The 127,188-nt window shown below is 56.1% G+C and overlaps 18 protein-coding genes across 42 annotated transcripts in view; 8 read left to right on the top strand and 10 right to left on the bottom strand.

Moving 5' to 3' along the window:
* TK1 (thymidine kinase 1) overlaps positions 1–1,759 on the top strand; it is a 3,261-nt gene extending 1,502 nt beyond the window's left edge. The window contains exons 6-7 of the mRNA XM_062591709.1: positions 1–82; positions 210–1,759. The exon at positions 1–82 is cut by the window's left edge and continues 38 nt beyond it. Coding sequence (XP_062447693.1) covers positions 1–82; positions 210–368 — 241 coding nt within the window. The 3' untranslated portion in view covers positions 369–1,759. The remainder of the gene's footprint in view (positions 83–209) is intronic.
* Positions 1,760–2,120: 361 nt separating this feature from the next.
* Positions 2,121–5,166, bottom strand: SYNGR2 (synaptogyrin 2). Its single transcript, XM_062591419.1, has 4 exons — positions 5,031–5,166; positions 4,183–4,420; positions 3,698–3,837; positions 2,121–3,506 (listed from the first exon to the last, which is right to left on the bottom strand). Exons 1-4 carry the CDS (start codon positions 5,133–5,135, stop codon positions 3,309–3,311), a joined length of 681 nt encoding a protein of 226 aa, XP_062447403.1. The 5' UTR covers positions 5,136–5,166; the 3' UTR covers positions 2,121–3,308.
* Positions 5,167–6,240: 1,074 nt separating this feature from the next.
* On the top strand, positions 6,241–17,240 carry TMC6 (transmembrane channel like 6). 8 transcript variants are annotated; one of them, XM_062591417.1, is made up of 20 exons: positions 6,241–6,337; positions 6,624–6,748; positions 6,938–7,051; positions 7,131–7,283; positions 7,369–7,474; positions 7,547–7,643; positions 10,039–10,293; positions 10,405–10,586; positions 10,664–10,808; positions 11,071–11,226; positions 11,430–11,605; positions 11,695–11,776; positions 11,873–11,970; positions 12,084–12,179; positions 12,528–12,603; positions 14,665–14,798; positions 15,229–15,405; positions 15,580–15,658; positions 15,836–15,914; positions 17,109–17,240. In XM_062591417.1, the coding sequence occupies exons 1-19, from the start codon at positions 6,282–6,284 to the stop codon at positions 15,905–15,907; spliced, it is 2,379 nt and encodes a 792-aa protein (XP_062447401.1). In that variant the 5' UTR covers positions 6,241–6,281; the 3' UTR covers positions 15,908–15,914; positions 17,109–17,240. The 8 variants fall into 8 exon arrangements, with proteins under 8 accessions (XP_062447401.1, XP_062447399.1, XP_062447400.1 ...); XM_062591415.1 differs by lacking the exon at positions 17,109–17,240 and adding an exon at positions 16,247–16,481; XM_062591416.1 differs by lacking the exon at positions 17,109–17,240 and adding an exon at positions 16,202–16,481.
* Positions 17,241–17,587: 347 nt separating this feature from the next.
* ARL16 (ADP ribosylation factor like GTPase 16) lies at positions 17,588–20,015 on the bottom strand. 8 transcript variants are annotated; one of them, XM_062591420.1, is made up of 5 exons: positions 19,857–20,015; positions 19,455–19,572; positions 19,233–19,346; positions 18,793–18,908; positions 17,588–18,521 (listed from the first exon to the last, which is right to left on the bottom strand). In XM_062591420.1, exons 1-5 carry the CDS (start codon positions 19,985–19,987, stop codon positions 18,350–18,352), a joined length of 651 nt encoding a protein of 216 aa, XP_062447404.1. In that variant the 5' UTR covers positions 19,988–20,015; the 3' UTR covers positions 17,588–18,349. The 8 variants fall into 8 exon arrangements, with proteins under 8 accessions (XP_062447404.1, XP_062447405.1, XP_062447406.1 ...); XM_062591421.1 differs by having other exon boundaries at positions 19,455–19,513; positions 19,909–20,015; XM_062591422.1 differs by having other exon boundaries at positions 19,455–19,511; positions 19,857–19,910.
* Positions 20,016–20,070: 55 nt separating this feature from the next.
* HGS (hepatocyte growth factor-regulated tyrosine kinase substrate) lies at positions 20,071–31,081 on the top strand. 4 transcript variants are annotated; one of them, XM_062591744.1, is made up of 21 exons: positions 20,071–20,159; positions 20,758–20,842; positions 21,220–21,295; positions 21,832–21,924; positions 23,861–23,984; positions 24,961–25,013; positions 25,615–25,683; positions 25,879–26,003; positions 26,260–26,338; positions 26,424–26,522; positions 26,923–27,018; positions 27,452–27,490; positions 27,579–27,722; positions 27,892–28,105; positions 28,323–28,495; positions 28,655–28,795; positions 28,869–29,046; positions 29,162–29,259; positions 29,630–29,746; positions 30,019–30,114; positions 30,194–31,081. In XM_062591744.1, the coding sequence occupies exons 1-21, from the start codon at positions 20,123–20,125 to the stop codon at positions 30,299–30,301; spliced, it is 2,244 nt and encodes a 747-aa protein (XP_062447728.1). In that variant the 5' UTR covers positions 20,071–20,122; the 3' UTR covers positions 30,302–31,081. The 4 variants fall into 4 exon arrangements, with proteins under 4 accessions (XP_062447728.1, XP_062447727.1, XP_062447730.1 ...); XM_062591743.1 differs by having other exon boundaries at positions 29,126–29,259; XM_062591746.1 differs by lacking the exon at positions 29,630–29,746 and having other exon boundaries at positions 29,126–29,259.
* Positions 30,665–35,174, top strand: MRPL12 (mitochondrial ribosomal protein L12). Its single transcript, XM_062592087.1, has 6 exons — positions 30,665–30,730; positions 30,915–31,057; positions 31,511–31,694; positions 31,768–31,848; positions 32,080–32,217; positions 34,816–35,174. The coding sequence occupies exons 1-6, from the start codon at positions 30,665–30,667 to the stop codon at positions 34,930–34,932; spliced, it is 729 nt and encodes a 242-aa protein (XP_062448071.1). The 3' UTR covers positions 34,933–35,174.
* A 545-nt stretch (positions 35,175–35,719) lies between these two features.
* SLC25A10 (solute carrier family 25 member 10) lies at positions 35,720–43,221 on the top strand. 3 transcript variants are annotated; one of them, XM_062591741.1, is made up of 12 exons: positions 35,720–35,812; positions 38,085–38,204; positions 38,429–38,543; positions 38,626–38,674; positions 39,139–39,180; positions 39,514–39,557; positions 40,083–40,153; positions 40,252–40,344; positions 40,610–40,687; positions 40,790–40,846; positions 41,345–41,422; positions 41,713–41,771. In XM_062591741.1, exons 1-11 carry the CDS (start codon positions 35,723–35,725, stop codon positions 41,384–41,386), a joined length of 801 nt encoding a protein of 266 aa, XP_062447725.1. In that variant the 5' UTR covers positions 35,720–35,722; the 3' UTR covers positions 41,387–41,422; positions 41,713–41,771. The 3 variants fall into 3 exon arrangements, with proteins under 3 accessions (XP_062447725.1, XP_062447723.1, XP_062447724.1); XM_062591739.1 differs by lacking the exon at positions 41,345–41,422 and having other exon boundaries at positions 41,713–43,221; XM_062591740.1 differs by having other exon boundaries at positions 41,345–41,789.
* Positions 43,222–49,348: 6,127 nt separating this feature from the next.
* On the top strand, positions 49,349–52,853 carry GCGR (glucagon receptor). The gene is made up of 13 exons (XM_062591652.1): positions 49,349–49,399; positions 49,807–49,903; positions 50,003–50,110; positions 50,437–50,558; positions 50,672–50,778; positions 51,083–51,236; positions 51,302–51,461; positions 51,534–51,594; positions 51,826–51,895; positions 51,972–52,060; positions 52,218–52,356; positions 52,451–52,492; positions 52,560–52,853. Exons 1-13 carry the CDS (start codon positions 49,349–49,351, stop codon positions 52,851–52,853), a joined length of 1,494 nt encoding a protein of 497 aa, XP_062447636.1.
* Positions 52,854–57,684: 4,831 nt separating this feature from the next.
* On the bottom strand, positions 57,685–60,003 carry MCRIP1 (MAPK regulated corepressor interacting protein 1). Its single transcript, XM_062591812.1, has 5 exons — positions 59,936–60,003; positions 59,807–59,849; positions 59,619–59,737; positions 59,396–59,494; positions 57,685–59,246 (listed from the first exon to the last, which is right to left on the bottom strand). Exons 2-5 carry the CDS (start codon positions 59,812–59,814, stop codon positions 59,182–59,184), a joined length of 291 nt encoding a protein of 96 aa, XP_062447796.1. The 5' UTR covers positions 59,815–59,849; positions 59,936–60,003; the 3' UTR covers positions 57,685–59,181.
* Positions 60,004–60,304: 301 nt separating this feature from the next.
* Positions 60,305–62,453, bottom strand: PPP1R27 (protein phosphatase 1 regulatory subunit 27). Its single transcript, XM_062591775.1, has 3 exons — positions 61,894–62,453; positions 60,687–60,837; positions 60,305–60,518 (listed from the first exon to the last, which is right to left on the bottom strand). The coding sequence occupies exons 1-3, from the start codon at positions 62,054–62,056 to the stop codon at positions 60,395–60,397; spliced, it is 438 nt and encodes a 145-aa protein (XP_062447759.1). The 5' UTR covers positions 62,057–62,453; the 3' UTR covers positions 60,305–60,394.
* A 2,451-nt stretch (positions 62,454–64,904) lies between these two features.
* P4HB (prolyl 4-hydroxylase subunit beta) lies at positions 64,905–74,928 on the bottom strand. Its single transcript, XM_062591682.1, has 11 exons — positions 74,697–74,928; positions 74,169–74,375; positions 73,071–73,204; positions 72,703–72,840; positions 69,385–69,489; positions 68,959–69,084; positions 68,327–68,527; positions 67,490–67,610; positions 67,125–67,306; positions 66,593–66,679; positions 64,905–65,961 (listed from the first exon to the last, which is right to left on the bottom strand). Exons 1-11 carry the CDS (start codon positions 74,848–74,850, stop codon positions 65,872–65,874), a joined length of 1,545 nt encoding a protein of 514 aa, XP_062447666.1. The 5' UTR covers positions 74,851–74,928; the 3' UTR covers positions 64,905–65,871.
* Positions 74,929–81,931: 7,003 nt separating this feature from the next.
* Positions 81,932–92,482, bottom strand: ARHGDIA (Rho GDP dissociation inhibitor alpha). Of its 2 annotated transcripts, none has more exons than XM_062591488.1 (6): positions 92,383–92,482; positions 85,603–85,812; positions 85,109–85,192; positions 84,426–84,502; positions 84,176–84,239; positions 81,932–83,687 (listed from the first exon to the last, which is right to left on the bottom strand). In XM_062591488.1, the coding sequence occupies exons 2-6, from the start codon at positions 85,790–85,792 to the stop codon at positions 83,488–83,490; spliced, it is 615 nt and encodes a 204-aa protein (XP_062447472.1). In that variant the 5' UTR covers positions 85,793–85,812; positions 92,383–92,482; the 3' UTR covers positions 81,932–83,487. The 2 variants fall into 2 exon arrangements, with proteins under 2 accessions (XP_062447472.1, XP_062447473.1); XM_062591489.1 differs by having other exon boundaries at positions 92,396–92,454.
* A 199-nt stretch (positions 92,483–92,681) lies between these two features.
* Positions 92,682–97,747, bottom strand: ALYREF (Aly/REF export factor). The gene is made up of 6 exons (XM_062591672.1): positions 97,463–97,747; positions 97,034–97,165; positions 94,481–94,628; positions 94,326–94,389; positions 93,973–94,153; positions 92,682–92,970 (listed from the first exon to the last, which is right to left on the bottom strand). The coding sequence occupies exons 1-6, from the start codon at positions 97,691–97,693 to the stop codon at positions 92,956–92,958; spliced, it is 771 nt and encodes a 256-aa protein (XP_062447656.1). The 5' UTR covers positions 97,694–97,747; the 3' UTR covers positions 92,682–92,955.
* Positions 97,748–97,885: 138 nt separating this feature from the next.
* On the top strand, positions 97,886–98,470 carry ANAPC11 (anaphase promoting complex subunit 11). The gene is made up of 2 exons (XM_062591636.1): positions 97,886–98,021; positions 98,097–98,470. The coding sequence occupies exons 1-2, from the start codon at positions 97,913–97,915 to the stop codon at positions 98,240–98,242; spliced, it is 255 nt and encodes an 84-aa protein (XP_062447620.1). The 5' UTR covers positions 97,886–97,912; the 3' UTR covers positions 98,243–98,470.
* Positions 98,471–98,565: 95 nt separating this feature from the next.
* Positions 98,566–99,684, top strand: NPB (neuropeptide B). Its single transcript, XM_062591634.1, has 2 exons — positions 98,566–99,072; positions 99,495–99,684. Exons 1-2 carry the CDS (start codon positions 98,860–98,862, stop codon positions 99,621–99,623), a joined length of 342 nt encoding a protein of 113 aa, XP_062447618.1. The 5' UTR covers positions 98,566–98,859; the 3' UTR covers positions 99,624–99,684.
* Positions 99,685–102,436: 2,752 nt separating this feature from the next.
* On the bottom strand, positions 102,437–113,883 carry PCYT2 (phosphate cytidylyltransferase 2, ethanolamine). Of its 4 annotated transcripts, XM_062591579.1 has the most exons (13): positions 113,804–113,883; positions 113,333–113,421; positions 112,384–112,545; positions 110,227–110,293; positions 109,627–109,711; positions 108,527–108,571; positions 107,041–107,179; positions 106,338–106,420; positions 106,045–106,122; positions 105,395–105,460; positions 105,053–105,118; positions 104,459–104,547; positions 102,437–103,736 (listed from the first exon to the last, which is right to left on the bottom strand). In XM_062591579.1, the coding sequence occupies exons 2-13, from the start codon at positions 113,412–113,414 to the stop codon at positions 103,646–103,648; spliced, it is 1,053 nt and encodes a 350-aa protein (XP_062447563.1). In that variant the 5' UTR covers positions 113,415–113,421; positions 113,804–113,883; the 3' UTR covers positions 102,437–103,645. The 4 variants fall into 4 exon arrangements, with proteins under 4 accessions (XP_062447563.1, XP_062447564.1, XP_062447565.1 ...); XM_062591580.1 differs by lacking the exon at positions 113,804–113,883 and having other exon boundaries at positions 108,518–108,571; positions 113,333–113,794; XM_062591581.1 differs by lacking the exon at positions 113,804–113,883 and having other exon boundaries at positions 108,518–108,571; positions 112,384–112,504; positions 113,333–113,422.
* Positions 113,884–114,161: 278 nt separating this feature from the next.
* On the bottom strand, positions 114,162–118,715 carry SIRT7 (sirtuin 7). Its single transcript, XM_062591391.1, has 10 exons — positions 118,594–118,715; positions 118,383–118,520; positions 117,777–117,881; positions 116,720–116,790; positions 116,475–116,547; positions 115,896–115,994; positions 115,181–115,417; positions 114,855–114,935; positions 114,502–114,608; positions 114,162–114,419 (listed from the first exon to the last, which is right to left on the bottom strand). Exons 1-10 carry the CDS (start codon positions 118,687–118,689, stop codon positions 114,194–114,196), a joined length of 1,233 nt encoding a protein of 410 aa, XP_062447375.1. The 5' UTR covers positions 118,690–118,715; the 3' UTR covers positions 114,162–114,193.
* A 124-nt stretch (positions 118,716–118,839) lies between these two features.
* MAFG (MAF bZIP transcription factor G) lies at positions 118,840–126,841 on the bottom strand. Of its 2 annotated transcripts, none has more exons than XM_062591392.1 (3): positions 126,176–126,841; positions 122,916–122,977; positions 118,840–122,849 (listed from the first exon to the last, which is right to left on the bottom strand). In XM_062591392.1, exons 1-3 carry the CDS (start codon positions 126,222–126,224, stop codon positions 122,376–122,378), a joined length of 585 nt encoding a protein of 194 aa, XP_062447376.1. In that variant the 5' UTR covers positions 126,225–126,841; the 3' UTR covers positions 118,840–122,375. The 2 variants fall into 2 exon arrangements, with proteins under 2 accessions (XP_062447376.1, XP_062447377.1); XM_062591393.1 differs by having other exon boundaries at positions 118,840–122,828; positions 126,176–126,837.
* Positions 126,842–127,188: the final 347 nt, after the last annotated feature.

The following is a 127,188-nucleotide window of genomic DNA, read 5'->3' as shown; positions in this document are numbered from 1 at the left end:
GAGCGTGGTGAAGCTGAATGCTGTGTGCATGGAGTGTTACCGAGAAGCCTCCTACACAAAAAGGCTAGGAGCAGAGAGGGAGGTGAGTTCCCCCAGAACACAATGCAATGCAATAGCTTTTCATCTTGCTGGCCATGCTCCTCTGGGAGAAGGGACCTCCTTAGGTGAACTGAATTCTGCAGGGTCACTCTTCCAATCTTTCTTGCCAGGTTGAAGTGATTGGAGGAGCAGACAAGTATCATTCCGTCTGCCGTGCCTGCTACTTCCGGAAGAGGCCTTACCAACCTGGGTCAGAAAACAAGGAGAATGTGCCCATAGGAGCAAAGCAGTTGGACACGGCTGCCTCCCGAAAGATCTTTGCTTCTTGACTCCTGGGCTCCAACATAGGAACAAAATGAGCAGGGCAAAGTAAAGGCTGTAGCTTCCAGACTTCAGCATTGTCTTCCCCTGCTTTTAGCAAAAGTCAAATGTCTCAGCTCTACTTGCCAAACAAGCTGCTGCTTCTCTGCACCATGTGCCAAGAAAGAGGATGATCAACTGGACCTAATGCTGGAGGGAGCTGAAACAGCAGCCTGACTAAAAGTGAGTCCCTTTCCCAGAACACTGAAAAGAGACAGATGTAATTACTGATGCACCACACAAGCTGGTACTGGAAAACTCCATCACACTAAGTTGGACTGCAGGGCATTAACAGTTTGCAGTACTTCTAGTCTGTTCTAGATTTCATGTGTTCAAACTGGCCAGTGACTGGTAGAAGTCCTTGTACTTGCATATGAACAGGATTGTTTTTTTAATCTCGTCTACTGTTGCTGAAGTCCAGGTTCCCTAGGACAATGTACAGTAATTTAGTATCTGGAACCCACTTCCTTTTTAACATAGTTTGAGGAGATACTTCTTTTCTTTTACCTAGAGCTGTGGCCCAACTTTTCAACTGAAATATATATATCATTCCCTAGCCCTACTTACAGACAGCCTTTTAACAATTGTGCATGGCCTGTCAGCTTGCTGTTACACTCATTTGCTGTAAGTTTTTATTAAAACAGAATGGGGGAAAGACAAGGCTCTACTTGACAGCTCAAGTTTTAAACTCTTTTTAGGCTTGAACTTAAAAGTGCCTCTGCATCTAGTAGTAGTCTACCTATGAAGACAATGGTGTTGTCACTTCATTTCAGGAAGTCACTTCTCCAATATCAAGGTTTTTTGCTCAAGTCCAAGCTTGGTGCTGCCACTTCACAACTCTTAGGCTCAGGACTTGATCTGTGTAAGACTAGGCTACTGTTACTGTGAAAATCCAGCTACTTGGAAAAGGGTGTCTGCTTTGAGTGGATGGTTCTTGATTATAGTCATGTCTCTTGCTCCCTCCTGAGCCTTCAAAGAATTCTTGGGCCTGCTGCTTCCTCTACTATACCTTGGCTGAAGCATCCTCTTCCCTTTTGCTTCACTTAGCTTCCAGAAGTCTTTTACTCCTTGCAAAAGTACTTTTCCTGTAGGTCAGAGTCCACAGGCTCCACACAATCGTTCCTCATTCTGTTCAGGCTGCTTTGGTCGAATCTCCATGCTCAAATATTGTGCTATCAAGCAACACCTGTCTAGAATGTTTTAAGAGCTGCCTGAAAAAAACTGCCTATACCTGCATTACTTGAAGTCATTACAGCTGTAGTATTCACAAGCACTTCACTGCCAGGCCTAGGCTTTTCCCTTGGAGGCTGGGGGAAGGTAGTACTGCTACTGTTTTAGGTTAATAAATAACTTAATGAAATTGCCTGTGTGTGCTCTATACCAGACTGCTCTGACAAAGATTTGCTCTCACTTAATAGGCTGTGCAAACAGCGCAGGCTGATCTTTCATACAAGCAGCAGCATGTGCTAGAAGGCTGGTCACATGGGTGTTGTTTGTGAGCTGGCTACGCAAATCCTCTATCAAACAGTATCCATAAGGAGCAGTAGGGAACACTTGCTAAAAATAGGCACTAGCCTAAGTGTGCTGTTTGTGGAGCAACAGAGCTGATCAAAACAGTGCTCTGCACAGCTTCCCCTCTTGGAAACTCTGGTCTCATCCCGCAGGAGAGGGAAGAGAAAGGAGAAAAACCCAACTTTGCTTCTTCAGTGAAGAAAGGCCCATGGTGGCTAAGTGAAAAAGTTTATTCCATCTCTACAGTGGCAAACAAAGGAACACTTCAGTATCAGCCCCAGCAGCTATAGTTCACATACCTCATAGTGCTGCCAGGAACAGGTGCAGCAGAAAAATACAACCTGAGACAAGCCAGTCTGCATAGCCCAAATGCAGAGAGGCACAACTCAAAGCCTGGGGAGAAAATGAGCTGCTGAGCAGAGCTTTGCTCACAGAGCAGCATGTAGCACACAGGACTACAGCTTGGCTTCTCTGGACACACCACGCCTAGTGGAAGGCAAGTGAGGAAGGCAGGCACTACTGCGGACTGAGTCAGCAGTGGAGATGCTTCACGAGGACCTTCCTCAGTAGCAGGTGGAGCTGTGGACAAGATTGGGCCATGGCCCTGCTGTAAGAGAGACCAGGGCTTGCTGCTTCCAGAGATCCCAAACCCTTTCATGTGAGCACCAGCAGTCATAGTGCAGGCTTTAGGGGGAGGCATGGTACAAGGAAGTTAATAAACATAAGGCTTTGGCATCAAGCTCCCCCAGCAGCAGCAGCTGAGGGAAGGCAGGAAGGCACAAGAGCTCAAAGGCAGGCAGGAGCTGGGCTGCATTGTCCAGCTGCACTGGGGGTTAAGACACTCACTGAAGAAGTAAAAGGTGGCACTTTAGGGAATCAAAGCCAGCAGGACTGGCAAAGGCAACAGTGTAAGGACAGGTCAGGGCAGCAGTCACAATGGCACTGCCGAAGCCAAAACTAGGGGCCAGGCCTGGGAGGATTGAAAACCACACACCACTGCTTCCTCCCACAGCTGCTTCCCCAGAGGCACAACAGAAAGGAAAGGAGCTCAGCCTCTCCAGAGCCAGGAAGGAAGGCAGAGCAGATACTGTGCATGGGAGTCTGCACATGGCATCTTCCCAGGGAGAGTTCACTGCAAGCAGCAGGTCTGCACCCAGCACTCACATATCACTGCTACACATTACACTCCCATTCCCAGCTGGAAAGCTTACAGCTCCACAAGGACCAGGCGGTCTCTCCTTCTATATACCAGCACCAAAGCCTAGTGACCTTAACATAAAGCAGCCACCACCGTCCTGCCCCCCCACCTTCCCCATTCAAGTTACAAGACCTTCCCCACCCCATGAAACACAATTGCACTTGCACAGGTGTCCCTGCTGGACTGCCTGGCACGGGGCTCAGTACACCGGCGGCGGCTGGTAACCCCCCGAGGTGTCCGCAGTGTGGGTGAAGGGTGGCTGCTGATAGCTGTCGTGGCTGACGTTCGGGTAACTGGAGTAGGGAGCTGAGACCTCTGGGGTAGGGTCGACGTAGTTGTGAGCAAAGTCCTCTACCCCCATCTTGTACCTCTTGTAAGCAAAGGCAATCAGGAATCCCTACAGAAACGAGAGGGGCCATCAGAGCTAAGCAGCAAGGCAGAGGCCAGCACCAGCCCCTGGGACACTGGGACCACATGCAGCCACAGTGACAGTGCCTGTCCCAGGCTGTAGGGCTCGCAGAGCCCTTCCACATCACCTCCCAAGCATGGCTGGGCCAAGTGCCCACGCTCCACAGGAGCACAGCTCACCCATGAGAAGATGGAGAAGAAGCTGAAGGTGATGGCAGCTCGGGCAGAGTCAGCCCCAACACGCACATCTTTGGCCGGTGTCCAGGCCCACTGGTTGGTCAAGAAACAGAAACCAATGAACCACAGGAACGTCCAGAGCCCTGGGGGAGGAAGTGTGTGTGAGGGGCAGGGTCTGCTTTTTGCTGGTGCCAGGCAGGTCCCCCACCCGTCATAGGACGGCCCAGAATCGCTGGCGTGGCCCAGCTGGCCGGTTCCTGCTCCCATCAGCCCACCACAGCCACTGGGACCACCGTCGGCAGGCAGGCCCTCGCTCGGTGCCTGGCAGCACATGGCTCGCAGGCGCCGTGCCAGCAGATCAGAGCAGCTCCCGTCGCCAGGCACGGCAGCCACGTCACCCAGGGAGTGGGACAGGGCAGCCGCTGCGCGCCAGCGCCGCGAGCCTGCATGCAGCGGGCCGGCCCTGCCCGGGGCACCTGCTGCGCTACCTGAGAAGCTGAGGTCCGCCAGGACCAGGTACTTGCGGTCGGTGGCGTTGCTGATCTGGTGGAAGTAGATGTCCACGAGGAAGAAGAAGATGCAGGCGAGGAAGGCGAGGACGCCGATGCCGATGCCGTAGCGGCAGGCGTCCTCGTTGTGGTTGAAGATGCAGAAGAGCTCGGAGGAGGTGGGCACGTTGGTGTAGCCCTCCCCGATGAGGCAGCAGAACACGATCAGGGAGAAGATCTGCGGGAGCCCGGGCCGGGGCGTCGCGGCGGGCGGCACCGGGGGCCGCAGCCCCCCCAGAGCTCAGCCGAGAGCCCTGGCCGCGGGCTGGAGCCACCACGGGCCAGAGCCGGGGAGGGGGTCAAGTGGGGGGGAGGTCACACAGGGCCCCGCAGGGGTCACATGGGGGCCCTGGGGGGTGACACGGAGCCCTGCGGGGTCACACAGGGTCCCCGGGGGGGGTCACACGGGGCCCTGCGGGGTCACACAGGGTCCCCAGGGGGTGACATGGGGCCCCGGGGGGGTCACACGGGGCCCCAGGGGGGGTCACACGAGGTCCCCGGAGGGTGATACGGGCCCCGGGAGGGTCACACGAGGCCCCGGGGGGGGTGACACGGAGCCTCGGGGGGGGCCACACGGGGTCCCCGGGGGGTGACACGGGGCCTCGAGGGGGTCACACGGGGCCCCGGGGGGGGTGACACGGGGTCCCCGGGGGGTGACACGGGGCCCCGAGGGGGTCACACGGGGCCCCGGGGGGGCGGGACGAGGCCCGCGCAGGCCCCGTGGCGCACGGCGCGGCCCAGCCCGGCTCAGCCCCGCCGGGACCGGGGCCGGGGCCGGGGCCACTCACCGCGCTGGCGATCCGCGCCACGACGTGCGGCTGCTGCACGAAGCGCCCCACGTCGAAGGCGCCGCCGGCCTTGGCCGCCCCGTAGGCGCCGCCGCCGCCCTCCATGGTGCCGCCGGTTCCGCTGCCGCCGCTCCGCCCCGCTGCTGCGCGGCGAGACGCGGCCCCGCCCGCGCCGGGCCCCGCCTCCCCCCGCGGGGGTGCAGGCAGATCAGGCCCTGCACGGTGCAGCAGTGCACGGTGCAGCAGTGCACGGTGCAGCAGTGCACACTGCAGCGCTGCACAATACAGGTTGTGCAAGGTGCAGGCCGTGCGCGGTGCAGCAGTGCACGGTGCAGCAGTGCACGGTGCAGCAGTGCAAGGTGCAGACCGTGAACGGTGCAGCAGTGCACGGTGCAGCAGTGCACACTTCAGCGCTGCACAATACAGGTTGTGCAAGGTGCAGGCCGTGCGCGGTGCAGCAGTGCAGGGTGCAGCAGTGCAGGGTGCAGCAGTGCAGGGTGCTGGGTTCTGTCGCGCACTCGGTCCCCGCACAGGGGACGGGCTGGCTTGCGGTGCTGAGCGCTACAGGGAACTGCTGCCTCCCGACAGGCAGCGGTCGCGCAGCCCTGCGCACCCCGACGGCGTGGGGGCCCCGAGGGGAGCCCCGTGGGGCTGGCGGGTTTCCTGGCCCAGCACAAAGCCCGGGGCGGGGGGCGCCCCGCCCGCGGCAGCCGCCCGCGCTGGCTGCCGGCCCGGCCGCGGCGCGGGGGGAGCGCCCCGACGGCGCCGCCCGCCCCGCGCCGCCCCCCGCGCCGCGGCCGCCCGGGCCGGCAGCCAGCGCGGGCGGCTGCCGCGGGCGGGAGCAGGGAGCCGCCGGCAGCTCCGCCCGGGGGCCGCGCTCCGCCCGCGCCTCTTCCTGTGCAACGGCCGCGGCGGGCGGCGCGGGGCGCCGTCGGGGCGCTCCCCCCGCGGCGCGCTCGCAGGGCTCCCGCCGGCAGCCCGCGCCTCGCCGCGCTCGCCCTCGTCCCCGCTCCCTCCCTGCCCGCCCTCCGCACGGGCGGCTGGGCCGCGCCGCCCCGACGCCCTGCGCGACGGGCTCCGGCGGCCCCGTGCTCCCGCCGGCCCGGCTCCGCCCCGGGGCGGGCAGGGCCCCGCCGGCCGTGGGAGCCGGGTGCCGGCAGCGCCTGGCGCGGGCCCGGGCTCGCCGACATCCGCCGCGCTGCGCAGGGCGGCGCGACGTGCCCGGCCCGGGCAGCTGCGAGAGCCCCCGCGATGGCCGAGCCGCCCGCCGTCTCCCTCCAGCTCCCCGAGGACGCCGAGAGCGACGGGTAAGCGCAGGCCGGCTTAGTCCTCCGCACGCCGTCCGCCGCAGCGCGGGCTCGGCCCGGGCTCCTGCCCCGCTGCCGGGGCCACCGCGCTCCGGCACGGCCGGCACCCGACGCCCACGTCACAGGCAGCGCAGCCCGGCCCCGGGCCGGACTCGGGGGCTTTTGCCCGGCTCCGGACCCAGGCCCGGGTTGGGCACGGAGGCTGCGGGGGCTCGGCCCCGCTGGGGCCGCTGCACTGAGCTGTACCTGAGCCAGGCAGCCTGGTACCGGGTCCGTGTGCCCACAGGCAGGACTTGAGCCCCTGCAATGAGGGAGCCATGCACACCTCCTTCCGCGAGCTCATCCAGGAGCAGAGCAGCCTGGTGGAGGCGGAAGCGGTCATGGAGTTGGAGATGCAGGCGAGGGGCAGAGGTAAGTGCCGCTGTCGAGGCCACGGGCCGCCTCGCGCCTCTGCCGCAGCCGACGCGCTCGCGGGAGCCTGCTGGCAGCTCGGCGGGTGCCAGCAGCGTGGAGCAGCCCTCGGGGGGGGGGGGTGAGGAGTGTGCCTGCAGCCCGGAGCGCGCCGGTCCCGCCACCCTGCATCCTGCCGCCTCTCCGCAGAGCCCCCGGCGCCGTGGGCCACGGGCTGGCCGGAGCCCGAGCTGGGCGAAGAGCACGCCGCGTACTCCTCGGCCACGCTGCGGGTCCTCGCCAGCATGCCCAGCCGCACCATCGGTGAGCGCAGCCCTGCCGCCGAGCCCGGGCCGGGCGCGGGGCCGCCGGGGCCGCCGCTCAGCCCGCCCTCCCGCCGCAGGGCGCAGCCGCGGGGCCGTCATCGCCCAGTACTGCAACCGCACGGCCCAGCTGCGGTGCCGCAGCAGCCGCCCGTCGCTGCACCAGCTCGTCCGCGTCGCGCGGCCCAGCCTGCAGCAGCGCCACGTCGACCTGGCCACGGCCACGCTGGACGGTGAGCGCCCCGGGGCTGGGCAGCGCGCGCCGGGCAGCGTCCCCGCTCTGCGCCCCGCCGGCTCCAGCCCGCCCTGTGCCCCCAGAGACGCGGAGCCTGCTGGCGAAGGAGCTGCGGAGCCTCCCGCCCGGCCAGCGCAGCCGCGTGCTGCTCTCGATGCCGCTCAGCCTGGCGGAGAAGCGCACGCTCAGGTGGGTCCGCTCCGCGCGCCGCCCAGCAGCCGTCCCCGCCGAGCCGCCCCTGACGCCCCTCTCCGCCGGCAGGCGGGAGCTGAACGGGCAGAGGGGCTCCCCGAGGGACGGCGCCTGGTGCGGGGTCTCCTGCTCGCCCTGCGGCCGCTGCAAGTACCACATCATCCTCGTAAGTCGGTGCGCACGGCTGCACCAGGGCCGCCAGCCGCCAGGGCCGCCGGGCCGGGCTGGGGCAGGAGGCGGCAGGGGCACTGCGGGACGGGGCGAGCGATGGGGGGGCGCGGGAGGTGGGAGGTGGCGGGGGGACATGGGAGGTGGGAGGCGACGGGGATGTGGGATGGGGCAGGTGATGGGAGGAGGTGGGAGGCAGCGGGCAACAGGGCCCCACGGGACAGAGGAGGCGATGGGGGCATGCAGGACATGGGCAGGTGATGGGGGGATGTGGGACGCAGGAGGCAATGGGGGGACATGGGGCACGGGCAGGTGATGGGGGGACACGGGCAGGTGATGGGGCACCACGGGAGGGAGGAGGCGCTGCGGGACGCGGGAGGCGCTGCGGGACGCGGGAGGCGCTGGGGGGACGCGGGAGGCGCTGGGGGACGCGGGAGGCGCTGCGGGACGCGGGAGGCGCTGGGGGACGCGGGAGGCGCTGCGGGGACGCGGGAGGCGCTGCGGGACGCGGGAGGCGCTGGGGGGACGCGGAAGGCGCTGGGGGACGCGGGAGGCGCTGCGGGACGCGGGAGGCGCTGCGGGACGCGGGAGGCGCTGGGGGGACGCGGGAGGCGCTGGGGGACGCGGGAGGCGCTGCGGGGACGCGGGAGGCGCTGCGGGACGCGGGAGGCGCTGGGGGGACGCGGGAGGCGCTGGGGGACGCGGGAGGCGCTGGGGGACGCGGGAGGCGCTGCGGGGACGCGGGAGGCGCTGGGGGACGCGGGAGGCGCTGGGGGACGCGGGAGGCGCTGCGGGACGCGGGAGGCGCTGGGGGACGCGGGAGGCGCTGCGGGGACGCGGGAGGCGCTGCGGGACGCGGGAGGCGCTGCGGGGACGCGGGAGGCGCTGGGGGACGCGGGAGGCGCTGCGGGGACGCGGGAGGCGCTGGGGGGACGCGGGAGGCGCTGCGGGACGCGGGAGGCGCTGGGGGACGCGGGAGGCGCTGCGGGGACGCGGGAGGCGCTGGGGGACGCGGGAGGCGCTGGGGGACGCGGGAGGCGCTGCGGGACGCGGGAGGCGCTGGGGGACGCGGGAGGCGCTGCGGGGACGCGGGAGGCGCTGCGGGACGCGGGAGGCGCTGCGGGACGCGGGAGGCGCTGGGGGACGCGGGAGGCGCTGCGGGGACGCGGGAGGCGCTGCGGGACGCGGGAGGCGCTGCGGGGACGCGGGAGGCGCTGCGGGACGCGGGAGGCGCTGCGGGACGCGGGAGGCGCTGGGGGGACGCGGGAGGCGCTGCGGGACGCGGGAGGCGCTGGGGGACGCGGGAGGCGCTGCGGGGACGCGGGAGGCGCTGGGGGGACGCGGGAGGCGCTGCGGGACGCGGGAGGCGCTGCGGGACGCGGGAGGCGCTGGGGGACGCGGGAGGCGCTGCGGGGACGCGGGAGGCGCTGGGGGGACGCGGGAGGCGCTGCGGGGACGCGGGAGGCGCTGGGGGACGCGGGAGGCGCTGCGGGACGCGGGAGGCGCTGGGGGGACGCGGGAGGCGCTGGGGGGACGCGGGAGGCGCTGCGGGACGCGGGAGGCGCTGGGGGACGCGGGAGGCGCTGCGGGGACGCGGGAGGCGCTGCGGGACGCGGGAGGCGCTGCGGGGACGCGGGAGGCGCTGCGGGACGCGGGAGGCGCTGGGGGACGCGGGAGGCGCTGGGGGACGCGGGAGGCGCTGCGGGGACGCGGGAGGCGCTGCGGGACGCGGGAGGCGCTGCGGGGACGCGGGAGGCGCTGCGGGACGCGGGAGGCGCTGGGGGACGCGGGAGGCGCTGCGGGGACGCGGGAGGCGCTGCGGGACGCGGGAGGCGCTGGGGGACGCGGGAGGCGCTGGGGGACGCGGGAGGCACTGCGGGGACGCGGGAGGCGCTGGGGGACGCGGGAGGCGCTGGGGGACGCGGGAGGCGCTGCGGGACGCGGGAGGCGCTGCGGGGACGCGGGAGGCGCTGGGGGGACGCGGGAGGCGCTGCGGGACGCGGGAGGCGCTGGGGGACGCGGGAGGCGCTGCGGGGACGCGGGAGGCGCTGCGGGACGCGGGAGGCGCTGGGGGACGCGGGAGGCGCTGGGGGACGCGGGAGGCGCTGCGGGGACGCGGGAGGCGCTGCGGGACGCGGGAGGCGCTGGGGGACGCGGGAGGCGCTGGGGGACGCGGGAGGCGCTGCGGGGACGCGGGAGGCGCTGGGGGACGCGGGAGGCGCTGCGGGACGCGGGAGGCGCTGGGGGGACGCGGGAGGCGCTGGGGGGACGCGGGAGGCGCTGCGGGACGCGGGAGGCGCTGCGGGGACGCGGGAGGCGCTGCGGGACGCGGGAGGCGCTGCGGGACGCAGTGCTGCCGCCCTGGCGTGCTCTCCCCCGCTCTCTCGCTGCAGGGCTGCCGGGGGCTGTGGTACGGACTCCTCTCGCTGCTGTCCGCCGCCCGGCCGTGGCATCGCGCCCTGAAGCAGATCGGCAGCCGCTTCGGCTCCAGCGTCCTCTCCTACTTCCTCTTCCTCAAGACACTCCTCATGTTCAACGTCTTCTTGTTCCTCCTCCTCCTGGTCTTCGTGGTGGCCCCACAGGCCGCCTATCCCCCCGCCCCGGCCAGCCGCAGGCCCTTCACCGGCCTCGACGTGCTCACCGGAGCGGTAAGCCCGGCCGGCGCGGCGGCGCCCGCGCTGCCCCGTGCCTGCCGCGGGCTCGCCGGGCTGGTGGCGGCACCCCGGCCCAGCCCCGGCCCGACCCGCGCTCTCCCGCAGGGCTACTTCACCCGCTCGCTGCTCTACTACGGCTACTACAGCAACGACACCCTCAACGAGCCCTGTGCCGCCCGCCCCAACTGCAGCGCCGCGGCCCCCGCGCACCCCTACAACATGCCGCTGGCCTACGTGTTCACCGTCGGGGTCTCCTTCTTCCTCACCTGCGTCCTGCTGGTGTACTGGTGAGTCGGCAGCGCTGGCGCCCGCCTTGCCCCTCGCCGCCCGGCCCCCTGCCCTGACGCCGTCCCCCTTGCTGCAGCTTGTCCCGCTCCTTTGGGGAGAGCTACCGCCTGGGCGGCCCGGCAAGGGACCTGGGCATCAAGGTCTTCTACGCCTGGGACTTCAAGGTGGTCCAGAGGCACTGGGTGAAGCTGCAGTCTGAGAACATCTGCACCCAGCTGAAGGTGAGGCGCGGGGCGGGCCTGGGGCTGCAGCCCGGAGGGCGACGGCGTCTGCGGGCGCCTCTCCGCCCCCCAGGCTCAGCGCCCCGTGCCTGCGTGCCACACCGGCGACGGCTGCGGCTGCAGACGCGCCCCGACCGTGCGTCTGCCCCCGCGTCCCTCCTCGGTGCAGCGGGATGAGTCCTTGCTCCGGACGCGCTGCCCGGGAGCCTCCTCCCGGCACCCCGGGCTGCCGGGCAGCACTGCTGACGCCGGTGTCTCGCAGGAGCTGCTTGCAGAGCAGCAGTCGCGCTCCCGCCCCCGGAGCTGCTGCTGGCAGCTGGAGCACGTCGCCGTCCGCCTCCTGGCCTGGGGCCTCTGCCTGGGCACCGTGCTGGGCTGGGTGGTGGCCGTACGCTTCTTCTCGGAGCACATGCACGCGGTGAGCACGGCCCCTCGCCCTGGCGTTGCGGCGCCAGCCCGGCTCCCCCGGCGTTGCCTGGCAGGGAGGGAGCAGGGAAATCCCTCCGGGCAGCGCCTAGCACCCCTGCTCCAACGTCGTTATTCGCATCTGCGGGGCACGGGGGCTGAGCCTCTTCCCCCGCCCATGCGGGACTTGCGCTCACCCTGGGACCCGATGCCCAGGTTCAGCAGGACGCCCTGGCCCGTGCGGTCAGCGAGTGGCAGCAGGAAGCCATCCTGCTGGTCCTGCCGCTCGTGGTGTCGTTCATCAACGCGGCCATGCCCCACATCTACAACTTGCTGGCCACCTGGGAGAGGTGGGATTCCCCTGTGCTGGAGGTCTACGTGGCCATCTGCAGGTAGGCTGCCGTGGAGGGGCTGGGGGAGCCTCCTGCGCCGCGGGGCTGCGCAGCCCAGCCGGGGCTCCCGCTGCCGCTCCGCTCCCCAGGAGCCTCTTGCTGAAGATGGTGGTGCTGGGGCTGCTCTGCTACCAGTGGCTCAGCCGCGAAGTGGTCTGCGCGTCGGAGGCGGTCAGTGCGGACGGGCGGGAGGCGCAGGGCGCCGGGCTCTGCGCGGCAGCAGGTGCCTTTGGCCTCCGCCTCCACCGCCTCTGCTCGCCCTCACAGTGCTGGGAGACGTGCGTGGGGCAGGACCTGTACCGCTTCATGGTGATGGACTTCATATTCACACTGCTGAACACCGTCTTTGGGGAGCTGGTCTGGAGGTAACACGTCCGGGAGGGCTCCCAGCACGGCACGGCCCAGGGTCTCCGCAGCGGGGACGGCTCTGCCCCGGGTGCCGCGTCCTGGCACAGCCCAGCTCCTCTCCCTCTCTCAGGCTGGTCTTGGAGAAGAGGCTGAAGAGGAGGCGGAGGCCCGAGTTTGACATTGCCCGCAACGTGCTGGAGCTGATCTACGGGCAGACCCTGACCTGGTGAGATGTCCCCAGCCGGGGACGGCTCGCTCCTCCGCTGGCAAAGGCCTCGCGGTGCTCCGCTCACCAGTGCGAGCACGCCGCTGCACGCGTGGTGCTGAGGGGGACCGTGGGGACGCCCAGTGCCACGCGGGAAGGACGCGGGAAACCGGCAGCTCGGCAGACCTGGGCCCCAGCGCTCGGCACGACAGAGGCCGCGCGGCCAGACCCGGCACTGGGCCTCCCGCGCTTGCTCCTGGCTGCGCAGAGCCCTGCCTGCAGCTGGCCTTGCTGTGCTGCCGCCCCCGGCGCCTTGACCGCCGTGCGCTCGGGGCCCAGGGCAAACGCCTCTTCCTCCCTCTCTCCTAGGCTGGGTGTCCTCTTCTCGCCGCTCCTGCCGGCTGTGCAGATCGTGAAGCTGCTGCTGCTCTTCTACATCAAAAAGGTGCACTGCCCCGTACACTCGGCGGCTCCTGGCTGCTCCCGGCAGCGGGCAGCACCACGGCCGTGCTGCGCCCTGGCGAAGGGCGTAGAATCAGTAGGGTTGGAAGGGACCTCTGGAGATCATGTAGTCCAACCCCCGCTGCTCAGCAGGGTCACCTACAGCATGTTAGACAGGGCTGCATCCAGGAGGGCCTTGAATATCTCCAGAGAAGGAGACTCCACCACCTCTCTGGGCAACCTGTTCCGGTGCTCCGTCACTCTCACAGTTAAGAAATCCCCCCTCACGGTCAAGTGGAACTTCCTGTGGTTCAGTTTCTGCCCATTGCCTCTTGTCCTGTCACATGGGACAACTGAAAAGAGTTTGTCCCCATCCCCTTGACCCCTCCTTGACAACACTCTTCCTAATGCACCCCAGGAGACCGTTGGCCTTCTTGGCCACAAGGGCACATTGCTGGCTCATGGTCAGCTTGTCATCCACCAGCACTCCCAGGTCCTTCTCTGCAGAGCTGCTCTCCAGCAGGTCAGCCCCCAGCTTGTACTGGTGCCTAGGGTTATTTTTCCCTAGGTGCAGGACTCCTGTCTTCTTGTTGAACCTCAGGAGGTTCCTCTCCGCCCAGCTCTCCAGACTGTCCAGGTCTCCTTGAAGGGCAGCACAGCCCTCGGGTGTGTCAGCCACTCCTTCCAGCTTGGTATCATCAGCAAACTTGCTGAGGAGGCACTCCGTCCCCTCATCCAGGTCACTGATGAATAAGTTGAACAGGATGGGACCCAGTACGGAGCCCTGGGGGACGCCACTAGCCTCAGGCTTCCAACTAGACACCACACCACTGATGACAATCCTCTGAGCTCTTTCAGCCAGTTCTCAATCCACCTCACTGTCCGCTTGTCTAACCCACACTTCCTGAGCTTATCTAGGACGATGTTATGGGAGACAGTGTCAAAAGCCTTGCTGACACAAGGGACACAACGTCCACTGCTCTCCCCTCATCTATCCAGCCAGTCACTCCATCATAGAAGGCTATCAGGTTGGTTAAGCAGGATTTCCCCTTGGTGAATCCATGCTGACTACTCCTGATCACCTTCTTTTCCTCCATATGTCTGGAGATGACCTCCAGAATGAGCTGTTCCATCACCTTTCCAGGGATGGAGGTGAGGCTGACTGGCCTATGGCTGCCTGGGTCGTCCTCCTTGCCCTTCTTGAAGACTGGAGTGACACTGGCTTTCTTCCAGTCCCCAGGCACCTCTCCAGTTCTCCATGACTTTTCAAAGATGATGGAGAATGGCTTGGCAACAACATCCGCCAGCTCCCTCAGTACCCGTGGGTGCATCCCATCTGGGCCCATGGATTTGTGGATGTCTAGCCTGCCCAGAAGGTCTCTAATCCTTTCCTCCTCAACCAAAGGAAAATCTTCCCTTCTCTGGACTTTCTCCCTCACATCCAGGCTGCAGGATTCCTGAGCCTTGCCCTTAGCAGTGAAGACTGAAGCAAAGAAGGCATTCAGTAATTCTGCCTTCTCTGCATCCCTTGTCACCAGGGCCCCCGCCCCATTCAGCAGTGGGCCCACATTTTCCCTAGTCCTCCTCTTGCTGCTGATGTATTTGAAGAAGCCCTTCCTATTGTCCTTGACATCCCTTGCCAGACTCAATTCCAACTGGGCCTTAGCCTTCCTCGCCGCATCTCTACATACTCTGGCTGCATTCCTATAATTCTCCCAAGCAGCCTGTCCCCTCTTCCACATTCTGTGTATTTTTTTCTTCTGCCTGAATTTGGCCAGGAGCTCCTTGCTCACCCATGCAGGTCTCCTGCCCCTTTTGCTGCACTTCTTACTCATAGGGATGCACCGCTCTTGAGCTTGGAGAAAGTAATGCTTGAATACTAGCCAGAAATGCTGCACCGTGCAGCCAGCAGCCCCATCACGCAGGGGCAGAGGTGCTGCAGGTGCTGCATCCCTGAGCTGGCTCTACCGCTTCTAGAGGGGGCGGGAGGCAGTGGGGGGAGCAGCCTTCCTGTCCCACGCCTGGGGTCACTTCCAGCATGTGACACTCTGCTTCATGTCTGCAGACCAGCCTGGTGCAAAACTGCCAGTCCCCTAGCAAGCCCTGGCAAGCGTCTCATATGAGCACTGTGTTCATCACCCTGCTGTGCTTCCCGTCCTTCCTGGGCGCAGCCATCTTCCTCTTCTACACCATCTGGTCGTGAGTACCGCTGGGGCCCAGCCCAGCAGCGCAGAGCTGCCTGGGGCAGCCGGGCGCGGAGGGGGGGGGAACCCCGGGGATGCAGTGCCTCCTCCGGAGCGTGTTGTGCCTGGCACTGCACCGGGCAACGCTCGCTCTGGTGGCAAAACACTGGCCGTTGCACAAGGCGCAGCAGCAGTTGGGTTCTGCCTGCTTTCCCAGCTGTTGAGGCATTTCCAGATGTTCCCCACTGCAGGGCACAAGGGTGAGAACGCCTTGGTCCAGCTGCTGGGGACGGGCCTGGAGCAGAGTTGGGCTTAGACCGTGGAGTCCTGGAAATGTGGGTCAGAGCCGTGCCCTGAGCTAGGGAGAGGGCTGCGTGGGATGTGTGGAGCCCAATGGTCCCCCACGCAGAGCAGCACCTGCTGACTCCTGCGCTCTGTCCACTCAGGGTGAAGCCATCGGAAACCTGTGGTCCCTTCCAGGGGATGGAAACCATCTACGAGTCAGGGAAGACCTGGGTGCACTTGCTGGAGAAGTCCAGCCCAAATGTCACCTGGTTCACCTGGATCCACCTGTACCTGGTGGAGAACACCGCCTTGCTCTTCCTCACGTCTGGGGGGCTGCTGTGAGTAGGGAGCGGAGCCAAGGCTGAAACCTGGGCCCACATTTTGGGGGGGGTCCCACTGTCAGTGCCACAACCCTGAACAGGGCTGGAGCTGGGGTGTTGCCCTGGTGTGGGGCCAGGAGCGAGAGTCCTCCAGCCCTGGTGCCATCATCCCACTCGTGCCTGTCGTTGCAGAGCCATGATCTACTTCAACATCCAGGTCATGAAGGGCCATCGGATAATCATTAACTTGCTGAAGGAGCAGATCTTCAAGGTGAGTGAGCTCCACGTGCCGCCCCGCGTCCCCGCGGCTCCCTGCTGCTCCGCGCCTTGCTTGGGAGCCCCAGGCACGGCTGCGTTCAGCTTTGACCCCGTCGGCCAGCGCTGCCGCTTGAACGATGCAGGAGCGCATCTGCTGCCCCTGCTCACCGTGAGCTGTCTGCTCTTGTAGGAGGCAGAAGACAAGAGGTTTCTCATTCAGAAGCTTCACTCCATTTACGAGCAGAGAGAGAGATACAGCTGAGCCCCAGGTGAGGCGCCGGGATGCTCCTGGGGGCTCGGAGTGCAGGACAGCGCTTTGGAGCCCCCGGGTAGCCACTCCAGGGACACAGAGCTGGGTGCGAGGGCAAACCCTGCTCCGGGCCACCCCAGACACCAGCGGCCGGACAGCCCTTGCTTTGTGTGCAGCTGCTGCCAGCAGAGAGCTGTGACCTTCCCATGCAGCCAGGAACTGGGACAGGATATTTGCTGTCCAAAGGGAGGGAGCTTGCAACGTACTCGTACTTGCAGCACCTGGCAGCAGCGTGGCCCCGTGCAGGGTCATCCGAGGTGTTGACGCAGCTCTGTCCCCTGCCTGGCACAGCAGCACCAGCTCTGCTGTCACGCGGATGAGGCCAGGGCAGGAGCCCCCAGCGCTGGCAGATGCCTTCCCGCATGCGGGGCTGTGGCAGCCCTCCTTCCAGGCAACCGAAGATCTGGCCTGCCGGACTGGGAAGCACCTAGTACTGCTGAGAAGCCTGACAGCTTCATTTTGGGACCAGCACCTGTTTGCCTGGCTGCAGCTAGAACAGCCCATTAAAAACTCACTCCGCAGCAGAGCCCTGGGTGTCCGCCTGGTCATCAGCACCACATTCCCCTTTTGCCAGAGCTTTGCAGCACTGTGGTCTTGCTGGGGCAGGACGGGACGGGATAGGATGGGGTGGGAACAGACAGGACTGGATGGGCTGCTGGGGCATGACGGGAGGGGACGGGATGGACTGGGTGGGATGGGATGGGGTGGGCTGCCGGGGTGGGTGGTCCTGGCCCCCAGGGCAGCCCCGGCCCCAATGGCAGCTCCATGGCGCTGGCACAACTGGAGCAGGAACTCTGTGCTCCCCTGGCCCCAGCCAGACACACAGTCAGTCCCAGCCAGGCAGTGCCAGCACTGGGGTTGGTGCGTCTCTGCCCGTCCAAAACCCGCGGAGTTCCACATCGGAAGCTGAAATTTGGTGGCTGCGCGAGCCCCTGAGCTGCCCTCAGCCCTTCCCATCCACCCGCCACTCTTTAGGGCACCCGCAGCAGCTCCGCTCCTCACCGGGCCGTCACAGGGCGAGAGGAGGTAGCTGCCTCACGGTATTGGTTTCTTGCATGTTCCCCCCCCCCCCAACTTTGAGGTTTCTGATCATGTAAAAAGACCCAAAGGCCAGGTAATTCCCTTTAGGATGCAGCCCCGCTTCTCCCTGCAGGTTGGCATCCTGGAGGGGACATTCCACTCAGCCAGGAGCTGAGTAACCACTTCACCACCACACTTTGCCCAGCCCAGGAGCCAGTGCACTTCCCCTTATCCTTTCACCCTCTGCAAGACACAGCGCGAGGCAGCAGCCACGGAGTCCTGGAAGCACACCGGCTTGTACTGCTGTGAACACCCTGCTGCTGGTGCTCGCCCCGCTACCTGTGAGCGCTGCGACAGCCTGTCCCATGGGGCCCCAACGTGGCTCCAGCAGACACGCGGGAGGCCTCTCTCCCCTCCTTGCCTTTATGCTGCTTCCAAACTCAGGCTACAAGCTCATGTGAACGCACGTGTGTTCACATGAAACAGAGGATAAGTGCGCAGCTAAGTGTACACCTTGGAAGCATCACTAGCGCAATGGAGGCCAGCTCCCATGTCCTTGTAAGCAGTACAGTGCTGGGGATATCCATTTGCCCCTTGTTGGACACTAGTACATAGGACTTGGGTTGCTTTTAATCTGTGTAAACATGCTTACATAGTATTTCATTATGTAGCTGCTGATTTGCAGCAGAGACTGTGCCTCTGTGAAGCCTTACCTTTCATCTTTACACAGATACAAGACCTATGGTTTTCTATTCTTGCAAGAGACAGCACTACACCTGGAGAAAAGAGCTGTATTCTTTTAACTGGCCACAGTCTTTTGCTCATAGGTAGCAAAGCCTCAGCAAGTCTTGCTTGCAGAGGGACTCTAGAATCTGAGACAGATGGGTGAAATGCACAGCCCACTCCAGCCCCGAAACAAGAACAGGGCAGGGTCTGACCTGATCCACCTGTCCCAGAACCCTGCAGAGAGGAGTCCAGGAGCACTGCAGCACTCTCACCAGGAGAGCTTGAAGGCAGAGTTCTGCCTTAGAAGAGGCTAAGGATGGGCTATCGTGGGAAGGAGAGACTGACCTCCAAGATTCCTGGTCATTCCTTCCCACGAAAGGCAGGGCTTTCTACCCAGTCACAGGATAACCGCCAGTCTGTACAGTAAGTAGGAAGTCTGGAGGCTTCACAGTTTTACTGTGACATCTCAAAGAGCTACTTCCTACCATCAGTCCACCTCACTGCCCTCAGCTCTACCCACAGCTCCGTGCAGGCAGCTGTTCCAGCCACCTTCTTTACTCCCTTGAGCCCCATCTGGGTGACAGGCTGTGTGTGAGCTGCCACACAAGTCCCTTGGCCCAGACACCCGGGGCAGGGCATGCCTCAGTGTCAGCTGGGATCTCTAAGGGTGGCCTGAAGCCACTGCAGGACGTCAGGCAGGCCGGTGCCATCACGGGCGCTGGTCTCCACCATCGTGATGGGCTGCGATGCGCAGGAGACAATGTCCTGCATGCGGAACAGTGACTTCATCTCCACCAGCGACATGCAGCAGGGCAGATCACTGCAGCCAGCAATGAGGAATGGGGAGAGGGAGGAAAAAGGGGAGGCTGCATTAACCCACTGCTCATGACTCCCCTTTCCTGCCCAACCCAGTCATCATGCTCAGCTGGCCTGAAGGGAGTGCAGCAAAGCCAGGCTGCCACCCCCCAGAGGTGCTGGGTTTCCTTGGGTGTCACTTGTCTAGAAATGGCATAGGAGCCATGATAGGCCCTCAGTGCTCTGACTGTGGCTGCCCCCCACCTGGCATCTTCCAAGCAGATGCCTCTCCTTACATCTTATTGAAGAGGATCAGCACAGACACAGACGCGAGCTGTTCTGCAGAGAGGAGGGACAGCAGCTGAATGCAGGACGAGGAGATCTGGGTGGGGTTGGCAGCATCAATCATGAACTGCAGGAACAAAAGGCAAAAGCGCTTGTGAGAGATGTAGGTGAGGATGCTGCAGCAACTGGAAGACCATCACACCAGCCCAGGTCCAAATCATAGCATGGAGAGGAGGAAATCGCAGCACAGGACAAAACCAAGGGGTGTCAATCCCCACAGCAAAGCAGGGCCCAGCCTGGAGCCCCCAGACACAAGGTTGCCCTTCCCCAGCACCCTCACCCCTTCCTTGGATGGATTCTTCCTGTGGGGCCGTGACTGAGTGCAGGGCTGCTGCAGCACACCTGGTGACAAGGCCACGCGCCAAACGCACGCGTGGGGGATGCCACTCACCAGGACAGCACTGCAGTCTCCATAATAACTGGGCCAGATGGGGCCCATGCAGCCCCCCAGCTCTCGGATCGTGATCTTTCTCTGCAGCAACAGGTCCGTCAGATTTGTGCCCACCTGCAGGGTTAGGAGACACCACACCAGCTACATCCCTGCTGACAGCCAGCTCCAGGGCCCAGCCGAGCCCCAGCCAGCAAACCATCCCAGCCGGCTGACCCACCTTACCGTCGGCAGCGTGGCCGGGGGCTCACCCAGGCCCTGGGCCCCCTCCTTGGAGCTCAGCTGTGCACGCAGGTTAAGGACCAGCCAGAAGGGCACACGGCTGCGCCTGCCACGCTGGGATCTGTAGGACACGCTGGGCACCCCGCACCTCCCCAGGCATCCTGGACACCCCGCAGCACCCGCAGCCCCCGCAGCCCCCACCTCCCGGGCGTCCCATGACCCAGACGCCCCCGGCACCTGAGCACCCGCATTCCAGATGCCCCGGGTCCTGGATGTGCCCCATCCCAGGACCCAGACGCCCCTGATCCCGCACAGCCCGCAGCCGGGACACGGCCAACCCCGGGCCCCAGGATCCCGGACACGCCCCACCCCGCCTCCGGCCACCCCATACCCCGGGTACCTCACCGGGCCCCGGACGCGCCCCTCGGGCGCCCCCCGCCAGGGCGGCCCCGGATATTCTGGAGCCGCTTCACCAGCAGGCTCTTGCCGACGCCCGCCGCCCCCAGCAGCAGGCACGGAGGGCGCGGGCCCGCCATGCGCCCGCCCCGCCCCGCCCGCGGCGGAAGGCCCGCCCCGCCCGCGGAAGCCGGAAGCGGGAGAGCGGAAGCCGGAAGCGGAAGGGCGCAACGGCGGCGGCTGGAGGCGGAGCGGGCCGGTGGGCCGGGGACACCATGGGGCGCGGCGGCGGCACCTTCGAGAGGCTCCTAGGTAGCGGCGCGGGGCCGGGGCCGTCACTGTCACTGCGCGGGGCGGACGGGCCCCCGTCGGGCCCCGTCCACGCTCGGCGGCCGCCCGCCGCGCCGGGCCCGGAGCCCCGGCCCGGCCTGCCTGGGCCGCACCAGCGGAGCAGCTCTCCCGCCGGGGGCCGCGGCGCTCGGAGCCCGGGGGGCCAGGCCCGGTGGCACGATGCGAGCCGGCGGCGGGCGGCCCGCCGGGGCGCGGGGCGGGGCGGGGGCTGGCCGCTCCGCGGGGCCCGGCAGCCCTGCCCGCCGCACCCGTGCCGGCTGCGCGCCGGGCAGGGGCCGCGCGGGCTGGCGGAGAGCGGGCAGGCGGCCGCTGGAGCGCCCGTCCAAACCAGCGAGGTGCTCTGCGCCGAGTGGCGCCGCAGCAGCGCCTCGGGGAACGCGTCGGGCACAAAGCAGAGTTCGTGTGTTTAGCGCCTGAGTCTGGTTTATCCTCAACAACGTCCCGGGAGACATTTGTCATCCCAAGAGAGCTTTTCTGCAAGTGTGTCAGCGGTTGTGGAGCAGAGCAAGGTAAGCATAACAGCTTAAAGTAGCCTAACAGATGTTGCAATTCTTTGCAGATAAAGCTACTAGCCAGCTTCTGCTGGAGACAGACTGGGAATCCATCCTTCAGATATGTGATATGATTCGCCAGGGAGATACCCAGTAAGTGCTCTTTCACTTTTTGGTATGCTGTCAGCACTGGTCTCCTTATCTGCCATGTTCTTGGGCATTTGTCAAAATGCAGTAGAACGCAGTTTGTTATCCTTTTTTGAAAAGTGGTAGAAAGGCAATATATCTTGTTTTTTTGAGGTACTCCTAATCTTAGGAGCTGCAAGTTATATCTGGCCTGAAATCCAAGAGAAACTCAAGCTTGAATGTGTTTATTCCTTCCCTTTCCAGATTACCTTGGGGGAACTGTATATGCTTGAACTAACTATACCATTTTTTTGGTTGGTGGTTAGTGGATTATCAGTAGCAGCTGAAATCTTCTTACAGGTTCTTGCTTGCCTGAGGGCTTGTACTATTTTTCCTTTGTCCAGAGCAAAATACGCAGTCAATGCTATCAAGAAGAAAGTCAATGACAAGAATCCCCATGTGGCGCTCTACGCTTTAGAGGTAACTTCAGCCCAAAACTCTAGCACTGTAGGACCAGAGAATTTCACATCTTTTATAAGCCTGCCTTCTAGGTTGTGCCATCTGCTCAGCCTTCTCTCTGCCCTGCCCTGGGAGTGTCAGAGTCATGACTTGGAATTTGCCTTCTCCTGCCTCTGTTTGAGAGATTTTGTGCTTGACTGGCAGACTAGTTGTTTCATTCTTTAGTTCTGCATCAAAGCTAGAAACAGAGAGCTGCTAGTACTTCAGATGCTGTCCTTGGGGTCTATCTGCTTGACCCTGCGTTTCTAAATAGGAAAGATATAAAGGCTACCAATGACACTGAAGTATGGGTTGCTCTCCAGAGTGATGGTGTGGATTTCTCTGGCTTGACTAACACTTCCTTAAGGATTTGAATTGTCACTTAAATAGTGCCCCCTTCTTAATGTACTGGCTGCAGTAAGCTGTAGCATGTACTAAGACCGGTCTTTTTGTTTATGCACTGTAGGCCATGGAGAAGAAGGAAGGTGTCAAGCTAATATTGTCCCTTGCCCTTGCAGGTCATGGAGTCTGTGGTTAAAAACTGTGGCCAAACAGTCCATGATGAGGTAGCCAATAAACAGACTATGGAAGAACTGAAAGAAATACTCAAGGTAAAAATATCCTTTTTTTTTTTTTTAAAGTTATAAGAAAAGTAATGAAAGGAGTAAACATACATATCCTGTATTTTATTCCCTCTGTGCTAGAAGGAACAGATAGGTGTGAACTACATGTTTCATAATGTTTTTCAGAAAAGTGTAATCTATATTATTTAATATGAGGAGATAAATGTAGGGAGCTGAGAGGAATGCATGACAGGCAGAGAGGTTACCATGAAAGCAAAGATAATGTTTGGCTATACCATGAACAAGGGCAGGAATATGCTGCAAAGGACTAGGCCATTTCATGCCAAACACTCCTGGGTACAGCACTTTACTTGGCCAGAGACAGCAAAGGAAAACAGAGAAGTTATTTGGATGTGTGAGACCAACAATTCGAACAGCAGGAGGTGAATTCTCTCCCTATAGTACAGTATAAGACAGCCAGCAAAGATAAGCAGCAAAGTGAAAACTGACAGAAGCTTCCTCTGCATTTCACTGGCCTGCAGAATTGTTTGAGGAACTTTTAGAAGATGTAGACCTGCCTGTTTTCACTTGCGTGGTTTCACTGATCGGTTTGGTTTGGTATAATGTGATGCCTCTGGAAGCCCCTTATCTTCTAGGTTAGACTTTCACCAGTAAGAAATTGTGTGTTTGCTACCCAGCACTTAGAATAGTAATGTGCTGACAGGAGCATTACAGTAATACTGTTCCTTTCTGATAGTCTCACTCCCACAGAAACAGGCAACCAGATGACCTAGGTATTTGTTGAGTGAGATCTGCTAATCCTGTCATCTCACATAATGTAGCAGAGTGTCTCTCTTTTGTCATCTTCCTGTCATAGGCTTACTGAGCCCTTGCACAGTATCTCTTATTGAAATAGAAATAATGATGCAATGTGAAGGCCAGGTATAGTAGTGCAGCCACTCCAAGCAGTGAGGAGATGAGATAGGAACAGATCAAGAGATTTTGTGATTCTCTCTATCCTTATCTGCCTTAGTAATCTGGTAACTGTCCCAGACCCATTTTGCTCCTACACTTGAAACCTTACTGCTTTTGAACTCTTGACTGTTGGTAAAATGATTTTAGTTCTGATGGCATTCAGGTCTGACGTTTGTGGAAAGCAGGATTTTGCCAAATCTTCTAGAAACTTGGAGCTCCAGGATCTATCGCTTAAGTCGTACTATTTGTGTGGGCTGAGCTGAAGTAGGAGCTTGACAATGCTTCTCTGCTTCCTGGGGGTTTCTGGAGCAACCAGTCATGTGATACATGATGACTAGATGATGACAGGGCTGCTCTTGGAGGCTGGCTGGGATGGGAACAGGCTTGCCAAGTTTCCTCCTACTTCCTGAACTGTAATACAGGTATCCCTGCTTCCAAAGGGCAAACTGCTCAGCAATCTATTGCATCATATCCTGAGGTAGTTTTGGATGTTCCTGGACAGGAATGTTTGAGCTGAAGTTGCTGGCTGCTTGGCACCAGCACCCTCCAGCTTTGAGTCTGAGGTGCCCTGTTAAAACTTGAGTGAGGCAGATTGTGCTTTTCTGTCTGGGTAGTTGTAGCTCTTGCAGGTTCCTCTTGTGAGGAGGTGAACAAAGGTACTGGCCTGGCTAGTGCTCATGCCTGACTTGGGAAGCAACTGGTGGAGTCTCTAAGGACATTTCCCCAAAGCACCTTAACTGCACTTCTTTTCAAGTTGATGTGTGCTGCTCTGAAGGATGTTTTCTTGTTTGTACTGCAGAGGGAAATGTGGAAACTGAAGGAATATGTAGTCCTTCTTGCTGAACAGACCTGTTTGCAGCTTTCTGAAAGCTGTTACCTTGTACAAGTATTCTGAAGTCTCCTTCCATGAGCACTATTTATGGCTTATCTTCTGGGTGGCATGCATCGTCCCTTGGGTTTTGGGATCTTTTTCTCAGACTTTTTTTTTTCCCTTCCCTTTTCTGTGCAGAGGCAAGTGGAGACAAGTGTCCGCAGTAAGATTCTGTACCTTATCCAGGCCTGGGCTCATGCCTTCCGCAATGAGCCCAAGTACAAGGTGGTGCAGGACACCTATCAGATCATGAAGGTTGAAGGTGAGGACTCGGTGAGCAAAGTGAGGGTGGGCATTGGCCAAGCAGCTCCACTCAGGAGGAGCTTTACAGGAGAAGGAATAGGTGTTCGGACCCAGAGAGATGTTAGTGAAATTTGGGCATGTAATACTGGGCTTTTTCTTAGAGCCTAATACCAAATAAACCTCCTGGGGTGCCTGAATCTCCCTTCTGAGAGAGGCTTTTGTCTCTGTTCCAGGATTAGGGGGCTACCCTGCACGGGGCCTCCAGCCCAGCTAGGGGTTGAGGGTTGGCAGCAATACCTGGACAACAGGAGCTGGGAATGTTCTACTGGAAACTGGCAATAAATCAGCATGTCCTCTGGATAGGATTTACTGTGGGGTAGTTCCTTCTTTTCCTGGTTGGGAAACATGTAGTTCTTGCTTCCTGGCAGAGGAGTGTCAATAGCACACTTTCTCTCTTGTTCCGGGGATGGCAGTGTTCTCCCATGAAGGAAGGGATGTGTTTCTGCCTCTGTCTTTCTGTGCTAGAAGCATTTGGAACTTCCTCAGAGGGTGGCAAAACCTGGAGCTCCCAGTCCCACCCTGAGCACATGTAGCAACACGGCTTGTCATTCGAGCAGTGAGACTCCAGAGCCCAGTATTCCCACGCAGTGTGCTTCTTTCCCCATGCTGAGTTAAAGGTCTTGAGAAATGTGCCTTATTGAAAGGGGCGTGATGTCTGTTATGGGCAGATGAGAAACCCACAGAGGATTGTAATGTGCATTCAAAAGCATGGCTGAGAGCACAGTACTTTAGACAGGAGTGAGTGCTGCACAAGCCCAGGCCTCTGGCCCCCTGCAGGAGGAAAAGTGCCTTGTATCAGAATAAGCTGATGGGCATGGTGGAAATGCAGAGCTGGGTTTGATTTGTGGGGTGCAGAACCTGCAGCACTAGGTTAAGCCCTGCCACCAAGCCCCCCGGAGCACCTTCACAGCGGAGTGCTGTCACTTCTCCCACAGGTCACGTGTTTCCAGAGTTCAAAGAGAGTGACGCCATGTTTGCTGCAGAAAGGGTGAGCTCTGCTGGTGGGGAAGGTGCTGGCACTGTGGAACAGACCTTGCTGTTGTGGCCCTTTTGCTACTAAACTTTCGATCCTTACATTCCTCCATTTCACTGTAATTAGAGAGCTTGCTGGGTGCCTGTCTCCCAGCTGGTATGTAGTCAGTTATGGGATGGTGTACAGCACCAGGAAGGATTCTCCCTCCTGCCTAAAAGTACCAGAGGAAGGGAGAATTGGCGGAAATAGAGCCCATTTTCCTGAGTGGAATTTGATCAGGAAAGGGACTTAGTCTCATCTTGCTAGGTGCCCTGTAGACGGGGCCTGCTCAGTGGCTTTCCAGCAGCATGACAGTCTGAACAAGGGTATTACTAAACTGGTTGCTATACAAGCATGTTCCTAGAAAATCTCTTGCTGACTGGAAAAGCATCACAGTCTCTAGTAACATGAGAAGTGACAATTTGCAAAGAGCATTTCCTGTTGAGCTGCAAATGTTTCCTGCCTCCCCATTCATGAAGGAGCCTTGGTTAGCCATAGGAGCTCCTCAAAGGTTCTCTGAAGGCACTGTCCCTGAGGCCTTTTATCTTCCTTACTCAAGTTTCCTTAACCTTGACAGGCTCCAGACTGGGTAGATGCCGAGGAGTGTCACAGATGTCGAGTGCAGTTTGGTGTTGTGACAAGGAAGGTGGGTATTACCCCTGCCTCTGGGTTCCCTTGTCCTGCACAGCTTCCCCAGGACTTGCAGAGCTCCCTGAGCCTGCATGGAAGCATGTCTGGGCTAGACCATGTTCTCTGACCACTGGTGGGGAGGGTTTGAGTGATATCATCTAATGGTGAAAGAATGTCTCACTACCACATTGATGTCTCCCATCCTTTGCAGCATCACTGCCGAGCCTGTGGGCAGATCTTCTGTGGCAAATGCTCCTCCAAGTATTCCACCATTCCTAAGTTTGGGATTGAGAAGGAAGTGAGAGTCTGCGAACCCTGTTATGAGCATCTCAACAAGTCAGTACCCTTTGTGGCTCATTACTTTGCCTGCAAAAGCTGAGACTGCGCGGGGAGAAACTTGGTGTGGGACCATTTTTCTGAAGAACAGAGCAAGGGTTTCCCAAGCTGTGCAGACTGGACTGAGTTCCTTTCTTTTCTGGGAACATGGGTTACAGCTGTAGGGCTGTATGGAGCTGGGGCTCCAGTGCTATGAAAGGAGCTTTTGAGACTTGCCCAGTCCTCATTCTGCACTGCTGCATCTTTCTGACTGCAGGAAAGCTGAGGGCAAAGCTGCTGCCACCTCCGAACTGCCCCCCGAGTACCTGACCAGCCCTCTTTCTCAGCAGTCCCAGGTGAGTGGCTGCCCTGTAGGTGACTCAGTGATTCTGTCCTGCTTATTGATCCCTTTAGTGACCCCTTCTCTTCTTTTGCTTGCAGCTGCCTCCAAAGCGTGATGAGACAGCTCTGCAAGAGGAGGAAGAGCTCCAGCTAGCTATTGCCTTGTCTCAGTCAGAGGCCGAAGAGAAGGAGAGAATGGTTTGTGCCCTGCTTGGCAGCTGGGGATGGTTGTTGCTGTAGAGCCTGGATGTGCTGGGCATCTCCTAGCTGTGTGGGCATCATCCTGTGGGATGATGTGAAAGTGGAGCCAGGCACATGCTGTGTTGCAGGTCTAGTTGATACTGTGAGTGTGGGATGCAGCTCGGTGTTCTTCCTAAGAACAGTGAGGACCAAATCCTGGGAAAAGGCTGCACCCAAGCTGCAAGTCCTGTGGCCTGTTAGCATGCATGAATTGGACACATCATGAGGCTGGTTCTGCTGACCATGCCTGGCCAGCAGTAGGAGCTTCACCAGCTGTAGGCTGGCTGAGTTGGAGGAGTTTTGCCAGTCCCTGAGGTGTTTAGAGGGTGGGAGTGATGTTTGTTTTCCTCTTCTGCAGAGGCAGAAAACAACCTACTCCATGTACCCGAAGGCTGAGCCCATACCTGTGACATCGTCAGCCCCCCCGGTCAGCACGCTGTACTCCCCACCTGTGGTACGTACGCAGCAGCCCCTGAACATGGAGTGGCTGGACACCTAACAGGCCAGTTCCCTAGCCCAAGTTAGACCAGCTTGGGTTGGATTTAATCCCTGTTCCAAAAGAAAATCTTTGCCCCATTCAATCCATCATTCTTCCTCAGCACTGCAGTGTGTTCAGCAAGGTCTGCATTCAGCCGGCTTTTAGATGCCCCCCCACCCCTGCTGCTGCTATGTGGCTCAGGTTGCAGCTTCTAATAGCCACAGCATGCACCTAACTAAAGGAGTTGGCCATCCTCTTCCATTCTCTCCTGTTGGTGCTCAGCCCCTGTGATTGTGCATGCCAAGGTCTGAACAGATCTTTGTGGGAGTTCTAATTCTCTGGTTTGCTTAGACTTCTCTCTCTTTCTTTCCCCCTCCCCCCCCCCCCCCCGCCATTTATCTTTTTCCAGAATTCATCTGCGCCATTGGCTGAGGACATTGACCCTGAGGTAAGGGCCCAGGCCCTACTAGTCCATGGCTCAGGTTTGCTCCCAGCTGGGCTATGGTGCTCATTATCTCCAATTCTTTTTGTGGCAGCTGGCTCGGTACCTTAACCGCAACTACTGGGAGAAAAAACAAGAGGAAGTTCGTAAGAGCCCCACCCCATCGGCACCTCTGTCCCTTACAGAGCCTACGGCTCAGCCTGGGGAAGCCCACCCCGCCGCGCTCAGTGTTGTTGAGGTAAGAGGGAGCCTGGGCCTGTGTCTAGCCTCTGGCAACTGGGGCCCTGGGGAGAGGGGCCAGCAAAGCGCCCGACTCCTTCATTTAGCCCAGTCACCCAGTGCCACAGGAGTGCTGCTGGCTCTTGGCATGGGAGAACTGAGACTGACTGGCTGCTCTGTCATTCTAGCAGCAGTACCAGAACGGCGAGTCTGAAGAGAACCACGAGCAGTTTCTGAAGGCCCTGCAGAATGCAGTCACCACCTTTGTCAACCGCATGAAGAGTAACCATATGCGTGGTCGGAGCATCACCAATGACTCTGCAGTACTCTCCCTGTTTCAGTCCATCAACAACATGCACCCCCAGCTGCTGGAGCTGCTCAACCAGCTGGATGAGCGCAGGCGTACGTGGGAGCTGGCAAATGCTGCCCTGCCATGGGCTCAGGAACAGTGTCTTGGGGAGGAGCAAGTGGCTGGTGGGGCTTTCCCCAGAGCTAGTGTTTGGCATTCCCATGTCACAGCCTGTCTGGGGAGAAGCCAGTGCAGTGTGCAGGGATGGTAAGTGCTAAGCCCAAGTGCGGTGCCCTGGAAGGTTCCCTGAGACTGTATTTTCTTTCCTAGTGTACTATGAAGGCCTGCAGGACAAACTGGCCCAAATCCGAGATGCACGTGGGGCTCTGAACGCACTGCGAGAGGAGCACCGGGAGAAGCTGCGCCGTGCAGCAGAAGAGGCAGAGCGCCAGCGCCAGATCCAGCTGGCCCAGAAGCTGGAGATCATGAGACAGAAGAAGCAGGTGAGTCATGGAAGCATTTCCGGGGGTTCTGGGGCCACACCAGGCAGCAGGCTCTGCCTGCATCTTGGGCCAGCTTGGTGTTGGCAAGGATGCGCTGTCCTGGCAGGAGGGGTTGCTGCTGTATCCTGGGCTCTAACTGTTGTGGCACTGTTCTTGCAGGAGTACCTGGAAATGCAGCGTCAGTTGGCCATCCAGCGACTGCAGGAGCAGGAGAAGGAAAGACAGATGCGCCTGGAACAGCAGAAACAGACCATCCAGATGAGAGCCCAGATGCCAGCCTTCTCACTGCCTTATGCCCAGGTATGGCTACTGTGCCAGAGACCTTCCTGCCAGCTCCCTGGGAGCATCGTCTAAAGCTTGCTTCTCTTAACAGCTCCAGGCGATGCCAGCAGCCAGTGGGGTGATCTACCAACCCTCTGGGCCCACCAGCTTCCCTGGCACCTTCAGCCCAGCCGGCTCAGTGGAGGGCTCTCCCATGCACAGTGTGTACATGAACCAGGCAGCACAAGGAGGCACAGGACCTTACACAGCATTGCCTGTCACAGGGACAGGTAAGTGAACAAGCTGATCTCCTGTGGGTGGAGGCTGAGCACAACGTGTTTGCATCAATCTGTGCCCTTTCTGCTCCAGATCCCAACATGGTGAATGCCTATATGTACCCACCAGGGGCAGGCAGTGGGCAGGTGGCTCAGCAGGGGCAGGCGGTGCCCACCACAACCCCAGCCTACTCGTCCTACCAGGCAACTCCAGCGCAGGGTTACCAGGCAAGTGAATGCTGCCTCCATGCCCCCAGCTGTACCAGAGCATCTTGCAAACAGCTGAGGCAAACTGCAGTGGTGGGAGAGTCTGCAGGGAAGGCAGGCACAGATGATCCTGTCTCAGTGACTTGGGGGGCGGGGGGACTGAGCCAGAGAGGATGGATGCTGATTGGTCCCAGATCACTGGATCTGCTGCTGCTTTTCCTGTGGGGAGTGGAAGGGGTTCATTCTGGACCGTGGGCTCCTCATTGTGTGGAGGGAAGATGCGTCCTGGCTTCTCGGGGAGCAGGGAGCCCTGCTGGTCCTGGTGCTGCTAGGGTGTTTGAGAGCAGCCATACCTGCCCTGTGCCACTTTTCACCAGCATCTCCTCCCCAGAACGCAGCATCGCAGTCGCAGAGTATCCCCACCATCTCGCAGACTCCCCAGTCAGGCACCATGGGCTACATGGGCAGCCAGTCGGTTTCCATGGGGTACCAGCCGTACAGCATGCAGGTGAGCACCCACTGCCATGTGGGCCATTTGACAGCTGCTTCTGGTGTCCTGGGTACTGAGAGAGGCAGATACTGGTTGCCGTAGGGGCTGGTCTCCAGCCAGTAGAGCCTTGCTGGGCCTTTGCTGCTAGTACTTAGGGATGGGAAGGGCCATCAGCAAGTTTGCCTGCCCAACAGGCTTGGGGGAACTGCCTGCTTTGGGCCTTCTCTGCTGCAGTGCTGTGAATCTCTGCTAGCTAGTCTGACGGCCCTCTTTCTTCTCCCTGCTGCTAGGGCCTCATGTCCACCCTGCCAGGTCAGGAAGCAGCGCTGAGCAGCCTGCCACCGCAGCAGTCCTACCTGCCTGGACAGCAGCCCATGTACCAACAGGTGAGTGCTGCCTGCCCCAGGGGAGGCCAGGCCCCTGGGAGAGGCACATCTGCTACCTGGGCTGTCCTCTCTGTTCCAGATGGCACCTGCTGGAGGGGCCCCCCAGCAGCAACAGCCCCAGCAGGCACCTGCCCAAGTGCAGCAGACACAGGGCAGCGGAGAAGCCCAGCTCATCTCATTTGACTGATCTCTGCAGAAGGGAGTGGGGGGGAATCCAGTGCAACACTATTGTTCATCCGGAATCACTTCTGTATTTCAAGTAGTCATTTCTGTCCCCTCAGCTCCTCCCTGCGTATGCCTCTGCTCTAGGGGACATGGGACCACAGGGTCCTAGCATTGACTCTGGGGACCCAGCAGCAGGAGAGCAGCCTCTCACCCCAGCCCCCTCTGGCTGCTTTCCTGCCTCACCCTGGCTAGAACACTGCTATGTCCTGGAAGCTGTGCAGCCCCTCGGGCAGGTCAGGAGCAGGCTGGGAGCCTGGCCTGTAGGACAGCCTGGGGGGAGAGGAGATGCAGATCCCTCAAAGTTTGCGTAGGCAGGAATGTGGCCATGGACACGCTGAGCACCTGCCTGGCCTGGCCGTCCTCTGCCCAGGAGCTGGAGGACTTGAGGAAGGTGAGTAACACTGATGAGACAGCTGATCCCGCTTTGTGCTGCGTAGGGCTCGTGTGCTTGTCCTAGCGCCAGCTCTGCCCGGGCCCGTGCACCAGCAGCCCCGCGGTACCCACACCGAGTCCTGAACTCGGCAAAGGCATGGCCTGCGCCCACCTTCCCCGCCCCCTCGCTGCCCCCTCCCCAGCGTTGGTCCCCCAGCCCCGACCCTCTGCCGGAGCCCGGGGGAGGGGGGCGCGGCCGCCCTCCGCCCCTGCACAGCAGCCCCGGCCCTCCCCGCTTTCACCACTCGCCTCTCGTCGTGGTGTCGGAGGAGACCGAACACCGACGGTGATAATAAAGAGTACGGACAGAGCTGTGGCCTCGGTGTGCACCGGAGCGCGGGGGGCAGGGGGCGGCCTGGCCCCGGGCGGGGGCGGGGGGCCCGGGGGAGCTGGGCCCGGGGGCCAGCGAGTTCTGGAGGACCTGGCGGTTAGAGCGCCGCCTTCTTCCATCCCCGCCCCGCCGAGCGGCAGCCGGCTGTCTGTACCACCGAGGCGAGGCGCCGGGCGGCCTAGAGCGGCCGGCGGGCGCCAGAGCGCCGCCGGGAGCATAGAGCGCGGAGGGCAGAGCGCCGCGGTGTCCTCTGTGGCCGCCGCCCGCGTGCTCGGCCGGCGCCGCCATGCTGCCCGCCGCCCGCGCGCTGCCGCCCGCCCGCGCCTGGGCCTGGGCCGGGGCCGCCGGGGCCGGGACCGGGGCCTGGGCCGGGGCCGGGGCCGCCGGGACCGGGGCCTGGGCCGGGGCCTGCCGCTGCCGCCCGGGCGCGCTGCGGGCGCTGGGCACGGGCCGCCCGCGGCGCTCGGAGGCGCTGGCCGGGGCGCCGCTGGATACGGCCGCCAAGCAGTACTCGCCCAAGGTGCAGCAGCTGGTGCGGGACATCGCCGGGCTCACGCTGCTGGAGGTCTCCGACCTCAACGAGCTCCTCAAGGTGGGTGGCCGGGGCGGCGGCGCGGCGCGGCCCGGCCCGGCGCGCCGCGGGCCTGACCTCGCTCTTCCCGCAGGAGACGCTGAAGATCCCGGACGTGGCGGTGATGCCCGCGGGGGCCGCCGGCGCCCTCTCGCCCGCCCAGGCGGTTCCGCAGGTACCGCGGCGGCCGCGGGACCGGGGCGGGGCCTTCCGGGGCCGGGGGGGGCTCCGAGCCCGGGATGCCGGGGCGGGGGTGGGGACTCTGGTCCCGGGATGCCGGGGACGGGCTCTGGGCCGGGCGGGGAGCTCCCGGCCAGGGGAGTTCCTGCCGGGGCCTCCCCTCGGGGCGGGGGGTGCGGTTGGGCCGGGCAGCTGGGTGCCCTCGCTGAGCCCCGGCCGCCTCCAGGAGGAGGAGGAGGAGGCGGTGCCCGTCAAGAAGGAGAAGACGCATTTCACCGTCCGGCTGACAGAGCTGAAAGCTGCTGACAAGGTGAAGCTGATCAAGGAGGTGAAGAACTTTGTGCCAGGAGTGAACCTCGTGCAGGTGAGTAGTGGGTTGCCCCGTGACTCCGGGTCCAGATGCACCACCCTGGGGCTGCCCTCAAATCACCTGGCCCCTCTCTTCGCTCCTGTCTGGGGCCCGACGTGCGTTTCAAGCTACTGTCCTTATTTGCATGTTCAAAAGAAAGTTTGTATGTGTATGCCTCAGTGCTTCAGAAATAAGGATGAGATGTGCAGCAGGAATCACTTGCATCTGTGTGTTTGGCCTTCCTTAGAGAAGGCTCTTTCTTTCCAGCGGTGCACTGTGTCTGATTCCTGAGCCACAGTAGACCTGATGAAGTGAGAAGGGAGGCTCAGCGCAGACTGCAGTCTTCCATGCCAGTCCAATTATCCCAAGGATAAGAGCTGCTGTGAGCTTTTCTGCTGGGCTCAAGAGTACCCAAGCTTCCTCACTATAGTAGGATTTGGCCTACCCTTTCTGTGAAGTTTTCACTTACTCTAGGACGACATCTTTCTGAATTTAGATGCATTTCTCTAATTCGTGTGTATCTTGTAGTCCGTGTTTCTAGTCCTCCTCAGCTCTTCTTTTTGGAGGTGATACTTTCTCTTTTTTCTCAGAAGAGACAGGCCTTCTACACTTCAGTGCAATGTCTGTGCTCATGCCCTTGGCTAATGATATTGTACAGGTGATTTAACGGTCCTTTTGGAAGCACTTAATGTGCTTCGGTTCTAGACTGGATTATGCTTTCATACATTAGGGACAATAGTATTTTCTGCTTACGTAATTGAAAGAAAGAAATGCTAAGCATTGTAAAATCTGCTTTAACTTACAGCCCGGAACATCAGAAGGATTTGTAGAAAATCCTCTGAACCATTCTTATTGGCATATTATAAAGGAAGTAATTGAGTAACAGAGAAACTGGTGGCATAGGTGTGAGTGTCATTCTTAAAGGGCAACTGGGATAATTAACTTACTATTGGCATGGTTGGTCTGTCAGTTGTCGGTCAATTATCAGTCCAAGCAAATATTAAAAAAAAAAAAATGTTTAATGGGGCAATCACTGGCTAATGAAAAGCTGTTTGGAGAACTAGTGACTTGCTAGCTGAATCCTGTCAAACAAACTGTTTCTGACTTCGATATTGTGACAAGCTTGGTAGATGAAAATTATTGCCAGCAAATTTCTGTAAAGTGTGACTTACCCCCATGTGATGCTGTTTAAAAATACGCACAAAACAAACTACTGCTGAAAGTTAATTCTATCCATAACAATTAGTTATCAACCAACTGAAGTGTCTTTAAATGAGATTTGCAGAGAATATTTCAGTTGTAAGGTTGTCATTAATGGTCTGAAAGAAAGTATTGCTGGTAAAATGTGCAGATGTTGCCTACTGATAGAAATCCTAATGTGATGTGAGCAGGTTGATTCTGCAGAACTGATGAGGTAGACTTGAGTATGTTTGCGTCTCTGAAAGCCTGTTCAACACACATTTATCTCATTTCCTCACCTACCTTTGACTGGAATTCTTTCATGCTCAGGCTGGGATTTGGAACCCAGTTCCCACTCCTCCTAGTGGCTGTTCCAGTGCAGGTCCAGCTGGGTTAGAGTCCCTGAACTTATTCCTTTGGGGAATTCCTTTGTTACTAGCTGCTTCCTTTGACTGAGGTTGCTTTAGAACAGGAGCTAAGCATTAGGGAAAGATCCCTTTGTATGTGTTGCCTGTCTTCATCCCGGCACATTAGAACAGGCTAGCTGGAACTAGCATTTTCTGTCAGCAGTGATCAATCTATTAGTTTCTAATGCTGCAGTCCTAAATAGCTATAGTGCCACATGGTAGATTACGGATAGCTGCTCTTCAGCTTAAAAACTTCTTTCTTGGGGCTTTGTTTTTAAGAAGCAGAACAAATGTGTTTGCTGCTGCTTCGTGTAAGAGCAAGAGCTCTCTGCAGCAAGAGATTATCCTGCCATGCCTCATTCCTCTTTTTTTTATCTTTTTTTTTAAATTTTTTTTACAGTAGTAGTGTAGGAGGTTCCTTTAAGCTGGTTCTCAGACTTTAAGCTACTTATCAAACTGAGTCAAATACTGTGCTACTTTTGTGGCATCAATATTTTTTATATATATAAGGTCCTGCAAATTGCATAGCCTGCACTGGAACTTTTTTTTGCCTGGAATAGCAGATTTTCTCACTTGCCTAGAATAGCTGTGTACAAAACTTGAGACAACTACTCCTCCCTGCTGCAGAAGTATGTGAACCAAAACATTCACCAAAACATGCAAAAAGTCAACCCAGCACAGTAGCGGACTACTGCCTGGTCGCTCTATTCACGTCCCATGCATCTGTCAGACTTGGGCTGTACATCTAGGAACACAGTGCAGGTTGTATCCATGCAGTAGAGGAATATACGGGCAGCTACTCACTGTAGAAGGTCCTCTAGGTCTAGAGTGGATGAGCCACCACTTGAAGTCAGGTTTAGATGTGTTCCAGCAGGATATACGATAGTTCCAGTAGAAGTCTGGGGCTTTAGAGCATTACGTTGGGGTCTCTGGTCTGTTTGTGCAGAGGTCAGGATAATGGCTTTAAATCTGTTAATCTGGTTAGTGAAAGCTGGTTTACAGCTCTCATACTTTGTTCCTCCTGCAGGCGAAGAAGCTGGTAGAGTCCCTTCCACAGGAGATCAAGGCTAATGTGTCCAAAGAGGAAGCGGAGAAGATCAAAGCAGCGCTGGAGGCTGCAGGAGGGACTGTGGTTCTGGAGTAGATGCCCCATCTCGTTTCAGAGGGACTAGCACGATGGCAGCCCACTGCTGCCTGCCTGGGGCACTGGCCCCTGACTGTACCAGGGTTCGGGATGTTTCCACGCATGAGAATGTCCCATAGCTCTGTGGTGGGAATGCTCCCGTGAAGTGGTCCAGTGCAAGAATGATGTACGGTTCGGAGGGGCTGCTGTCTAGTTCCAGCGTCACAATGAACTCTGCGTTCATAAATGTCAAGTGGGTAAAAGTGTGCAGAACCAGTAATCTGTAAAAGAGGAGCCTGCCCAGACTCTCCTGCGGGCTCCGCGTGCGTGCAGCGGCGTGCCTGGGTACAGGCAGCGGACGGCTTGCGCCGGGGTCCGCCTGAGCGCGCGTCGCGCAGCGAAAACGGTGTGTGTGCACGTGCGCTGGCCTGCTCGTCCTCTGCGCCACGCCACCGCCCTGCGTGGCCACCGCCCTGCGTGGCCACCGCCCTGCGTGTGAGCTGCGTCCTGGCGCGGCTGGGAGGTGCCCCCCGCTCGCCCCCGCCTCGGCCGCGCCGCTGCTGCCGGCAGTCGGCTGCGTCAGGCTGGTTTGACCTTCCAGCCTCGCTCCGGGTGATCTCGAGCTCGGCTCGGGTAAATAATTTACAGGCGAGCGGGCGTGGGCCCTGGCGACCGAGCCCCGGAGAGGGGCGGGCGGGCGGGGCGGGGCGGGGCGGTGGGCCCCGGGGCGGCGCGGGCGGGGCGTTGCCCGTTTAAGCGGGCGGGCGGGGCGGGGCGCGCGGCGCGGCGCGGCGCGGCGCAGAGCGGCCCCATGGCGGAGCGGCGCGTGTCGCGCTGGTACTTCGGAGGTCTGGCGTCGTGCGGCGCCGCCTGCTGCACCCACCCGCTGGACCTGCTCAAGGTGGGGCGGGGGCAGCGCCGGGGCTGGGGGCCGGGGGGCAGCTCCGAGGGGGATGGGAGATGGGGGGGCAGCCCGCTGGGGGCTGGAGGTGACGGTGTGGGGGCCTGGGGAATGAGGGGGGCAGTTCAGTGTGGGGCTGGGGGACATGGGGGGCAGCTGTGGGGGGGCCTGGGGGACGTGAGGGGCAGCTCCGTGGGGGGCAGCTCGCTATGGGGCTGGGACAGCTTGATAGGGGGCTGGGAGACGTGGTGTGGGGGGCAGCTCGGGTGGGGCTGGGAGATGTGGGGGGGCAGCTCGGTGGGGGGCTGTGGGTCATGGTGTGGGGCTGGGGGGGATGTGATATGGGGGGCAGCTCCATGTGGGGCAGGGGGTCATGGGGGCTGGGGGATGTGGTGTGAGGAACAGCTCAGCGTGGGGCCGGGTCTTGGCAGGGGGCTGGAAGATGCGGGGGGGCAGCTCGGCGTGGGGCCGGGGGACGTGGCCGGGCCGGGGCAGTGCAGAGAGCCGCGGGCAGCCTTGCCCTGGCGCTGGGCACGGTCCACGGCTGCGGCTCGGGGGCCCTGGGGCGCCGGAGGCGGCGGTGCTGCTGTGGGGCGAGCGCCGCAGCCTGCCCGAGCGGCTGCCGGCCCGGCGGCCCGCGTCCCGCTGCGGGGCTCCGGCAGCCCTTGCTGGATGCGCTGGGAAGGAGCTCGGAAGGGGAAACAGCCTGGCACGTGTCCCCGGGCCTCCCTGCCCTGGAGCCAGCGCGGTTGCCCGCGTGTTTTGGCCTCGGCGTGCCCTGCAGGCGCGGAGCTCCGCGGGGCCCAGAGCCTGCGAGCGGCCCGGTCGGCCGACGGGCCTTGCCCAAGGGGTCGCGTCTGAGCGTGGAGCTGGAACGTCCCTTTGGGCCTCAGCTGCCCGCAGCAGGGAGCTGCTGCCCAGCACGGAGAAGCGTGAGCAGGGCTCCGGAGGCCTGGCCGAGGGCAGGGGCCAAGGGCGCTGCTCCGTGCTCCTGGACTTTGGTTTCTGGAGGGGGCAGCCGCCACGGGCCTGGGCCGCCCGCCCTGCAGGAACCTCCGGGTGGGAAGCCGCCCGGTCAGCCGCAGCGCCTGGCCGGCTCCCCGCCGAGCCTCCGCCTGCCCTTCCTGCAGCCCCGTGCCGGGGCGTGCGGCGCAGGTTTGCAGGTGTGGGTCCATGCCACCTGCCTCTCTGCCAGCCCCCTGGTGCGCTGAGAGCTCTGGTCCCTGCTGCCAGAAACCCGCCGTGGTTGGAGGCCAGGGCCCCTTCCCTGCCTACCCGCCACTTGCTGTGCTGCCCCACGCAGAGATAAAGGCCGTGTTCCTGCTGTGCTGCTGTGTGTCCCACGCCCCGGCTGCTTCCCCGTCCCTGCTCTGTAACAGGAGCCAAGCCTGGTGCCTGGCCAATGGCCCTGTGCTCGCTTTAATTTTATCTCTTTTTGACCCACATTTGATCTTCCCAGTGTGGAGCTGGGCGGACGGGCTCAGGCCGTGCTCAGGCGTAGGCTGACATGGGCTCCTGTGCTGCAGGGCTCCATTCCCACCAGGCTCCCTGGGGCAGGCCTGCTCTTGCTTCTGCCTTTAACGGTGGGAAATACATTGCATGGCTCTGGATGGGGCATGGACCTGCTGGCTTATGTTTCTAGCCATGGGAAGGAACAGTTCAGAGCTAGTAAGCAGGACAACAAAGTCCTCTTTCTGCCTCTGTGCTCTCTGTGGGCTGGGGAGGCCCAGCTGGAGAGGCCTGCTGTTTCATGAGGCATATTTGGAAGTCCTGTTATACTCTCTCTGATCAAGCCTGCACCGGCTGCACACTGGCTGCTCACTGGCTCAGACACCTCTGGACCCTCCCCCTTGCTGGTGTAGTTCAGGGCTTTTTTTTTGAGGAAGAGGCACCAGAACTTCATCCTGAGCTATGCCATTGAGACCACTCCGAGCTGGGCAGGCAATATGAGAGGGACCTTGTGCAGGTGCCTTAATGCTCCTCCTCCTGGCCAGGCTCCAAGCCTCTGATGCTGAGCTGGGCTGGGCAGGTCTCCAACTACTACTTAGGTGCAGGAAGCCTGGAGCTGTTGCTGTTTGCAGGGAACCTTCTGCATGAGTGCTAATGAATTACCCCTAAAAAGCACTTAAAATTGTCATCCCTGCTGTGCTGGGCTGCAGCTGAGGAGGGCTTGTGCCCTGTGCTCTCCCATTCCTGCCCAGCCTCATGGATGGAGGGGCGAACTCTCGAGCAAGCTGGGCTAGTGCACTGACACTGCTGGACTCTGCCCCAGGTCCACCTGCAGACGCAGCAGGAGGTGAAGATGCGCATGACTGGGATGGCGCTGCGTGTGATCCGCACCGATGGCTTCCTGGCTCTGTACAACGGGCTCAGCGCCTCGCTGTGCCGGCAGGTGAGCACTGGCAGCCTCTAGTCCCCCTGCGGCCAGCAGAGAACCTCCTGCTGCACAGCTGCTTGCTCTCCCCACCCTGTGGCTCCTCTGCCTGTTTCTGAGCCTCTTGGGAGAGCAGCTGAGCTGCAGGCTTGTCTGGAGCAGACAGGCTGCCCTGAGATATGGTGGCCTCGGGAGGCAGGCATCCCAGCATGATTCTGAGGCTTATTCGCCCTGTTTTCCAGATGACGTATTCCTTGACCCGCTTTGCCATCTATGAGACTGCAAGGGACCGCTTGGGCCAGGGCAATCAGGGGCCTCCTCCTTTCTACCAGAAAGTGCTGCTGGGTGCAGTGGGAGGTGAGTGAGGAAGAGAGTCCTTCAACCCTGGGCTTCTTCAGGCCAGAGCAGCCCTCTGACCCCAGCTCTCCATTGGTTGTAGGTTTCACTGGCGGGTTTGTGGGGACCCCAGCAGACATGGTGAATGTCAGGTCAGTTCTGACTGTGTCCCCAGTGCTCCTGGTGAGGGAGGTTTGTGGCTGGCACAAGGCAGCAGTTGGGATGGTGGGGCAGTCCCTCGTATTCCTGACTTCTCTCCTGACCAGGCCAGTGGTGCTCTGTGCCTAGTGGCTCGATCTGGGGTGGAGAGCCCCATAACCCAGCACATGCAAGGACCAGCACTGCTCCTGCCTTTCACCAGGGCAGCCCAAAGCTGGTGCCCAGCCCCACACCTTGTTCTCCCAAAGCATGTGGGGCAAGAGGCAGGCTTTCCATGCAAGTGCAGGGTTGTGCCATTTGGAAACAGTCAACACAATCTATCTGCTGGGCCTGTTCTTTGCTGCTCTGAATGCAGGAGCAGGGCCCTGTCCCAGGGTCTCGTGGCATAGCCAGAGAAGACGCCTGTGTGCCTGGTCTCTCTGCCTGCCTCACCTCCCCACGACTCTGTGCGTTTCAGGATGCAGAATGACATGAAGCAGCCGGCACACCTGAGACGGAAGTGAGTGCTGATGGAGTAAGTGAGGGTGCCTGGTCGGGCGCGGGGCCCTGCCCAGGTGCAGCAGGGCCTGGGGTAGGTGGACGCCGGGTGCGTGGCTCAGATCCCCGGCTCCAGGGGTGCTTGGCATGCCTGGAGCCATTTGTGCTGTGCAGCTGTGGGGAAGCAGCACCATGCCAGCAGTGGGGGCACATGTCCGTGGGGCGCACAGAGGGTTGCCATGTCAGCAGCTGCCCGGGCTGCAACACTCCATGTTGGGCCTAGCTGCAGGGGCTGGCAGTCAGGATGCTTAGGAGTTTCAGACTCTGACATCTTCCCTCTTCTCGCTCCTTCCAGCTATTCCCATGCCCTGGACGGCATATACCGCGTGCTCCGGGAAGGTGAGGCAGTGCCGGGTTGGGAGTAGGGTTAGCCTGTCTGGCGTCCTTGACACTGGGAAACCGCAGCAATGGCTGAGGGGGCTCCCACTGGGAACCATCATGGGTGTCCTCTCAAGCTAGGTGGGGAGAGGGGACAGAGGATGGCCGCACTGCCGGTGGGGACAGAGGAACCAAAGGGCTGGGCAGTGCCCAGCATCTCAGCAGTGCCTGGCTAGTGACAGGCCAGACAGGGCACGGCAGCCTGCCCTTTCCTCTGGTGGAAAGGAGGTACCTGCCGGGAGCAGCTATTAAAAAGAGCAAGAGGCTGGAGCAGCTGGGAAAGGGAGTGAATGACAGCAAGGAGGAGACAGGGCTTTTCTGAGGGATTCTCCTTTCCTACAAGTCCAGCATGTTTGCTCTCGTGGTATGTTGTGAGCACTGTTGCCTGGGAAGTCTGGGACACAGACTGTGCAGGGAAGGAGCCTCCTTGCTGGAGGGGAGTGTGATTAACGTCCCAGGACTGTGCTGATCCCTATCTGTCTACAGAGGGCTTGAAGAAGCTATTCTCAGGGGCTACAATGGCATCCAGTCGAGGGGCCCTAGTCACCGTTGGACAGGTAGGGCAGCTCCACTGGGCTGTAGGTACTCTGGGCGGAGGGAATACTTGGCTTAGGAATGGGAAGAGATATGTCACTAACGCACTGTGTCTCTGCAGCTCTCCTGCTATGACCAGGCCAAGCAGCTGGTTCTCACCACTGGGTTGCTGTCAGACAACATCTTCACTCACTTCCTGGCCAGCTTCATCGCTGTGAGCAGGGCTGGATGGAGGGCTTGCAGAGCTGGGCCTGGGTTTGTCCACTGCTGGCTTCAGGGCCCCAGACTGGGGCTGCCAGAACTGCATACTGCGTCTCGGAGACTGATGAAGCCAGGCTGGGCAGGGAGGCTCCCTGCATGGGGTTGATCTCAGGCTAGACTGAGGACCTGGCCCTCTCTCTTGTCATGTGGGTCATACCAGTACCAGCACCCAGGTCTCCTCCACGGGCCAGAGTTGGTGACCTGTTGACTCTCCCCAGGGTGGATGTGCCACATTCCTGTGTCAGCCCTTGGACGTGCTCAAGACCCGCCTCATGAACTCCCAGGGCGAGTATCGGGTGAGTAGCCATCCTGACCAGCTCACGGTTGCTCGACCTGTCCCCTTCGTGCACTGGCCTCTATCATCTGGCACCTTGCACATCTCTGTCCTTTCTTTCTAGGGTGTTTCCCACTGCGCCATGGAAACTGCCAGGCTTGGCCCACTGGCCTTCTACAAGGTACCTAGATGGAGATGCATGGGATAAGATGGTAGGAGGGAGCATAGGGTGGCTGGGCCAGCCTGGGAGCAAAGGTTAGAATTCAGTGCAGTTCTGGGGCAGGAGCTCTGCTCCGGGGCTTTGCTGCCTGGAGTCTGATGGCTTCCTGTGTTGGTCCTTCATCTGCGGGTCCCTGGCTTGGCCCTGGTGTACTGCAAATCTTGGCCTCTCCTGGACTTGTAGCCTGCGTCCAGGCCCCACATCAGCTGCAGGGTTGTACTCATTGGGTTGTCTATGAGAATTCAGGTATTTTTAGTGATGCAATTTTTGGATTTTACTGATTATTGCAGACATTGGTCAGATCTTGGACCCTGTATGCCTGCGCTTGGCACAGTCACCAGTGTGTTCAGTCTCGCTGCTGGGAGGGTTCCTGAAATAGTCTTTCAAATCCAAAGTTTCTTCCTGATGCTGCCAGTCAGGCGTTTTCCCTGTTACAGCCTGTCTGCTCATCTTCCCCAGGCAGCGTCCGTCCCCCTTCTGAAACAGGGCTGTGGGACCTGACACTGGCTTCTACTGAGACTCTGGGCCTGCGTAGTGGTGATGGCAACACTGATGTGTTTGGGGGCAGAGGGATTAATGCATGATGCTGAGATCTGTGTGCACAGCCATGGCTGCAGTGCCTCTCTCACCACTCTGGCAGTCTCTGTCTGCCACTGAGGCCCCAGCTCCCTGGAGCTTGTGCTGCATGTCCAGCCAACTTGTCCCCAGCGCTTGCGAGCTCCTGCTGCTCTCCACGGGTTGGGCTGCTGGGTGCCACTGGCCCTGACAGGGAAGCCCAAGACTAGGCGCAGGCTGACTCTCCCTCCATTCTCACTGTCCCGTTCCAGGGCTTTGTTCCTGCGGCCATCCGGCTCGTTCCTCACACCGTCCTCACCTTTGTCTTCCTGGAACAGCTGCGCAAATATTTTGGGATCAAAGTGATCACCTGAGTGGGAGGGTCGGGACCCTACCTCGCCCCGCGGGCTTCCCCTGGGGATGAGCGCGCGGGTCGTGACAGATCCCAGAACTCTCTGTTGTCTGGGGCCAGGCTGCCCCCATCCCTTCATCCTGCTCCCCCACCTTTCCAGTGCCTGTGGCCAGCCAGTCCCAGAATCTGCTTTCCCCTCTCGCCCCAGTTCTCCTATCGGTTACTGCTGAGCTATTGTTAGGCCCCTTGTTTGTTCTGCACCCCAGTTTTGTGCTGTCTTCCACGCGTGGTTCGCAGCCACAAGGTCCATCCTTACCTCCCTCCTGTGCAGGCTTGGAGAGGCGGGCGCAGCAAGGGGCCCTTGCTCCTGTCCCTTATGAGCCCCCCCTGGAGCAGGAGAAGGGAGGAATCAGTGTTCTTCCTCTGTGCCTGGTCACTGAGTCTCGAGGAGATAGGGACTGGGCAGGGGCCAGTTTCACTTGTGAGCATGCTGCAGCCAGGTCCTGCTGCAGCACTGGCAGTGTGCGCAGGGCTCGCTTGCTCCCAGCCTCTCCTGCCATCAGCAAAGGGAGGCACAGGTTTAGGGCACCGAGGCGCTGCCCCCCTTTCAGCACCTCTGGCCCCGCTTCCCCTCGTGTCCCTCCGCTGGCCGCTATGCAGCTTAGCAGGTGCCTCCCCTCGTGTGCTGCTGTGCTTTCCTGGCCTGCCCACACCCCTACTTTCTCGGCCAAAACTCACCGGCGTCCAACGGCCGCTGGGCTCTTCAGGGATTGTGCCTCATACCAATGATGACAGGGATGGACCCAATGGGCGAGGGGCAGCCGCTCGGCCGTGCCGCCCTGGTGGCCCAGTGCGGGCTGGGGTCATCCTCGTGGGGCCTGCCCCAGCCTGGGGTAAGGCCAGCAACTTCACCACCATCCTCTGGCTCCTGCCTCGAGCCAGGTGCAGGTAGATTTGAGCTGCAATGGCTGGAGCTGAGGCAGTGCCAAGGTCCCACAAAAATATCTTGGGCAGCTGTGAAGGAGCGGGGAGGTTTGGCCTAGCCTTGCCTGTGCTTGCTGTGGGGACAGACAGGTGAGGCAAGGCTGCGCAGCGCGGAGCCGGCCCTGGCTGCAGGGCTGTGCCGCGGCATGCTCCGGCATCCTTGTGCGGCCCGCTCAGCCGCTCTCGGACCCGGCCGCAGTGGAAGCATCATTCAGTGTCCCTCTGCGACCTTGCCGGCCCTGCCAGGGCCACTGCTGCTCCCAGCGGAGCCAGGGCGGCCCCAGCCAAGTGCTTCCCAAGCCTCCTGCTCAGCACCACTGCCTCACCGCCACCCTTGCCCCTGCACGGGCACCAGCCCCTCCACCACATGCAACCCTGTGCAATGCAGCCCCGAGGGATCAAAGAACTGAAATATCTGTGACCTTAATATATAATAAACAGCAGTGGAACAAGCCCAGGGCCTGGTGTGTTGCTGTGTGGGGAGGGGAGGGATGCACAGCAGGAGGGCTCGGAGCTGAGCTCCCGCAGGCCAGGAGTGGCAGGCGCAGAGCGAGGTTCATTCCTGCTCGGCCAGCGCACCTGGCAGGGACGTCTTCGTCCTGGACAGTGCCCCCGTCCCTGCTGCAAGAGGCAGTGGTATCGGCACCTCCTGGCCCCACGCTGCGGGGAGCCGTGGGCTCCCCCGGCTGGGGTCCTGCCTGAGCTGTGCCTGGTCTCAGCTGAGGGAGGAATTCCTGCCGTGCCGCTGGCATCTGCCCACCTCTGCCTCCTCGCTGGAGCGGCATCCTGGCTGTGGTGCTAATTGGGCTCCAGGAGGTGGAACAGAGCCAGCCCGGGACAGGCAGAGAAGTGAAAGCTCGTCACCTTAACGAAGTCTAATGATGCCGGCTGGCATAGTTGCTTTGTTCCTGTGCCCGACCCCGTGCCAGTGCAGCAGGGCAGGTGAGTGTGGGCGAACCTGGCCCATGTTCCCCAGGAGGGGTGGGGGCTGTGCGGTGTCTGGACCCCAGGCCTCTGGCACTGCTCTGCACCAGGCGTGAAGGCCCACGCTGAGCAGGAGCGCGACAGAGCCTGCGGGGCCGGTCCCTGCCAAGCAGCAGCTCTCAAGGGCTACGAAGCCCTGCTAGAGCCTGTGCTGCCCTCGTCCCCCAGCCCAGCTGCAGGGAGGATGCTCCGGCTGGGGCCGGGCCCCGCCAGCCGCACCAGCCCCACGCTCCTGGCACTCCCGTTCCCTCTTCTCACGTCCCCTCGCAGCAGGCTGAGCTGTGGCACGGCCAGGCCGGCAGGACAGCGTGTGCCAGACGCAGCATGGAGCACGGAGTGTCCGGCAGCTGCGTGAGAGTGGGAGCGCTTATCTCAGAGCATCGGAAAATAAGAGGCCTCCGGTCTGTCAACAGCCTCTTACCGGTAGTGTTTGCGCTTGCCATAACCAGCCCCCCCCCACACACAAAGGTCTCACCTTGCCCCAGAGGGCAGGGCCAGGCCTGCGCCTGCCCCCCAGGGCAGTTTGCAGAGGCCAGGCCTAAGTACAGACCAGGATCCCCCACCTGTGCCTCCCCAAGCAGGGCTGGGGGCTGCCAGTCCTCCCTCGTGCACGGCCCCAGGGGGCACAGGGGCCTGTCCGAAGTCCTCTCTCCCCACGCTGCCCCCCGGAGCTGGGCCGGGGGATGCACAGTGTGAGGCCTGGGCGCTGGCTGGGCTCCAGGTGGGAGGACGCTCCGTGTCTCCCGGCTCCCGCAGCCTGCGTGGCTGCCACAGCCAGCGGTCCAAGGTAAACATGTTTATGCCCTGCCGGCAGGGCAGGGCAGCGGGTCGACGCTGGCTGTTCCCCTCAGCTGGGGGCTCTGCCCAGGCTGAGCTGCAGCGCCGGATTAGGGGGCTCGGGGGAGCTGCGGAGGGAGTTTGCTGCCACTGCAGGATGTGTTTACCTGAACATGCTCCACCAGGACAGCGCGTGGCAAACACAGAGCCGCCGCCACCGGCAGAGGCCGGAATGAGAGAGTCCAGGCAGCTGCTGGCTGCACTGCAGAGGTTGGTCTGGGTGTTGGGGGGGGCAGGGGGGGCCGTGAGCCCTGGACCCTCGGGCAGGAGCTGCTGGTTCCCAGCACAGGCAGGACCAGAGCTCGGAGGCGACAGGGCCTTCGCGTCCCACGAAGGGGCCAGGGCTGCCGGGGATGCTGCCAAGAAGCCCCCTGAGAAACACACCGGAGCCGTCAGGCCCTGCAGGCCCCCGCTCCGCCCCTGGCCGGAGCCCCCACTGCACCGAGCGAGAGGCCGCGCCGGCGGCTTCCCGCGCCCCTCGGCCTCGGGGGCATCGCTGCCGGCGAGCAGGGCTGCGCCCGTGCCCGTGTCCCGGCCCCGGCCCGTGTCCCCGCCCCGCCGCTCCCGCCGCTCCCGTGGCCGCAGGCGCGCGCGGCGGTGATGCGCGGAGCCCCGCGCAGCGCCGAGCACCGCGGCCGGCCGAGCGGGCAGCGGCGGCGGTCGGCGGCGGCGCCCCCCCGCGCCGGCGGGCGGAGCGGGGCCGGGGCAGCGGCTCCTCGCCCGCGGTCCCTCCCCCCGCGCCGGTCCCTCCCCCCCGAGCCGCCACCGCCGCCGCCGTCGCGGCTCGACCAAAAGTTTTCACCGGAGCGGCCGAGCGCGCTGGTGCCGGTGCCGGTGCCGGTGCCCGCGCCCGCGCCCGTGCCCGCGCCCGCGCCCGCGCCCGCCTGCACCGAGATGCGCCCGGGAGCCGCTGCCAGCCCAGCTCCGACAGGTATCAGGCGGGAGGGGGGAGGCGCAGCGCCTGTCCCCGTGGTCTCGGGGCTCCGCGGGGCGCGGGGGGCCGCCGCGGGGAGCCGGGGCCGCGGGGGGCCGGGGCCGCGGCGCGAGCCCGGAGGGTCCCGGGCAGCGGCTGCGGTGCCGCTCGGCGCCCCGTCCCGGCGGCCGCCGCCGGGTTCACCCCGCTCCCCCCGGCGCGGCCAGGGCCGACGCCGCCGGCCCTGGGAAGGGCTTTGCTGCCGGAGCCTCGGCCCCGTGACGGCGGCCCCGGCGGCGGCTCCCCCGGCGCGGCCGGCCGTGCCCGTCGGGGCTAGCGCGGGGGGGCGCGGGCCCTCCGCAGCCCTCGCGGGCCCCGGCGGCCGGTGCCCTTTGCGACTCTGTCCCCAGCTCCGCTGTGTCAACACGGTGTTGGTAAACGGCTCTGTTTAACCAGGGCAGGTTGGGTATGCGACCTCGCCGCCCCGGCGTCGCACGCGCATCTCCAAAGCGGCTGCCCAGAGCTCGCCGCCGCCTGGCACCGTGTGCCCGGCCCGCTGCTCCTCGCGGGAGGCCGGAGCTGCTGGCAGCGCCGCCGCCGCGGCGGCACCCGGGCTCCCCGCGCGCTCCCCTCCGGCCCCGGTAGTAGGGACCAGGCGTTCGCGGCCACCTTGAGCGTTGCCCCTGCAGTTGCTTTGGCTTTCTGCGTGCGTGAGCAGGAACCGAGGGCCCGCGGTGCCCCCGTGCGTCGCGTTAGTGCCGCCCCAGCCACGCACTCCTTGCTCGCCAGCAGTGCCTGCTGCCACCGCGCTCTGCCGCGCAGAGCTTTCCATGCTCTGTTGCCTGGAGAGGGAAAAAGAAAAAAAGGCTGAGTGGAGAGAAGACAGAATATGGATTAAAAATAGTTAATGAAAAAATGTGACCGCAAGTCCTGATCAGCAGTGCAGGGCTGAGAGCAGCCTCCGCTCTGCGCGCAGCACTGCTCCGCGCGCCGCACCAGCGCCAGCAGCGGGGACTGGCCCGACGCGGGCAGACAGGGGGGCCGGCGGCGCCGCTCTGTCCCCCTGCGTCCCCACGCCACCCCGCATGGCCGGGCCCCTGCCAAGGGCCAGGCGCTCTGCGGGCCGTCTGCACCAGCCCGGCCGGTTGGGCATCACGTCGGCAGCCCTGGCAGAACAGGGCTTTGCGCTCGCCCCGGCACGGTACCACGATACAGGGCCTGGCTCCGGGGCGGCACCGCGCTCCCGGTGCAGGCGCATGTGCTCGCCCGCCTGCCTGCACTGGCCTTTTCCAAGGCTTCCCCCGCTCCCGCGCCTCCCGCTGACATCCGACCGCACGTGTCGCCCGCTGCGTCGCTAACAGGCGTCCTCTCACCTCGCGTGGGCTGTCGCAGCCCGGCTCACGCGGCGCGGTGCGCAGAAGCCCATTTCCCCAGGCAGGTCCGGAGCGCCGCGGCACTGCGTGTCCCTCCCTCCGGGCCTTGCCAGACGGCCGATTTGTGCTGCGCGGCTGCGCTTGCAGCCTGCACACCGGCCGCTGGCTCGCAGGGATGCGCAGGGCGCTCGTCCTGCCAGCACCAGTCCGTGGCCGTCTCTTCACACCCTGCATCGCCGCTGATGGAAACGCTGTCAGCATCGCTCCGGGTTTTCTCAGTCCAGAGCAATGCCAGGTCTGATGGTGCCAGGGGACGTCAGCTCTCCGCATGCCGCTTGCCATTTCCAGCTGCACAGACCAGTTGCAGTCCCGTAGCACACAGGTGCTGCATGTGGCTTGGCAGCCGCTGTGCCACAGTCTCTACTGCCACTTTGCCTCCTCGGGCCACGGCCCGTCCTGCTCGCTGCGGTCTGTCTGGGAAGCATAAAGCATCCGCAGGGCCAGGCTGGTGCTGCAGCCGGCCTCCACCGCCCCCTCCCCTGCCAAGCGCCGTAGTCCCCGCTGTGCTGGCGCCTAGCTCGGAGCACAGTGCCAAGCCAGCCGTGCAAAGCGCTGTGTTAGCGCACCAGGGGCTGGTCCCTGTGTCTGGGCAGCGACAGCATCCGCCGCCACCTCCCCAGCATGGGAACGTGCTGCCGGGCACAGGGCCGTGCTGCTGGGCTCGGGGCTGCACTGCGGGGACAGCCGCTCTGTCCATGCCACCTCCTCCCAGGCTGCTCGTGCAGGGCTGCTGGGGTGCCGTGAGGTCACTTTGCAGATGCCCACGCGTGTCCCCATGGAGGTGTCTCCGAGCCGCTGATCCGTGCAGCAGCGAGCCGCCGGACTCCCAGATGCGGCGCCTGTTGCTGCGCACACGTGATGGGGGTCAGGAGGGGCCGAGGCCGCGTGAGGCCCCCGTACTGGGCAAACCCCACTGGAGAGCGCTGCCATACCGCGGCGGGCACGCGGCTCGGCCGGGACGTGCGCCCGGCAGGAGCTTTTCCCCACCAGTTCCTCCTGGCTCGGTGCAGCGGTGGTGCTGCCACACGCAGCCCCTCAGCCCCAGCCCCCCACGCCGCTGCTCCCATCGCAGGCGCCAGCTCCTGCTCTGCAGAGGTGCTGCACCAGGGTCAGCAGCCGCGGAGCCATGCCGAGCCACGTTGCCCAATGCCAGAGCGGGGCGAAAGTCCCCCAGGTGCCTCATCTCTGGCGGAGGCACATGTGTGGCAGGATCCCGGCACCGCCACCAGGTGCAGGAGGTAGTCCGCTACTGGGGCCACGGAGCCTGGGCCAGGCCGGGCCACGGTGCCACCTCCGGCAGCCCGGCACCACGTGCAGCCGCTGCTCGGCACAGGCCACCAGAGGCGCTGGGCTGCAGCCGGGGACGGGGCCGTCCCGGCCGGTGGGGGGGGCCAAGCTGGGGCAAAGGGCCTGGCGGGGCCAGGGCGGGAGCGCGGCCGCCCGGGCCAGCACCCCTCACCCAGTGCAGTCCGCCCTGCTTGGCCACGGCGGCTGCCAGCCGGGGGGGTCTGGGGCAGAGGCCTCCCTGCTGCGAAATCCCATTGCAGGCAGCTAAAAATAGCAGCACCTCTGCCCCAGAGCTGCCGAGGGGCCGCCGAGGGGCTGGTGCTGCCCAGAGCCACGCAGGGGGCTGGGGCACAGCCAGCAGGGCCATGCTGCCAGCAGGGATATAGGCGTGGGGCTGGGGCAGTTATGCCAATGGGGATGGTGGTGTGGGGCTGGGGCAGTGATACCGGCAGGGATGGTGGTGTGGGGCCGGGGCCGTGATGTCAGTGGGGATGGTGGTGTGGGGCTGGGGCCGTGCCACCGACAGGGATGCCAGCGTGGGGCAGGTGCGCTCCGCCGGAGCAGCGAGCCCCTGGCGCAGCCCCGCCAGCGGCGTCCACAGAGCCGGCGCCGATTAATGAGCCTCTCCAGCAGCCGGCGGCAGCTCCGAGCGGAGACGACTTTCCCAGGGATAAAAATAGGTGCGGGGCAGTGCAGCGAGCCCTGGGAGCGCGGCAGTGCCGGGGGGCCGGACCGGGGGCCGCGCCATGCCGCGGGGCGCCCGGAGAATGGCCCCCTTGTCAGCAGAGCCCAAATCCCCCTCAGCAGCCCTGTAACCGGCTTAGGGCAGGAGGCAGGGAATTAGGGCTCCTCGTGAGCCGGGTTTGCGTGGGAGCGAGTGGGACCGGGCGGCAAACACCCACCGGCGCCAGCACGGGCCTCCGGCTGCCCCCGGGCCAGGCATCGCGGGCGCCGGCGCAGGGCCCCGGGGTTCTGCGGCAGCGGTGCCGGCGGCGTCCCCAGCAGCCGCCTCTCGCGCAGGGCCGCCCACGCGCCCGAGCCTGCACCTCCAGGGCGGAGGAGCCGCCCACGGCCCCTAGGAAGCCGGCACCCCGCGCGGGGGGCAGCCCTGTGGAGAGATGCCCCGGACGAGCCTCCTCGGCCTCCTGCTGCTGCTGCTCCGCTGCCAGGTAAGGCCGGGCCCTCCCGGCCCCCCTGCCCTGCTCCCAGCCCACTCCCTGCTCCCGAGCGCCTGGCGCGGGGCAGAGCTGCCCCTGCCCACTGCAGCCCCTCGCCGCGCCACGCTGCCCGGTGGCTGCTTTCCTGCCAGCCCTGTGGCACAGTGCAAAACAGCACAGTGCAGCACTGCACCATGTGTCATGGTGCTGCATGGCATGGCACGATGCTGCACAGCTCGGCATGGTGCAGCATAGCATGGCATGGCGCAGCACTGCAGGGTGCAGCATGACATAGCATGGCATGTCGCAGCACGGCACAGTGCAGTGCATCATGGCATGGCTGGCCCCGAGTCTGCCCCAGGCTGGTGCCCCGTCCCCATGGCAGCCAGGTGTGGGGTGACTCTCCACGGTGCCCCCAGGGCCCCTCTGCCCAGATCACGGATTCCCTCTTTGAGAGCTGGAAAGCCTACAGCGAGGAGTGCCACCGCAACATGAGCCGGCTGCCGGCGCCCACCGGTGAGCACAGCCCCGCGTGGCGGGCACGCCGGGCAGGGCCGGGACGGCGGGGGGGATGCAGAGCCCCGTCCCACCGCTGCCCTTGGCTGCGCCCTGCAGAGCTCGTCTGTAACCGGACATTCGACAAGTTTTCCTGCTGGCCAGACACGCTGCCCAACACCACCGTCAACGTCTCCTGCCCCTGGTTCCTGCCCTGGTACCGCAAAGGTAACGGCAGGCTGGGCCGGACAAAGGGGTCCGTGCCTGCATGTGCCCCGGGGAGTGTGCATGCACAGGTGTGTGTGTGTGTGGCAGTGCACATACCTGGATGCACAAGCATGTGCATGGGAGGATGCACGTGTGTGCATGGGGTACACGTGTGTGCATGCACAAGCCTGTGCATGGGGTACACGTGTGCACACGCACAGTGTGTGTGTGTGGGGGGGGAGTACACACGTGCAGAGGCGTGGGCAGGTGCACGTGCTGCTCGGGCACTCGTCCCCACGGCCGGGCAGTGACGGGCCGGCGCTGGCACCTCCCCACTCTGCTCGCAGTGAAGCACCGGCACGTGTTCAAGACCTGCGGGCCGGACGGGCAGTGGGTGACGGGCCCCGGCGGGCAGTCCCTGCGCGATGCCACCCAGTGCCAGATCGACGCTGAGGACCTGGCGGCGCAGGTGGGCCGGCGAGCCCGCGAGTGCGGGGCGGCAGGGCGGTGCAATGGCGCCGGGTGGCCCCTCGGGCCGGGTCCGGACCGGCTCCCGGCCCCTCACGCACCCGCTCGCTTCAGGAGAGATTCGCCTTGACGTACGGCAGCTTCAAGGTCATGTACACAGTGGGCTACTCAGTGTCGCTGGGTGCACTGCTCCTCGCCCTGGCCCTGCTCCTGGGATTCAGGTGCGGGATGGGGCAGGTTGGATGGGATGGAGTGGACGGGATGGGGCGGGCAGGGCAGTGTGGGATAGACTAGGACGGCTGGGGCATATAGGATGGGACGGAGTGGGTGGGATGGGGCTGGATGGGACAAGGTGGATGGGGTGGGCAGGATGGGGCAGACAAGACGGGCTGGGACAGAGTGAATGGGATGGGGCAGGTGGGATGGGATGGGCTGGCTGGGGCAGATGGGGTGGGACAGGGTGGGCGGGACGGACTGGGCCACTGGTGCCAGGCAGCCAGTGCTCAGGGTGCTCCCCCTCCGCAGCAAGCTGCATTGCATGAGGAACTACATCCACATGAACCTCTTCGCCTCCTTCATCCTCAAGGGTGTCTCTGTGCTGGTCATCGACGCCCTGCTCAAGACCCACTACAGCGACAAGATTGATGACTACAACGTGGGCGTGTGGCTGAGCGACGAGGTGAGCCAGGGCTGGCGCCAGGCTGGGGCCAGGCGCTGCGAGAGCCTGACCCTGCCCCACCACAGGCCGCCGCCGGCTGCCGGGCTGCCACCGTCTTCATGCAGTATGGCATCGTGGCCAACTACTGCTGGCTGCTAGTGGAGGGCATCTACCTGCACAACCTCCTGGTGGTGGCCGTCTTCTCCGAGCGCAGCTACTTCACCCTCTACCTGTGCATCGGCTGGGGTGAGTGCCGCCGCAGCCCCCGGCACCCCAGTGGGGCCGCCAGTTCCTTACCGCCCTCGCTGCCTTCCCCAGGTGCCCCCATGCTCTTCCTCATCCCCTGGGTCGCCGTCAAGTTCCTCTTTGAAAACATTCAGTGAGTACCGGGCGGTGGGGGGGCAGTGCACGGTGCAGGAGCATGGTGCGTGGGGGGGGGGCACGATGCATGGGTGTGCACAGCACGTGGGTGTGCACAGTGCGTGGGTGTGCATGCACATACTGCATGTGTGCGCGGTGCAGGAGTGCCAGCCTGGCTGGGCACGGCCCCTGTGCGTGCCAGGGCTCAGAGAGCCCAGCCCTGGTGGCCACAGCCCCTCTGCCCCTGCAGGTGCTGGAGCACCAACAACAACATGGGCTTCTGGTGGATCCTCCGCTTCCCCGTGTTCCTGGCTATCTTGGTGAGTCCTGCTGCCCCACAGGGATGGGGCCAGCATCCCGCCTCCCAGCATCCCTCACCGCCTCGCTCCTTTCCAGATCAACTTCTTCATCTTCATCCGCATCATCCAGATCCTCGTCTCCAAGCTCCGGGCACACCAGATGCGCTACACTGACTACAAGTTCCGGTGCGTGGCTGTGCATGGGTGTGCATGGGTGTGCACAGTGTGTGCATGAATGTGCAGGTGCGTGCGGTGGCACGTAATGCAAGGGTGTGCACAGTGCATGCATGTGCATGGGGGTGCGCGCACAGCCGCCGGCGCTGATGGCCCCTCTCCCGGGCAGGCTGGCCAAGTCCACGCTGACGCTGATCCCGCTGCTGGGCATCCACGAGGTGGTGTTCGCCTTCGTCACGGACGAGCACGCCCAGGGCACCCTGCGCTACGTCAAGCTCTTCTTCGACCTCTTCCTCAGCTCCTTCCAGGTGAGGGGGCCCCACGCCCGAGCCAGCTCCCGCGGCAGCTGGGCCGGAGCTGTGCCGGGCCAGCCGCGCGCCCTCACGCCGCTGCTCTCTGCAGGGGATGCTGGTGGCCGTTCTCTACTGCTTCGTCAACAAGGAGGTGAGTGTGGGGCTGGCATGGGGCCGCGGCGTGGGGCTCGCCACCGGCTCACCGCCGCTGGGCACAGGTGCAGGCCGAGCTGCTGAAGCGGTGGCAGCGCTGGAAGCTGGGCAAGGACCTGGCGGAGGAGCACAAGCACACCTGCAGCCACGCGCCCAGCGCCCGCAACGGCGCCGGCGGCGAGGAGCACAAGCTGGTGAGCGGCTGCGGCAACGGGCTGGGGCGCAGCCCGGCTGCCGCGCGCCCCGGCGCCCGCTACCTCGAGCGCCCTGGCCGCGGTGCCGCCGCCGAGCACCTGGCCCTGGGCGGCCGGCACCACTGCTACGAGTTCCCCGAGACCACGGCCGAGAGCAACTTCTGAGCCAGACCCGGCGGGCTTCCTCCTCCTCCTCCTCCTCCTCCTCCTCCGTTCCGGGCGGGGGGAGGGGGGCTGTGTGCTGCACAGTGCGGACGTGCAGGGGACGGTGGCCGTGCCTGGGACAACGGCCAATGGCCATGCACGGGGCGACGGCTGCGCACGACGTGGCCGTGCGCAGGACAATGGACGTGCAGGAGAATGGCCGCGCACAGGACAATGGATGTGCACGGGACAATGGCCGTGCACGGGACAACGAATGTGCACGACAGTGCCCACGCGTGGGACGACGGACATGCCTGGGACAATAGACGTGCTCAGGGTGCCAGAGATGTGGGACGATGGACATGCGCGGTGGGGTGGCAGGGGTGAGGCACGCCTGGGGAGGGGCTGGGGATGTGGGGCTGGGCCGGGGGGGGCTGGCTGGGGGTCCATGCTGTGGGGCCAGGTGCGGGCTGGGCCATGGGGGGGGGGAACGGGCCGGGAGCCAGCGGTGCCTGACCCCACACCCCAGCAGCAGCTTTGGTGACCACGCGGGTGCTGCTGGGACCAGCCACAGCCCTGCCCCGCTCCAGGCGCCCGGCCCGTGGCAGCCCCCCGGCAGCCCCCGAGCTGCAGCCACCTGGCAGCAGTGAGCACTGCAAGGCCAGGGTGCGGGGGGAGGGAAGGGGAGCAACAGGCACCCCGGGGCGACTGATGCCCCTGCACCGGGGCTGCACAGGGACACGGGGCGGGGGGGACGGCGGGGAGCATGGCCAACCCCCCCGTCTCCACCTGGGCTGGGGACACTGTGGGGTCATGGGGATGCTGGTGTCCGCTGGGGGTGGGGACACTGCAGTGGGGCACTGTGGAAGACACAGGGACACTGGGGGAGGGACAAGGCTGTCTCCAGCCCACACTAGGGTTGGGGACACTGCGAGGGACATGGGGACGCTGCGGGGGGACATGGCCACCGGTGTCCCCGCTGGGGTTGGGGACGCTGCAGGGGACGCGTGGCCACAGGGATGTGCAGCCCGACCCGTGGCTGTGCCCCGGCGGCGCGGGAGCGAGCCTGGCTGTGGCACAGCACCAGCACCGGGGCCACGCGGGTCCCAGCGGTGCCGCCACACGGCCCAGACGCGGCACCCGCAGCCCCACACGTGTGCGTGCACGCACAGACATAGCCACACGGACACATGGGTGCGTGCACACGAGTGCACGCACACACGGGTACATGCACACACATGCATGCACACTCACCCAGCACACGTGTGCATACACACACGCATATACGCACACACACGTAAGCATACGCGCACACATTCATGTAGGCATGTACGTGTGCATACACACACGCACACAGATGGACATGGATGTGGACACACGGAAATACGTTTTTATAGTGTGTGTGTGTGCGCGCGCGTGCACGTGTATAATGTATACACACAAGCGTGTATAATGTATATACATGCAAACACTTTATGCACACACATATATTTATATTTATAAATATTTATATATATTTAAACATACCTCACAATGGCCACCAGGACAGGACCTCCAGACAGACACAGATCTGGTCTGGCCCCATGGCGCAGCCCACCCCCAGCACAGCCCCACGCTGCTGGCTGCCAGGAGCAGCCCCTCTGCTGTCGTGCCCTGAGTTGATGCTGGAGCACCGAGCATGTCCCACCCTGGCGTGGGGCTTTGATCCTGGTGGCACCGGAGCTGGGATGCTGGTGGCACCAGAGCCAGGACGCTGGTGGCACCTGAGCTGGGCCAGTGGCAGCCGTGGCTGCAGCCACCGCAGCGGGGCCAGGCCCCAGCTGCCGGCGCTCCCTGACCACGAAGGGACAGGCCAAGCCCTGCCGCCCTAGCCGCAGAACAAAGGGACTGTGATTAGTCCTGCATCGCCCACAGGTTCCCTTGGCAACCAAAACTGGACGGGGACATCTCGTGCCAGGCTGCGAAGGCCCGGAAAGCAGCCCGGCCAACACGAGCAGCTCCGGGTCCGTGCTGCTGCTGCCGGCACCGGTGCATGCCCCAGCCCCAGACCCGCCACTGCTCCTGGGCCTGGCGAGCTGCTGCGGCCCACGGACTGGCTTGGCAACAAACCGCCCTTTGGTGATTGCTTCAAACAATTTTTTTGCGGGGGACTGTAGCAAAGAACAAAACAATTAATTATAGAACTGGAAACAACGTTAGAAAATGAGGGTGAAATAATAACCCACCTATAGGTGGTCAAGCCCTGCTTCCTCCTTGGGGACGAGGCCCGGTGGCTCCTGCAGGTCCCCGCAGAGGCGGCCATCTCACCCCTGCCATCTTGCAGTAACGCTCCTGCTTTATCAAGCTGATCGTACACTGCAAATTGGTCTCCTAAGTAGATTCTGTCTGTTACTGTTCTCTCTTTCCACTACTTAATTCAATGATACAACACATACCTCTCTTCCTCCTCTGATTTAATCTAATGATAAAAACCATATCCCAGTCAGAGTGAAAATAAACCATTGCTAAGTTTGTTTTCTATAAATAAACAGTCTGATTTCAATGGCCTCCAGCTTCACCCCCTTCCACAGGGGCTTCCCACCCCGCTGCTCCATCAGATGGATTTCACACTTCTTTTCTGCTTTTTCACTGCATTGACCCCTGCGGTCTGTTATCAGTCTTTATAAAAATCATGAATTTATAAAATGAGTTGTGTATGCTCTTTCATTAGGACTTGAGTTGCTGGATTGCCTCCAGCTTTGCAGCACCCAAACACCACAAAAACAAGACAAAGGCGAGAGTCACGCGCAGGTGACCTGTAGGTGCTCCCCTCCCCGCAGCTCAGGGACCAGCACAGCCTCCAGCACAGCCCTGAGATGAAGGGCGGCTGACACCGCTGCAGCTTCCCACAGCGCACGTAGCTCTGTGTGCATGCACACGTGTGCACGTGTGTGTGCATGTGTGCTGCCACCCTGCCCCTCCGCGAAGGCCCCAGGCCCAGTGCCCCAAAGGCAGCACCGGCTCCATGCGCTGCCAGATGAACCTCAGTGCCACCTTCCAGCTCCACGGCACAGAGGACAGCAAGGGCCAGCAAGGGCCAGCTAGGGCCCCGGGGTGCCCTCGGGGCCAGGGAACACACCAGGCACGAGCAGGGTTTGGCTCCCGCCGGCCCCAGGAAGGATGAGCACAGCCAGACCTGCCGTCAGGCAGGAGCGCCGAGTGCAGGGGCAGCAGCGGGCTGGCTGCGGCCGAGGTGCTTGGCCGCTTGGGTTTCTGCAGTCAGACCCACACACCAGCCACCAGCACACAGAAACACTGTACCTAGCAGATGCCGGATGCCTGCCTTGGGCTCAGACTCTCAAATCTATGCCCTCAGAATGGGGAAAAAATGCAGCTGCAGCCTATCTGCATGCTATAGCAAGGAAGCAGGGGCAGCAAAGCCCTAACGGTATCAGCCCAACCGCCTCCTCAGAGCGGGACACTGGCACCTGCCCTGTAAGGCAGAGCCTTCCTCTAGAGCTGGCAGGCCGAGGAGAGCCCTCTCCCATCTGCTGCAGACACAGGGACCTAGGACAACAGAGCTCTGCGCATGTCTCAGGCTTCCAGCGTGAGAACAGCCTCGCTTGAGCGCTGCACTGCCAGGACAGACCATACAGAGCGAATCCCCTGGCACTTCTGGCTTGCTTCCTGGCAAGCACCTGGAAAAGCCTGACAGCACTGCTGTTAGCGAGCCATCCTGAGATGCTGCAAGAAATGCCCCATCTCGCAGAAAGTCAAAAAAGTTAGGCCATAATAGCTAACAATGTTATTCTTTTCCTTTTGTTCCCCAAGGAGGACCCGTGGTGGAGTGCGTGCTGCGACGTTAGGGGTATCAAAGTGGACTCAGGCCCCTTCCGATGGAGTCAACAACTGGGACTGAATTGAGACAAGCTGAGGCAACATGCTCCTGTGATGGGAAGCACAACAGGGGCAGTGCATGCCCCAGCGTGTTACCCTAGCCAGAATATTTTGGTGGTAAGAGATAAACAGGGTCATGGCAAAGTGTAAATAGATGCACTTGAGAAATTCTGCCAATGCTAAGTATAGGTTAAATGCCATTAAAGCAGTAGAGGGAAGAGGATAGGAGTATATTAATAGTCTCAACATTTAAATCTTTGGTCCAGAGACAGCTCCTAGGATGCTGGCTTGCAGGAGGGCTGCCAGAGGCCAAGGGCATTGTGCTACTAGCACTCAGTGCCAGGCAGTGGATGCCTGGAATGAAACTAAGAGTTCAGAGCAAATAAAAGGACAAGATCTCTTCTGGGAAAGAGAGAGAGAGTGAGAAAGAGAGAGAGAGAGGTGGCCTTTGCTCTCTGCATTACTTCTTGGGATTTGGTCAGGCCTGAGAAGGTACCCACAAAGTCCTGACATAAGTCTAAAACTAGGACTTAAGTCTAAAATAGAAAGTAGAGGATTTAAACAACAAAACAGGAAAATCTGAAACTCTAAAAAAGGGAAGAACAAGGGCACTGAATCAAACAGGCTATAGGCCAGCCCTGAGAGGCCAGCATGCACATACAACTGCAAGGCACAGACAGTGCAGGAACTAAGGAAAGGTCTGGCAGCACCCTGCCCTCCAGGCTGGGCCCAGCGCCTGCAGTGGCAACATGGACGAGGTAACTTTCTAGCTGGGCCTTCACAGACCCAGATGGAGGCATCAGCACAGCCACAGAGTCAAGAGTGAGCCAAGCAGTTCCCTGGACGTTGCTCCTTCAACTGGATACAACCTCAGCAAGCAAAGAGCAGACAAATCAGCCCCATGTCCCACAGAGGCAACCACAGAGCAGGTGTTGTGGCAGGTAACCTAGGTGCAGGCAGATTCACAGAGGCAAGCTCAAAAGGACACCAGCTTTTATTTACAACACTCCTCAAGTGACAGACAACAGAAAAAAAAAGGAACAGTAATAGCTCAATGACTCAACGAAGAAAAGGTAACAGCAACCACAACTTCCCCCTTCACCATGCACACATCACAAGCCACTCCTTTGTGCTGGGCAAGGCCCTGGCAGCCCCCTCACTCCCGGTGAGCTCTAGGAGCACATGCAGGCAGGCAGACAGCTGCTCCTCTAGCTCCCCCATGGTCTTCTGAGACCACAAAGCTGCTCCATGGCTTGTTCCATTCACAAGAGTATGAGGATGGTACTGTCGCCCTCCCTTGCTCACAGGTAACCATGCAGAAACCACCTGAGCTTTCCCCACAATGAGGGTCCCAAGAAAGCCAACCCCGAGATGAGTTAGACTGGATCGGCACAGCCTCCACACAGTGACATTTCTGCCAGCTGTGGAGACCAGCTCTCTTTAAAGGGATCATCCTTTCCTGTCCTCCTCCCACTCTAAATGTTGTTCCTGGGAAGTAAGAGGGTATGTTTGGAAAATGGTGTTAGTACTGAAACAGCAGGACGTTGCTCAGACAAGGGTGCAAATAAGCATCTTCTCATAGAGCCAGCACTAACCAACCCATTGCTGCTATCTCTCATGGAGCTGCCAGAGCGCCCAGGCCAGCGGGGGAAGCAAAAAACAGCCCAACGCTCCACCTCTGAGCATCTCTCAGATGCTTGGGGCTGGGGCCAGTGCTGACACCCCATCTCTCTCCATCTGCAGGGAGAGAGGAGCAGCTCTATCTCCAGCACCACAGGGATCTGGCCCAATCTAAGCACAAGGAAAATCTGGCCTCTGATATGGACCCAAGAGCTTTGGCAGCACTGACTAGTCCCAAGCATTAGCAGCCCAGGTACCACCTGAGTCCTCCCACAAGAAAGCAAGGAACAGGCACAGTGTTACCTGCCCATCAGTCACTTGCAAAAAGGGTTGCTGTACTACCTGGTGTTGGACTGGGGCTGCCTGTCTTCTCAAGGCACAAAGAAGGAACTCACTCTCCTTCCTTCTCACCTCGGCCTACTCCAGCTACTGTGGATCCTTGGTACACAGAAGGAAGCAGAAAACTAGTGCTGTCTCTACTGACAGACACAGCTGCTCTGCTTTGCCCTGCCATGTACCAGGCTCCAGCAAGCCTAAGGACTTGACTCACCAGGGACAGAGATGAAAGGAGAGCAAGTGATTTGTGAGCCTGGCATGAAGTAGGAAAGGACAGCTTGAGGCCAGAGAAAGCTATGGCTGAGGGTCAGGAATCCATTACAACAGGCTCTGGGCATCCTCACTGAGCCTCTATGCATGTTTGAATTCAGGCAGCTTCAGAGCCAGCCCCAAAGCTGACCAGCTCTCCCAAGGGCAGAGTACAGACCAGAGGAGGAAAAATCAACACAAAAAAATCTCAAATTAAATCTGCTTGAGGACCTTAGGAGACCAGCCAAATCCGCAGGGACAACCTGCCTTAGGACTTCTTGGCATCCTGTGTGTTCCTCCTCTTCAGATCCCCCAAGTCGACAGGTTTAAATGCTGCAGGAAAGGCAAGGAGATGCTCTGGCGACAGAGGCCTGCACAGCGGGGCCCCCCTGCCGCCCCAGCCCCGGGGGAGCTCCCCGCTGCCCCCTTCCAGCCAGGGAGGGCGGGAAGAAGCCGGGGAGCGCCCCCCCAGGCGCACGCACCTTTGAGGCTGGGGTTCGGCATCTTCTCCACGTACTCCTCGACCAGGCCGCGCTCGGAGCCCATCTGGCTGCGCAGGTCGCGCTCCACGCACTGCCAGGCTGGGGGACACGGGTGAGGGGGGCGGCTCGCCCCAGGGCGCCACGCGGGCCGCGGCGCAGGCCCAAAGCGCCCCGGAGGCCGCCCGCCGGCCGCGGCCCAGCCCCGCCGCCTCCCCCCGCTCACCCTCGTAGATGAAGCGCACGTTCTCCTCGTGGGCCGGCGTGAAGATCTCGCTGCCGGTGCCGGGGGAGCGCGGGCCGCCGCTCCGCTTGCCGTTGTAGACCACGCGGGACACGGGGGAGCTGCAAGCGAAGCGCAGGGCTGAGCCGGGGGCTCCCCGAGGGGGCGCGGGGGCCCCGCGCTGCGCTCACCTGGCCATGATGGCGTCGTCCGTGAGGCGGCGGCGCGGCGCGGCTGCAAGGGAGAAGAGAGAGCGGCGAGGCCGGGGCTAGGCCGCGCGCCGCCCCCCGCCCGTCGCCATGGCAACGCGCGCCCCTCACCTGGGCCCCGGCTCCCGCCTCCGCTCACCGCCAGGCCGCGACGGAAGCGCCGCCACGCGCAGGCGCCGCCGCTCCCCGGCGCCGGGCCCGGCCCCGCCCCCGCGGCGCGGCCCCGCCCCCGACGCCCTGGCCCCGCCCCCGGCGGCGCTCCGCCCCGCTTCCCTCGGCCCCGCCCCCGGCGGCGCTCCGCCCCTCTTCCCCTCGGCCCCGGCGCCCCCCGCCCGGCCCCGCCGCCCCCGGCCGCCCGGCGCGCAGGGACCGGCGCAGGCCAGGTTCGAGGTGCTTTATTGGAAAAGTACAAAGCGCCTCCCGAGAGGCGGCGCCGAGCGAGCCCGCCGCCCGCGCCGCCCGCCCGGGCCCAGCCCAGGCGCCGCCGCCCTGCAGGCAGAGGCGCGGCCCCGCCGCCGCTGCTCAGGGCCCGGAGCGAGGCCCGCTGCTCCCCGCGACCCCCGCCCGGCCTCAGTCCATGGTGGCGGCCTCGAAGAGCTCCACCAGCTCCTTGTACTCAGGGTCCACGAGGTCCGCGGGCTTCTCCCCGGCGTCGTTGGTGGCCTCCGGGCTGGCGCCGAGGGAGATGAGATACCTGCCGGGAGCGGGGCCGTGAGCGCCGGCGGCGGGGCCGTGAGGGCCCCCGCCTCTCCCCGGCCCGCTGGCCGGACGCCCCACCCAGGCGGCACGTCGGCACCGTGCCGGAGCGGGGCCTGCCGCCGGAGCGGGGGCCGCGGCCACCCCGAGCCGCGCCACTCCTCACCTGGCTATGTCCGCGTAGCCATCGCTGCAGGCCATGTGCAGGGGCGTCCAGCCGTTCTCGTCTCTCTGGTGGATGTCGGCACCGTACTTCACCAAGAGCTTGACGCAGTCCAGGTTGCCCGTGAGCACGGCTTCGTGGAGGGCTGCCATGCCTGGGGAGAGGGGGCTTGTTAACTCCAGCGCTGTGAGCCTGCACCTTGCCCATGCCCAGGAGAGGGGCACTGGCAGATCCCTGTTAGAGGGGAGATGATGGTTTGGGAAAGGGACAGGGACCATCTGTTTGGGGCAGCAAAAGGATTCGACTCCCCTTTTGCAGTGCAAATGCCCCATCTCAAAACGGGCAGCCCCATGGCCCCTGCCTGGTGAGGCAGAACCGTTGAGGAGAGGGAGCTGCACCAGACCCTGCCCCGAGCCCCTGGCGGCCTCAGGGGTGAGCTCCAAACACGTCTCATGTCCTGCTCCGTCCAAGCGTTGCAAGTCCCTTGCAGAGCCGGGAATGAGGTAAGCAGTACAGCAAGGAGGGAGCCTGGGGCCTTCTGAGACAGTCTCGAGAACTGTGAGAGCAGAAGCCAGAAGCAGAGGCCACAGCTCAGGAGAGGGACGAATCTAGGCTCACACTAGCCAGGGTGGATTGAGGCATTCCCTAAACAGTTTCTAGTGAAGCTGGGTGTAAACATGCTGCAATGCCTTCTCCTGCAGCATTTATTCCTCAAGTCCGCAGATCCATGCGTGCACAAGAGATAGAACAGCATTTGTGGGAAACCAACAGAACCTGGCTTTTCCCAACTCTCCAAATCAGGACAGAAGACAGGAGTCCCCCAGTGTCATCTAGCTACTCACCTATGCTCCCTTTATCATTACCTTTTTTTGCCTGCTGCTTTTCTAGGTCACATGATACTGTAGGTGCAATGCCATGCTTTGAAAAGACCCAGATGGTGAGCTTCCCCCTTTCCTGCAGCCTACGCTGGCCATGTGGGTAAGGGGGCATGCCAGGGTCCTGACACGGGGCTCTCCTGGGCCCTATCTGGCAATATCTGTGGGTGGTATGCCTCACTAGGTAGGAAAACAACTTGGTTTCAACCTGTCACCCTGCCAGGGGTGGCCCACAGCTTGTGCCCAGCCTCACCCTTCTCTTTCTTCTCCCCTGCAGCCCAGCCAAACCATGCTGCCATATGGTTTTCAGCTGTGCCAACCCCAAGAGCACTCACCAGAAGGGTAGATGGTGTCCAAAGTGACCTTCCTGGCACGAATAAATCTGCCCACCTGTTCCAGGTCCCCCTGCCTGATGTGGTCCTGAAAGACGACATCATTGGGAAAGTGCACAGTGCGAGAGGCTCTCAGTCTCCTGGCGTACCGACTGTACCGTGGCATTGAGACTGGATAATAGTCCTTCGTGCTGATACCAGCCTTAAGACACTGGGAAAGAGGAGGAAGGACAGAGGCATGGAGGGGCAAGGCGAATAGAACAGCCGGAGTTGGTCACTGCTCAGCCCTACCACTTGCTGTCCTTGAAGCACTGCTTTCCCCTCTTGAACCTTTCAGGTCAGTTCTTCATTAAGTTAGGTATGATGGAAGCTACGCCTCTGCTGATCCGCCTGCTCTGAAGCGTGGTTCCTTTCCAGCAGCTGCAAACAGGGAAGAAGCAGAGTCCCCCAGGCTCTCAGTATACTCCCATGCAGCACACAGGAGGTGGCGCTGGGTGCACACAATTCGCTCGCAGGCTCTTGGGCCAGGACTGATGGTTCTCCAGGGGCATCTCATTATATAGTCTCCTGTGGGCTATTTTGAGGATATGCAGCTCATGCTATTTGCCATGATACTTTGTAATCGAGCCGCCTCAGCCTGCAGCCTCCCACTTTTGGGCAGAAGTTGGTGTCTCATCTTACCACCCACCTGTTTGTGTGCCCATCCAAGGGTCAAATCTGTTGCTTGTGTATGGATAGCCCTTCAGAAGAGCCTAAGGGCCTGAAAACAGGACTTCCCAGCAGCAAGTTCTGGCTCCCCCTGACAAACCAGGAAAAGACGCAGCCCCTTTATTATCAAGCAACAGCAACCAGCCACCACATACTGATTACCTAAAGTAACACAAATATGTCAGAGCTATAGTACCGAATACATTCAGAGATAAGTCATTCTTCAGTAGTTGCATCAGATGACCTGAAAGGGAGCAGAATGAGCCATGCTGGCCAGCACAATTGCAAGGCAAGAGTACAGCAAAGCATGGAGCACACCACTAGCCTGTTGGATATCATCAGTGATGCAGAAAACAAAGTCAGAGGAGTAAAATGCAAGACTATGAGGTTCAATGTTGTAGTCCTGCTTAAAATTTTGAACTCTAAGACTTTAGGTGCAACTGCTGCACAAGGGTAGGCTGCTGCAGAACAGCTTCAGAAGAATACCTGAGGAATAGCATCACCACCAGACAGTTCCTGCACTTGTTACTCCCCAGCTCTAGCTGTCAAGGAGCTGAAATGGGTTGTCTGCTCACTGAGGAGTCTTTCACACCAGCCAGGGATTCAAGCAACAACTGTTCCTCCATCCTTTCTGCCCCATCATAGGTTTGGTCATTTCAGATACGTGAACATAATGTGCTCTGCTTCCTACTATTGCAGCCTGTTCAGTCAGAACAATGACATATGCACATATATAGCCTGTCAGGAAAGAGTCATAGAAAAGTCATTCTGCCACTTTTACAACTTAACTTTTTCCTGAACGCCCACCAGTGATAAGTCTGACAGGTAGGGATCCATTCACAACACCTGAGAACTGCTTGCCACATTTGTTCATCCTCTAGTAGATTGTTTGATGTTTTTGCTAAGCATCTTCACTCAGCTGTGCTTCAGACACATAGAATATCATGCAGTGGGAAGCAGAACACTTATGGAGAGAGAACACCTTCGGCCTGTTTCCTTGGAACAGCAATTAGCTGTGTGCAGATGACTCAGAGTCCTACTCTGACAGAGCAGCCTTGCTATATGAGAAAAGCTGCTTCTTTTCTAAACTGAGTATGTCAGGACCCAGACTATTACCAGAGGACAATTATAGAGCTTAATCTTATTTACACTTTAACTGGCTGCACAAAAATGAACCTTTTTGAGCTGATTCCTAGCCAAGAAATTCCACTGGAAGGCTCTTAAGAACAGTCCTCCTTCCTCTCCACCTCAAAAGCAAAGCAGCTTTGCTTACTCAGAAGCAAGTACCAGTCATCAACCCCAGTTCATAAACAGGAACAGCTAGGACTGCCTGCTCTGTTTAGGTACAGCATTGACAATTGGGCTACACTAGGAACAGGTCTATTGCCCACCTTTAGACATAGAAAGTTGTAGCCTTGGACAGACATCTTCAAAGATCCTTCTCCATCTAGCCACAGATAGCCAGCATACAGAACATGACTAATTACTAGAACAGGCAGCAGTTAACACTGTTCACTGATCCCATGGCTCAGTAAATCCTGTTCAGTACAGGTCACTACTTCTAACCTGAATGTTTGTGCACATCAAGCCAGGACTCTCCATTTCCAGGGGGAACCACAGTAGCAGGTAGGAGCTGGCATAACAGCCAAATGGTGAACAAGCCCTCTATTCTGCAACTCCAGTGCACACACATCAGGTGACAGGAGTCAGTAGGCTCCTGAATTGGCCTCCAGGTTCACTATTCCCTCCCCATGTGACATTTATAACATATTTCCTTACAAAAATATTTTCAACAGTAAGTGACCAGTTTGGAAATAGCAGTATAGCTCACTGGATCATGTGAGCCTGAAGAGCAAAGCTGCAGGCAGTCCCAGGTTTCCCTGAATGCAAATTCCTTGGTTAACTGCTTCACAGCAATGAGGTCTTACCACCTTAAGCCAGCTGGCAAACAGAGCTGCTTATTCTCAAAGCCCAAGCCAGCGTCCTCCTCTTGCTGCTACCAGAGCTGTTAGTTGTCTGCCTGCACAAGCTGATTTGGTCTGGACATTAGATGTTTTTCCTTTATAAACTGAAGAGGCAATCTGAAAGAATTTGTATTAAAGGCATCACAAAGCCATCTAAAACTGCAGGTGTTCAGAAATTCTAGTTTCTCTCAAAGCCTGGTATTTACTGCAAACAGAGAAAAGCTGATAATCTCTTCCAACATTTTGACAGAATCTTCTGAGAATCATCCTAGAATCTTAATCCACTTTAAGATCAGATCTGAATAATATTAGTTCTGTTTTGAAAAAGGCAAAGAGACAGAATAGTATTAAAATCTCAACTTTATTTGGCCAACAAATTCAGTTCCAATGTTATTGTAGCAGAATGCTAAGAACCAGCCTGATTTGCTCAGGCCTTTGGGGCACTCCCCTGTTCAAGTTCCTCCCCAATACCCAGTAATCTTAAGTGTCCTGTTTGCCATACTTTTTCAGGTCCTCCCGCACCACCCACTGGCCTGGTCAACCCATTCAAAATAATGCAAGGAAAGTGAGTGCAAGACTGTTTTGTATTTGATCAAAGGGGTGGCCACACAGCTAGGTCTTGTCTAATGCTGGTGAGCCAGTCATCTCCACCCACCAGAGCCTGCCACAGCCAGTGCACAGTATTCCACCCTTCTAGGTATTTGGAACAGTCATCTGCAAATGTCTTAAAGTAGATGGAAAAGGAAACATCTGGCCAGCATGTAGAGAAGCATCTTCATATCCACCTTTCACCAGAATGATGCCATCAGCCTACTGCCTCTCCCCACTACATATACTGAAGGCTGACTCCAGGGAAGAACAGCTGAGACAATTAAGGACTCTGCCAGGTGGAGAAATAAACTATGGCCTTTAGATTTAAAGGAAAAAAGCTTTCATGGAAGAGTTTAGTGGCAAGGCTCCAAAGTGTTTCGCAATTAAACTCATGTTACCACTTCACAACCTGTTTCTACCCAGAAGAACAGAATACTTGAAACAAAAGCCATGTACAAAAAAAGTACATCACAATAAAAAAAATGAGCCCAGCTGGCTGGAATGGCTACCTAGTGACAGATCCCTTCTCAAAACTGAAAAGAAAAGATAGTCAAGTGTACAGACAAGTGAGGGTAAAGCGTTACTTTAAAAGCCAATCCCTGGATTTCCAGTCACTCGCCTTCTGCTTTAAATCTTAATGGGTTTCTGGACTCACTGGGCTGCATCACAGCAGCCAGTTTAGTGTCTGATTTTTGGGTGATGCAGATCAGTCTTCTCTTTACAATTCATCTTTTTGGATTTTCTGGTCTTCATCATCATCACCTTCCTCAAGGTCTGTTTCTTCATCTGTCTCCAGGTCCTCCAGATCCTGTATAGAATAAAAAGATAACTGCTGTTTTCTAGCACCTTAGACAAATCCAAAACTAAGCATAGAATAGTTTCTCTGATCCATCTACTGTATCCTCTGCTGCCATGTTAGCAAACCATCCAGAGGCTTCAGTCAAGAGCTCTGAATTTGAGAAAAACTAAAGATCAGGAAACCCTAAGCCCATACCAACACGCTCTCCTCCAGAAAGGGGAGGAACTTCCAACTAAGTATTTCGTGGTAACATTCATCATGTTGCCGAAGTTCCAGGTGCTGGGCAAGATTTCTTAAACAAAAAAAGCAAGCCTGAAGTAGTTTAGCAGTTTGCATGACAACCAGCAGAGACAGCTTGTACAGGGTTTAGGGGCTGCAGTACCAGTGGTTTCCATGTGCTTGTATTTATGCCTCAAGAGGCATGTTTCACACTCAACCCAAGTGTTCTAAATAGTCCATTACAGGCTAGTAGCTAGCAGGGTGCAACTGATCAGACAGGTCACAGTTTATCACCACCAATATCCTTTTCCACCACACAACTGAAGATCTTATTTAGGACTCAGGATTCATGCAGCAGCAGATCCAGCCCACACTCTGCATTCTCCCTGCCCAAAGCACTGTGTTTGTTCACATTACTCACATCATCAGCAGCTGCACCATCCTGACCTCCACTCTCCAAGAATTTTTTGAAGCCTTCTAGTGTCCGCTCCCCATTATAGTCAATTACCTACACAAGAGAAAACATCAAGATAATGGTTATGGGCACATAGGGAACCACACCCCTGGAGAGGAGAATTCTCTTTCTGAGCAACAGTTAACATGCCAAGCAAAAGGGAATTTAAAAATTCACCTTCACCCATATGAGACGAAGGAAAACAGCTCAGCCACTAGACTTCAGAGATCACTGCGAGGAGAGAATAGCCTGCAGATGAGCACACCGTCCTCTGCTATACTTCCCTCTTTTCCCCCATTCCCACTTCCCCCCAAACTTTCCTACAACCCAGCCCCCCAAAAGGGTCTCAGATGTCCTGTAGACTTGTTCTGATGTGTTTCATCCCTACAAAACAGAGCCCTCCCACAAGCCTTTCTCCAGAACAGAGAACAAAAGCAGATCACTAAACATTTCTAGTGCTCCCTTGTTATATGATTTATAAGGAGATCAGCTGCCTTACATTTCTGCCAGAACCTGCAGGGAAGAACTTGAGTGTGGGGAAGCTGTGGATTTTCACTGCCTCTACTTCATTGGCTGTTGAATCCATCTTGGCAATGACAATATTCTCATGGTCCTTGTAGGTCTCTCCAAGCTTGTCCCAGATAGGAGCGAGCTGCTTACAGTGGCCACACCAGGGAGCATCTGTTAATTAAAAACAGAGCTAGCACCAAACAACCTAGTTCACATGCTAATATTTTCAGCTGATGCATTCCCTTGTGGTTTGGATTCCATCATAAGATGTTTTCTCCCTAATTGTAGCCCTGCAAGTTTCTTGGCACCCCCTTCACATCAGTTACTTGGCACCAGCTGTTGAAAGATACTTACAGAACTCTACAAAGACATTCTTATTCTCATCAAAAGCAACATCTTCAAAATTCTTCCCAACTAGAACTTTGACAGGCTGGCTGTCCCAGTCTTCTGGAAGATCCTGGCTCATCAGGTGAGGCTAGAATAAGAAGCTGAATTTAAAGATCCAGTTTGCTATAGAACTGCTTGGAATATACAAGCAGTTACACATCAAAGAAAACACCAGTTTATTCAACCCCCTAACTTGCTTATAGCCTATGACTGAGACATCAGATGAATCAGTTGCTTCCTCTTTCTCTTACAGAAAATCTACTCCCCACCCTGAACAAGCACGAACAGGTGCTGATGTGGAAAGAACTACAATTTAGCTCTGCAGAAAGGAAACAATTGCTGACTATGTCATTCACACATGATTGAGTCTAGCTAAACAGTCACTACTGGACTACAGTTACACACAGCTACCTCCCAGGAGGTTAGAGCTGAAGGCTCTTAAGCTCTTTCTGCCACACATCTACCTCCCAGGAGGTTAGAGCTGAAGGCTCTTAAGCTCTTTCTGCCACACAAAAGTTAAACACCTTCCACTGCTGGCTAACAGAAGGAACAGCTGGATAAACAGCACAGTTCCTCTAAGCAGCAGAAAGAGCAGACTCTGGCTGTACTCAGGTATCAGTATATAACTGCTTCCCTACAGCCTTCATGCCTCTGGGGTTTTGCCCTTTGTTTCTCAGCACAAAGCCTGCTAGATAATCTGCAAGGTAGTTGGAAGGATTTTCTCCAGATGACTTGCATATTACACAGTTCCACACAATTTGTTTGCTAGGAAGTAGGAATATCACCAGCATTCATCTTCATTACCTTTATCTTGCCATCCAGGAACTTATTACAGAACTCTTTGATCTTGTCTGCTGTGAGGTCTTCTGATTCAGGTTTGTATTTGGTCATTTCTTCCTCCAGTGTGATCAAACGTACAGCAGGACATTCTTCCTTCTTTAGGCCAAAAAATTCCAAAATCCTCTGGTTGTCACTGTGATCACTATCTATGAATATGAACAGGATCTTTGGAGAAAAAAATCAAAAGCAGTATGGTGAAGACAAGTTCCACTTGGTTATACTTCTGTAAGAACACCTGCACAGATAGCAGCTAAACTGCCCCAATCCTTCCTTCTCCAAGCTGACTGAAAAGGCATCTTGTCAAGAGTACAAACACTGGTACTGCAATGTTTCAAGCAGCATGCAAGCAGACCTGGCACCAATGTTGATTGCAGCACAGTCATATTTACATTCACAGGAAGGAAAGTCAAGAGTTGACTGCTTTTCCCATAAAAACTGGCTTGTGCAACTGTTCAAGCCAGTAAGTGATGCAGTCACCCACTATCAATGGACATAGAGCTAGCTTCCACTACCAGTAAAGTAGCTATAGGCAGGTAGTGTTATAATACTCTGCAGGAGGTGGTCACTGAATTCTGAATTCAAGAAATCCATCTCACCTTCCCTTTGAAGCTTCCAGCTGCAGTCTTGAAGTTGTCCAGTTTCTCTTGATAATCAGACACACTTTTTGGTAAGAACAGCAGAATATGAGTCTTAATCTCTCCTCCAAAGATTTTAGGAGCAGTCTGAAGAACAGAAGATAAAGCTTATTTTTGGAAGGCCAGCAGGACTCTGCCATTTTGACTAGATCACAGAAGTCTCCAACAGTACAGGACAGCTTTGAGCATCAAACTTATGCCTCCTTTTCCCTGGTGTTCTTCCCTTATGCAATATAGATCTAAGGAAACCTACATAGATATTAGACCCCCTCCACAACCCCAACCTGCTCCAAGACAAAACAAGACAATACAAACTACATTTTTCAACTAAGCTATAATCATACCATGGCTATAGAAAGACTGCTGACCAAATATCTGAAGACCTACCTGTTCAGTGAATTCTATGACCAGAGGCAACTGGTTAGACTTGATGAAGTTTAGTAAGTTCTCTTTTGTGAGATCCCCTTCAAAGTTGTTACGGCCTTCATCAAACTGCAAAAAGAAGGTCATTTTAAATTGAAAGAGTGTTTTTAATCATAGAATTGGTAAGGTTGGAAGGGACCTCTGGAGATCATCTAGCCCAACCTTCAAACAAGTGGCCCACACAGGGATCAAACCCTTGACCTTGGCATTATTAGCACCACATTCTAAATTAGATGTATTCTTGCATTAAAACATGTCACCCTTCTATATTCCATAGAATTTCTTTCAAGATACATTTACACCAGAATCACTGCTTCAACAGATCCCAGCTGCACTTATTCAGAACAGATTTCCATCTCTTAATAAGGTCACATTTCCACATACAATCTGGATCAACGTACTCATTTTCCACACAAGCAAGGTCCTAAATCACCCTGAACAGCAAAAGGTGTACAGCAACAATACAGACATTCAACTCAGCTCTCTGCATTGATCCATGTGATCATGAAACCACTTGCTAGGTGGCTCACCAAGGAGGGTTAATTTAATAGCTGCCTTACAAAATTGTAGATGGCATTAGGTAGACCAGTGAGAAGCTAACACAAGTGCCAGTTAGTGTCAGAGCATGGGCAGCTTTCTGCCTAGCAGGAATCAGCAGTGTCAGCACAGAGGCACACAAATTAACCAGACAGTGCTATCAAAGAAGTCTGACAGCAAAGTCCACACCATGCAGTGGAAGTAAATAGCAATTTACTCAGCTCTGTGGGTTTGTTTCAGCCTCTATTGTTGGAGAGGCAATAGCACATTTAACATGCACATTTGTTAGAGATTCCAAATCTCCTAACATATTAGGACAACACCTGTATCACTGACCAGGATTGTCAGAACCATCTCTGGTATCTTGAAGACAGAAAAACAATAGAGGAGCATCAAGATTAAAGAGAGGATATGCAGGACACCACGATGGTCCCATGGCAGTGCAATGCTGGAGTTACTGGCAGAAGCAAGATAGTGAACTCAAATAACCCCAGGTTAGAAGAAGCGTATCAGTCTCAGTTGAAAAGCTGAGCAAAACATTTAACGCTGGAAGAAAACTTCATAAATACTTTAAAGAATATTGACCATCTCCTTAATGCCCTTGAAATGGTGGCTTCGGGGTCTGTGCAAGTCTGGACAACTCACACAAAGAATGAGGCAAGAATGACTAGCCAAACACTCTCGGTGTAGGCATGACTAGTTGCAGGAAGCTGAGCCAAATTCCAGAGACACAAATGCTGTTAAAACAAACAGCAGACTGGTTCTTATGCACCCATATTTGATTACCATTGCTGTTCATTTTCACCTTGGGTTGGGGGGGGGCAAGACTGGACATATTTGCTCTCATGGCACTACCATTACACGCACTGAGACAAGAACAAGGAGTTTCAAAAGGCTGAAAAGCATCCTGCCTTCTTTCTTCCACAGGGCATGTTACTTCCACAGCACCTTATAGCCCATCTTCAGCTTATGAAATGCCTTTCCAGACAAGGCTCTTCCCTTCCTAATGCTTTAACATAAAAGTTGCCAGGAATAGAACTGCTTTTAATTCCAAATATGCTCAAGCTGACTAAAATTATGGAAAATGGCTTGAGAATTTCTTTACTATTATAGAAGAGTCATGCCATTGACTCAGTTCTTCCTAAGCAGGGAAAACAACAACCGAGCTTACAAGCACTTGTGCTAGAATATAGCACATTAAATGAAATCAATCAAGTCCTTTTAATTAAACATAAAAGTATACATGTAATGTACAAATAAAAGACAGTCAATAACTTATCAGTGCTGGAAGTCATAGCTATAACCTAGCTACTTCAAAGCAGTTGTGTTGCCCAACTCCAGATCTGACAGTAGCACTCCCCACAGCTGTCAGCAAAGAGAATGTCAGTTCTAGAGAAATGTTTCTTTTTGGACTTGAGCATTTGTCAAATGACAAGAGCAGAAGATAAGAAAATCCCTGCAAACAGTTATTTCAACCCAGCATTAACAATGAAGAGAGTATATGAAAAGATTACATACGCACAGGTATACTACCTATATTTTGTTCTCCGGCATGTAAGTCGTTCAATAACTAAATACTGTTTGGCTTGTCATCCTCACTCCCAATACTATTCTGCTTGGGAGATCCTAGCATTTGGAAGTCCTTAGCTAGAGAATCTAACTTGCATCCTCAGTCTGGTCTGAGAAACCTCAGACAATTTCAGGATACAAACTCCTAAAACTGTAAGAACTAAGCTACAATTTTAGAGGAGTAGTGAAATAAAATAAGCTACTTTAGCTGAATGAAGAAAGTGAAATAAGAAATCATGAAGTCCTTTAGGTTGTCTTAGCTCAGATAGGTCAGACTGATCTTTGTGCTTACAAGTTTAATCAGTATGAACCCAAAGCAGCTTTCTGTCCTGCCTTACTGCTCCCCATATAAGCAGTAGCATCAAGTCTAAAGAGCCTTTTGTCTTCCCCAATCTAGAATTTCACCTGATAATACAGATTTTAATAGGTAAAGAGCATCAATAAGTTTGATTGTATGGATCATCAGCACCCTTTTGCACACAATGTAACTGCCCCAACCTACTCAGCTAAAACTGCAAATCCTCTTATAAACCTTGCTGTAATCACTATGCTGTGGAACCCACAGCAATTTCTAAAGACATAGAACACATGCCTCTTGGACATAGCCACCAACTGACTGCAGCAGAGGTAAGTACCAAGTACTTCTAAAGCAACTTTGTTAAAAGTCACAAGCAAACAGAATATCATGGGAACTTGGCTGTTGTTTTGTTTAAGACCTTCAAAGTTTGATAAGAGGCAAGGGAAACCTCATTAGTTATGGTGATAAATATTTCAAGGATCGCACTGACCATTTCTGCATTGCAGACAGATATCTGAGAAACAGAAAAGCAAGACTGAAGTAATACTTTGGATCCAACACCCAGGCAGCTCTGGGAACAGAGGAGATGAGCCAGGAGAGCAACAATGCTGCCCTCTGCTGACTAAGCCCTCTGCACAGGAAAGCTGGGCTCTGCAGCAGCATCACACCCCGCAAGGAGGCTGCAGGCTATGTTCCTCTCCCTCCCCCCAGGCCCTCAGGGTGGAAATTACCAGTTTGACTGTTGAGGATCTTTTACAGTCTTATACAGCAGGGGATCACTGACCTCATTTGAATCTAGTTCTCTAATTAGAAAAAAGGTAAGAACAGGCAGAAAAATCAAGCTCAGTCTGGTGTTCAAACTGCACATGAACCCATACCTTCTTGAAGAGGACAACTCCATCTTTGCTTAGCTCATACTTGAAGAAGACATCAGCACTGGAAGAGATCCCAAAAGGAATATCATCAATCGATTCTGCTGCCAGCAAGAACTCCTTAGCAGCATCTGATGCAAAATCCTAGAAAATAAAGAAAGGTTTTTCACTTGGGATACAACAAGATGAAGCAAGAAGTTCCCAGGGTTTATTAGCCAGAGAACTTGAAGATCAAGTAAGGCAGGACAGTAAGTGTTTCACAACTTAAGAGCCCCAGCTCCCAGCTCAACCATATGAGGTCAGATCCTCAGTATGACAGAAAGCAGAAGAGACTAAACATACACAAGAGCCTCTCAGATGTAAGCAAACTCTACCTTAAAAAAGCCAATCACAACCACTTCATTGGAATCTACTAATGTCTCCGCTGCAGCAGCATCTGTCAAGGTAGTTGCAGCTGGACCAGTGCGTTTCTTCAGCCAGCTGACAATATCATCTGCTTCTCTGCCAGCTACACCAGAAAGATAAGAACACTGATTCACTTTCGTGTTCTTATACCTCAGAAGGAAAAACATTTTGTATTTTTAGACACTGTTCAGCAGCTAACCTAGAGGTTGGGAAGAATCAAGACATCATTTATGCAACTCTTTTCCTTCCACTCCTAGTGTAATTAAGCTCATTAATAAACATTAACTCAAGGTACAAGGGCTCTTAAAAATCCATTCTTTTCACATCTAATCCAGCCAGTACACTCTTAAACTTTGATCAGCATTATCATTAATACAGCACTTCTCCAGCTTGTTGATAACTTTCATGTAAATACATCACCTTCTCCTTTCAAAATCAGTACTCTGCATCTTGCCCTTAAGAGTCCAGCACACTGTGCCTCAGTTCAGCAACATTTTGTTACACATTCAGTATTGATCTTGGTAATACCACCTTTGTCTTAAGGTTTCTCCTGGCTACTGTACACAACTGCCCAAGCACTTTTCCTCAATTCTTGGTGATATGTTGCTTGAGTAAAGCCAAGCAGCAACAAAGCAATTCAGCTGTGTTACTTGCCTGCACAAATATTTCATCTGTTTTAGTTCCAATATAGATTTTTCCCAGCTTTGGGTTAGGAAGTCTGTTCAGCATAGACTTATGTTCTGACCTCATTTGTTCCTTAACATTTTCCTCACTGGACCATAAGGCAGAGTTCCTCATCACATTAGTGAAATAGAGTTAGAAGTGAACATTTACAATGGGCACTTTAAAATTCCTGTGCTGAACATCTTGCTGCCCCTGGCATTTCTTAGCTAAGGCAGAGGCTGCCTCCCCAGGGCACGAGCCTCACTTTCACAGTGGACCTTGTCCAGCCACACAGTCAGAGCAGCAGCAGCCACGTATAAGCACCAGGCTACATGCAAGGACCCAGCTACCATGTTACCCTCAGCACCTGGGCTGTGGCAGAACGAGCAGCAGCCCAGACTCACCAGTGTACTCCTTGGGAGCAGCCTTGTCACCGTTCTTGAAGAACTTGATGGTGGGGTAGCCACGCACGCCAAACTGTTGTGCCAGCTCCGACTCCTCTGTGGCATCCACCTTAGCCAGACGGATCTCAGAGCCCTCCTCCTTCAGCTTCGCTGCCGCCTTCACGTACTCGGGCGCCAGAGCCTTGCAGTGCCCACACCATGGGGCATCTGCCGGACAGCGCCCATCAGCACCGGCCCCCGGCACCCCCGAGCTCCGCAAGCAGGGGCCGCGGGACAGCGAGGAACGAGGCCGGGCCACCTCGGGGGCCTCTGCCCCGGTCGGCCCCCCGCCCGGGACACGACTCCCCAGCCCCGGCCTCGCCCCTCAGCGCCACCCTCCCGCGCCCCGGGCAGGCCCCGGCGCTGCAGCCGCTCCCTCCCCGACGCGCCCCAGGCGCTTCCTCGGGGGCGAGCAGCCCCTCACCCCCCCGGCCGGCCCCCCACACGGCCCCCGCGCCCCGGCCCAGGCCCCAGCCCGGCGGGACTCACAGAACTCCACCAGCAGGTAGCGGTGGGCCGCCAGCGCCTGCTCGAAGGAAGCGGCGCGCAGCACCAGGACGCCGTCCTCCTCCTCGGGCTCGGCCTGCGCGCGGCCCAGCGGCAGCAGGCAGAGCAGGGGCACGAGCGCGCGCAGCACCCTCATCGCGATGATGGCGGCGGCGGCGGGTCGGGCCTGGGGGCCGCGCCGCGCCCGCCTCCCTTTATAAACCCGCCTCCTCCCCGCCGCCGCCGCGCCCCATTGGCCGCGCCGCGCGGCGTCGCCTCTGCCTGCCATTGGCTGGGCCCAGCTCCCTGGCCTCTCCCCGCTTCCTATTCGCTGTCGAGTTAGGCACGCCCCCCTTCCGCCGCTGCTGGTTGGCTGAGCGCCTCGCTCTTCTCTTGTGCGCCGGGATTGGTCTCTTCCTCCGCCCTGTCGTCTGCCATTGGTCGGCGCCGCCGTCCGGGCGCCGCTCGGCCCATTCCGCGGCCGCCGGCTCTCGAACGTGGCACTGGGGCGGCCCCAGCGGGGGCGGAAGCGCGCATGCGCCGTGCCTGCGCCGGCAGTCCTGCGTGGTGGATTCTGACTGGGCCGCGTCGGCCGCTCCGTGACCCCGACCCGGAAGGGAAGGAGGGCTTCCAGCGGCGCGCGGGGCTGCACGTCCCCGCTGGAGGGACCGTCCTGGGGCACGTGACCCTGGACACGTCACGGCGCGCGGCGCCGCTGGCCGAGGTCGGTGCCAAGTCCAAGGCCACCGTGACGTCACTGTGACACCGCTGTGACGCCTCCGCCATGACACCCCGCGGCCATGACGGCTCCGCCGCCGTGATGCCATGGCGCCTCTGCCGCCGTGACGCCTCCTCTGCTGCGACACCACTGCCTCCCTCACACAACTACTGTGACACCTCCTCCGCCATGACACCCCGCGGCCATGACGGCTCCGCCGCCGTGATGCCATGGCGCCTCTGCCGCCGTGACGCCTCCTCTGCTGCGACACCACTGCCTCCCTCACACAACTACTGTGACACCTCCTCCGCCATGACACCCCGCGGCCATGACGGCTCCGCCGCCGTGATATGACACCCCACCGCCATGATGCCACGCTGACACCACTGCTACATGACACCACCGCCACTGCAGCACCACCACCGTGACACCGCTGCCACCATGGCACTGCTGCCATGACGCAACCCTAGCAGCACTGCTACCGTGACACCACCATCGCAGCACCGCTGCCATGACGACACCACTGGTGCCCTGGGCACAGCCAGCCTGTTCAGCAGCCCCCACAGCAGCTCCCTCCAGGTCTCTGTGCTCTTGCTGCCTCCAGGCGCTCCTAAGGGGTCGTTGGTGTGAGGAAGGGGCCAGTGCCTTGGACCCGAGGATGAAGGTGGCTCCCTGCCCATTGCTGGGACCAGCAGGGCTCAGTGGTGCTTGACAGCAGCAAAAAAAAAGAACTGCTGGTGCCAGGAGTCATCATGTTCAGCAATTGCACGGTGTCATCACAGTGGAACTGCCTGGTTGTCTGCCCTCACCTCCACTGCACACGTGTATCCTGTCCCCATGCTCCCTAGAGCAAGGCCGTTGTCTCACTTGGAGCATCAGTCATACTTGTAGCTCCACAGAGCAGGCGGCTTCGCAGCATGGACACAGCTAAAGGAGACTATTTCATTTTGCTCAGTCCCACTAGCCCCCACAAATGGATTGCAGAGAACCAGCAAACTGAAAGCAGCAAGCAGAGATCAGTGAAGCCCCGCAGTGAATCCCAAAAGGGCCCAAGTACGTGCTCCCCATTATAGAGAACACAGTCATGCAGCAGCATGCTGGCTGGCAGTATGTGGGGATCCTTGCCAGGCTGCAGCACTCACTCCCACTAGTGCTCAAGAGGAAGCCTTCATGACAAGTTTGCTGATGATACCAAGCTGGAAGGAGTGGCTGATACACCTGAGGGATGTGCTGCCATTCAGAGAGACCTGGACAGGCTGGAGAGCTGGGCGGAGAGGAACCTCCTGAGGTTCAACATGGGCAAGTGCAGAGTCCTGCACCTAGGGAAAAATAACCCTAGGAACCAGTACAAGCTGGGGGCTGACCTGCTGGAGAGCAGCTCTGCAGAGAAGGACCTGGGAGTGCTGGTGGATGACAAGCTGACCATGAGCCAGCAACGTGCCCTTGTGGCCAAGAAGGCCAACAGTATCCTGGGGTGCATTAGGAAGAGTGTTGCCAGCAGGTCGAGAGAGGTGATCGTGCCCCTCTATTCAGCCCTGGTGAGGCCTCATCTCGAGTACTGCGTCCAGTTCTGGGCTCCCCAGTACAAGAGAGACATGGAGCTACTGGAGAGAGTCCACCGTGGGGCTGCGCAGATGATCAGAGGGCTGGAGCACCTGCCCTATGAGGAACGGCTGCGAGAGCTGGGCCTCTTCAGCCTGGGGAAGGGAAGACCGAGGGGGGATCTTACCAATGTGGATAAGGATCTGAAGGGAGGGTGCCAAGGGGACAGGGACAAACTCTTTTCAGTTGTCCCATGTGACAGGACAAGAGGCAATGGACAGAAACTGAAGCACAGGAAGTTCCACCTGAATGTGAGGGGGGATTTCTTAACTGTGAGAGTGACGGAGCACTGGAACAGGTTTCCCAGAGAGGTTGTGGAGTCTCCTTCTCTGGAGATATTCAAAACCCGCCTGGATGCAACCCTGTCTAACATGCTCTAGGTGACCCTGCTTGAGCAGGGAGATTGGACTGGATGATCTCCAGAGGTCCCTTCCCACCTTACTGATTCTGTGAGAAGGTTCTGGTTAGAGCAAGTTGTTCTGCAAAATATCTGCTAGGTCACCCATGAAAAATGAGTCCCATGGTATGGGGAAAAAAAAAATCCTGTCCTGCATCATGCTTTGGTTCGCTCTTCCATCTCTCTGATGCAATACAGTATTCAGGAGTCAGGTTGCAGATCCTTCAAGAGCGCCTGCTTAACAGCAGTTAGGAGAGCCTCTGGTCCCTTGGGGAGAAAGCAGCTGGCCTTCAGCTACAGTGTTTGCACTGCTAGCGGCCAGGATATCAGCAGGGTTGCCAGGGGTATCTCCTGTACATGCAGGCTGCCATGCTGATAAGGGCCTGGGCTGGGGCAGGTTGTGCAGGAGTCCTGCAGGCTCCCCTGCCAATTTGCCAGCAGAGTGACTGCTGGCAAAATAGATCCGCTGCTCTTCACTTTCCTCCTCCTTTCCCCCCTGCAGAGGCTGGGTGACAGGGCACCAGTGGCATTCAGAACAAGGTGCCTCACTAGGCCTCTGTAGATAACATGATCATGCCTTTAAGTGCTATGAGGAGCAGTTGTCCATTCAGAAGCTTTGACTGAGCACAGAACTGTATTCCTTTCTCAGACCTGCTGGACAGTAGGGAAACAAGTCCAGCTGAGATTAGAAATGAAGGAGACACTGAGCAAAGCGTGTAGCTGCCATTATTAGAACATAGCTGCACAGGGCTGTGCATGCACAGGTACGTCCGACTGCTGGCTTGAGGGATTGGTGGTTGCCAGAAAAGAGATCCTGCTTTGATGCTTGGGCCCCTTGAAGCCTGACTATGCCCCACAAGCAAGAGAGCATTTGGGAGCCATTATTCAGAGTAAAACCGCTTCATTACCCTGCTGGGGCACTCTACAAGTGAAGCAGTGCTCTTTGCTGAAAGGACCAGACTGAATCAAGGCAGATCTTGCCAGAAAACCCTTATCTGACATCTTGGCAGAGGCAGGTCTAACCAGCATCAAAGGGAAATGGCTTTTCCATTGCCAGCAGGTCTGTGGGGCTCCAGGCAGTGAGCTGCTCTTCCACCTCAGCAGAGTTGCCTCACATCAGCTGAGTGACTGGGGCCCATCCGCGGTGCCACGCTACACGGTATGTTTGCTCAGCTGCTCAGGCAAGACAGACTATGCTAGCTAAGATCTTGCTGGTGTTGCGTCTCTCTCTTTTTTGGTGCTGGCTAGCTCTACACAAGGGGGCATCTTCACTGTTGAATGCAGCATCCTTTTGCCTGCCAAGTTTTTTTTTAGTTGCTTGGGGTCATTACAGCTTCTCAAGTGGTTTGAGGTAAACTTTGCCATGACTTTCTCCATAATCTGAACCAGAAAGAGATGGTGAATATAAAAAGAGCTATCCTGGGCCACACCAAGGATCCATCTAGTACAGATGCCACAAGCAGGACCTAGAGAAGAGTTAAGAGCAGGGCAAGCGCATATATACTTCATAATTGGCTTGGAAGTCCAAGGCTAGATAGCAAGAGGGTGAGGAAGAACTCTAGTAGTGTTTATCTGATTTCTCCACATGTATTTCCAAGGGTTGGCCTGAAGTTAGGAGGATAAGGAAGAAGCATCCTACTTTACAGTGTTTTCTAACTGGCACAGATCTCCTTGTGACCTTGGTACCAGATCTTTAGCTAGAGCTAGTCACTTCCAACTCAAGAGCTCCACCTCCAATTCTCAATGCTTTGCTTCCACTGGTGAATTTAGGTTCCCACTCCAGACAAAGCCAGGGAACAGGCATGAGAGTCTCCCTGTCAGATAGGCAGAGGAATAACAGAGCTGGGAAAGAAACTGTCAAGGGTTCTGGGACCATCAGTACCAGCCACACTGGCTTTCACAAGCCAAGTGCCTCTCCTTTCCGACCTTTATCCTGAGCATTGCTTTGACCTGTGTGCTTTTCGCCCTGCCTCACATCCAACCTTCATGTCTTCCATAGTTAAGATTTGCCACCTTGCACCTGCCTCTTCTATACTGTCCGCCCCTGGCAAATGGAGTCCATCTTCCTCATTGCACTTCATGGTGCTGCTACAAATACCTGTTTTCCTTCCCCACACTGATCTTTTTTTTTCAACTTCTTTTTTAACAGGTATCTCTGACAGCTGTCATCCTGCCCTCCCCAGGCAGAGCAAACAAGCCTCATCATCATGTCGATGCCTTGTTCACTATCAACACATCATTCCCATCTTCAACTAGCTCTTGCTACTAGACTGTCATGCACTTTAGTAAGGTTCAGCTCAAAACTTCCTCCTATCCTTCACCCTTTTGGCACTCCAAGAAGAGAACTGCAATTCTCTTGCTTTTTACAAACCCCTTTAAATACCCCTGTGCTCCAATGTCTACAAAAAAGAAAGACAGGTGGGGCACTGTCTGCCTTGTGTGGGCACAGTATGTTTCTTCTGATGTCTCACTCCCTCATGGGACTATAAACTGGGCAGAGCATCATTTGAACTCCATACTTGGAGGTCATTTCCACAGTAGTTCCAGGCCCATAATGAGGGCTCTCAAGCACTATTAGTGTGTTCACTAACAAACTCTCCTCTTTCTTTCAGCCTCAACTCTTCCAAGCTGTCTTTTGAACAGACACTTGTGAAACCCTGCCACACTTGAGGAGCTGCAGTTCTGCTTTTCAAGGCAGCTATTATGTCAGAGGGATCAAGTCATTATTCAGCTGCTGCAATACAAACAGCCACCTAACTAGAAAAGCAGCCCAGGTCACTGTTACTCAAATTTGGATCCTGGGTTTATGAAGCGTATCTCCTGGAAAGGGACGAGGCTTGGAAACAACAATCAGTGAAAAATGGATTCACCCTACCACTGTGTCCTGCTCAGTCCATGAGCAGAGCTGTGCATACCTTGGACTGCTTGTGCCTGTGAACAGCCACTGGCTTGGCTGCCAGGAGGGAGAGCCATGCTCTCGCAGCCATCTCAAGGACAGCAGGAGAAAGGGAGAGCGGAGCTGTGGGTCCATTGGCCAAGGCAGAGCTTCCACTACAGCTGCATGGCTGGGGCATCTACTGCCATCCTCACCAGGGAATTTTTTTGCTGCAGCCTAACAGAGCAGCAGAAGCACTCACAGGACAGCAGCCACTGCACGAAAGCAAAGGGTGAATTGGACACAAACCGAGCCAGTTATCGTGAAGCTGGTACCACATTCTGGAGAGAACACACAGGGCAAATCACCACTGTAGCTCCTAAGGCACTTGAGCTGCAGCAGGTCACAGTAGTCCTCTTCCATGCCCCTCCCCAGGCTTTGCACCTAGTCACTGCCACCATCACAGGAATGATCTAACAGAAATACCAACGTCCCAAATTTGGAAAGACTTGCCTGAGAGTTGAAGATTGCATCAGACAGGATCTAACCCTGATGCCAACTGCCCACAGATCGACCGTTAGGGGCCAGAACAAGGAGGGCTTTTGTTCCTTTTATCAGCTCCTCTGGCTTGCCGCTGACAAGGCAGAGGGTGATACGTGCTCAGAGTCTGGGCTCTTGCGCTTTCACATCCTCACATCACAGGAGGGACACAGGAACCTACCAGCACGGCACATTCTAGAACAGGAAGGAACACATGCACCTTCTGGGAGTAGGCTAAATAGGGGCTGATGGCACTTTTCCAACTGCTCCTCAGTTGTGTGTGGAGACAGTTCCCACCCTGCTAAGGAGACTTCACTTTAGCCCTTCTTGTGGTTTCTGCAAGTTGTACCACGTCCTTCAGCTGCAGCATCTGGTAAGTGCAGCAGCTTTCATGAGACTTCTGAGAAGAAGAAAGGGAGCCTTTGCTATTAGCACACGAAGTTTCCTCTTGTATTCAAGGTTCAGAGTGCCTTTGCAGGGTAAATCTTTTAGTCTGGGAGCAGGGTTTAACCATCTCCTCTCTACAGCTTCTCCAACTACAGATTATTTAAAGAGCTTTCCATGGCTACAGTTGTTTCTTATCCTTAAAACAAACATGCTGCATGCTTTGTAAACATCTGCAGGCTCTTATCACACATCACCTCTCCTAAATTCCGTTCTGCCTCCTATTGCCTTTTTTATTGTTCTCAACTGCAGAGTAATCTCATTTTGTGCTTGCATGCTGGCGTAGGCATGAAAGAAGTGGGCTAGCACTCAGAAGCTGTCTGCTTTTAACTGGCACATTACCCTCGACTTTATTCTCTCAGAGACTCACCATTTTCTCTCCTCCGCTCCCTTCTCAGTCTTCATACACTGCTGCCCTTTACTGCAGGCCATACAGAAGAGAGTGAACAGCAAAGGTTAGCTCTTGGCACGCAAATCCTCGGGAGCAGCAAAGGGCACACTGCAGCAGGGGCCTCTTGCCTTTCTCCCCTCCAGCAATGACTATCCCTTATCCTCTATTACACTACACAGCGAGGCAGGGATTCTGGTCTTCTCTCCACCCCAGGTGCTTGCAGAGATCTCCTGCTGAAGATCCAGAACAGAACCAGAATGGACAGCAGACAGTCAGTTCAAAGTTTTTTATTTAACTGTCATAAAAGGAGAAGCAGACAATGATTCCAAACCTGTTAACTGGGTCTAGGATTTACAGACAATATGCACCAAATCAAATTAACAAAAATCTCTCCAGGGCAGGGCAAGGAAGAGTTAGAGGCAGAGATGTAGCTACGAGAAAACCACGTGTACTTGGTCCCAGTTCTAGTACAACCTCAGTGTGGGAGGATCTGAATAAGGGGGCTGCAGAGCTGGAACATGCCTGTCCAGTCACTAGGGGGTCACAGGCCCCAGAGGGCTGCTTCGCCCCACTGCCATGTCAGTGCGGCCTTGGGGGTGGCAGGCTGGAGTGCTGCAAGGGGTCTGCTCTGGGCACCAGGGAGGAGGGAGTCTAGTGTCAAGGCAATAAATACTGACAGGCCAGGCACAGATTTTAAAAGGCAGAACAGATACATAAGGCATTAACCGCTCTGGAATATTTGTCCATTGCAAGCTCTTTGTTGATCACATCAGGAGAGCAGCTGCAGAAACAGACTAGTCCATCCTCAGCCCAAAAGAGTGAGGAGGGCTGGTGCTCCCCTGGTATTTCAGTGCTTTGCAGTTACTTAGGCTGCAACAAGCAGTCTGAAGTGATGGCAACACTGGTGACTCCCGCACCTACCTGCCTTGCAACCCCCTCCATGCCTTGAAGGCGCCGGGGCTGCCCAGAGAGTTCGGAGCTCTACATAAACAGGACCAGGGGTTCTGCCAGGCCAGCTCTCTGGACACTGGAGGGATGGCTTGGGGAAGGGGCTGGGTGTCATCCAGGATGGCACATCACCCTCCCCTTGGGAGATGTCCAGTCTCGGGTGAAGAGTGGACCAGCAGCAATGTGGGGAGTTGTGAATCATTCCTAATAACCGATGAGGGGGCGTGACCAAGATGAGTGCCATGCCAACAGACACGGGGCGGGTGAGGGGCATTTAAAAAGTGTAACAAGGGCAGGGCCCCCTCCCTAGAGGATACATGTTACACATTAAGGCATCATGGTTACAGGGAACATCCACAAATGAAGCTGCCAGTGTTCCCAGGACACTGGGTGGAAGGGGCAGGCCAGACATGATTTTAGCCAACAGATTCAATGGCTGCCTGGCATCAAAGTTCCTCAGCCACCTGGAGGCAATAGCTACCCTGAGCTGCGCACAGGAAAGTTAACAACATCCTCTGATCTGCTTCCTACACAGAATACAGGAGTCTCTCCCCTTCAGCACCTACCAGAATAAAGGAAGGTGAGAAGCAGCTAAGGGCTGGGCAAAGGAGCAAGCACTCCGACCTCCGTGCTGGGACATCATGGCCCTGGGATGGGCAGCTGAAGGTCAGATGCAGACAGCATGGTTTGGTCAATTCTCTTCGGTGATTCTCTGGGGAGGGGGCACATTCCAAAACTGAGCTCTCTGGACAACTTAAAATGGGGTGTGGGGGTAATAAAAGGGAAGAGGGTTCCAATGTCAGCACTTTGGTACAGGGAGGGGTTTCTACGGTAGCCACTGTCTGATTCGTGCTCTCTGGGGATTGGCCTTGGGAAGGGCTAGTCCTTCCAATCCTTCTTAATGGTCAGGTTCCACTCCCAGGACAGATGGTCAGTCTTATCATCGTCTGTGAATTTGGATTTGATGTTGTAGCTGCCCCGGGCCAGCATGCCCTTAGGAGCTTCTTCCATGGGGGTCAGAAACTCGTACTCTTCTGCTCGGGGGCCATAGCTCCCAACCATGTATTCAGTCTTGTCAACTAGAAGGAGAAAGAGATGGATGGAAACTGTAAGAGCCTCTCCTGCATTTGCGGCAAGGCTAAAGCATATGAAAGGTCTGTTACTGCTACAACAATCCAAAGAAACACACAGAAGCTGTGAAAACCACGATGTCCCCTACATTAACAGCTTCACTCATTCCAGAAACTGTTCCTTCAATGGGATGTAAGACTCCCACACTAGCACTGCTGCCCACACAGAAGTGATCTGTTCGCTTCTGAACTCCAGCAGTGACTACACATCAAGTGCAGAGGTTCAGATGCAACCAGGACTACAGGTTGCCACACTGTAGCAGGCCCAAAACAGCTTTCACATTCCCACAGGCTCAGAGGCATGACAAGCATGCTTCCAACTAAAGCCTGTCTCTTCCCATTAGCAACTGTTGGGACACTAGTGGCCAAGTTCCTATCACAGTACAGGAGAAAGTCCTCACACAAAGCAGTACCTGAGTCATAGTAGAAGCACTTACTTTTCACTCCTTTTCGGAACGTGTGCTGAATATACTTCAACCCTGACACAATCTCCCTGTTCACCTGCAGGGAGACAAGCAAGGACTGTAGAAAACAGAGGGATCCTACACACAGCCCTACCCACAGTAGGAGACAATTTCCTTCCTCACACCATAGTTTTGGGGGCTAAGGCATTCCCTGTGCTGGGATTGCAACAATCAGATGTTCCAAAGTTCATTGATTCTTCAGTTTTCAGATCTAAATTCTTACCCTAAAGGAGATTTTTATCCGGTATTCCACACCCTCCTTCAGCACAAATGCTTGCTTTTTGTAGCTCTCCAGGTCACCTGAAAAGAAAGGAGAGGGTTGCTCAGAATCCAATGGATGGATCAACTTGCAAGAGGTCATTACAACAGGATCTGCAATAGCAGGGGACTGGACTGGACCCTTACTGGCAGTACCAAAGTTTATCCTTCCATTTTTGCAAGTCAGGACCTCCCTTGCTACCTTTCCCGAGCTACCTGAGGCAGGCAGATGATACTGTGTGAAAGGACTACACTATCACACAGCAACACAGTTAACTCAAGGATGCCCCTTTGTAAACAGGTGCGCCAAGGCTGTCACCATCTCAAAGCTGCCACTGGTGTGGTTGTGCAGGCTGGAGGACAGCTGGCTCCCCCAACTGGCAATTTACACATCTACAAAGCTAGGGCCAGGCAACCTAGTGGAAGCAGAAAGGCCTTTTTGCTGAGGTAGCCACCAGCCACTAGGCTTAAAGCACTGGAATCCTTTGGTGGCCTGGGCACCTTACACTGCAGCCAGGAAAGAGGCATTTCTGACATATAAGAAAGCTGCTCACTACTCCCATCAGTGCTCTTGTAGGACCTTCTGAAGGACGCTGCATCAAGTCAGCTTTGACTTGGAAGATGGGCTGGTATTCCTCCCTTGCTCACCTGTCAGGTCCAGCTCCAGAGGGCCAGGAGCAGTAGCACAGACCAAAGTTAGTTTGGTCACCACCACATTTGGAGCATTAGGATCTAGGAGACAAACAAAAGAGCTATTAAACACCCATCCCCAGTGCCAACCCATGCAACTCCTCACCTTTCCTTCCAGGGCAGTCTCTGAAAAAGCAAGGAAACCACTGAGGACAACACTCACCTCAGCAGAGGTCTGGGCTCTCCCTTGCATTATGTCCAGCACACAGTCCCTCCCAGAACAGCTCCCTCTAGATGGAAGGAGGATGCAATTCCCCCCGCCCAAATCCCATTGCTTTATTCATAGGGCCACAGATCCAGCACTGGGGGAGCATAGACATGTGCCTTTAAGCTCCTGGCTGCAGTCATGCCCAAATGCAGAGACCTGGGAAGAGAGCAGATCCCTGACAGGAGCAGGGACAAAGCTGGAGGTCACAGGTGGAGCTGTGGCTCTCATGAGCCCTAGGGCTCACCTGCAGTCACAGTGACAGCACCAAGCAGCGCCTCCTTGTACTTGCGCAGACTCTCATCATCCTTGTCCAGCTCCTGGATCTCCTGGATGCTCTTCTGGGCAGGTGGCTTATAGTTGACTGAGTGTTCATCCTCCTCATTCTCAGCTGCAATCTGAGCCAGCTGTTCTGCTGTCGGCTCCTGCTCTGCCATCTCCACGAACGCAAGTTACACTGAAGTGGGGAGGAGAAGTATAACTGCATCTGCCTACTCCAAAAGCACAGGCCTCTTCCCAGCAGCACAATTCTGTACAAATTGGGCGCCCCCACGACTGCTGCACCCCAGTTCCACAGGCTCCCTCTCATACTTAGGCCTTCACAGGCTGTCCCCAGAGGGACCTTCAAGGGTACATGTTTGCCAGGGGCTCCTACCCCACTGTGCATGCAAATTTCCTCCAGCAGATCAGGTCTCATAAGCAGCCCATTCAGGCCCATGCAAGAGACTGGGAAAAATTCAACCTCCATGCTTTGTTCATAGAAGAGGTAAATAGCCTAAGCCAGAGAGAAAACACTCCCCTCCACCAAAACAACTGGGTGAAGCTTTCACTCATAACAGACCTGAGCTCAGAATAAACCCCACAGTTCTGCTTCTCTACAACATACAATTCCAGCTAAGAATAGGCATCTGCCCCACCACTGGCCCAAACTCAGAAGCCTCTGCTACAGTCTGGTGGCTTATAGCTTGTAATTCAGATCAATCTATTTTGTGCTGGATGCTTCTGAGGAGTGGAATGAGGCACCTGGCTCAGCTGATCTCCTGTTCAGACCTTTCCAAAGATCTGTATCACACTAGGCCAATGAAACACAGTTAATAGATTAAAAACATTTGTGTAGTTTGGCTCAGCTGTTCAAGTCCCCAGATGCACTCTAACGAGGGAAAAAGCAGCTGCACACAAAGGGCTGGTGAAAGGTGATGCCAATACCCCATTAAAAACCCAAGTTAAAGCCAATGATATTCCTGAATAACTCTTCATATTCCATGGTGCACACTGTCCTAAGGGTGATCCTATGCCAATACTAACTTGGACTGCTCCACAGACTTCAAGAACTCCTTCGATAGTAACAGCTTTTGAAAGGCTTTTGGTATAAGCACATCTTTCACAAGTGATATTTTTACCATTACCTAACATTCCCCTATCCTGTTCGATATTCCTACCTTGAATTTTGCATCAGTATACACAACTCAGAAGAGACTGCAAAACTGCACTCTCTGTTCTTGCATCTAGCTTTCAAATAAAGCAAAAGCAATCACTACGCATACAACATGCATGCTGTACACTTAAATGCTAGCTTACGATCTAGACACACATCCACAAAACACAAAGATACATCTAGAAATGACATGTTAACGAAAAGCTAGGTCAACAACTACAGCCTGTCATACAGGTCACGCTAACTAAGCTAACCATCACCTTTGAACTAACTGACATAATAAAACAGTTCAATTATTCCTTTTCTGTCCAATGTGCCAACCAGAGGAGGAAAGAAAAATCTTAGGGCTGACATTAATCACACACAGTTTATAGAGCACATTTTACAGTGACGCAAGGCAAGTTATGCAGACGCTGGAGCCAGTCTGACTCCATCTCCAGTTTGAGCCCAGCAACAGTTGTAACAGCAGAAGGGTGGAGATGCCATCTGGACTGCACTAATATTTTTAACCATAAGTTTTATGAACATTTTGTTGGAGAATGAGACAAAGGAGACAAATTCTACTGTGGAAAGTGAAGCTTTTCTCATCTCCACTACAAGAGAAGACTACAGCAGACCCATCGGCAAATATTCAAAAGGAAAAAAAAAAACCACTCCATCTGCCAAGATCTTTGGGTTAAGCACTGGTGTCAACTTCAAGGGAGCGTGCAGTCAATGCCTGCAAAAGGGGCACTGCTTCTCACCCACTGCCAGACCTGGAGCACAGATTTTCTGACTTACCCTGGGCTGGCCCTGCTTTCCTTGGAGAGGGTGACATGCCTCTTCTGGTATACTGAAGATAGGATACTTGTAATGGATGTAATTGATATTTCTGTGTTTTAAAGCTTGACAGCATCACAGAATAGTTGAGATTGGAAGGGACCTGTGGAGATCATCTGGTTCACCCCTGCCTGCTCAAGCAGGGTCAACTAAAGCAGGTCACCAAGGTCTGTGTTTCGTTGGGTTTTCATTGTCTCCAAGGACGGAGATTCACAACTTGCCCACCCAGCTTCAGAGTAGAGTGTTTTCTTGTGCTCAGGTGCAATTTCCTGTGTCTCAGTTTGTGCGCTTTGACTAAGACCATATCACCAGACAAGGAAATAAAGAAAAAAGATGCAACATACTTGGGGTTATTTAAAAGGGCTTTGGCCTTGGATGGGTGCAAGCACATCTGTGCAGAGGAGCTCTTCCCATTATCCCTCTGCACTTTTAACACCCAACAGTCACCTGCATCAACCTGTACATTTTACGGTGAGCAGCTGGCTTTTCTGCACAGGACTGTTCAATATTCTTGCACTGAGTAACATAGAATTTTACATTCAAAAGGTCACTTAATCCTGTCATATATGCAATGCTGATATGCCCATGTCAAACCCGGTCACTTGCTTTGGACTAGTCTCCAGAAATACCTCCAGCTTTGAAGACTCCCAGAGGTGGCGAGCACACAGTCACTCAAGCATCCATTCTAATGCTTAATCTCCCTGTAACAGTCCTTTGCCTTGCCTTCTAGCTAGATTTCACCTGCCAAATGCTACAGCTTGTCCTTTCTCCATACACTGAAGAACTCATGGACTTTCCTCCTCCAACATCTGTAGCTTTCAGGAAATAGAAGTGACTGACTTTCAGTGAGAGCCTGGAAAAACAGAAGTCTCAAGTCACTGATTTCTACTGACCCCTAAACACACTGTACCTGAGCCCCTTTTGAAAAGGATGCATATAAAAAACAGATGCCGTGCTCCAAATTCACCTCTCCGAAGCCAAACACATGGCAGACAATCCACCAATATCTACACAACAGAGACACTACTGGGAATCCTTCCGCAGCACTATGGTAGCATTCACAGGTGCTTATTATTCTGTATTGTCCTTCAATTTTCAGACTAAGCAGAGACAACTAACAGCCTTCCTGGTCTGTCACTTGCAAGTGATGACCAGCAAGAGTCAGCCAGACAGCCTCTCCTGTAACTACCAAAGGTCGCCAGAGCCACTACTATGCAAACAGCTGATGACTGACGCGCCAGGTTACACAGAGCAGCTCCAGACTACAGTACAGTTCACTCCAACAGTAGGGTCAGGTCTGGAAGACAGCTGTGCTCTGCACAGAAGCAGCCTTCGGTTTTAAACATTACTGAAGAAGAGCAACTGATTTCTAGGCTCAGGGATCCTGCCTTGATCAGAGTTAAGAAATGCATTACTTGTCTCACCCAAGCACAGAGCTACCATTTGCTGTATATTGACCTTGAGATACAGCAGATGGGGCAACAGTTTTCTCCTACACATCACTAGCACCCAAAATTCATCAGCTCCGTTACAGTAACCCTCCCTACAGATTTTCAGCAACAACTGTGCCTTAGATGGCACAGAAAAAAGATAGTCTCTCAGTTGCTTTCCTCTGCCTCTAATCTTAATTCTATGACCAAAAACTAAGTAAACCATCATGACTTGCACAGATTAATTAAGAATCACCCCAGCCCCCACACAATCTTAAAAAAAACACGGCAGTCCACCAAAATCAGAAACTAGCTCGTCAAATTAAACCAGTCACCTGAAAAGGCAAGAGATGTTACAAGCAGCAGCTTTGGCCAAGGCACGATCCAGCTCTCTAAGGAAGCACTGGAAAAATATTACTTCAGCTCTTCCAACAAGCTTTCTCAAATGCAACAGTAAGGAGAGAAACATCGTTGATCGGGTTGTGTCAAAGCCATGCTGCTGCCAAGCTCCAGAGAAGCAGGCTTGTGTGACCCTGGCCGGATGTAAGGGTCAAGAGACACACTGCAATACACCCAACTGGGAGCCGGGCTTCAGCAGGCAGCCTCCTCCCAGCACAGCACTGCGTTTCATAACCTCAGGTCACAGTTCCTTGGCTACTTCTTCAAACACTGAGCCAGAAAGGAAGGAGACTCCCAACAGCATAAAACTTTTCCAAGCTCCTCAACCTCGCCCCTTCAGGCACCTAAGACAAAGCATTTCTTAAAGCTCAGAATTGGTAAAATAGAGCTTTTCCAGGTACATGAAAGACCAGCGATCAGACTGTCAGACAAAACAAAGCCAAAGGATTCAATTGTATCTCAGCTCCCAGGAGAGAAGTGCACTCACATATCCTACTCACACACTGCTGCAAGCTGCAGCAAGAATGCAGCACTGACATGTAGAGTTTGCTTCAGCAGAGGCAATAACTAAGGTGAAGGGACCTGCAATCTCAGTTCCTTCAAAGGGCTCAGCTCCTCCTTAACCAAAGCCATTCTGATACGCTGCTGACCTGCAACTGGATGTGGGTAACCTTTGTTAACTCAAGAGGTCAAACCTAAGGCATTGCTCTGAGGTGCTTAGAATGGAATTCCTGTTCAGCCTGTTTTAAGACTTATGAGATGCTCACCTGCCCTTCAGTATCAATGGCTCTCTGCATCTTGAAACACAACTGACTCATAGTACATTAGCAGCTCCTTGGAGGCCTGCTATTCTGGAACAGACAGCTTATACCTGCTGGGAACTGTACTAGCCACCAATGGGAAAGGGGGTGCCTAGCCTGCTCTCGGCCTGAAAGCAAATTACAATGAACAGGCTCCAGGACAGCCCTAGATGCTTCTCAGATCTTTGAAGATCTCAGAAGCCTGCTAGAAGACAGCAGAAAACTGAATCATTTCCCACCACAGAATTCTTACTCAGCAGCCTTCACTGCTCCCTTAAGTCAGCAGTTTCTCCTGGATTCTCTTGGTATTTGTACAGTGCAACAGCAAATAGCTAGCAGCACTCCATACAAGAGCCCCACCTTCTGCCAACTGGAAAAACTGCTAGGAATATAACCCTGTGTCTGTTTTCAGATGGGCAATGGTAAATATTGACTTCTTCATACGCCAGGGTCAAGATCCCAAGGCACTAGTGAAACAAAAGTTAGACTGAGTCCTTCAAATGAGCTTATAGGCTTGGGATGTCCCTCAGGCTACAGTGCAGCCACCACCACACAGCAGTGCCAATTCAAGCAGCCCCCACCCTTCCTTCATTCCTTGTGCAGAGAAAAGCTTGTACGGCCACACAGTGAAGTCAGTTGGCAACTGATTCAGTTAATAACCATTTCTGCGAGATCAGATTCTCGCCAGATCAGTTGACTGATCTGGTTCACTATGCAGCTGCAAAAGCTGTTATGCTGTGAAAACAAGGAGCAAAAACTGCTTAAACCAGTTCAAGTGGCACTGCTGCTCCACATGCATAATGACAGCTTGAGAGGCTGAATCAGAAATAAATTGGGCTCAGCTCTGTTCCTATGGCAGCAGTACAGGAGGGAGGGTACATCAACCGGCAAAAAAGGAAATAATGATTCACCCTTACTTCCCAGAAGCTGCGTCCTGCCCTCTGACAACAATACCCACAGGAATTCGGAGGCAGAGGGAAATTCAGATAATGCTGCTGCACCAAGTCACTTTGTAAGAGCATCCCAATGAATTCTAATCTCATCTGGGGACTAATCCTCACCATTAGGACAAAGCTCTGGAATGAAGAACTCTGCAACAGCCTGCTGCCTTTCAGGTACTTTGCAGTTTGAATATGCATTTTTTGTGTGTGTGTATGACCTAGCCCTAAATTGCAGTTCAGATAATATACTACCCTGCAACAGAAAAACCAAAGTAGCTAGCAGATTATTTCATACAGCCTCATAATTAAAAAAAAATTAAAAAATCTTGCTTTCCTGCATGTAGAATGCAAACAAGTTACCATGGGAAAGCATGCTGCAGCCTGGCTGCAGCCATGTGTTAACAGCAATGTAATGCAGACACTGTCAGGAGCATGATCAACTTGTAAAAATTGCAAATTGCTTCCTTGATTGAACACTATGATGGAACGGCCTCTGCTCAGCTGTTCCAGTACAAGAATAGCTGCACTGCAAGAGCTCTGGGGAAAACAGCATTCAGGACAAGACCTGAAACTCTCAAGGCAACAATACAGTTGCTTAGTGAAATCAAGAATTCTTCTCATTTTAGAAAAGGAAGTTACAACTTTTATACTTATTGCAAATGACCTATTGAGCAAGGGAAGACATCACCATCCCTCCAATGTGGACTTTTATTCAGAAAGGAACAAGGAGATCAGATACCATGCACAAGAACCAGGCCACAGCCTTCATCCACATTTCCCCAGCTGCCCTGAAACGCACCCTGCCTGCAGCATTACAGGGGTAGAAGAGGCTCTTTCATTACTCTAACAGGGAAGGAGATTAGCCCTGAGGAAGTCACTTCCAGGTTCCTCATTTCAAAACTAGGAACCTTTTACAGAAAATCTGTCTGGAGACAAACGGGGGTGCCGGCATCTCCTTGCAAGGCAAAAAGGGACGCGGTTCACGTTCACCGCCGTTCCCAGCACGGCCCAGAGCGGCGGGAGGGCCGAGAGGAGCCGCCGCCGCGAGCGCGGGCCGAGCGGAGGCGCCTGAAAACCTTCCGCTGCCGGAGCCGCGCCGCAGTGAGACCCTGCCAGAAAAGCGCTGCCGCCGCCGCACCCGGGAGGCCGCGCAGGGGCGCCCCGCCCGCCCGCCGAGGCCCTGGCCGCCCCGCCCCGCCCTACCGGCCCTGCTCGCCTCTCCGCGCCGCGCCGACACCGCCGCCGGGATCCGCCCCGCCGTCCGCGCACCCCCGCACTTCCGGGAGACGCCCGTCACTTCCCGTTTTAGGCCACCGAGCGCGGCGCCCCACTTCCGGCCGCGGCCCGGCGCGCTGATTGGCCGCCGGGCGAGGCGCGCGATGGCGGAGCGGGCCATAGAGCTGGGTCGCGGGGCAGAGTGCCGCGGGCCGGGCGCCGCGCGGGCCGGGCGCGGCGGAGGACCCGGGCCGGGCCCGCCGCCACACGAAGCAGGCGCGCACAGCTCTAGACACGTTTCTATTTTATTACGGCAAAGGTGAAAAAGCCACCTCGGCCAAACAGGCAACCAGTAAAATTTATCCCAAAAATAACTCGGTACAAAACAGGTCTGCTTCAGAATTAAAAAAAACCTTTACATGAGTTTAAAACCTATTCCAAAACATAAAAGTAAAACAAATTCCATCCTTGATATTAGTAGCCACAGTCGCACACCCCTCCCTCTGGAGAGCATGGAATGAGATGTCTGGAGTCCGTTTCCATGCGCCGCTGCTCGCTGCTTTAGCTGGTGTCCATCTGCAAGGCAAGAACAGCACCATCAGGCGTCGACCCGGGCCACGCGCGGCCGCGAGAACCGTGCTCCAGTCAGACACGGAGCTTCAAACCCTCAGCGTAAGGTCCCTTGGCTTCCTATTCTAGAGAGCTCAGCTCAGGCAGACCACTGCAACTCACTGGCTTTACTGGATAGAGATGCAGAGATTAACATTCAAATCTGTCTCAAGCACCAAAACGCTCACTAGGTGATACTTTCTGATAAGAGCTGAACCACTGCACTTTGATATGCTTAGACAAGACCATGGGCCCCTTACACTACACTTCCTACTCTTCCTACTCCTTTTTTTTTCTCCTTTTTTTTTTTTTTTAATATTGTTACTTACGCATCACTAATTCCAAAGACTGTTCTAAAACACAGCACACGTCCAAACCAATTTTTCTAGCTCCTTACATACTGACACCTCAATTTTATCCCACACCTACAGAGACCAGCAAGAATCAGATTACAATACACATGCACAAACCTTGATTCCCTGTCAACGAATTAACCTTGCTGTGGCACAAAGACACCTGAGCCAGTTTTGAATGAAGCTTTATGGACTTCTACTCCATCAACAACACTACTGACCTTTTCTCTATTAGCATACAGTGTCATTACTCCGCATATGGTTTTTATTTTTGTTCTTAATTTTTCCAGCCTATAATTACTGCTGTTTTGTTAGACAACTATTGTTCATACACAGCTACTTCAGCTACAAAAGAGATCAGCCTACATGGGTCCTAGATAGTCTGGGAAAGCTGGAAAAGAGGCTACTTCTCAATGATGAGTAAGGAACAGCATTTGATAAAGTGTTTTGGAAAGTTAAATTAACTGCAGAAACAAGGCATTTCTCAGCTATAGAGGAAGGCTATTTTAGTCCAATGATCCGAGAAGTAATCCCTTTTCTGCCAGCCCTGGTCTGTTAGTTTCCCAGCACCAGATGCAGCAGGGTGCACTGTTCTGTAAGCAGGAGCAGCACTTACCCTGGCATTGTAAGCATCCAGCTGTGCATCTAGTTCTTCTGCAGAGAGTTGCTGTTTAGAAGTTCTTCCAGCTCCTCTGCCTCTCCCTCTGCTCCCACCACGACTACCTCGTCTGTTGCCACCTCCACCACCAAATCCTCCTGTACCACCACGGTTTCTGGTCATGCCACCTCTGTTTACACTGTGATTTTTAAAAAGCAACTGTTATAGTACATTCTAGTTAACCCAAACAGCCACTCAGAAGTTTGCAGAATGGAAGATGGATCCATGCTTCCTATACAGAGAGAGGCTATGCAAATTTGCTGCCCATGCTGACCAGGCACAGCAACTCATGTGGCAGTACAGCTTCTCACCTCTGTGCTGGTCTCCTCTGTGTGTCTATCTGTGACGTAACCAGCTGAATGTTCATGGGGCGCCCTAGAAGAAAAGAAGCTAGTAAGTCCATGCAGGGGTGGACATGGAGACTGGACTCCTCCAGTCATCACGACAAACAGCCAAGCAGGCTCACCATCCAAGGGGACTCCATTGTACTGCTTCATAGCTTTCAGAGCGTCTGCCTTTCTTTCAAAATGCACATCTGCTGTCCCTAGACTGCGGCCAGATCTGTCATAGTGCACTGCTGCCTTCTTCAAGGTCCCAAACTCTGCAAAGAGTTCCTGAGAAACAGAGGGAGAAGAGTGAGCACACTTCAATCCGCGCTGTTAACGCTGAACGGCTAAGACAAAGCACTGGCCACTTCCTATATGCACCAGCTTTCAGCAAGTACAGGTGTTTTCAAAACATCATTCACAATTTAGAAGAAGAATCTATGAAAAGGGGGAACACAAATCCATTAGAAGAACTTCAGGAAGCAGCTATACACAGCGGAAGTAAATAAGACATTCACCATTGGCAGGCTGTGTGCCTACAGCCAGTGGAGCAGGCTCAGGGGATGTTGACCTGCTGCTTCTCCCAAGGAAGCTGCATGTCTTTGTGCTGAGATTGAATGTACAGGGCCACTATTTAAAAATAATTGGTTTCACAGTGGAAGAATGACCTTTATTTCCATGAATGCAGCGATTTACAAGGTGATCATAATTTCTATGTGCTAGACTTCTTAAAAAAAAAACACACACACTTTGCTAGATTAGTTGCAATTAAAAAAATAAATAAAATAATCCATTCACTTGCCGTCTTGAATGGTGGAAATGAGAAGAGGCAGCAATAGAGGCACTAGTTTTGTCCCTGGCTGATTTACTAGAAATAGCATGCACAAGACATCTCACTGCTTTGTGAATTTCTAATACAGCTAGTGCCTCAAAAAAATCTATACCAGAACTGTCGGATGTCCAAAAGGAGACTGCCTGACACCTTTTATACCATCCACTGCAAAGCCTGAACATCATTCCTACTGTCTCCAGGAGCTACTGTCCAAGTATTTGGAAAGAGCACTGTAAATGTTCTTTCACTTCCAAAGCAAGCAGCATTCCAGGCAATACAGCATGCCAGCTTCTACTTTATGTTCATTTAACTGACATACATGCTACCACAGCATTCCATGTGAGCTGTCTGGAATACGGAGCAGCATACATGAAGAGTTGCTCAATGACATCTTCAGAAACAGCCTCCCTCACTGCGCTGCAGAAAACCCAGGTTCTCCAAGAGCAGACCTTGGAAGGTCAAGGTACAACACTATATATGTTTCCTCCAAGAATAAAGCTTGTTTTAGGTTCCTTCCAGTCACCCATTCCTGCTAATACAACTCAGGGCTATACTGTACCTTATTAACAACATGATCAGCATAGAAACAAGGAAGTCAATCAGCAGAGTTTAGAAAATACTGAATTATGAGATAGGTAGCAACAAATAGGTGCACCATATTACAGTCAGCTTTGCTGCTAAATAAAACACTTGCGGAACTTCATCGGCCCCTACAGTCCAAACCAGCAGTGGGAAAGATATCTTAACTACCACACAGCATAAGAACTAGTTGAACTGAGGCGACTTTACAGGCTCACGCCTTGTACAGTGGGGCCTGACTACAACAAACGAACTTACTTCAACCAAAGCTAACTCCAGATAGGAAAAAAAGTGGCTTAAAGTGCATTACCCAATCAAATGTTAACCAGGTGATCTAAAAACAAACAAACAAAAACAAAAAAACCCACACGCTCACTCACATAGCTAGATTAACATATAAGGTAACTGAAATGAATTAATAGATAAAAAGCATTTATTTCCTGGTTGGGTACATCAGGACCAAAAGCCAACTTAAAAGTGTTTTGCAATGTAACCAAACTAGCAAAGCCCTCTAGTGGGGACACACCTTACGTTTGCAAGTGTTTGTGGCTGTACAGTTTAATGCCTGTAAATTATAGTACCCTTATAGCTAGGTGAGTGCACCAATTTCAATCCCTGTTCTGATCAATTCAGCTTGGCCTGAAATACCTGGCAGATTTTTAACCAAAGCAGAGCTGAAACAAGTGATAAAACCACGACGTGGTAACTCAGCTAAACAAACTGAACTGTAAGGAATTTAAAGGTAACGCAGATATTACAGCACAAGTGGGAATGTTCTTCCTTACAAATAAGTCTTCCTAGTTTCACTGATTGATGCTCCCATAGGAATACATTTACACTTCATAGAATATGATTTTAAAACAAAGAAGCTATGCAAACAAGCCCTATAAAAACAAACTGATGTACTTACAGTATAGTTACTGAATTTATGAAGACATATGTAGGCCTTAAGTGTTTACACAGTTTATACTAGGTTCTCAAGTCACAGGATTCAGCCAAACACTAGCATTTTCCCACACAAACACTCTTGCAGTCATTTACGACGCAATTAGAAGTTCTTAAACTGCAGTCTTCTTCCCATCATCAAAACAGCTGCACAATAAATACGTATGGCAACCACATCCTGGAGTGAAAGGGCCTAGAGATCACCGCTCCAGGCTACAGAGAAGAGCAGGACCTTGAGGGCTACAGCATCCCCACGAAGCACCCGAGGCAGATGCTATGAATGAAACCCCCCGTGAACGGCGGCCGCAGGTACAATGGGGCAGTTGGAGCCGCTCACCTGGATGTCTGCATCTGAGACACCGAAGTCGAGATTGGAGACAAGGAGCTTCCCGCCGGTCTCCACGCCGGCACCCGCCCCGAAGCCGCTGTCGAACAGGTCGTGTTGCCACTTCTCGGGGAGCTGCTTCGGCTGCAACGAGAGCGGCACCTCGCTAACCGGGGCCGGGGCCGGGGCTCCCGCCGCCCACCACGCGCGCCGGAGCCGCCAGCGCGAACAAAGGGCCGCGGGGCGGGCCCGCCGCCGCCGCCGCCGCCGCCCCCCGGCACGGCACAGATCGGCCCGGTCCGTCCCGGCGCCGCCGTCCGCTCTGCCGCACCTCCGCTGCCGCCGCCCCCCGGCCTGGCCCGCCCCGGCCCGCCGCCCCCGCCCCCGGCCCCGGCCCCGGCACGCGAGCGGCTGCGCCGCCGCTGCGGCCCCGCTCCGTACCCGGCTGTAGGGCGCGGGCCGGTTCCTGCCGCCGCCCCGGGCCATCACCGGCCGGTTCCGCACGGGGCCGCCGCCGCCCGCTCGCCCGGCTCCCACGGCGCCCCGGCCGGGCCCGCCGCCACGGGTGGCGCCGCCGCGGCCCCGGCCGCCCCGGCCGCCCCGGCCGGCGCCCCGCTGGCTCCGGTTGAGCTTAATGATATCGTCCAGGGACATGTCCATCTTGTCGGCCATGATGGCGGCTCCGCTCCGGGGCCTGCACTTCCGGCCGCGCTGCGCCGACGCCGGAAGTGGAAGAGGCGGGACAGGCGGCGAAGGCGCGGCAGTCGCGCGCGCTTGCGCGCGGGGCCTTATGGGGCGGCGGCCGCGCTGCCGGCGGGGCGGGGCGGCCGCGCTTCCGGCGGGGCGGGCGGGACTTCCGGCGGGGGGGGGGGAGTGGGGCGGCGGGCGGCGATGCGGGTGCGGATCCGGGGCTGGAACGGCGTCGCCTCCTGGCTCTGGGTGGCCAACGACGAGAACTGCGGCATCTGCCGCATGGCCTTCAACGGCTGCTGCCCCGACTGTGAGTACGCGCCGTGACGTCACGCGCCGCGCCGTGACGTCACGCGCCGCGCCGTGACGCAGTGTCTCGTCCTAGGCAAGGTGCCCGGCGACGACTGCCCGCTGGTGTGGGGACAGTGCTCGCACTGCTTCCACATGCACTGCATCCTCAAGTGGCTCAACTCGCAGCAGGTGCAGCAGCACTGCCCCATGTGCCGGCAGGAGTGGAAGTTCCGTGAGTGACCGCGGGCGCCGGGGCCGCCGCCGCCGCCCGGCACTGCGCGGGCCACCGGCACCGCTTCCATGCCACAGCCGGGCTGCTGGCGGCAGCGGCCACGGGGCCCACGACGTGCTCACTGCCCTGCAGCTCCGGGCTCCGCTCACCGCTCCGTCAGCGGCCACAGTCAGGCTCCAGGCTGTATCGTCCCTACCTGCGCTGCTGGCAATAAACTCCTTGCTGTGATCTGCTCATCCCGGTGTCCCATGCACTTCCAGGCTCCAGAGATGCTCAGAGCGGTGCAGAGCCGCTGGCGCCTGCAGCAGGGGAGGGAGGGAGGGAGGGGTGGATGGGGGGCGGGGGTGCAGCTGGACTCCGTTCCCCACGGCCAGGATCCGCTCCCAGCCTCACCCAGTGCAGCAGGGCCCAGCAGGGCTCTGGGGGCCTGGGGCAGGTGCTGGGAGGCACTAGCAAGTGGGGCCAGGGCGAGCAGCTCCTTGCCCGTGGGCAATGCCGCTCCGGGGAGGCGGGCTGACGGCTGCGGCGGGGGAGGCGCGGACGGGCTGGGCGCAACACACCCCCCACCTGCCTATAAAGGCAGCAGCGGCAGCCCCGGCGCTGCTGCTGTGATCCTGCCAGCACCATGCACACTGCCCACTGGCTGGGACTGGCCCTGGCCCTGGCCCTGCTGTGCCACCCCGCAGCACCTTGGTACATGCAGGCAGCTGGACCCAGCTATTACTCGGTGGGCAGAGCCTCAGGGCTGCTCTCCAGCTTCCGCCGCTCATCCTACATCCGCCACTCCGACTCTGACAGCGCTGCTCAGCACAGCCCCCGCGCGCGGCCACGCAGTGCGGTGAGTACTAGGCTGCCCCACGGAGCTCAGGCGCAGTGGGCATCCCCACGAGGCGGCTCTCCAGTCCTCCGCAGGGCTGTGCGCTGCAGTGAGCACTGGGACCCGCAGCAGGACCCCGGGTGTCCCATGGGGCTCCGTGCCTTAGCAAGCAGCAGGATCCCAGTCTGCCCATGGGGCATGAGGAGCTCCGGGGCTCCTCGCGTCCCCAGCGAGGCTCTGGGCCACGGTGGGTGCCAGGACACCCCAGCTCTTCCAGCAGGGTTCCAAGCGCAGCTATGTATGGGCACCGGGAGAGCTACCACGCTCCCCAGGTGCCCCAGCGAGGACTAGGACCGGGGTCACCCGCCCGCAAGGCCCTGAGGCGCAGAGGGCTCCCTGCTCCCCGGGGACACCAGTCGCACCGCTGACGCTCTCTCCTGCAGGTGCTGTGCGTGATGGATGTGTCCTCCAAGCTGCAGAGCTGCCAGGCACTGCCCAGCGTGCCGGGCACCCTCCAGTGCAAAGCAGACGTGACTATGTCCTTGGACCCCACAGCATGCACGGATGCATAAGCCAACACCAGCACGATCCTACTGGGACTACAGCTCTGACAATAAATGCACCCAGACTGGATCTGTCTCCTGTGTCCTTCGGGTGGCGCTGGGGATGGGCCCGGGGGGAGGGGGCTGCCACAGAACAGCCTGTGGGGTAGGGGAGCACACTGGGGGTCTGGGAGGCACCTGCCACACCAGGACCCACATGGGGCAGCGGCAGTGGCAGCCTGGGCTGCGCCCGTTCTGGAACAAGGGACAGAGCTCCAGGACCTGCCGTGGGGCCAGTGCAACAACTGTCCGGGCCGGGAAATGGCCCTCACAGCCCCGGGGGCAGCGGGGCCCGAGCCTGGCACGCCCCAGCTCCAAGCATGGCTTGCGCCAGCTGCTGCACATGTCGTGGCATGCAGCCACCAAGAGACCACGACAGGAGGGGACCAGCCCCTGCCCTCCTCAGACTCCCACACCAGCCCCATGGAAAGTCCCACGCTGACCCCAACTGGCAATTAGCTGCTGCACTGCCCTGAGAGCTGCCGCGCACGGCCACAGGGTGCAGCACAGGGGCTGCGCGGGCGGGCGCAGATGCGGCCGAGCCACGAGGATTAGCAGAAACAGCCTGGGCTTTGCTGGGACGGCGCCAACGCGTCCGGGGTGTTACTGGCCAGCACTGCCCCTGGCAGAGCCCCTAGCCCGCTCTGTGCCTGCAGCGGCTTCGCCCACTCAAGGAGCGGAGCTCAGCCCACACCGTGCCCCATGCCGTGCCGCTCAGCCTCGCTCACATCCAGCTGCTGCCCACGCCAAGCCAGCTGGGCACCATAGGCAGCCCAGGTGACACCAGGGAGGGCGATGCTGCTGGGACATGCAGTGGCGGCCAGCATGGGGATGAAGAGGCCCAGCTTGTCCCTGCCCAGCGTGGCAGGAGCAGCGTCTCCCATCTCCTCTCCGTCGGGGGCCGCGTGCTGCACGAGCCTCTCGCTGCCAGCAGCTGCCAGGCAGCAGCTCCGTGTCGGTGCCGTTTCCACCCTTGTCTCCCTCCCAGACCTGCCGCACGTGGCTGCGGGTGCAGCTGGACATGGGGCTCCTGCAGGCTGTGGTAAGGAGCCTGTTCCGACCCTTCCAGTACGGGAGAGCCATTGGCACGCACCGCACAGTGCAAGCACGGCTGCCAGCGCATCAGCTCAGGAAGCAGAGTCTAGCTCTTCTGCAGTTGGGGTAAAGAATAAAAAAGAACAACGCAGAAAACAAACTTACAAACTTGAAATTCATGAGCTTTCCTCTTACATCACCATGCTAATTTTAGCCCCTTGGGACTCACAGAATGTCAGGGAACGCAAGCGTGGTGGGAGCAGGGCCCAGAGGCGCTTGGAGCGAGCAATTGCAAATGCAGAAGATTTCTGCTCAAAAATGGCAATAAGGCCCCAAGGAACTTCAGCTTCACCAGGCAAAATTACTCCATCTGCTCAAGCAAAGCTGAAGTTTCCAGGCAAAAAAGTGACACCAGTAGGCAGGCAGCTGAGCACGGAGAGAACAAAAATTAAATAGTTTTGTCATTTTTTAATAACTGCACCTGTGTGCAGCCCAGAGGCAGCTCCTCTACATGGAGACTCTCAGCCCAAGGTGGATTTGTTACCGTGACTAACTTGTTTACTTTTAATTACAGACGCTTCCACAGCCTCTCCTTTTCACAGCAGGAGCAGGGCCCCGCGCCCTCTGCTGCCCTGGGGGCTCCAGGTGCGGGGCAGCACAGGGAGCTGCTGCTGCTCTTCTCAGGGGCAAGAAGCAACATCTGCAGCCCCAGGGCAAAACCCAGCCGGGGGGGGGGGGGGGTAATGCTGCAGTGGCCTGGGAAGCAGCCCAGCAGGGACTTGCTGCCCCCCTCCCCCCAGAGGGCAGCATCCTGCACCCACGGACCATCACCAGTGCACAGGGAGCCCCGACAGAGGCTTTTTGTGTCACCTCTGGTGCTGCAGGAGGCCAGCAAGGGCAAGGCCACTGTATTTCTCCCGGATGGGGCGGAAGCATCACCCCTCTCCCCGAGCATGGCAGCAGGAGCTGGTCACTTGCCCAGTCAGCACTGCCCTTTCCACTCCTCTTGGCAGAGCCGCAAAGCGCAGCACTGGGCTGGGGCAGAGCCCTCTCCCTGCTTGTCCCAGCCCCGCGCAGCCTAGTGGTGCCCCGCGTCCCATGCCTCCTGGGGCAGGAGCCCAAGGTCCACGCAGCAAGGGCCTTTCCTTGGGCCCCCTTGTCCCACCCGGGCCTTGGCAGCAGCTCTCCACCCAAACTCCACCACAGATCCGCATGCCCTGCTGCCACACCAGAGCCACCTTCCCAGGCAGAATGGACCCGACGTCCATTTGCCCCCACCAGCTGAAGTCACAAGAGACCTAGTTCACAGTATTCAAACCACGTCCCCGCACCCTTCCTTCCCCTGGTTTATACGACTGCCAAACTGCAGCAACACTGACCTTCCCATGCAAGGTCTGCTGCAGCTTTAAAGTACAGGAAATATAAACACCCCAAACATGGCAGAGCAAAGGTCCCCTCACCCTGTCTAGCTCAATTCTTCAGTGAATTCAGCAAACACCTCCTCACAGGGAAAGAACAAATGGCTTCTGGCTCCACAGTGATCTCTGACCCACGTGGTAGAACAAATTTAGCACTCTCCCAGAGCTGAGGCTGGTCCATCCAAGGGCAAATAGTTTGTTTTCACAGCTCTAGTGAACTCTAGCTGGAATTCAGTAGAGCTCCTATGGAAAAGCTTCCTAGGAAGCCAGTTCCACCCAAAGGCCTGACAGCTTTCTGCTGCCTGGACTCAAGGCCCAAAGAGACTGATACACAATTCTTTAACATTTTATTGGTGATCAGCAACAGAAGTGTACAACAGAGAGGAAAGAAAAGAACCATCTTGGAAGGACTGCACAGCACAGTGCAGGGAGTGGCTTGAGACCCCCAGCACAGCACCCTGGAATGTAAGGGGCAGAAGAGGGCTCAGCCTAGCCCTGACTTCTCCCAGGCCCATCCTCCTCAGGCCCTGTCACTTCCCACAGGAGGTGAACATGCTGCCTTTCAACCTTAAGAAAAGCGACATGGAATTTCAGCTCACAAGGTAACTCCCTTAGACACAAGGTGAATTCCAGCAGCAACAGCCAGCAGAGCTCTGAGCATACTCTATGCGTAGAATTGGGTCTCCTGCATATCTTGCAACAGGAAGAGCCTTTGGCTACCCTGCCCCCCCACCAACATTTCCACTCCTCACACAGAGAAATTAATCACCAGGGAAACCACTAGCATTGAGGGTCCCTCACCCTTCAGCAGATGCTAAGCTGCTGCCAGTTACTGGGGAAACAAATGATGCACTGGTACCAGTCACAGCTGGAGAAAGGCTTTTTCCAGTTAAACCAGAAGTAACATTGTGTCCGGTATTTGTACAGACACAGCAGCAGAGAAGAGTCAACGTGGGGAATCTTACAGCACAGGACACAGTCAGCATCTCCAGCAGCAGTCACACTGATGGCCTAACATCCCTAACCAACAGCTCTCAGGAGGAACTATGAGCGCCAGATCCTTTCCCCCGAGAAGGTTGTTCTCTTCAGTGTATAAAACAGCCCACACCACGAACCAAAGGGCTGTTCTGAAATGCAGACTCCAACCAGGACAGCAGAACCTGGAACGGGACAGAAGCAGCCCGGGGAGCTGCTCCACTTCCCATCTACTAAAAGCCAGAAATGGCAGAAGGTAAAAGCACATCAACATGTTAAAACATCAGTTAGAATTAAAACCATTTTCTCTTTTGTCAAATCTCCTCTTGGGAAAGGGAATAGGGGCTGATTAACGGAGGAAAAACTAGGCAGCAGGATCCCAACCCATTACATCTGTATAATTAGTGCAAGAGGAGCTAGGACAGACGAGGGTGGGATAATACATCCTGTGCATGCCAGTAGCAGTGTTCTTCTTTAAGGGTTCTCTCTGCAAAAGTTCTTTGCTCCTCCAGAGGAGGGTGATGCTGCAGCATTTTGCAGCCCACAGATCAGTTCCCTGCTGGCCTAGTGCTTCTCTTCTTCCAGTTTCTTCATGGCTTCCAACACAGCCAGCTCTTTTGCTTCCTTCTTCTGGTTCCTAGCTTCAAACTCCAGCCTGCAAGAATCAGGAAACTGCATGAGATTCTCATCCATCCATATCTCTAGGAGACTATAACCAGTTCAGAGCAGGGGAACAACTGCTTTCTCCCATGCTGCTTTATTTCAAGAGCATTTCAGAAACCTCATCATTAACCCCCATACGCCTCTTCTAGAGCCAGCATCCAGCACATTCCCATGACTGTTATAATCACTCCAGAAGTGATAGATTCCCATGCTGTACAAACATTGCTTATTTCCCACTCTGCAGAAGATGTTGCTATACTATACTTAGTCCATCCTGGGACAGGCCACCTGCTGCTGCAACACCAAATTCAATTTTACAATTGGCCTGAGCCAAAGTCATTGAAAGTGAAGGTCTCAGGCCTAAAAGAGCAAAGCTCTGAGTGTAACAGAATGCTGTATCCCCAAGAATACAGCAAGGAAATTCTATCATTAATGGAGGGAGAGTTAAAAACAATAAAACACAAGTGGTGAAGGACATTTTGACATGGTACAGTGTAGCTATTCCTTGTCCCATACAGTCTGGTAAATCCACATCTAAGCAGCCCATCTAAAGTTTTAAAATAAAGCTGTGGAAAAAGGAGGATCTGTCCACTGAGTCTCTCTCTTCTGTGCCTTTAGGTAACTCTTTCTCTTCCTATTCAATCCTGTTAATTAGCCCTCAGACAAGCTACACTAAAAAGTGTGTGACAGAACTGGAAGAGGAAGAAAGCCAACCTGTTCTTGATGATTCTTTGCACAATCAAGTCTGTGGTGAGATTGCTGCCACTGTCCACCAGCTGGAAAATACCACGTCTCTTTGGTTCCTGTGAACAAACACAGCAGGCTCAGCTAGGAAAAGCATGCAGGACCTCTGGATTTACAGCTTAGTAAAAGAAAGCTGAGCAGAAGTCACAGCAGGTCCTGTGGGCACCCAACCAGGCATGACACAGAATGATCTCCGAGGAAGCAGAATAAATCACTGCCAAAAGCAGAGCTTCACATATATGGAAACTGAGCATGGCTGCCTAGGGCTGGCACAGAGTAAAGATTAGAGGATTTCTCATTCTGCCATGAAGGCACTAGAAACAGGCAAAACAAAGCAGTGACTAATAGAATGGAGTAGTTGTGAATGATTTAGAGGCTCTGTTCCAAGTCTCTACCTCGGGTAAGGATGAAAAGCAGAATCACCTGCCAAGGACTTGCTTAGGTAGCATCCACTGCAGTATAGATTCTCAGCTCAGGAGCACGACTGAAGCCATGATTTATCTATCACAAACACAGACAATGGCAGAGAGCAGGAAGCATGGATAACAACAGCTGGCAGCTTACCTCATATGGATCAGAACCATCCTTGTCTGGCACCACCTCAGTCATCCCATGGCACACAAGCGTTACCTAGAAAGGTGCACAAAGTCATTGCCATTATCATGTTCCCTCCAAAAGATGAAAAGAACTTTCCCCACTGCTGCCCTCAATGCAGTGTAGTCTGAACATCAGCAAAGCCAACCCTCATGTGCTAGGCTTGATGATACCTCCCGAGATCCCTGTAATCATGCTGAGCAGGACAGTCTCTCTTCTGCACCCCTGTGTTTTCCTGCACCACTTCAGTTCCCTCAGTGCAGCAATGACCGACATCTTCAAGAACACCTATCTGTACCCAGAGACTCTCACCCTGAAGTGATCCAGCAGATCAGCAGTGACGGCATAGGGGGCTCCAATCACCACTTCTGAGACATACTAGAAAAGAAACCAGGTAAAGTGTCCAGAGTCAAAAAAACTTCAGCCACCTCATCTGGGTATGACTTTAGGAACTCAAACAAGGGAACTGGAAAGTGAGTTTACCACCCAGAACTTGTCACACAGTACCCTTTTCTACTAGAAAGTAATTTTTAGTAGAAATGTGTACAGAGTAAATCCAAAAATTAATTGCTTAGGGTAAGCATTTCTGGGGCTCCTTACATTTGTTTCTCCAAAATTTTCTCCCCTGCTGCAAAGGATTGGATACCTTTCTGCAAGAACACAGTCTTTAACGTAGTGCAGAGCAGTCCTCTGCAAAGAATTCTGCCTTTTTGTTGCCAGTGGAAGAAAGCTAAAAGGGTTCTACAAGTCAGGATATCCAGGATGCCAGATGAGCCCAGCAGCTCCTCACAGGAGCACATGAGGACCTCTGGTAGCCAAAGTGATCAAAGGAAGACAAAGGACTTTGCCTTCTCAGTGCACATCAAAGAAATCATGCAAGACTGTTGGCTGCTAAGTGGACCACACTAACTCCCAGGCAATTTCTAAAAGATTGGAGAAGTGACAGACCTGTAGACACTTACCCTACAGGCTAAGACACTGAGTGTTCTTTCGTGGATGTTCATGATGGGATAGTTCTTCCCTTTGTAACGGTTTACTTCCTACAGCAAAGCACCAGTCACCATTAGAAGAGACACAAAGCAACCCCCTCCACCTCACTTTCTCCCAATACTGAAATCCCGTATCGACCACTACATCTCTTCTTGGCTTCCAGAGCACAGTATGCTTATTTCAGAAAGAGGAGATGACAAACCGTTCTGTCACTGAGGTAATGTAGTCATGGGAGCCAATGTTTTTGGCAATGTCATGTTCACACCTGGTCAAAGTGCAGCCCAGCAATGATGTAGGGTCTTTCTGCCAACTGGTGAACCTTCTCCAGGAAATCCACATGCCCAATATCTACAGACCTGTTTAAGGAACTAAAGCTAACAGGGAGAATGAGATAGAAGAAGTAGAAAACAAATATACTGGGAAGCCACAGTGGGAGAGAGGAAACCCAAGGATTTTATATCACTTGCTGCCTGCATGCTGGGAGCAGCTGTTCCCTTCCTCCTCTGGTTCCACAGGTTCTGGGTAAAAGCCAGAACTTTTTAGCTTCAGCTTACATAGTTTTAGTGCTGCCTTTGTTCAAAATTTCTATGCATTTCAGGTGCTCTGGCACAATGCCTCAAACACTGTCTGGGGAGAAAGTGTCTACTCAAAATACCCTGCACTTTCTAAACCGCAGTTACCTGATCCATGACAGCCAGTCCTTAAAGGGGACTAGAGTATGATCTTAAATCATTTTCTTTCCTCCAACAGCCAGAAATCCTCTCTACAGAGAACCTGTAGCTTTTTTCTCAGCATCCTGTGACTGACTAAGAAACTGCCAGTAAGAAGTCCTGTTTTCCTCCTCACACACAAACTTCCAGGAAAAAGAAAAGGAGAGGTAAATATCCAAATCCGGTGTCAAAAAGCATGAGAATGTCAGACAACCAGACCAGCACTACACTCTCTTGACAAAACAGAGTCAAGGATACGGAACAGGTCGAAGGCTCCAGCCACGTAGATGATAGTGTCTCCTGGCTGTGGTTCCTTCCCAGATGCAAACTGGATTATCTTCTGAGATGTCTGTAGGAACTGTGAGACTCCAGTCCAGGGACTGCGACCTTTCGGCCCCTAGGAAAACAGACTTCAGGAGGTAACTTGGACAATACAAATATACCCCCCCAGAATACAGCTGTAGGTAGGGCTATATCTTAATTTCCTAGAAAGAATCACAACTCTTAGCAGCTTGTACTTCCTACATTCCTGGCATTAAATATTCGAGCAATTTCACAAACACTACTTCCCACTTTGTCAGATACAGTCTAATCATCTGCTAAGCAGGCAAGTAAAAAGATGCTGAGAAGAAAGTTCAGAAAGGAGGAGGGCTCCAGGACAGTCTAGGATTTCCAGGAGAGGCAGGGCTCACTAACAGAACTGACAATGCATAATCTACCCATGTCCTCTTAGCAATATGCTCTTTCTGAGCTATAAGGCTGCATACCTATTCACCTGCACAGATGGCAGCCAAGCTGATTACTGGAAGGAGATCACCCAGAGCTCAAGAGCCAGATCCTAGCTCCAGCGCGGGTGCCACAGCAGATGGAGTTTTAGCTCCACCACGTGGCAGTTTTGGAAACAGCTACTGAGTCACCTGTTCTGACATCTGCTTCATTCCCCTGATGTTAGCAGCTCTAAAAGACTTAAGAGACTGAAGACAATTCAACTAACACCAGAGCATGCCACATAAACAGCAGTATATAGAAGCGGGACTCAACTGACAGGAACCCTACTTGGTGTCCAGATATGTCTCCACACATCCAAGAACCAGAAAACATACCACCTAGAGCCTGCTGAAAATAATACAACACGTGAAGAACTTGCTCAAGCTATAGGTCCAGGGTCTTGTTAATCAGGGACATCATACACCCAGGGAAAAAAAAGAGTCTGATAGCTCTTTAGAGGCAGCCCAAGACACAGGCTGAACACAACTGCAGAGAACCCCAATAAGAGTGCTTGGCTATTTGAAGACCAGGCATGTGAATTCCGTGCAGAATTGCATGCTAGTCACATGCATGCTGCATAAACACTGCCCAGACTTGATGCACAGCACTAAAAGGAGTATCCACAGAGGCTGTCCCTGGGCTGGAAGAACAGGGAGCTGGATCCCAAGGGAAGCGGCAAAAAAAAAAAAAAAATTTACAAGCAAGCCAGAGAAACCACAAAGGCTCAACGAGTGCAGCAGGTCTACAATGCCACTAAAATAGTTCACTCCACCAGCGTGCTGGCCCTGTGCAGACCCCATCTGCCTACTTCACCAACTGCAGTAGCTACTTTAGAGGGGCAGCAGAGATTTACTGAGGTTACTACTAAATGTGAAAAAGCCAAGACTGCAATACAGGCCAGAAAGCACATTTGGAATCCTTCTCAGGCCAGGAGTGGAACAACCAGATATTCAAGCCCAGAACTCACACAAATTACCTTCCCAAAGTTGTCAGTGTGTTTCCGATAGTCTAGGTCCTCGTCCTAAAGGGAGAGTAAAGAACAAAAATATTTAAGCACTCGTATAACACAATCGGACAAAAATATGTTTGCATGTGGCACAAATGCTGGAAAGTCCCTACTCAGGCTGGACATCATTGATATCTGCTCTAAATGATAAGCTAGTTAATATCTAAACCACAATCATGTCCTAGCATTAGTTAGATGGACCCTGCCCTTATTTGATCCCAGTCTGGCACCACACAGTGACAGTGGTTCTTGCCCAATCTGCAGAGCTGATAGTTGAGGGACATAGGTGCGCAATACTATGCAGTCCCCTAAGAGGGCAATGTCCCTTCCTCCTCCAAGGACATGCCACTGGAGATGGGCTCAGATCTCTCTGCAGACAGCTTGTGGAACTTCATCAATTCTTGGTGTGAATTTACATAACACAGCTAAGCCAGTCTAACAGCTTAGCACACTAAAAGAAGGATCTCCTTCACCCCCTAAATTCTCTTGTTTCTCCCTCATCTTGTCCCTGTATTATCTAGGTGTTTCCATCCCCTTCCTTCACACAAGCAGTTCACTGGATTGTACACAGAATCGATTCCAAGTTATTAATCTAACAGAAAAATATTTTTTTTCCTTTGGTTAGGTTAACTTTCTACTGTGTAGTTAGCTGAGCAGACTCAAGAAGGGTCTGATGAGATTTAAAGCCAGTAGTCAGCCAAAAAATGCAGCTCAACGGTAAGAATGGGACTTTCCCATTCTGAAAGGAGTGAGGGGTTAAATCAATGTGGCTGCGCTATGTAATTTCACTCTCAGAGAAGCCACAGGCTAGCCTGTATTTCCCATAACATTCCTGAAGCCACATCAGTTATTATAGACCACAGCTTTGGAGATCTACATCATAATCTCAGTCAGGCTTAAGCAAATGTAAGCAAAGGATCCTGCTGCCACTGCCCATAATCAGCTTGCTAGTTCTGCATGCACCTGGGAGCCAGACCTAGGAGCTCCACTGCCATTTGGGACAGCAAAAGAGAAGAGATGGATTATGTCCTAGGCTCCAAACTTCCATCACCCACAGCCCTCTGACTCACTATGTTGCTGTGGTGAGCCTTAGTCATGAGCAGCATGCGGCCAACCAGGTCAGTAGTAGACACACCCTGGGTGCGTTTGCATTCCCTGCAGGGAGATAAGCAAAGGATAAAGCAGAAGCTGTAGGAGTATATGCCTTTTTCGTACCCCCATTACCACAGGAACATCTGAGAAATCTGATAAATCCAAACCAGGGAGTGGCCTGAGGAAAAGGAAAAAAAAAAAAAAAAATCTTCCCACTATCAGTTCTCTGTATAGAATAGAATATTTGTTTGCTGAGCCTCTGCAACTTTTTCACCCCACAGAACTAGTCATATGAGGAAAATCTGCCTTGCACAGCCTTCCCAACAGAACTGACTCCCAATGAGGCTTCAAGATGAGAACTGCCATATGCCAGTGACAGGTAGGCCCTGTCAGTCAGCTGCTAGTCTGCACCACTTCCTAGAAGCCAAAACTGCGAGAGCAACTAAAGCTCTGATACATTACTGCAAATGAAAATGTGACCCAGAGACAGCTGTCTTTCATCTGAGGCTTCTTCAGGACAGAAACTCCCAGAAACTCTGCTCAAAATAGGATAAGAAATTAAAGTGGCAATGGCTTACCTGTATCGTCCAGCTGCCTTTACTTCTTCATAGGTATCCTTGCCATCTATTGTTAGTGTGATATCATCTACAGAGAGAGAAAAGCCTCAGAAACACATCCACACACCTTCCTGCACAAATGCTATCTTGGAAGTACAGCGATAGCTTAGTATGCCCAGCACACAAGCCAGACAAGAACTCCTGCAATCTGAACCCCAGCCAACATCTTGCATTCCATGGAAGTGGCAGGGGTTTGCAAAACTTCCTAACTGTGGAGAAAAGCATATTCCTGGATGCTAATGGCCATTAGCCCATCTAGTCCACTGTCTTTTATATAGTCCAGCAAATCTGATACGATTGCCTATGCAGTGAGTTCAATAGCACACATTACTGAATTATTGCCCAAATGACAACAAATAACAACAATTAACTTCGGTGCTGAAAAACAACTCAACCTTATTTTCTCTAGCACTGGTTTCAGCCACTAGTTCATGTTACAACTTTCCCAATTAAACAGTCCTTCAATACTCAGTGCTGTCCTTCAGCAATAGCACTTCTATAGTGACATCAGTAGACCTTTTGAAGTTTCTAAACTAAACAGAGTGGGCTTTGTTTCACTGTAAGACTACACTAGTACTGCAGAGTTAGTTCTGGTTCTTACTTGGGCATGGTTCCTAACTCATCCTACAAAAACACCTCTCATCTGAATTTAGCAATAGTTTCAATTACTCACAAGTGAAAACCTAAATAGGCTTTCATTTAGCAAAATACCCAGTATACAGTGCAAGCACTGGTAACTCACTAGTACTACTCTTACATAATTGCTGCAGCATGCTCAGAAAAGCTGTTAAGTTCTTCTAAAATTCCACACCTTTACCTCAAGGTACACAGTGAAGGGAGGTGGGGAGAACATATTGCAAGTACTGCTCTATGTGCCAAGAAAGAGGCAGAAACACTGGATTTGCTGTCTGTCATCTTCCCAGTTAAGCTCAGCTATTTCAAAACTTCTCTTCTGCACAAACACAGTCTGGTAAAACTGCAGCACCTAGGAGTATGATCCACATAAAAGCATGGCATGTTTTGGCAGAGGGGATAAATGCAGGATAATTGGAGCAAAGGCCACTAGAGCTTCTCTGTTGTCAAACTCTCTCTCTGAGACTAGTTTTGGGTACCTGACCCCTTACACACTTTCAGTGCAGGCAATTACCATCATGTCTAGTCTCAAAAAAGCACTGGTAGTGAGGCTCCAAGTGTTAATGCCATATAAAAACAAAAAGCATAATAGCATTTTACAGGCATTATATTCAAGGATAAAGTTCCAACACATTTTTTTAAAAAAAGACACATAGGAAGTTAACAAGGAATTTGATAATCATTCTGTCAGGTGAAAAAGCATTTCTATCTTATGGAAGAATAACGACTTAATGTGAGTTAACATACAGTATTTAACGCAATACTTGAATTATTACTAGCAGGGAGCTGGGATCAAATGAGGAGAAGTGAGAAGAGCATAAAGACTACTCCTAATTAACAAAGTACCTTTGAAGGTAGAAGAGAGAAGGAGCTAAAGCTGAATGAACCCAAGAAATAGCCCAAGGAAGGGGACAGGGTATGAAAACAAGAATGTTTCCTCAGAACAGTTTCTCCTCAACGACTGTAAACTGAAAGATGTTCATACAAGAACCAGGCCTCAGACCACACAGTTAGCTAAGCACTTATCCAGCTTATGAACTGGATAAAGAGAAAAAAGCCCTTCGTATCTGATCTGATCTCAGGATGAATAAACATGATTGTATTTCTGCACTCTTACCTTTATAATGCTGCTTTTCACTGTTAAATAACTATTTACAAACCCTTGCTTGTACCAATGTCAATCTCAGGATAATTGTCAGACAACGCATCTCATCTTTCTAAGCAAAAGGGATGCCTGAAACCAGGGGAGCTGAGCTGATCACTCTTACAGCGCCTATTACACAAATGTCTTTCTCCAGAATATCAAACAGCAGTAGCTGTACTGACCAGTGCAGGTGCTGGCAACACAGAAGTCTGTGCAAATAAGGTATTTTCTGATCACAAGTGCTAGCCAGAACGTTCCTTGGTGCGCAGCAAGAAAAGTAAGCACACGCAAGCCCCATGGGGGCTATAGTAATACAAATATCACCTTGGAACATCACTCACCACCATGCACACAGAAGTCACAGTTATATTTGTCCAAGGTTTCCAGTGTGGTGACGTAGGGAGCTCCTGGAGCAATCTCATCCACCCACTTGATGGCTTGTACCATTTTGTACCTCTCCTCCTGCGTAAAGACAGGGGGGCCCTTGTGCTTGGCAATCTCCTCTGGGAGAAACAGAAAATCTTAATTAGAAATATATGCTACAGCTACAAGTACTTTCACCTACAGGAGCCTTACTCAGTTCACGGGCAGGTGGGCTTGACTATGGGCCCAAGCTCAGCTTGAAATTGCTTAGGAGTAGAGACAATAGCCCAAGCTAGATCAGAAGAGGTTTTAATTCAGTCACGTTTCATAAATGTGTAACAAAAGGCCCCGGAATTAACTTTGAAGGTAAAAGGAAACAGTGACTCTCTGTAATCAGACGTGCTGCCTTAATGAGGAGATCATCTTGGCTTCCTAGCAGACCCCAAAGAGAAAATTTCCTTTTTATCAATAGCTTCATGCTACACTTGGTTTATGTTAGCAAATATGCACCAATAATATAATCAAATTGAAATCCACCTTCATATGCAAGAACAAATTCCTAGTATGCATACTTTCACATGCGCTTGAAACCAGTGCTCTCCACACAGAAACGTGATCTGGGGTATCATTTCTGCAGTTCGCACCAGGGTAACTGGATGGGTTTTTTTAACTGATTCAATTATTTGATAACATAGATGACCCCTGCAAAGAACCTTGCAAGCTCTGATCTACCCAGCACTGAGGAAAGAGTGAAAAGGACAGCTCCACTCCCTTACCCAGGGAAGATATGGTTTTCTTTTGGTAGCTGCTGCTCCTTGAGATGCAGGGAGGAATCTGTTCTGCACCAGGGTCTTCGCTGTCTCGGGGCTAACGCTGCTGGGTGACTCTAGAGGTAGCAGGAGGTGAAAAGCTGAGAAAACTTCTTACCATCTGTGTGGACTCCAACGATCAGGTAGTCTCCCATGGCCCGAGCCTGGCGCAGCTGATTGGAGTGGCCATAGTGCACCATGTCATAGCTGGAAGGCAAAGGCCGGGGTGAGCCACGGCCACGGCGCAGCTGCCGCCTGCTCCCGGTGCCGATCCGAGCCCAGTGGACTACCGACAGCGGCCTCCCGGGGCACCCGGGCCGAGCACACCCGCGGCCAAAGGGCTCCAGCACTACCCGCACCGGCGGCTCGACTGACTCCGGCGGCGCCGGGCTCCCGCGGCTGCGCGGGGCCGCTCCCAGCACCGCGGTGAGGGAGCGGAGCGCAGGGCCGTCTCGGAGCCGGTCCCGGTCCCTGCCGACGCCAGGAAGGGCGCCCCGCGGCCACCCCCCGCGCCCCGGCGGTCACAGACGAGCCGGAGGCAACACCTCAGCAAACTCCGTTTATTGCTGGCCGCGCCCGCCCCACTCACCATCCGTCACACCAGACGCGCACGGGCCGGTGCGCCGCGCCGCCCGCCGCCGCGCCGCCGCCGCCCGCCGCCGCCCCGTTCCGCAGCATGGCCGCGCCGCTGTCAGCGGCGGCGCCGCTGCGCCCCGCCCCCGCCGCCATCTTGGAGCGCGTCACCGCGAGCCGCCCCGGGCCCCGCCCGCCCGCCGCCATCTTGGGGAGCGGCCCCGCGGCCCCGCCCCGGGCCCCGGCCCCGCCGCCATCTTGGGGAGCGTCACCGCGAGCCGCCCCGGGCCCCGCCCGCCCGCCGCCATCTTGGGGAGCGGCCCCGCGGCCCCGCCCCGGGTCCCGCCCGCCCGCCGCCATCTTGGGGAGCGGCCCCGCGGGCCGCCCCGGGCCCCGCCCGCCGCCGTCAGTTGCTCTTTCTGCGCCGGGCGCCCTTGGCGCAGCCGCGGCCCAGCCAGCCCCCGGCCCGGGGGGGCGGCGGCGGCGCCTCCTCCTCCTCCTCCTCCTCCTCCCGCGGCGCCGCGGCCGCCGGCGGATCCGCACTGCGCAGGGGAGCCACCGGCTTCCGGGAGTGGGTGCCTTCCTCGCCGGGGCGCAGCGGCTCGGCCAGCGTGAAGATGGGGTCTCGCGCTCTGCCAGAGACAAGGGGGTCAGCGTGGCACGGCCACAGCTGTGCCGCGGCTGCACCTGGGGCATGGCCACCCCCTCACTCACCGGTCATAACTCGGGATCTCCAGCCCGAGCTCCTCCATCAGTAGCCTCATGACGTCGTCGCACCTGCCATGCAGCTTCAGGGCAGCCAGGTCGTCTTTTGGGGTCCACTGGAGGGGCAACATAAGACCCACCACTGCGGGAATCACCAAGCGCAGCCCCACCACCCTATGCTGCTGCTGGGGCCGTCCCCACCAGCCCAGGCGGGGAACTCCTGCCCGGATCTGGCCCACGCTCCAGGCTCACTCCAGGCTCCACGCTCTCCGGGGCAGACAGCCTCAGCAGGTCACCCCCATAGCACACACCAAAGTCGCCTTTGCCCAAACTTTCAAACTCACTTCAAAAAAGGCTCTCACCTGGAGATTCACAATATATAATTTTGGACGACGAGTTGGTGGCTTGCTCATGCACCAAAGATGTGGGTATTTTTTCAAAACCTGTCACAAAATAGAGATTATCAGTATAGCCAAAGGTAGATGTAACTATGAACCGTTTTTCAGCGAGAGGAAAAGGAATGTATTACCAGGAGGGGAAAGAGGGAGGAAGAGAGACTATCACAGTTGGTGGGCGAATCCTGACACCAGAGTTTATAGTTGTCTGTTTGGGAGGAGACTGCTCAGCACCAAGGTATCTCACCAAGAGGGAATGCTGCTAACAATCTTCACCGAGTCTCTAAAGTTACCTTTAAACTGGAACCCAGACAAAGAATCACATCTGCTTTGCTTGCAGCTTCTGTTGCTGCTTCCCAGTTCAGGGGCTGTCTCAACGTCCCCTTCTCCCCAAAGTGGACGATTGTGTCTCTCAACTGTGCCCCACACTTGTGGCACATCCTGCCAGTATGATGCCTGTGCAGGGCTGTGCGTTCTGTCACATCAAATACTCGCACATACTCTCTGTTGGGTGTACAGGAAGTGCAGACCTGGTACAGGGAAAAAAAATAACTCCTTAGCATCTAGCCATTTAAAGGCCAAGAGCCAGTTACTTCTCAGAGGAAAAACACTTTAAGGACAACAAATTGAAAGCAATAGAAAGGATCATTGTGGATCAGATGCTAACGGGGAAACATTTTTTAAAATCTCGACTAGCAAGTGAAAATACAGGAAGCAGGTTGGCTATGCTATAGGAGGGATTTCAGGAAAAGTCTGAACAAGAGTTGTCAGAAGCAGAAGGCTCTAGCAAATATGAGGAAAAGCTACTGAATCATACAGAATGCTGTTTTGGAGCTTGCTAACTAATTCACCCAGGGAAAAAAAAAAAGATGATCTGAAAAATAAGGGAACTAAATAGAGACTAGCCACATTACTAATTCTTCTTGAGCTGGGGAGAGACAGAAATAGTTTACATTATCTTCTTGTGAGGCTACTAAACAATAAATTTATCCTGTTATGACTACTCACCTCTATGTACATGTTTCCATGGAGCTCAGATATTGCTGTTCGGGGTAACCCACTCCGCAAGTGCAGCCCATCACAGTTTTGAGACACCACATGCTGCACCTTGAAGAGAATAAAACACAGAGCTAACACACAGCAGACAACTCTGAAAGCACTAGTCAGATGAAGGTAACTGGTACATCTCAATATACAGCATTTAGCTCAGTATATCACAGCAGAACTAACGTAAGAATGGTACACAGAAGAGAGATTCATGAAAGCTAAGTGAAAAGACTCCTACCACTGAATATAGCTCTACTAGGTCTGGATGATGTGGTTGTGCCACAAGACTAGGAGGAAAATACAAAGTATTGTAGAAAGGCACCAGTGGAAAAACTGCCAGAGCTAGCACCTGGCAGTGCAGCCAGTCTAACAAGACTCAGTTGTATAGGAGCACAGGTACTGTTTCCTCTATGGGTGTGTAGCCACCTGAGTAAGAACAGTGATCAGGTAATCTCATGGAAAGCTTTTCTTCTGTTTTGGGGGTTTCATTTTATTCAGACCAGGGCAGCAGAGCACAAGTGAGATAAGGAGAAATCTTACCAGATTGTGCTTGTGTAGGCAGGCAATGCTCATATGAGTGAGTGTGGGCTCTGCCTCACTCATATCTGTAGTCCTGACAAGAAGGGGGGAAGGAGGGGAAGAAAAAGAAAAAAGTAGAAATTGTCATTAATCTCTTTCAGTTTCAGCTTTCTGCTTGGCAGCTCAGAATTTGTCTCCTGAGAGGCTGCAAAACTGCCACTCCAGGAAAGAGGAAAGCAAAGAAGTTCGGTGAAGTCACTCCATACCTTACACTCCTGCCCTTCTGCAGTAACGTCCATATGCCATTAGGGCCTCTGTAGTCTGGGATTGAAGCTGCCTGTGTTATCAAGAGAGATGAAACAAGGCCTGACACGAAGGTTCGTACCTCTTGTCCAATCTCCGTCTTACAAACACATCAGCCTTGTCTCGCTCAGACAACCAGGCAGCTCAGTCACTAGTGCTTTTTTGTTCACTCCAAATTTTCCAGACTAGTGGTTCCCTCATCACTGGGTAACCATCTTTTAATATATTTTACTTCTTTTCCTTCCTTACAGCCCTAGCATTTTTACCTCCAGTACTTATTTTCCTCCAACTTTACCATTATGAAATCCCCCCAGAATTCTCTCTTTTCCTCAGTGCTTTCCATTTCCCTATACAAAACTCATTTCTTGAACCTCTCCTTATTTTCATTAGACTTGGTGACTTCTGGTAGCTTGTACACAATGTTCTTCAGCAAACATATTTATGACATTAGTACTCAAATACCCTGCCAAGAATTGTGCTCCAACTCAGCAGAGACTAAGGAAAGAAAAGATAACGTTCCTGTCTCAGAGTTCAGAGAAAAAGGGTACATAACACATCAGAAGAGCCAGCACCAGAATTCCAGTCTCACAACAGGCACCACAGAAAACAGCCATTTTTTAACCACTGTTTATAATTTTCAATAAACACTAACTATACCTATTTGTCCAGTAACATAGCATTAATTAGCTAACTTGGTTTAGACTCCACACCAAAGCAGCTGAAGAAAGATCTGAATGAAGTAAGACTAGCGATCCTCTTGTTTACGAAGAGTATTCTTCCCACTATTACATAGCTGATACCGCCTTAAAATCTTCTGGGCAACAGGTACAACCCCAAGATGCAAACTAGCAAATGCCTTGACCATGAGTTGCAGCTCAACAGTTCAAATATAGCATCATAGGCTCATAGCATACATACATCAGATAGCCATTTAGAAACCAGGAAAAAAATCCATTCAACATTGCAAAACTCCTGAAGGAGCTCCCAAAGCTCCAGCCACTCACCCCCAAAGAATCCTACCGTACTGATCCCTGCTCCTGTGTAGATAACAAGGTGCTTGGCACTCCGGACAGCTGCAGCCAGCTCAATAGCCTTTCTCTTCAACTCCTCTGGTTCGTCGCATACCTGGAAAACACAACTGAGCAAGTTCACATGTTTCTGAGGAACCGTGCATCACTGAAACTGAGAACAAAGATTGCTCCTTGCAAGTTTCAGTGTTAGCCTAGCCGACAGAAAAAGCTGTGCATAAGCGTCATTCAACACAGTTTTTAAACGAAAGAGTGCAAGTGTTGTTCATGTTATCTGTGAAAGATCAAGGGAAGAAGTTTCCCAGATAGCAACACACGCAGAGTCATCCCCCCTAAGACATGGCACCCACTCAAAAGCGAACGCATTTTGGAAAACGTGCACGTTCGATAGCCCCCTGCAAGACGGGCCCGAGGGCAGAGGCAGGAGGCCGGGACTTTCCTGCCGACGAGGCAAGGCGGCACCTCAGCCCGGCACCGAGCGGCCGCCGCAGCCGCCCGGCGGCCCCGCCCGCGCGAGACGCCCGGTGCCTCCCCCCGACCGCGAACCGGCGCCGCGGCAGCCGGGGCTGAGCCCGCGCCGCCGGAGCGCGCCGCCCACCTCCTCCTGCCGCCGGCGCAGGCGCTCCCGCCGCTTGCGGCGCCGCTCCAGCTCGCGGACGACGTCTTCGCTCTCGCTCAGCACCTGGCACTCCGCGGGGCTCCGCTCCGCCGGCGGCTTCCGCCAGATGCGCGACACCTGCACGGCACACACAGGCCGTCACGGGGCGCAGGCGGCGCGGCGCAGCCCGGCGGCGCGGGGCGCGGCGCACCTGCCTCCGCCGGTCTCGCAGCTCCTCCTGCTGAAGCAGCTCGGCGCGCGCCGCCGCCTTCCGCTCCGAGCGGCTCAGGCTGCCGCCGGCCGCCATCGCCCCGGAAGCGCCCCGCTTCCGCTTCCGCAACCGGCCGCCGACGCGCCGCCGGCACTTCCGCCCCGCTGTGAGAGCGGCCCAACGCCACTTCCGGCGACGCCATTGCCTCTTCCGCCCCCGCCCCGCCCAAGGAAGCGCAAGGCCGCGTCTCTTTAAAAGGTGTTTATTGGTCATATACAAAATAAAGAAAGCTCATATCGACAAACATACACTATGTACAGAAATAAATAACGCCCGGCGGGCCGCGCGGCCGCCCCGGCACGCCAGGAGCGACAATAACTTAGCAATAAATACGGGGGGCCAGGGCTCTGGCGGCAGCGGGCCACAGCGGCCCCCTCCTGCAGCAGCCCCTGCTCGCTCCCGAGGGCGATGCCTAGCCAGGTTGCATAATCCAAGAGATAACTGCACACAACTCACCACGACACAGAAACGCCCGCGCGCGCCAGGCGGGGCAGCGGCACCCCCAACACCGCGAGGCTTTGCTCGGCGGCCAGGCTGGGAGCGGAGAGCCCGCTGCTGCGTCAGAAGGGCACCAGGGAAAGGAGAAAGGAAACACGACACCCTTCACAGCAGGAAACCAAACGAACGAGCACCTTAGGAACAAGAACTGTCACACTCCAGCTATACACGAGAGAGATCAGGCGCAGGCTGGGGCAGGGATGGCCCTGTGCGGCAGGGAACCGGCTGGCTCCCTTCCTGCGCGGCGGGAGGGTCCCGGACACAGCAGAACATGTTATGTGGATCCCAATACAGAACAAAATCGAGAACTACACATGAGTATGGGGGAGCAGAGATCAGGCAGGGACCGGTTCCCACCAACACTCCGGGGCCAGAGCATCTCACCAGTGCGGAAACGTCCCGCACGCAGCACCCGTGCTGCTGCGGGGCCCACACGCCCCAGCCTCCACCCAGCCCCTGCCTGCCCCCACCAAGCCTCACCCCAGGCGCCAGGCCAACCTGAGCGGTGCTCCCGATGGGTTACTCACGCAGGCTGGCTCCACAAGGGACAGCGCTGGGATTTACACCCAGAGCCAACCAGAGGATTCTGCATTTTGGAATTTCCCATCCCTTCCAGACACCACCAGAGCAGCTGGAAGACAAAGATCCACAATTCCCAGGTGTCAGAGCTCAGAAAGCTTGTGCCAACCCTGTCTGGCAAATGGCTGGGAAGCAGCGTGTCGAGCACCTCAGCTCAGGGAAGAGCGTGCCAACCAGCCTGGAGGAGACACTCTAACCCTCTTGTGCAGAAAATCCATGGGGAAAAGCAACCTAAACAGCTTCTCCCAAAACTCACCATCAGTGAAGACCTCCTCTTCCAGCAGGAAACCCTCACCAATTGCCTACTCCTCTCCTGCCACATTGTGGCTTTCATCAGGTTTACCTTCTCAGCCATTAGTGAACTCCTTTGCCCAGAGAAGAGCAGCATAAGTTCAGCTATGCAACAAACACATGACCAAAAAACATTGAGTATGGCAAACTATGCCTCCCCACAAGACTGCAGCTTCACTTGTGCCATCCTTATCTGTCCCCAGTGCTCCAGAGACCTTCTGTAGACAAGAAATCATTACATGGACTTCAGCCCCATGTCCTGCTTTTCTGACACAACTCAGTAATGAGCTCAAACCTTTGGGGATGCAGGGGGGGGGGTCAAAGTGTTTGCGAAAATGGAGTCTGTCCACGAATAGCTTCTCAGCTGTGTCACACAGCTGTAGTCTAAGAACTCTTCCAACACACACAGCCAGAAGCCGCACCAGGAAAGAAAGCAACCATGCCACAGCTTAATTTTCAGTAATATGCAGACACTCAGCACAGGAGACTCCAATTTCAGGACTGGTGCAGGTCCAGAGCTGCCCAAACAGGCAGGCAGACTTGCCTCTCTTGCCAGAGGAGCCACAGGAGCAACGCAAGTTCTGACCACAGGGTCCAAAACTGAACCCAGAGTTAAATCCCATCAGTCTCCTCCTAAACTCAGAAAATTCTCCCTTGTGTCAGTTCTATATCAGCTTTGTTGGAGGAGTAAGAGAGCAGTTCTGCTGGCAATATTTTTCCCCGTTAAGGTAACTGAGTTACCCAGTGTTGGCTGCTTACAGGAGGCTTAAGCTGTTTGTGCAAAAGGAATAGCTGCAACATCCAGGCAGAGAAACTGACCTCCTGCAACACACCTGTGCAGACAAAAGAAACATTTTCTGGACAGGCATGACTACTCAGTTGCACCAGCGATTCATTTTGTCTTTAAGAAAAATAGCAACTTTGCCTGCATGCCACAAACCCTCTGGAGACTTAGGAGGACTCCCAAGTCGATCTTTTGATTGAACCCAGGGAAAACGACGGAAGCATGAAAACGACACCACATGGCAAAGGCAGCCACTGGCACCAACACATTATAGTGCCACGCAAGAGCTCGGAGAGCACACACAGCGCAACGCAAGGGGACGCAATGGAAGCCAGCAAGGTCAAGAATAAGTCACTTTTGGTACAATTGCAAAAAGATATCAAACAGGACTTGCCTCTTTTTTTGTCTTTTTCTAAGTTTTATAAATAAAGTCTGATAACTCTTTATAAAAACTAACCTCAGAGCCACAAACAGTTTGCAGAAGGTTCATGAGAAACTTTAAAATTATTTATTTATTAACTTTTAACTAGCAAAGTCTCCGAGAATATTTCCCCATACATATGGTCAAATATTCTCACCCTCTCAGATAAAAAAAAAAAAAAAAAAAAAAAAGCTGACTATAAATACGCTCTCTCTTCTGTCTGATTTTACTTTTAAACTTAGATAATTTAATAATTCTTAAAATGATGTTTCTCTCTTTAAATAAAGGGCTCTTTAACCACATAAACTAGTTGTGTAAACCATCACACTAGAGACACTTGATACCCTCAAAACACGGGAACAACTAGTGATTTTGGTCTTGTTCAGTGCAACACATTAGGCACAAAACCGGCCTGCAGCCAACACAGTACCTTCCCTCCCTCCCCTGGGGTGCTGGGCCGCGCACAAGGCCCCTGTCCCAGCTCCTTCCCTGCTGCTAGAGCAGAGGCAATGGGGCACTGCGGCCTTTCCATCACTGCTAGCTTGCACAGCTAACGCTGAGGAAGTCTGAAGGAAACCCACTGCTAGAGCACGAGGCACACCTAGAAACGAATACAAAATCAATTACACAGAACACCCCAACCGCAACTACTGGTACCAAACGAGACAAAAAGCAGCAGGTTCAGGCACCCAGCACGCAGGCACCAAGATACACCACCTGGAAGCGTAATGAAATAAAGCCTTTGGGAAGTGACTAGAAATTCGGGTTCCCAACCTCCAGGAAGAAAGCCTCCCTTGAGATCCGCCTCCCCAAGCCCTTCCCTGCCGAGAAGCACGAGAGGCTTGCACGCCGTGCCTTCAGCCAAGCCGCGGAGACCCCCCATCGGCTAGGACACCAAGGTCTCGCAGTCTGTCCCACAGGCACCGGATGGGAGGTACTGTCTGCGCAGGACAAGGGACGCATCACCACTGCTCACATCGATCTCAACATCTCAACACAACAAAATAAAACCAGAGCGATCAGCAGGCCAGCCCTGGGCCAAGTGGAAGGAACCCGGACCCGTGTGGGGAGGGTTTGTGCTTTGGGGATTCCAGGCTGGTTTTGTGCCTAATTGCCCTGCACAGACAAGCTCAGGCAACACTCGCTTCACTAAGACCGGGCGTCCGTTTTGGATTTCACTATTGTGATGACACTAGTGGTAGCAACCTTGCCAGGGACGAGGGGCCCCATGCTGGAGGTGAGTGGCCCCCGCACGGGGGTCACGGGGCTCCGGGCCACGGTTCTGGCGAAGTTCTGGAGCGCCTCATATTTGGAGCGGAGAGCATCAAGTTCCATTTTCATGCTGGCGTTCTCGGAGGCCAGCTTCTCCACTTCCTGCTGCAGCTCTGCCTTTTGCTTCTCCAGTTCCTCCTTCTGGGTTACACGCTTCACTCTGCAGCTGGCTGCGTAGCCCCGGTTCTTCAGCGTGCGCCGGCGCTGCTTCAGCTGGATGATCTCCTCCTTTGAGAGGCCCCGTAGATGCTGGTTCAGCTCCCGCACGGACATGGTCACCAGCTCCTCATCTGTCAAGCTGGTCCCATTCTCGCCTGGCTCCCGCTTCACCTGGGGAGAACACAAGGATTCCTGAAGGCTGGAGCAGGTGCCTGCACCCACATCCAGCGCCCCTTTCCTCCACCTGCCGCTTTTTACCTTCAAGGCCTTGTTTCCTTTGTTGGGGGTCGTCATAACACGACAGCCTCGACAGTCAGCTTCTGAAAGGGAAGAAAAGGGAAGGAAGGTCAGAGCAGCTCCCCGGGCCAGGGTGGAGCAGAGCCCTGACATTCCCGTGGCAGAGCCCAGCAGCACTGCCCTTCACCAGCACACATCCCCACAGCCCTCCCCAGGCAATGCTCCACCTGCACCAGACCAAATCAGACTCACAAGCAACGGGCTCTGTCCTTGAGCAGAACTGCTGCCATCCATCTGCCCTTCCACGCCCCTATTCCCACCAAGCCCTGTGGCAATGCTGTTTTTTGCTTGGGGTGGGGGAAATTAAAACACTGGGAGGAGTCAGAATACACGGAAGCCACATTTGTAAAAATAGCCTGGCAGGCAGCAAGCTTGGTCCGGAGCACGGCTGCTCCAAGCCAGTCATGCTGACTCAGCAGGTTGGCAGTCTCAGGGCCTCCTACTCCCAGCCTCATCCTCGTAATTCCCAAGCATAGCAAGCCAACCGGCCACTCCAACACCCCCTCTCTGCAAAACGCCCAAGTATAACCCAGCACTTGGGAACTACCCAGGGAAAGTCTGACCAGATTCTAGACCTAAAGAGGTGCAGTTTGGAACATGTGACCCAGAGCGAGCTGCATGGGGGGAGCCTCTGCCTCCACCATGCGCCCCACAGAGCATCCCACAGGAGAGGAGACACTGCTGCTGTGCTCACTCCCATCCAGACCTTTCCTACTTCTCACATTCAGGGTGAAGTTGAAGTTCTGCACTCAACTCTCCCCAGCAGAAACAGAAGGACAACCCAGTCCTGCTGCGCAAGCGAGCAATAGGCACATTGGATTCCCTTCACAAATTCAGGTCAATACCTCAGCAACCCTCACTTCTCCCATCAGATTCTTTTTGAACAGGAGAAAGCCCCTACTGGTCTCTAGCAATGCTGGGGCACAGAATCACTTTTTCCCCTCCCTTATCTTCAGAGAAGCTTTACTGCCTAAGAAAACAAAGATTAAGGGAGACCAGAAGTAGAGGAGAGCAGACCTCTTCCCTGCCAGGGAGGACAGCATTTCAGAACTGGTGAGAGCAATTCTCAGGTCTGTTTTCATAGTGAATCACACCCAAACCCCTGCTTCTGTCTCTAGATACCTCCTCCCCTCAGGCTTTCAGTCGGGATGTTACTCTGCAGCCCAATGAATTGAATCTTCTCCAATATTATTCAGTGTCTCAAACACCCAGGAACTGCAGGCTTCCTGACACAGAGCAAGGACTCTTATACATATCCAGTCCACAAACACCTTCTTACTTTCAATCTCCTCAGTGCCAAACAGTCAACAACAAAAATTAGTTCTCCCACAGAGTCACTGTTTTGTTTGCTAAACGTAGAGGGACGGATAGCGGGCTATGGCCGAGGACCACGCACACAAGTCAGCAAATGCGAAGTTATGCTGTTCCAGCAGCTGTGGCTCAGGCTCTCTGCAATGCATCTACCACTGTCTGTTAGAGGTGAAAGGGGTTATAGCATTCCCCAGGACACCTAGCAGACAGGTAGAGGTCAGGCGTTACCAAAGCTTGCAGCCTGCCACAAGGCAGGCTATTTATATCCAGAGGACAATGCTCCTTCCAGTGAGATGTCTGCTACAACCTGAGAGTACTGGTGTGAAAAGGTCACTTTGCCAGCCAGGAAAGCCAGCTGCAAGGAAGCAGCTAATGCAGGATGGGCAGCACATAGGCAACTGCTTCATAAAAATCTATTTTTCCCTTTTCCTCATACCATTGCATTTCTTTCCTCTGTTCCTACTTGGCAGACAGCATGGCTGCTGGGAGGAGGGGTGGGAGAAAGCGATTAGCTGGGGAGATCAACACCACCACCCTGCAGCACCTCTCCATGCCATCCTCTGCAGAGTGCAAGGAGCAGAGGGCAGGTACGGTCAGCAGGACCCAAGAAGTTTGTCTGTCTCGCAGCTTTAAGCGGAACTCAGCTGCCTGGCCAGCACTTCCCTCGTCACAGCAGAGCTGAAAGCAAACCAGCACGGCCACAAACGCTGCAGCACCACACAGGCTCTGGGAAGGGACCCCCGTGAGGCAGACTGTGCAGAAGCAGCACTCGCACAGCCTGAGCCCCACAAGGTTGTTGCAGTTAAAGCCATAGAAACCCACAGAAGGAAATCCCAGGGAACAGGTTAACATGCGGGGAAGGAACCTGGATGTTAAAATTTAGGGCCAAACCTGCTCAGCAAAAGCTTTTATCAGGAGAACCAAGGGATCTATCAAACCTATCACAGGAGCCATCTAGAAACACTTCTATCCATATCACATAGCTGCAAACTGATAAAGTGAGGTGTTTTGTTTGTTTGTTTAATACAGACATTTGTGACTGGGTTGTCTGAATGAAGGAGGCTGCCAGAAGAGGCCTTCTAACAAACCCCACTGCAATTCCCAAACCCACACCTCCACTGCTTCCAGACCCAACTTCTGCTTTCAGGAAAGTCAATGCAAATGGGAACCAAGAGGCTGGGAGACATCCAACATGCTGCAAGAAGCTAAAGTCAGGATGTAGGCAGCAACAGAGCAGCATACAAGAGAAGAGACTGGTCCCAGTCCCTGACAACAGTAATTTAACTTTTTTTGTATTTTAAGAGTCAAGCATTTTTCAGCTAGAGGAATCCAGCTTTGTCTGGCCTCATTCTCAGCCCAACACAAGCCTCCCAGAGCAGCCTCCAGAGCTGGAACAAGACTCTGCTGGCAGCTCTTGGGTGACTTCACCTCTCCTTGCCCCCAGGCCCCCTTTCCAAAGGGGTCAAGGATAGAAACAAACCAGCGCACAAGTCCTCAGCAGAATGACCTAGACACACGTTGGCTATTTTCTGGCCTTGCTCAAAGGATCAGAGACCAAACTATTTGGCAGCTCCCTCAGAGGACACCCAGAGAACTGGCATCAAGACAGACTGAGCTGGGTCTGACTCCGCAGACTGCTGATTCTCAGCTTTCGATAGCTTCCTGAAGAAAGATCACGCTCAAAAGTGCCAAATACAACGACTGCAATGAAGAAAGTGCAGCCTCAACACATTTCCCCAGAGCTCGAAAGGCCTGAACTCAGCACAAGCACAGCCAATTCTCTCCTCAGCTCAGAGGCAGCACGACAGAGCTGACGGCAGCGCGCGCGATTCGACGCAGGCCCCATTCTCCACATTCCTGGTGACAGAACGGCGCCGGGAGCCCAGTGTAAACACGGTGACGTCACTCACTCCAGCGCAGGCTGGCCCGGAGACGGCTCCGGCCGCAGCGGGGGCCCATCTGCCGGGCCGCGGAGCAGGGGAAGGCGCTGCGCGCTACAGGGCGCTCCGCAGCGCAAGTGGAGAGAAGAGCCTGGCTTGCTAGCAGCTATGGGGCGCGCTGCAGGAAAGTTCTCTCTGTCCACGCAGGTGTCGAGCAAGTTGACACTGTTGTCCCAGGAACCCAAACAGAGCAGTTGTTTTCCCTGATTACACACAGATTCAGGGCAGTTTGTCTCCAGGGCCATCCCCACTTTCCCCTTGGTGTTCCGAGGTGAACTTGCATCCTGAACACATTCATGGCAATTATTCAGTGGAGAAATTTGCTCACGTGTCCAGTTTTAACAGCAGTTACGTGGATAACAGAGCATTCTTCTCCAGAGCCCCGTCCCTGCCCTGGCAGTGCCTTCCTGCAGCCGTGCACCCGGACGTCACTCGCTCTAGGCAGTCAGCGAGGCAAGAGGCAGCCCCGGCTCGGAGCAGCAAGAGCCTCCCCCTAAACACGCAGCTAGGCCCTGCCCCCAGAGGGGCAGACACGGGGCAGGGAGCAGAAGCCTCCCCGCGGCTCGGTCTCGCGGCTCGCTGCCCGCCGAGCCGTGGGCATTTGCCGCGCTCCGGGGCAGCTGCGGCCTCTCCCCCGGCGCCACGGCGGGCGGGAAGGGCCGGGCCGGGCCGTGCCGGGCCGGGCCCCCACAACAGGGCGAGCGCCTGGCAGGAGCCCGGGAGCGGCGGGCCGGGCCGGGCGGGGGGGGGGGGAGGGTCGCGCCGACACCCCGGACGGCGGAGGGGGCCGCGCCGGGCCCGGCAGGCCCGTGGGCCCCGCGCACCTGTTGCGCGGCCCCGCGGCGGGGACCGGGTCGGGCCGGGCCGCGAGCTCGGGGCAGCGCGCGCGGCCCCAGCGCCCCCCGCCGTGAGTCAGCGGCGGCCCCGGCGGCGCGGAGCCCCGGCCCGGCCCCGGGAACCGGCCCGCCGCCCCGCCCCGCGCC

Source organism: Rhea pennata, chromosome 19, assembly GCF_028389875.1.
Source record: "Rhea pennata isolate bPtePen1 chromosome 19, bPtePen1.pri, whole genome shotgun sequence".
Taxonomy (NCBI): Eukaryota; Metazoa; Chordata; class Aves; order Rheiformes; family Rheidae; genus Rhea; species Rhea pennata.
This window is presented reverse-complemented; position numbering and strand designations above follow the sequence as displayed.

Bases quoted from the DNA above. Each gene is read 5' to 3' on its own strand.
- SYNGR2 (XM_062591419.1), bottom strand. From the start codon at position 5,135: ATGGAGGGCGGCGGCGGCGCCTACGGGGCGGCCAAGGCCGGCGGCGCC. The intron at 4,421-5,030 runs GTGAGTGGCCCC...GGGCTCCCGCAG, and splicing joins TGGCGCGGATCGCCAGCGCG to ATCTTCTCCCTGATCGTGTT. The intron at 3,838-4,182 runs GTAGCGCAGCAG...TTCCTCCCCCAG, and splicing joins GGCGGACCTCAGCTTCTCAG to GGCTCTGGACGTTCCTGTGG.
- TMC6 (XM_062591417.1), top strand. From the start codon at position 6,282: ATGGCCGAGCCGCCCGCCGTCTCCCTCCAGCTCCCCGAGGACGCCGAG. The intron at 10,809-11,070 runs GTGAGGCGCGGG...GGTGTCTCGCAG, and splicing joins ACATCTGCACCCAGCTGAAG to GAGCTGCTTGCAGAGCAGCA. The intron at 11,606-11,694 runs GTAGGCTGCCGT...TCCGCTCCCCAG, and splicing joins GTCTACGTGGCCATCTGCAG to GAGCCTCTTGCTGAAGATGG.
- ARL16 (XM_062591420.1), bottom strand. From the start codon at position 19,987: ATGGCGGGCCCGCGCCCTCCGTGCCTGCTGCTGGGGGCGGCGGGCGTC. The intron at 19,573-19,856 runs GTGAGGTACCCG...CGTGTCCTACAG, and splicing joins AGGGGCGCGTCCGGGGCCCG to ATCCCAGCGTGGCAGGCGCA. The intron at 18,909-19,232 runs GTGAGTGGCATC...TTGTTCCTGCAG, and splicing joins GAGACTGCAGTGCTGTCCTG to TTCATGATTGATGCTGCCAA.
- HGS (XM_062591743.1), top strand. From the start codon at position 20,123: ATGGGGCGCGGCGGCGGCACCTTCGAGAGGCTCCTAG. The intron at 23,985-24,960 runs GTGAGGACTCGG...CTTCTCCCACAG, and splicing joins TCAGATCATGAAGGTTGAAG to GTCACGTGTTTCCAGAGTTC. The intron at 26,523-26,922 runs GTTTGTGCCCTG...CCTCTTCTGCAG, and splicing joins CCGAAGAGAAGGAGAGAATG to AGGCAGAAAACAACCTACTC.
- MRPL12 (XM_062592087.1), top strand. From the start codon at position 30,665: ATGGACACGCTGAGCACCTGCCTGGCCTGGCCGTCCTCTGCCCAGGAG. The intron at 31,849-32,079 runs GTACCGCGGCGG...GGCCGCCTCCAG, and splicing joins CCGCCCAGGCGGTTCCGCAG to GAGGAGGAGGAGGAGGCGGT. The intron at 32,218-34,815 runs GTGAGTAGTGGG...TTCCTCCTGCAG, and splicing joins CAGGAGTGAACCTCGTGCAG to GCGAAGAAGCTGGTAGAGTC.
- SLC25A10 (XM_062591739.1), top strand. From the start codon at position 35,723: ATGGCGGAGCGGCGCGTGTCGCGCTGGTACTTCGGAGGTCTGGCGTCG. The intron at 38,675-39,138 runs GTCAGTTCTGAC...TGTGCGTTTCAG, and splicing joins GCAGACATGGTGAATGTCAG to GATGCAGAATGACATGAAGC. The intron at 40,847-41,712 runs GTACCTAGATGG...GTCCCGTTCCAG, and splicing joins GCCCACTGGCCTTCTACAAG to GGCTTTGTTCCTGCGGCCAT.
- GCGR (XM_062591652.1), top strand. From the start codon at position 49,349: ATGCCCCGGACGAGCCTCCTCGGCCTCCTGCTGCTGCTGCTCCGCTGC. The intron at 50,779-51,082 runs GTGCGGGATGGG...CCCCCTCCGCAG, and splicing joins GCCCTGCTCCTGGGATTCAG to CAAGCTGCATTGCATGAGGA. The intron at 51,462-51,533 runs GTGAGTGCCGCC...TGCCTTCCCCAG, and splicing joins CTACCTGTGCATCGGCTGGG to GTGCCCCCATGCTCTTCCTC.
- MCRIP1 (XM_062591812.1), bottom strand. The intron at 59,495-59,618 runs GTGAGCGGGGGG...CGTGTCCCCCAG, and splicing joins CGTGCGCTTCATCTACGAGG to CCTGGCAGTGCGTGGAGCGC. The intron at 59,247-59,395 runs GTGCGTGCGCCT...CCTTTCCTGCAG, and splicing joins GCCGAACCCCAGCCTCAAAG to CATTTAAACCTGTCGACTTG.
- PPP1R27 (XM_062591775.1), bottom strand. From the start codon at position 62,056: ATGCCACGGTACAGTCGGTACGCCAGGAGACTGAGAGCCTCTCGCACT. The intron at 60,838-61,893 runs GTGAGTGCTCTT...CCCTCTCCCCAG, and splicing joins GGACACCATCTACCCTTCTG to GCATGGCAGCCCTCCACGAA. The intron at 60,519-60,686 runs GTGAGGAGTGGC...CGCTCCCGGCAG, and splicing joins GGCTACGCGGACATAGCCAG to GTATCTCATCTCCCTCGGCG.
- P4HB (XM_062591682.1), bottom strand. From the start codon at position 74,850: ATGAGGGTGCTGCGCGCGCTCGTGCCCCTGCTCTGCCTGCTGCCGCTG. The intron at 67,611-68,326 runs GTAATGAAGATG...TTCTTATTCTAG, and splicing joins TCCTGGATGGCAAGATAAAG to CCTCACCTGATGAGCCAGGA. The intron at 67,307-67,489 runs GTAAGTATCTTT...TTTAATTAACAG, and splicing joins GAATGTCTTTGTAGAGTTCT to ATGCTCCCTGGTGTGGCCAC.
- ARHGDIA (XM_062591488.1), bottom strand. From the start codon at position 85,792: ATGGCAGAGCAGGAGCCGACAGCAGAACAGCTGGCTCAGATTGCAGCT. The intron at 85,193-85,602 runs GTGAGCCCTAGG...TTTGTCTCCTAG, and splicing joins TGCTGTCACTGTGACTGCAG to ATCCTAATGCTCCAAATGTG. The intron at 84,503-85,108 runs GTGAGCAAGGGA...CTTTCTTTTCAG, and splicing joins TCTGGAGCTGGACCTGACAG to GTGACCTGGAGAGCTACAAA.
- ALYREF (XM_062591672.1), bottom strand. From the start codon at position 97,693: ATGGCCGACAAGATGGACATGTCCCTGGACGATATCATTAAGCTCAAC. The intron at 97,166-97,462 runs GTACGGAGCGGG...CTCTCGTTGCAG, and splicing joins GGCCCGCGCCCTACAGCCGG to CCGAAGCAGCTCCCCGAGAA. The intron at 94,629-97,033 runs GTGAGCGGCTCC...TCTGTTTCTCAG, and splicing joins TCTCAGATGCAGACATCCAG to GAACTCTTTGCAGAGTTTGG.
- ANAPC11 (XM_062591636.1), top strand. From the start codon at position 97,913: ATGCGGGTGCGGATCCGGGGCTGGAACGGCGTCGCCTCCTGGCTCTGG. The intron at 98,022-98,096 runs GTGAGTACGCGC...GTCTCGTCCTAG, and splicing joins CAACGGCTGCTGCCCCGACT to GCAAGGTGCCCGGCGACGAC.
- NPB (XM_062591634.1), top strand. From the start codon at position 98,860: ATGCACACTGCCCACTGGCTGGGACTGGCCCTGGCCCTGGCCCTGCTG. The intron at 99,073-99,494 runs GTGAGTACTAGG...TCTCTCCTGCAG, and splicing joins GCGCGCGGCCACGCAGTGCG to GTGCTGTGCGTGATGGATGT.
- PCYT2 (XM_062591580.1), bottom strand. From the start codon at position 113,414: ATGGTGCACTATGGCCACTCCAATCAGCTGCGCCAGGCTCGGGCCATG. The intron at 110,294-112,383 runs GTGAGTGATGTT...CTCTCTCTGTAG, and splicing joins TGACTTCTGTGTGCATGGTG to ATGATATCACACTAACAATA. The intron at 109,712-110,226 runs GTAAGCCATTGC...ATCTCCCTGCAG, and splicing joins AAGGCAGCTGGACGATACAG to GGAATGCAAACGCACCCAGG.
- SIRT7 (XM_062591391.1), bottom strand. From the start codon at position 118,689: ATGGCGGCCGGCGGCAGCCTGAGCCGCTCGGAGCGGAAGGCGGCGGCG. The intron at 117,882-118,382 runs GTGGGCGGCGCG...TGTGTTTTCCAG, and splicing joins TGCGCCGGCGGCAGGAGGAG to GTATGCGACGAACCAGAGGA. The intron at 114,936-115,180 runs GTAACTTTAGAG...ATTTTGTGACAG, and splicing joins GTCTGGGTTCCAGTTTAAAG to GTTTTGAAAAAATACCCACA.
- MAFG (XM_062591392.1), bottom strand. From the start codon at position 126,224: ATGGGCCCCCGCTGCGGCCGGAGCCGTCTCCGGGCCAGCCTGCGCTGG. The intron at 122,978-126,175 runs GTGAGTGACGTC...CTTCCCTTTCAG, and splicing joins CCGGGCCAGCCTGCGCTGGA to AAGCTGACTGTCGAGGCTGT. The intron at 122,850-122,915 runs GTAAAAAGCGGC...TCCAGCCTTCAG, and splicing joins AAGGAAACAAGGCCTTGAAG to GAATCCTTGTGTTCTCCCCA.